The sequence below is a fragment of the Vulpes lagopus genome, chromosome 1 (assembly GCF_018345385.1).
Source record: "Vulpes lagopus strain Blue_001 chromosome 1, ASM1834538v1, whole genome shotgun sequence".
Lineage (NCBI taxonomy): Eukaryota > Metazoa > Chordata > Mammalia > Carnivora > Canidae > Vulpes > Vulpes lagopus.
In genome coordinates, this window is record NC_054824.1 from 102,984,776 (window position 1) to 103,128,954 (window position 144,179).

The window sequence follows — 144,179 nt, forward strand, 5'->3', positions numbered from 1 at the left end:
AGGGAATCATTCAGTAATTCCTTTGCAAGTGTTCTTATCAGAAAAAGTGACTCTAATATCCACTTCCATTCAGCTGGGTCGCAGAACCACAGACAGCTGGAGCTGGAAGAGACCCTCCCCGAGGTCAGCCCGAGGGCTATCACTCACACACAAAGGAAACCAGGAGGTAGGCTCATTTGGGCAGAAACTCTAGACGTGATAACAGTAGAGATGCCTTCAGGACTATTACTGAACGCACAGTAACGGCTTTACATGTGTTATCTCTTAAATCCTTACAGGAACATCATGAAAACCCACTATTATCCTGGAGATACAACTGAGGTTTAGGGAGGTTAAGCAATTTGCTTAAAGTTACAGAATGAATAAATGATAAAAGTATTGAGATTTGAATCAGGCGTTTTAGCTCCACATGCAGCCTTAAATATTATGTAACATTACAAATGTTCATGTCTGAACACAACACGTGGAGGTCATATCGCAAAAAAACATGAGCTGTTCGAAGGTGATGGAATTTGATACATTCTCATTTTTTTCTCAGAACTTTTTTTTTTTGGCCATAGGTTTGGGTTTTCTTTTTTTCTTTTTTTTAACCATAAATACAAGAACGAAAGAAAAATGTGGATGATCACAACTATCCCATTTGCTCCCATTATCTCTCGTCTGAGGCCTTCCTGGAGTCACTGGCTTCTAGGCTTGATTAATGTCTCCATCTCCTGCGCGATCGTTCGTTCGGAACCTGGACCCGGGTCCTGAGTCCTCAGAGTTCCCTCTCGCCCCAGCTCCCTGGAGGTGCGGGTCCCGGTGCGGGTCCCCGTCTCCGTCCGCGTCCCCGTCCCGGTCCGCGTACCGGTCCCCATCCCAGTCCCGTCCCCGTCCGCGTCCCCATCCCCAACCGCGTCCCCGTCCAGGTCCCGTCCGCGTCCTCGTCCCCATCCCGGTCCCGTCCCCGTGCCGGTCCCCGTCCCCGTCCGCGTCCCCTTCTCTGTCCGCGTCCCCATCCGCGTCCCCGGTCCCGGTTCCCGCCCGCGTCCCCGTCCCTGTCCGCGTCCCCATCCGCGTCCCCGACCCTTGGGAGGGCTCCGCGCGGAGACCGGAGCGAACCTGGGCGAGGACGCAGGATGTCCCGACTGTGTTTACCAGGCCTCCGACACGCCCCCTGAGCCCTGCCCCCAGCTTCGAAAAGCTTCCTGGAAATGTCCTCGTTATCACTTCCCCTCCCGGGCTGGGGGCTGGGAGCGGGCGGTCCCCCCGCCCCCGGCGCCCGTGTCGGGCAGAGCGCTGGCTCGCAGGCGCCGCCGCCCCGCAGTCCTCGGAGAGCGGCGCCCGGGCTCGCAGGTCCCCGCGTCCGTCCGTCCGGGTCCCCGCGTCCGTCCGGGTCCCCGCCGCCGCCGCCCCGGTCCCCCCGCCGTCCGCTCCGCGATGAGGCTCCTGGCTGGGCGCTGCGGGGCGCTGCTGGCGTGCCTGGTCCTGGTGCTCCCGGTCTCCGAGGCCAACTGTGAGTAGCCGGCCGCGCGGTCCCTGGTCCCCGGCGCCCACCGCTCGGCAGCCGCGCCGGAGGATTCCGCGGGGGGCTGCAGCCGCCGGAAAGTTTCCCCGGCCTGCCGGGCGGGGGCAGCAGCCGCGGGCCTGCGGGCGGTGTACGGGGCGCGGGGCGCGGGGGACGCGGGGGCAGGAGCGGCCCGGGCAGGAGCTGCAGGAGCTGCAGGGGCAGGAGCGGCGGGGGCAGGAGCTGCAGGAGCGGCGGGGGCAGGAGCTGCAGGAGCGGCAGGGGCAGGAGCTGCAGGAGCTGCAGGGGCAGGAGCGGCAGGGGCAGGAGCGGCCGGGGCAGGAGCTGCAGGGGCAGGAGCGGCGGGGGCAGGAGCTGCTGGCCGCATGGCTCCAGGCCCGGGGCGGCTCTCGCTGCGCGGTGGCGCCGCCGCTGGCCCGCCCCAGCCTCCGCAGTCCCCAGGGGCCGGCCGGGCGCTCGCTCCCCGGGAGCGGCGGGGGCGGAGGGCCACTGCGTGTCCCCGGGCTGGCGGCCGCCCGCCCCCCCCGCCCCCCTGGCTGCAGTTTGCCTCCCTTTTGCAATTTCTGGACTTTGAGCAGAGTGCGCTTATCTCAACATTGACGAAGCAATTGCTTTAGGATCCCTGCTGGTTTGCATAGCGGGAGGCAGATGTCGTTTTCTGACCTTGAAATCAGAAGGACTGCTAACCGGTGTGCTTCTCAGGTCATTTTGTACTATTTCTGACACTGTCACAGCTCTGAGGTCGTGGCACGAATTCTCTGTATTTTATCATTGTATTGCCAGATCTTTATGTTCCCATAGGTGGATTCAAGGCAGGATACTGAGTTTTCGGTGGAGAGTGTACAAGGGCTATCACGGCATTTTAGTACATTTTGATTGCCAGTTAATTTGTTTCCAAAGCTTAGGCACGGTTATTGATTTAAACTGCTTACTTGTGCTACGTTTTATTTTCAGGAAATGGCATGGGAGAGATAAACTCTGAATTGCAAAAACTTTTAGGCTGCCTACTAAAGCGCCTGTGGAAACTTTTCAGAGATGGTAATTTTAGGAGAATTGAGTAGGAATTTACTAATATGTCGCTAGTTTGAATTAGTTACTGATCAGGATGAAGGAGGTGTTTTAAAATTCTAACTTCAACGTCAAAACATCATTTGCTGATCTGATATTAAAGAGCTTCAATAGCTGCATTGCTGTTCAAACCACTACCATGAAGCCTGTATGTGGACCACGTGCACAAATTCATCATTTATATGGTTCATTAAAACAATCAGATGTTTGCCCGGCAACCGGAAAGAGGCAGAAGTAGCCTTCCACATTCACTACTTCTCATCACGGGAATGTGCTAAACCCCTTCTTTTCATAGAATTGTTACATTTTTACTGAATCTAGATGGAGTTGAAATGATGTATATGCCTGTGCGTATTAGATGTAATGTAATCAAACCATATATATGAAGAAATACACTTGTTACATATAAACACTGATAGAGGAGAGGAAATAATAGTACAAATATATGACATAAAGAATACTTGGCCCTATATTGACTTTATTTTTAAAAGTATGAGTAGTTTAATTGTATTAAAAATCTTCTCTGGGGATGCCTGGGTGGCTCAGTGGTTGAGCATCCACCCTCCGCTCAGGGTGTGACCCCGGGTCCTGGGATTGAGTCCCGGATCTGGCTCCCCGCAGGGAGCCTGCTTCTCCCTCTGCCTTGGTCTCTGCCTCTCTCTCTCTCTCTCTCTGTGTCTCTCATGAATAAATAAATAAGATCTTAAAAAAAAAATCGTCTCTAGTTAACTGATGGGGGGAAACAGAGATACAGATGGAATGTTTTTACTCCTTAAAGTTTTACATTTGAGATAGAATTAGCATTCTAAATATTTGACCTATAATTCATTGGTTAGTCAATAGAAATGTATTTGCTATTTAAAGAAAAAGATTTACAAATCACAGTTTTAGTTTTGAGAGTTTTAGAAACTATCCAGTTTAACTTCTTCATTTTAACAGTAATGAATTGGTCAGAGATGTTAACTGACTTTGAAGACATTTACATATGCGAAACATATTTTTATAATGTCTTATATTTTAATAAATATGAGAGACAGAAAGGGGGAGAGAGATAGATTTAAAATATATACTGTCTACATATTCCATCACCTGCCAACTAAGGACTGCGACGAAGAGAAATAGGAGAAAGGGGATGTTCTCAGGCTGTGCTAGTTTGATCCCATCTTGACTTCCATTTCTAGGTGAGTGCAGTCTACTCTTGACATTACTGACTCATATTTACTTTCTCTTCTTAATTTCCTTCTTTCTCTCTAATTATTCCTTTCATCATTTATCTACCTGTCTTTTTAAAATGCCCTTTATTTTAGAGTTCAAAATGTTGCACTGATGGAGAGATTTTATTAAGGTTAGGAAGAGTTAGAGACAATTTCTGGTGCAGCAATGATACCATATTCTCTTACCATCAATTCTATGCCAGGATATGTTGTAATGCTTCATAATAGACCTTTTCTATCCACCAAGTTCAGTATCCTCTTTATAGCTAAATGATCTATATTTAAACTTTCAACATATTACAATAAAAGAAATAAGAAGCCTGATGATACATATATCAAATTCTTTAGCCACAAGCAATAATAATGAAAGAAGGAAGGAAGGAAGGAAGGAAGGAAGGAAGGAAGGAAGGAAGAAGGAAGGAAGCTGAGTGGATTTGTTGGAAGACTACTGAATGGCATGCTGAATAACTAGGCCAGTGGATGACAGGGACTTAGGCATCTTGGTGATCTGTATAGTGGGAACTCATGTGCTCGCTGTGTTAGGAGCTGCCATCAGATGACTGGGTTCTAACTACCTTCCAGTCCTGGGTGGACCTGCCCATGATTGAAATTCCCATAAGAGAGGAATTGATTGTTTTGGTTTAACGTATCCCTGGAGTCCTGTGACTGACAGCCCCCACAAAGGAATGGAAGCTGCGAAGGAAGCAGAAATAAGAGAAGTCTATGCATTGTAATGATTGGCTGGACAACATACATGCCCTCTCCATAAACACCATTTGGAGATATTTCAAGTATAATGTATTTGTTTTTAATATAAGGCAAACAACTAACATACAGTAGAAAGGACCTTCTCCTTAATAGATTCTAGTCACCATACCCAAGGAGGAAGGCTCAAGGCTACCATTTCTTAGTTTACTGTCACTGGCTGATCTCCTTCTCTCATAATCCCATGTCAATGTGCTCTGCTCTGCCTTATGGATAAAATCCAAAAACTAATAATACTAGAAAGACAAGCAAAAGAATACAAGTACTTTAGGGTGACCTGTCTTCCTTTTGAGCAGGAGCTGGTGTTTATGACCTCCTCCTTCACTCCCCAACTCACATGTCTGTTGCTTTCACACAGTTGCCTTATGTTTAATTTTGTTGTCTTATCTCTGAGATGAACTACACTCTTGGTCAGGAAGGATCTAAGCCTATTCCCACCTGTAGATATTGTATCCATCTCTTCTTTCACAATTTCTATTGTATACAATAGTCATCTTGAAGGAGCAACACTCTTTCTAGACTTGATTTATACATGGCAACAACACTAGTTTGCATTGATTATTGTCATACAAGCGTAATCTTTTAAAATTTTTCAACAGGAGTAAAGAACTAGCAGTCTCAGCTTCTAATTCAGTGGAAAATATATTGGGTCCCATAGTGAATGCATTTCTTCTTGATTTACCAATTTCTAGATGAGCAAAAGACAATTGCAAGGAAAAAAAGCAAAAAAACAACAACAAAAAAAAAACCATGAGAATAGGTCGTTGAATTAGTTTCTTATGCTGCTGCAACAAAGTACCACTTCTGGGTGGCTTAAACAACAAAATTTATTGTCTCATAGTTCTGGAAACTAGAAGTCTGAGATTAAGGTGTCAGCAGGATTGATTCCTTCTGGGAGCTGTGAAGGAGAATCTGTTTCACACTTTTCTCCTAGCTTCTGATAGCCTCAGACATTTCCTGGCTTGTAGATGGCATTTTCCCTATGTCATCACATCATCTTCCCTCTGTACATGAGAGTCTGTATTCCAAATTTCCCCTTTTGATAAAGACATCAGTCATATTGGATTAGAGCTCACGCTTATGACCTTGTTTAACTTGATCATCTTCAAGCTTCTTTTTTCAAATAAGATCACATTCGCAAGTACTGGGGGATTAAGGACATTACCATCTTCATAGTGGATACCATTCAATCCATAACAATCACTAAACATCATATCATGACAAGTACTTCTTCCTTTTCTACTTTTATTTCTGACCTGGGTATTTTAGCTTTCGGAGAAAAAAATCACTGTAGATGGTATAAAAAACATACTACATTTTTTTTTTTTTAAAGTAAGCTCTATGCCCAATGTGGAGCTCAAACTCACAACTCTGAGATCAAAAGGTATATGCTCTACTGACTGAGCCAGTAAGGAGCCACCAAAACATCCCACAGTTTTAAAACCACATTTTGGAAGAGAGCATTGTGTCCAAAAAGGCAGTATGAGAGCCTTCAATAATTGATCAATCTGTTGTCATATAAGGCTAGCCTCCTTTTAGGCTTGAGGGTACATATTAAGACCCATGAAAACCATAATAGTCATCCCATTGACTTATTTCCTTTACTGTGGAATCAATTCCTTAGTTAGAGAAAAAGTTGTGGGGCTTAGCATAAAGCATTAAATAAGTCTACCAATAGTGATGCCAATAGAAAAAATTGCATCCAAACATCAAGTGAATATCTCTGTCTCTGAGTACAGTGTACGCCTCCTGGATGATAAAAGAGCCCTAACTAACCAATCATCCACCAAGATCTGATGGGTTTTGTTAATATGTTCAATGTCTAGCAGCAGAAGAAATGGCAGTTACGCTGGCAAATGTGGTGTTTTTCAGGAGTGAGAGACTCGTGAGGAAAAGTCTGTATAGTTGAGTCAATATTTAGTCTGCGTCCTTGCCACTGTGGCTGTTTGTTTTGTTTTGTTTTTGTTTTGTTTTGTTTCTACCTAGCGATGGTAGACCAAGTGACACACCAAGTGATAGTTTTCGCACCAAATGTATCCAGAGACTTGGGTGTTTGGCCCTCATGGCGTCTTAAAAATCAGGAAATTTCATCCAAAAATTTTGCTTTGTGACTTCTCTTGAAGAACTGAAGGACGGCCTGGCGACACTGCATGCACATCCCAACATGGAAGATTCAAAGCTGCTTTCTGAAGATAGAATATACTCTGTCTAGGTTGCTGCAGTTCCAGCCATCCTCTGCCGTCTTTCACCACATCCTCGTCCCTTGTTTATGGTTCCTATGGGACACATGTGGATTTCTGACTTTGTGACCCTGGCTCTAGATTGCCTGGCAATCCTTAAGTGAACCATTCTATCCCCTCTTATCATTAAGAACTTCTCTGGTGTGGGGCTCTCTTATGAGAATTCACCTGGAACACAAAGAGTCTCAGCTCTGGACCATTCTTGCCAACTGTCCTTGTCTCTAGACTTGATATCTAGCTCTTTATGGTCTCTGAACAGCTAGCCAGACCATTTACAACCACTCAGGAAGCAGAGTAGGTCCTGATCTCATTCTGAGCAAAATGGACAATGAAAAATACTACATGTATGTCTGCCCAGTGTGAGGGTTTTGCTTCTCCAAAAATTCTGCTTCTGCTTGGGATCACCCTTGAGAGAGGCTGTAGTTTGTTCGTTGCAGGCTGTGGTTTCATAGCAGATCTGCCTCTGGCTTGCATTGGTTATGTGACAACAAAGTCTGTAAACTAGAGATTTTTGTCTTCAGTTGGTTGATTTTCATCCTCAGGAGGTTGGCCATAGGCTTTTCCTCATGAGACTGTAAGGGGAGCTTGAGGGAGGACTTCATGTCAGGAGAGCGAACAGCCAGCCCAGGCCACTTAGTTGTGTCTTTAGTCCCATCCTATGCATACCATTGGGATGTGTCACAGGTGACCTACTGTCACAACTAAGTTTCTGGCTGGATGGAAGAGGTAGCATCCAGTTCACAATGAGCTGTTTAGATCAGCTGGTCACCAGGTATCCTGCGGTCAGATTTGCAGACTTCACTAAAGTTCAAAATGATGCCAGGAACAGTATCTCAAAGGGAGACTAATTATTTGCAGAAGGAAATGTGACTTGCTCTCAAATCATAAGCACCTCCCCTGAAATTCTTGTTTGGGGACTTGCTATGATACCCTGGATAGTACCAGAGTACCCCACCATCCTACGGACAACTTGACACAGTTGGATCTGATGGGTCACTGACTGCTTGAATCCGACTTTGAACGAGCTAGAGATCAGTTTCTTATTCCAGTTTCCATCTGTGTCTGGCAGCTTTTGGACTTGTATGATAAACAGACCAGAGTAGAGTATCTAAAAATGGAATATGCTTCAACAATAAGGGATCTGCCAGTATGCATTCTTCCATCTCAGTGTTGAACACCCAGGTATATGAAAACTTGTCTCTCACTTGGGCAGGAATACTCTGCATGACCAAATTGTTGCTGAAAATAGGTCACACCTGCAGAATGAGTCACGGTTTGGAGTTTGAGTTCTATTGGATCGATAGTTAGATCGTTTAGGACACAATTCCCTTAATCAACTGACCCCCACAGGCCTCGGTTCTAACCAGCAAACCTTAGATTTTAGGTGTTTTGCTTCCCTAAAGGCCAATATCTAATAATCACTAAAGGTTTTTGGAATCTCTTCCCTTGGTGTAGTTACTCAGCACAGTTAATTTGCGTGGGAGAAAACAAGGGGGAAAGTTCACTGTGTACAGGATGCTTCTTCACGAGCACCTCTCCTCTCCTTCATTCAAGAAGTTCTGGATCCACTAGCCAATTCAAGATTGGTAATTGAGGAGAGGTGGTGATTTCTTTGTATAGTGACTGAAGTACAACCTCTGTTTGCAATGTTTTTGGATAAAAAAAATTTCAGTGAAGACTTTTCCCATCTCATTCGAGGGAGATTTTCATCAATTCTTTCTCCAAGATTTGATCACTACACTCACCCTGACTTTGATCCACGTGAATATGGGCTGCCACCTAAGCTCAGCCGCCCGTGTTCTTCCCATTCCCCCTGAGATCTGGAAGCCTGGTTTCATTGCAGCACCTGCCATCAGCATTTCCAATCTAGGGAGAACAGCCAGTAAAATGCTTTTTAGAGACCCCAGTGATGTCCTTGACAATTGGTTTCTATGATAATCATGGAAATAATATTCTTTCACTTCATACTGGGGAGCGGGATGGATAAGTGAGAGAGTGAATAGGTGGGAACTACGTGAAGGATTCAAGCCAGAACCTAGCTCCTGCTCCTTGTGAATTCTTTCTTTAATATTATGCCAAGGGATGTCTGGCTTTTCATTGCTATTTAGTGTGTGCCAAGGTTTTGCCCAGGATGGCATTAGCCAACCAAGCCAACTGTTAGAACTGGAAGTGGTGATCCTAGCACATGGAATGAAAGCAACAATAAATAGCCAAACGTTCAGCCTGATTCAAAATTATATATGCCTTTTGGTATTAGTTTTTTATTGTTGTATAACCAATTATCACAAACTTTGCATCTTAAAAATGATACAATTTATTAACTCGGAGTCCAGGCACAGGTCCAGGGAACTGCTCAGGGTCTTGCAAAGCTAAAATCAAGGTGTCCACCCGAGCCGAGGTGTCATCTGAAGCATCCTCTTCCAAGTGCATTGATCTCTCCAATGAGAGAAAGGAGAGGGGAGATCGGTGGAGGAGGTTTACTTGTGCACGAAAGGGACAAAATTCACTTGTAATTCTCACAGCCCCAACTCAAGGACATACATGGAATATTCGGTCAGCGTGGTCTCTGTTACAAATATTTCTCCTCTAAGGTTAAGATTACTATTTTTTCCTCTAAGAGAAGCACAAACACATATTGCTCATTTAACCTTTAGTGATATCTATTACAAAGTGTGAGGCTATATTAACTATCTATTTGCTAAATAGAGAGGGCATAATCAACTGTGCCCAACAGACCTAAGCTGAGGACATAGTGTAATGACATTGATTGGCTGTTAATGAAGGAGGGTGAAAAAAAATATGGTTAACAATTAATACTGAAATTATTCCTTTTGTGACAACTGCTACTATTTTACCTTGAAAAGTGACTTCAGGTTTAGAAAGTGAAGTCCTGAAAACATGGTTTACAACTTTGCTGTTCAAGAGTAGTTTGTGAACCAGTAACAGCACTATTACCTGGGAGCTTGTTAGAAATGAAGCATCTCTGGCCCCACACCAGACCTACTGATTCAGAATATTCATTTTAAGAAGACCCCAGGTAATTCCTATGCATGTTAAAATCTGAATCATGCTGGGGTCTAAGGAGCTAGGAGAAAAGGTGGATAAGTGGTTCTGCATAGGAAGTGAATGGAAATTGTAGGGGTGGCAGTGGGAGGCAACAAGGGAGAGAGAGGGGGAGAAGTTGTCAGAGAAGAGAGAAAAGAAGCTGATCCATATGGCAAGACAATGCAGCTTCTAGGAATGTCTCCAGTAAGATTTTTTTTTTTTTTTTGAGAGGGAGAGAGAGTGAGAGAGCGTGCACACACAAGCAGGGGGAGAAGGACAGTGGGAGAGGAGCAGAAGGGGGGGGGAGAATCTTAAGCAGGCTCTACACCCAGCAGAGAGCCCTACATGGGGCTCAGTCTCCCAACCCTAAGATCATGACCTGAGCCGAAATGAAGAGTCAGGTGCTTAACTGACTGATTCACCAGGCACCCCATCCAGGAGGAAATTATTACATGTGAGGTGGACAGAGGACCTTTAGGAACTGGCTTTTCTTAAGACTCAACGTTAAATTGCAAAAGTTGCTTTGATGTCAACCATAGCCCTTTGTACCTTCCCCCGTCACCCACCCCCCGCCCCCCGGGTTTCTTCAGCAGAGATTGATTTCCACATTTAACTGGATTAAGAACAAAGAGAAGAGAATAGTTCCATAAGATATAACAGAGATGAAGAGTTTAGTGAAAACTAACATACAAAGCCAATAGTGCCCATAAGAACCTCAGCTCCAAAAGGATATGACATTTTGAGAGGTGTTGGAATTTTTATCAGGTGTGAGATTGAGGTTTTAGGACACCAGTCAATAAATTAAAAAAAGGCAAAATGATATGTGACATTAGCAAAACTCAAATTATCTTTAAATTGTTAAGCTTTGATTGAGGGTAATGTTTTGTTAATGCTAAAAGAAAAAAAACTTACCTTGGTGATGCAAAAACAGAGTCTTGACTCTTTTTCTTTTGGGGACACAAATCCTTTTTTACCTAGATATTCCTATTTTATTTTGCACAAATCTGGGAAAGACATATAAGTAACTAATTATAATAACTTGGGGGGATGGGAAAGGATTGAGTGATTTTAGACAAAAAAATACTGCACACAAAAGACTGGAAGAAAATGGATAGTGCTTTAATAGTGTCTTTAGAAAGTAGAGTTATGATGCTTTTTATTCCTTGCTTACCTTTTTACTTTTAATAAATATAGTAACTTGTGTTATTGACGTTAGTATGAAAATGCCACTTCATTTAAGAGTTTTATTTATATTACATTGTTCTAAATATGGAAATTGAGTCCTCCAGGTTTGAGGGGAAGTGTAATAAGGATAATCTATCTAGATTCTTGAGTGTTTCTACTGGGAGGAAAGTAACAGGAACTGGCTCACTGGCTCTAATCTCTTAGTATAACTTTTCTTAGTCCTCTTGCTCAGTTTTTGGAATGGACTTTAAAAAGACACATTCAAGAACAATGGCTTTTAAATCTTTACAGAAATGGTAAAATGATAACTTCTTGCATCTGTGTGATGGTTTCCATCTTTCAGAATGGCATATTGACATTTTCTCATTGTGTGTCACAGGTGTTCTGTGAGGGACTTTCCCAACTTTAGGAAAATGTTACCTTTACTCTCTGTCTACCCAGAGTTGTTACCCCTCTTTCTCTTCCTGCTCTCACTTGAACTTCCTGAGGAAGTGGTTTCTTCAAGCAGGATTTATTTTCTCTCTTCTCACCTTCCCACTGGTATTGGTGATTGAGAATGTTAACAGTGATCCTAGTGTGAAACCGACTCCTTGTAGCTCTCATCCTAAATAATGGTAATAATTATTAATAGCTTTTCTTTTTTTTTCTTTTTTTTCAATGAAACATTTTAATTTATTTATTTAAGATATTTATTTATTCATGAGAGACAGAGAGAGAGAGAGGCAGAGACACAGGCAGAGGGGGGAAGCAGGCTCCATGCAGGGAGCCTGACGTGGGGCTCAATCCCGGGTCTCCAGGATCAGGCCCTGGGCTTGAAGGCGGCGCTAAACCCCTGAGCCACCTGGGCTGCTCTAACTTTTCTTTTTTTGAGAGAGACAGAGAGAGCACACATGTGCATGAGCAGGGGTTGGGGCAAAGGGAGAGGGAGAGAGAGAATCTGAAGCAGGCTCCAGGCTCAGTGCAGAGCCCAAGGCGAGGTTCAATCATAGGATCCTGAGGTCATGACCTGAGCAGAAATCTAGAGTCAGATACTTAACCAACTGAGCCACCCAGGTGCTCCTCTTACTAATGACTTCTTTACAATATTTGACGCTGTTGAAACTTATCTTTTGAAATTGACCTCCTTTTATAAGCATTAGCTTCTTCAAATTTTCTTTCTCTCTATAAGGCATGTTATTCATTCTATTTCTGTTGTTTTGATGATCTCTAGTTTCCCTTAAATATTAAAGTTTCCTTGGGTTCCATTCTGGCCTTATTGAACATCTTTTTCAGCTTAAACTACTCCCTATATTCTAGTAACTCCTAACATTTTTAAACTATTCAAGTAAATCCATGATTAAAATAACCTAATTTGAGAATACAGATACGCACTAAAAAAATGCATCTGTAGTCCTGTTAGCCAAAATAATGCTTTCCTCTATATTCTTATAAGCAACTTTGTCTGAATATGTATATATACTTAGAAATTAAAATACATACATACAAGCAAGAATGGAATAGTGTTTTAATACTATTTTTTCAAATATTATTATTTTTTATTTTTACCAAATATTATTTTTAACTGGATATGTCACCTAAAAATATGATGCTATCTTTCATATCAATAAAATCTGTCACACTTTAAAATAGATTTATAATTTTCCTTCATATATGTTCATCATAATATATTTAATCAAAAACATATCTTTGGAAATTTATATTATTTCCAGTGTTTTGCTAGATCAATAATATTGTAATGCACATATTCATACATATTTTTTAAATTTTTTTATTTATTTATGATAGTCACACAGAGAGAGAGAGAGAGAGAGGCAGAGACACAGGCAGAGGGAGAAGCAGGCTCCATGCACCGGGAGCCCGACGTGGGATTCGATCCCGGGTCTCCAGGATCGCGCCCTGGGCCAAAGGCAGGCGCCAAACCGCTGCGCCACCCAGGGATCCCTCATACATATTTCTTTACAAATGTCCATTCTCTTTTCCTCAGATTACTTTCCTAGAAATAGAAAGGTTAGCTGAATATCTAAAGGTTTTGGATATATGTTAAATTTCTCCCTGGAAGTTTGCTTTTTTGTTTTTCTAAAGATTTTATTTATTTATTCGTGAGACACAGAGACAGAGAGAGAGAGAGAGAGAGAGAGAGAGAGGGAGGCAGAGACACAGGCAGAGGAAGAAGCAGGCTCCATGCAGGGAGCCCGATGTGGGACTCTTGAGATCATGACCTGAGCCAGAGGCAGATGCTCAAGCACTGAGCCACCCTGAGCCACCCTGGCGCCTGGAAGATATTCATTAGATTTTAAGATGTTTCTTAAAGTTCTCTTTGAATTACCTGGGTTTTTTTTTTTTTTCTCCTATTGGTTTTATTTTTCATGCTATTGATAGCCGTTAATTTGTTTCCTCCATATTTCTGATGATTCTTGGTTGTCTCTTCGTATTTAAGCAACAGTGCTGAATTGGCTTTAGGGGGCTTGTGTGAGTTTCTTGTGTTGTATATATCAGTCTAGTTTCCTGTTAGGCTTTTTTGTTTTTTAAGGGAAGGTTAGCACGTAGCTCTTTATACGCTCATGACTTGATTCACTTATATGATAATGTTTATTAGGCGCCCTCTGAATGTACTGCGGTGCGCTGTGAAACCAGTGCTGTGTCATTGCTGGACTTTCAAACGAATGCTCTGCTTCTAGTTACCTCTCTTCCACTCCCACTAATGTTGTATTACAATCTATCTGAGACTTGATTTCTCAAGGGCAGAAGAGTTCTTACTTCCGTTGTAACTCCATGGGTTTGTTTTAGATCAAGCCTTCCTGTCCTATATTTATCAACAAGTCTTCATCAGCTTTCCAGCTTCTGGAGAATTTGTTGGAATTCTTATCTGCCAGTGACTCTTCCCATTCTTTCAACTGTTGCGGGTTATTCCTTTTTCAAATTCTCCTGCAATCGAGGTGCCTGGTAGCTCAGTAGGTTAAACAACCAACTCTTGATTTCCTTCTTTCTTTCTTCTTTTTAAAAAATATTTATTTATTCATGAGGGACACCGAGGGGGGCAGAGGGAGAAGCAGGCTCCCTGCGGGGCACGGCACCTGATGCAGAACTCGATCCCAGGACCCCAGGATCATGACCTGAGCCAAAGGTAGATGCTCAACCACTGAGCCACCCAGGCATCCCACAACTCTTGATTTCTGTTCAGGTTATGATCAGGGTCCTGAGATTCAGCCCCACATGGAGCTTTGTACTCAGTGAGGAGTCTGCTTGAGAATTCTCTCACTCCTCCCTCTGCCTCTCCCCCAGCACATGCTCGCTCACTTTCTCTCTAAAATAAATAAATAACTCTTTCAAAAATAAAATAAAATAAAATAAAATAAAATAAAATAAAATAAAATAAAATAAATAAAATAAAATAAAATAAAATAAAAAATAAAATAAAATAAAATAAAATACTTCTGAAATCATTTTAATGCAGTCTTGGAGAGAGAACAGATAACTGCTCTCTGACATCACTAACCATAAACACCACTTTCCATGTCTTTAAAGGCAGCTGGTAATAGTCCCTAGCCTTTGCCTTATATAGTAGTCCTCTTGGACTGCTATGACAGGATATCACAGACTACATGGCTTAGACAAGAGATTTATTTTCTCATAGTCTTGGAGGCTGGAAAATCCAAGATGAAAGTTCTGGCCAGTTCAGTTTCTAGTGAGGTCTCTCTTCCTGGCTTGTAAACCTTGCTTTTTTACTGTTCTCACATGGCCTGTCCTCAGGCCCTATATGCTTGCAAGGAGAGAGCTGCTAATATCTCCTCTTATAAGGGCACTAATCCTATAGGATTAGGGCCCCATCCTCATGACTTCATTTAACCTTAATTATTTCCTAAGAAGCCCCTTTGCCAAATACAGCCACACTGGGCATTTCCACTTAAACACATAAATTCAGGGAGGTGGATGCAAACATTCAGACCATATGCCTTGTCAAGTAGAACACAATTACTTTTTTTTTTTCTTTTTGCTATAACTATGGAAGGGGAGAGGTAGGTTTTTTCTACTTTGTGGCCAATTTTTTTTTCTTTAAGAAGGCCAGAGTTTCTGTATGTTAAATGTGTCTTTCCTTATTACTTGTTTTGTCTTTCTTCCCCAACCCCTTATCCCAATCATTTTCTCCCCTTAAAAAATTATTTTTTCCATTGTTATTTAGACTGCACCTTACAGCCTTTTAGAAAGTTAACCAGGAATTCTGAGGGTCTGGCAGACATTTGGGGATTTAGTTATAAACACCTACTTAATACTATACTAGTATTCCAAATAATCTCTTTTCCACATCAGCATTTAAAAGAACAATTATCTTAAGAGTCAAAAAGGATGTATCTAGAGTCTTTCTGAGCCTTGCCTCATATCTGGCGGATGTTGCAGGAAGTAGGATAGTGCAGAATTAGGCCAACTCTTTCAGTGTTGCCTTTAAGAATGTCCAAGAACAGTTTGCCTGTTGCTTTTCCAAACATAAACACAGACACAGGCCAGTGAACTAATAATATTAATTGATGCTATCCTAACAAATAGGTCAAATAGAACAAATCCACAACTTTTCCTGTGCCGTAACCTCTTGGTCCATGACGTCAAAATCAGAAGGTGTTCTGGTGTCCTGGTTTGTAGGAGGGGAGAGAGACAAGGAGAGCCACTGCGGGCAAGTCTGGTGCACGTCAGAGAGGAGCTGCTGGGGGAGCCCCGGGGCCAAGGCTCTCTGGGGAGGAGGCCTCCAGACCCGCTCCTTACCCCGCAGCCTCCAACTCTGCGTCCCTTCAGGCGAAGCCCTGTGATTTATCACTCACCAAATCAAAGCAATGATTACTGTTGTGTTTTGGGTATTTTGAGGGTTTTGTTTTTTTTGGGGGGTGGGTGAGGTGGTAATAAGCTATCTGTTCTGTCTTCTGGGTAGAAGTCCTTGTCGCTTTGGAAGGACTAGCTGACGTGTGCCACTTTCTCTGTCTAGGGCTACAATCAAAGGTTTTAACCTTGGGGAAACAATGGCAGAGTGTTTGGTTTATTCTTTGTTTTTCTAGACTAGAGACTGTAAATTGAAGTTGTAATTAAGTGTTGGAGTAAGGAGAGGTCCGTGTCACTCCTGTTGTGGCCAAACAGTTCAGGCATTGTTTCCCTCCTCATGCACAATGGGGGTTGACAATCACATTTTTTTTTTAATGGCACCGATGGCTTTTCTATGTCTAAATGAACACCAGCCTTCATCTCTTTTAATGCAAATGTTTTAGGACTCAATGATATGTACAACCTGCAGCTCACAGATTATTTCCTCTTTTTCTTTCCCATATTTAAATTCTTATCCAGATCTGCTCTTATGATTTTTGACTCTTTTAACGTATTTCTCATCAGCCTATTTATTGCTTGGTCCTCTTGAAGAATGAATGCATACCTCCATTCATAGTTCACCTTTAGAGAATACTTTTTCAAACACTTCTCTAACCTTTGACATAATAATATGAGAAGAATCAGTTGGTCAGCAGCATAGTCCTCAATATAAAGGGAAATAAGAACTTTAGAGAAAAGCAAGTATAATAGTTCTTTTTTAAAAAAAATTAACTTAAAAAAGATTGAAGTGTGGCATGCATCCAGACGTGGCGTTTCTTCCTGAAGGCAAACACAAGCTTCTTTGAAAATTGGTAATGGTTATATAGGCTGACAAATGACTAATGAAAAATCTATCTTTTGGGGGCTTCTGGGTGGCTCAGTTGGTTACGCATCTGTCTTCAGCTCAGGTCATGATTCCAGGGTCCTGGGGGAGCCTCATGTTGGGCTCCTGGCTCAGCAGGAAGCCTGCTTCTCCTTTTCCCCCTGTTTGTGTGCTTGCGCTGTCTCTCTTTCTCTCAAATAAATAAATAAAAGCCTAAAAAAATAAAAATCTATCTTTTGGTTTTCATAGTCCTTACAATCTTCACATTTTTAAATATCCCTACTCAGAAATCTTCCATGGCTGAAATCTTTATAGAAAAAAAGATTTCACATTTGATTACTATGTGATTATTTTAAACAAAATTGGTAATATCTGGACACATGTTTTCCCATCACTATTAATCAATGTTTTTTTCTATATTATGTGCAGTTCTGTTTTTCTCAGGCTTTGACTAAAGAAAACATGCCATTTCAACAGTTGACACACGTGAAGCAGTTACGTCTCAGAGTATTATCTAGTTGTTCTATTTGTACATTGAAAACAATTTTCCCCTGCTTCGTCCCACACTGAAGCAGAAACAAAGATTCAAACACTGCCAACCCAAATGCTAGCCAGAGATTTTCTTCTCAGACACATTTTTTTAGGGGTAGTTCTTCATTCTTGGGATGCCAGACAAGTAGGGCCTGGGGAAAGGAGAGTCAGAAAGCATAACTGAAAAAGAGATGAGCTTTGGAAGGAGGAATGTGAGAACCATCTTGGCAAAGAACAAGAGAGCAGAATGGAAAAGGTTTGAGGGATGGGCCGTCCAAAGCCTTAGATCTCTTTCACTGGCAACCTCACCTTCACCTCACTCATCAGTTTTGGGCAACCTGCCCAAGATCAGTGGTCCTAACCACCCCCTGAACAGTGGGTAGCAAGTGTGAACACTTAAGTTGGGAGAGGGGGCTCAGGAAACTACCTCCCTCCGGAGGTGGGACTGACCCAACTGAACACTGGGAAGTTCTCCTCTGACCAGACACAGTGCTAACCCCACTGTCTTTATTACAGGTGCCTTTTATTAAGTACCAATAACAGTAAGTTCCTTTTTTGAGGATAAGAGAATCAGATTTTATGCTCAGAAAACAAAGATTTGCCCCTGCAGAAAAGATATGGAGGCTGTTAAGACAATTTCAAAAAAGAATTCCAGTTAAGGTTTGAACAACAGTTGTGTTATAGACATAATTGTTCAACAGCTACGGTCACTGTTTTGAAGAGGGAGGAATTAGAGAAGTTAAAAATGTAGATAATTCAGTCATTTTTCTAACCTGAAAGACTTATAATCATTATAACCTAAAAATTTGAATCCGAAGGTAATACTTTTCGAGCAACATACTGGGTTGGGTTTTAACAAGGACTTTCTTGAGCACTTCTTAATACGGAGAAGTGAGAGAAGTCACGAGGGACAGTGATGCAAAAGGAAAACACGTTTTGGAGGCCGGGTGCGTAGAAGCACCCTGACCCACACAGTGTGGTCGTCCTCCGGCTCTGTAGTTCTTAATCTGGGTCTGTGCTGTCAGGTTTATATGTTTTTTTTTGACCAGGAGTAGTAGGCTCCTCCGAAAGCACGCTTGTAAGCAGGTGGGCTTATTTTCTGAGGACAGCGAGGGTGTTCTGCAGGCCTGGAGCTCGTGCCGCCGCGCGGAGCCCGGAGCCCGGAGCCCGGGGCCTGAGCTTGGAGCCTGGAGCCCTGAGCCCGGAGCCCTGAGCCCGGAGCCCGGAGCCTGGAGCCTGAGCCCTGAGCCTGGAGCCCGGAGCCCGGAGCCTGGAGCCTGAGCTCTGAGCCTGGAGCCTGGAGCCCGGAGCCCGGAGCGGGAGCCCGGAGCCCAGAGCCTGAGCCCGGAGCCTGGAGCCCTGAGCCCAGGGCCCGGAGCCTGGAGCCTGAGCCCAGGGCCTGGAGCCTGAGCCTCTTGGAGCCTGGAGCCTGGAGCCCGAGCCTGGAGCCTGGAGCCCGAGCCTGGAGCCTGAGCCTCCCGGAGCCCGGCGCCGCCCTGCACCAACCTCTCGGCCGCTGCGCTATTTTCCGTGATGGTCGCGGCTGCACGCGTGGACGCGCCGTTTTTGCATCGTCTCCTTTATTACTCCCCACACCTGTTCTAAGTAGACGATTTCCCCATTTTATACGTGAGCAGACCACAAGCCAGGGCGGCTGTTGGCCTCCCCAGTTCACCCCGGTCCCGCTGGCGCCGCCCAGCCCCGGCCTGCGCCGCGTCCCCTCCTTCAGCCTCTTTCCCTCGCGCAACTCAAAGCCCGTGGGGATGAGAACTGTGTCCTCTGGAGGATGGCATTGCTGATGGGATGATCAAGTGACGTCATATACACATGGAAAATCATTAAGTACCATGCCAGTTTCAAACACTACTATTTTTTGAAACTAGGGGAAATAAAGCGTAAGCATTCAAATTTAGACTAGTTTTTTATGGTTAACATCGTTATCCTTTAGGGCAGAGGTGGAACAATTTTCCTTTTGATTATTCCTCTAATCAGTGGAGAAAATGAAACCTCTGCCTGTTTTCTGAGACGCAGCGGGTATAATGGGTAGTCGCAGGTCTGAACACTGGGATCTAATTCCTAATTTTGCTGTTTATTATAACTTGGGGCAGCCGTCTTGCACGCTCTTTATGTGAGTCTCATCCTCTGTGAAATAATAGAGGCCAAGTAGGAGCATTAAAATAACATTACTTACTTCACTCTTGAAAGGTGTTCAATTATTCAACAGATGATAATTATGGTGACTGTTGACTAATTAGTCCTTCTGCTGCCTTTCTTTTTCTTCCTTCTATTGTCATCTTTTGTGCGTTCGTTATTCACCAGGTGATAAGATAAAAAAGAGAAAAACAAATTTATCTGTTTACTTGCTCATCTTAATGAAAGAACTATGTGGTTAAAATCAGTATTAAAGGGGAGCCCGGGTGGCTCAGTGGTTTAGCGCCGCTTTCGGCCCAGGGCATGATCCTGGAGACCCGGGATCGAGTCCCACATCGGGCTCCCCGCATGGAGCCTGCTTCTCCCTCTGCCTGGGTCTCTGCCTGTGTCTCTGTCTTTCTCTCTCTCTCTCTCTCTGTCTCTCATGAATAAATAAAGTCTTTTTAAAAAATCAGTATTAAAAAATTATTTGTAGATTTCATTTTTGCTTTTAAAAGTTTTCATTAAAAACTAGTGTTATGTTTACATACTAAAACAATAAAGCCAAAGCCCCATACTGTCCATTCTTATCTTCAAACATAATTGCAATCAGTAGTTTGAGTGTTTCAAAACTCTTTTCTACGTATTTGTCCACATGATATTTACATATCTACAAGTACGACTGATATTCATAGGGTGATGCTATGGACATGGCATCCCACTATTTTCATTTTTAATTTAATAATATATCTTGAAGATCTTCAGCACAAGAGTAACTTCCTTCTCTTTGATAGCTGCATATTGTTCCTCAGTACAGATTTATTATAGCTTATTTTTTCATTATTTTCTTGAGAATTCTTTATATTGTTCCTAATTTTTTGATATAACAGTTTATCAACAAACATTCCATATACACCTTTTCCAGTACATGTACATATCTGTAGGGCATCCTTAGAAGCAGAATATTAAGGTGGAGAGTATGTGTGCTTTAAATTTTTAGGTACTAGCAGATTACCTTAAGGTAACGCTTGCCAGTGTCTATTCCCACCATTGATATACAAGAATACTTGTTTCCCTTTGCCCTCACCAATATTTGATGGCATTAGTCTTTTAAATTTGTGCAAATCTAATGCGCAAAAATCCAGTTAAAATTTTTTTAGTGAACATCTTTTCACGTTTATTGAACATTTTTATTTTCTTCTTTAGTGATATTTATATGATTTTGATTATAGTTTTTCTTTATATTATTTTGTATTTAATCTTGCACACATTCTTATTATTCCTTGGTTTTTTTTTTTTTTTAAATTTTTTATTTATTTATGATAGTCACAGAGAGAGAGAGAGAGGCAGAGACACAGGCGGAGGGAGAAGCAGGCTCCATGCACCGGGAGCCTGATGTGGGATTCGATCCCGGGTCTCCAGGATCGCGCCCTGGGCCAAAGGCAGGCGCCAAACCGCTGCGCCACCCAGGGATCCCATATTCCTTGGTTTATTATTGTGGTTGCTATTGTTTTAATTTGCAAATGTTGTTTATGCATTCAGGATGTAATTTTTCTGTTCTATATCATGAAATATTTTCTTCCAGTCTGTCACTTGATGTTGAACTTTATGTTATTTTTGTTGTTGTTCAGCCATTATGCAGTCGATATTACCAATTTTTTTCTCTTTGCCTTCTGTATTTTGTGTTTTGCACATGATTTTCCTTGTTCCAAAGATTTTATTTTCCTGTGTGTATGAATAAATCAAATGTTTTAGCCCACTGAGTACCTTTTAAATAGCTGATTAGACTGTACTCCCACATTTCTCTATCTTTACAGAGGTCATGTGGTTTTCCGTTAAAACTGAGAAAGCTTATGACTCTTGCTTTAAAGATGTGTGACTGTAACTTTTGATATAGGCATTTCAGCATGATGCTTTTTCCAAGTGTAGTCATAATAAGGTGAACATTAAATATTGTCTGATGTGTTTGGCCTCATGCATGAACTTCAGTGATTCATATAGGTCATTATACAAGTGCTGGAGCTTGCACACCAAACCTGCTCTTTGAGTTGTTAATCCAGCTGCTTATGTATCTGCATATTTTTCTTCTCAGGTCACCTATACTGATTTTAAACGTTATGTGGTTCACAATCAGACAATGATTTTAATTCTCACTGTTTAATACAATACCATATTTTAGTTGGAGAAATGAAAGGATTACTCATAAAAACTTATTTTTTCCTTCAGTTTTGTCAAAGGAGCATGCTTCTCAGGTCCTGGTTAGGAAACGCCGTGCAAATTCTATGTTTGAAGAAACCAAAAAAGGTAATCTTGAAAGAGAATGCATTGAAGAATTGTGCAATAAAGAAGAAGCCAGAGAGATCTTTGAAAATGACCCTGAAACGGTAAGAATATATGAAATCTAATAAGTTAGCATACCTAGACATACAATTAAAGACTGAACTTTTCCAGCTTGAGTCCATGTTCCTTGGGTTCCTTTTTCAAGTTAATGATTGTGTATATCACCTTCCACATGTAACCACTGAAGCATTTCAGAAGAAAGTGACTTCAGAGGAAAGTGGGCTTGTTCGGAAGACACTATTGCCAAAGCTGTGTGCTCTGACCAAACTATCATTCAGTTATACTGCATTAGAAACAAGTGGTCTTGACCTCATGGGTTGTAAATACCTTTTCCCAACCAGAAAATGGTAGTATTGGGTAGGTGGAGAGGAAGATATCTCAAGTATAATGTGTGTGTGTGTGTGTGTGTGTGTGTGTGTGTGTGTGTGTGTCTACATTATCACTATACTTCATTACATCTCTCCTTTGGCATTTTTAACCAGGTTTTAGAAAACAAGGATATTTAATCCAGAACTTGGTACATCATAGGTACTCAGTGAATGCTTACTGAAGAATTCGTTACAGTACTGTATTCCCTAAGTGTAACTTCCATAAAGCCTTGGGAAGTTTCGTGAGCCAACTTAATATGATCAATAATTCCTGGGGTTAGAATTTATATATTCAGTGTATAAATTTTCCCAAGTTAGTGTAGAAGAATTTCATCATAAATATCACTAAATATCATACAGAAATATGGGACCCCCGACCATATCTTTAGTTCCTTGATTTTTGAGGGAAGGATGTTTTCTAATATGCCCTGTGGAAACTAGGATTATAAACAGTGCTTCTAAAAATTAGGATGGAGATGACCTTGAGAATTCAAATCTGATAACCATCAAGCTTACATCAGATATTTTCCCTGAGATGAACTATGTAGCCCAAAGGAAATGAGGGAGAAAACACATACAAAGTACCTCCTTTAGCTCAGCTGTGGCTCCTGGGACCACGAGACTAGATGAGAGATAATGAGCAGGAACATTTTCTATAGGTAGAGAACTTGTCCAAGACAGCAACAACTTGTGTCCTCCAGAGTTCCTCTTTAAGCCTTTTAACTCTACCTACTTTGATAGGTTCAAAGAACATTTTTCTAAGGTACCCGCAGAATCATTTTTACTACTCTTCAGGATTTTTTTTTTTTTTTTTTTTTTTTTTTTTTTGACTCCAGCAAACTTTATTTTTGGCCCCAGGTCAGGGCTCCCAAAAGGCTTCCTAGCCAGTCATTTCGGAGTCTTCTACAGTCATTACCAAGTGGGCTTCCTCAGGAGGCCTTGCTATCCCCAACTCTTGACTTCTCCTGGTGCCACCCTCTCCTGTCACCTGGGCTCCAGTCTCCATCCAATGGCCCCAGGAATTCAAAGCATAGCTACCAGTTTGAAGGTGCCCTCAGGCTTCACAGGAACCACGTGGACAAAAGTCTTATAGAGCACAGCACCCTTGGGCAGCCTGGTAACCAACTCCACAGCCTCCGTGTTGCTGGGACTGGGCACGTAGACCTCCTTAGTGTAGCGGACCACTCCCTCCTCCAGGGCATACAGGTGCTTCTTCTTCCCAAGGCCCACATGGGCGCCTGGGTGCCAACGGAAGTGGCGCTGAGTTGCAAGGATGTTGCCAGCATGAACGTAGTGACCCTCCATTTTCCTGAGGCCAAAGCGTTTGCCTGGTGACTTTCCACCCAGGTTTTTGGAGCTGCCACCTGTCTTCTTGGATGCATATCTGACGGCAAGAGACGCAGCCTGAGGGGGGCTCAGCAGGGCAAGATGGAAGCCCCTTGCTATGTGACAAGCACAGGGCTGGCAGTCCTTGCTTTCAGGCCTGCAGGCACAGCCAGTTAATCAGGGATACGCCAGAGTCTTCAGAGAAGCCTTGTGAGACTCTGGAGTCTACAAGTTGAGTTCCTGAAATCAGGTTTCTGAAGTTTTAATGAGCAAAGGGAGTAGCAGCCGCCCGCGTCCTCAGCGCCAGCGCCGCCGACGCCATGTTTGCCGTGCACTACTCTTCAGGATTGAGCCAAATGTTTCTCTCTCTGTTTCATTGCTTTTTGTGGATCAGCGATTGAGAAGACAAAATATTTTATTTCATACCATATAGCAGATTAGTACTTTATTGGGTAGGATATATATTATATATAATATATATAGTATAAAACCTTAAATACATATATGCCCTAGTAGTCAGAATAATATAATAAACCCCCATATACCTCCCCAGATTTCAACAATGATCAGCAATCAGCCATTCTTGTTTTGCTTAGTCTCTACCCCACCCAGTCTAATTTTTGTTTTGTTTTGCTAGATCACTTAAGGCAAACCTGCATCCCTGAGATATCATATTATTACATCACCCATAAATACTCTAGCATATATTTCTAACACTGTAGATATGTTCTTGTAGCTCAGCCTCTGAATAGCAAATGGAGAGTGAGGTAGAAGACCACAGTGGAGAGGATGGAAACTAGTGAAGGGAAGCTCATTTATGTGCTTCTTCCCCTCCACCTTCTTATATTGGTCTCATATACAAGAGAAAGGTGTCAGAGAGAATAAAGAAAAAATAAGAGAAATGAAAGACAAGGAAAAAAATACATTTGTGACTGCTTCTCATTTTCCATCCTGCCCCAGCCTCTCCTTGTCCACGTCCCTAATACCCTAGTCCACACTCCCAGTCTCCATCCTGTTGCTCACCTGCCCGCTGTCTGTAATATCTTCTTTTCACGCTCACATCATCTCCTTTTGAACCCATTCATTGTTGCCTGTCCTCTGGGCTCTTGTTCTGTAGAAGAAAACACCATGGTGGAATTACTTGGTAGGAGATCCCATCCATATAACATCCCTATGAACTATAGACAAGTGTTGTGTAGGTTTATATGTGGGAGAAGCAAGAGTGAAGACGTTGGCTCTGTCCTGGGTGAGGTACATTCCTTACTTGTGTATGTTTTTGTGTAGAAATGTTGGTTTCTCATGAGGTGTCCTTGTGCCATTAATGTTACACATTAGATACCTTATGGCGTAAGAGGCTTTGGGGAGCCAGCCTATGAACCTTACCTTGAGAAATCTTTTTTTTTTTTTTTTTTGAGAAATCATTTTTAACATTTTTCTCCCTTTGGTAAAGTACATTTTTTAGTCCAAATTACTGATTTACAGACAGACTTTTGGTACACAGCCAATTTATAAATAAGGTATTACATGTACATGAGATGCTAAAAGATGAATGTTCACTTTAATTCATTTCAAATTATGTCACTGTTATTCAACATTAACTCTGGCATATGTATTCAGCATGACAGGAAATGTGTCAAATGAATATGTGATCATTTTGGAAAAATTAAGATTTACAAACAGAAAGCGCATGTTACATGTAACATCTTCAGTAGAACCTGTTTTCAGTTTAGAAGCTTATGTAACATGATTTTATTGCTCTATATTTATTTAAGCTAAGCATCTTATTGGCTTAATGTTATTAGTTATCTACTCGCATATTTTACTATATAGCAGAAATGTAATATGGAAATGATAGTTATATGTAATATATTTGCATATTTAATATAAAACACATAATAAAATTAAGTTTTAACTATATAGTGAAATTTAGGCTTGCTAAGATATATTTTTTCATTTCTTTCTTTCTAGGATTATTTTTATCCAAAATACTTAGGTAAGTTGAAAGAATCTCAATTATATAACCATAGAGATAGAAGGTAATTTAGATATGATCAAATTCATCTTCTAATATAATTTAATTAGCTTTGGAACTAAGATCTCATTTTATATGCAGTTTTGCTGTGTTTTTTTATTTATGGATATGTAGACAAGTTTGAAATGATTCATTGATTAATGTATGGCATTTTGACTTTTAGTCTTTTTCATTCTGTTTCTTTGTTATAAAGGTCCATGGGCTGATGATGAATTATATTTAGGTATCAGGACACTCTTTATAAACATATAAATTGTCATGGGTTATCTTAATATCGATATACAGTTAACATATAGTTTTAGGTATACAGCATAATATTTAATACGTGTATATAAATGTTGCAAAATGACTACACAGTAAATTTAGTTAATATCTGTCACCACACATAGTTACTATTTTTTTTTCCCGTGATGAGAACTTTTAAGATCTACTTTCTTAGCAACCTTCAAATATAAAACACGGTGTTATTAACTATAGTCACCATCCTATCCATTATACCCTAGGACTTGTTTACTTTATAACTGGAACTTATAGTTTATCTTTTAATGAAAGTAAAGATTTCTACACTCTCCAGAGCTTATGATATAAATCATCATAATTTAAATAGTTATAGAAATCATTAACAATGTCTTTCTTTGCAACATCATTTCACCATTCCCTCAAGTATCGTATCTATGCTTTGCGTTTTGATACCATTCTGGAGTCTCAAGGAAGGAGGTGACATTTCTACACTCAAATAGATTAGATTATTTCAGCTCAATATAAGTTAAACATAACAAAGCTCCAGTTTGCTTTAAGCAAATGTTTAAATATATTAATATTACTTGGGAAAGTTGTCAGCATTTTCAAACAATAAAAGTAGAGTATAATTTGCAAGTCTTCAAAAGTCCCCTCTTTCTGATGGGACTCTCTGTAGGTCCAGCCCACACAGGCATGCTCTGACTCCTCCTTTAGGCTTGGAATATTCCCCATTTGTGCCTCTTTCCATCCAGTCCTTACCCCAGCCAACTTGAGGGTTCCAGCAGAAATCAAAAGGAAATACTCCTTGGGGGAAAAAAAGAACCCCATAGAAATATGATCTAATATGCATTAATAACTATGCAGCTTAGAGTTGTTAATATGATTTTGCAAATAATTGTTTCTGTTAAACTCATTTCTCTTGAAGTTTGACGTTTCATTATAGTTAAGGCTTTACTTTTTGTTTGCTTTTGTTTTGTTTCTGGATACCCATGTGGAAGTCCCAGAGGCCATCTTTAGATGGGGGATTATTTATACCTTTCCCCTTTTCCTAGGGAGCCTTACTCTGAAATGATGGTATGTTCTTATATTTATGATAATCAATCAACAAGATAAGAGCCCAAGACTACTAAGTAGAAACCCTTTTAGAACCAAGTGTCCTTTTTCATAATTCCTGAAGTGGTTACTCTTACATGTGTTTGTGTTTGTGATGGTCTGACTCTTACTTGTGTGGCACATCCTGAGCCAAGGAGATGCAATTGCAATATACTACATCTCATTTTATCTGTCTTCACAGCTGCAGAACATCAGTTCAGTGGTGTCTGTCTTTAGAATTTCATGGCATAACCATTTCTGTTCTGTGGGCTCTGGGGTGTTTTCCAGTAGACTTGTTATAATTTCTTTTTATAACTTACAATCTAATATTTACCTACTACAAGATCTTAAAATTATTTAGTTTCTATGAGCCATAGTTTTCTCATTTGTCAAATGAATAATAACAATTTACCTAATAAGTTTCTAGCAAGAAATAATGTCAGGGGCACCTGGTGGCTCAGTGGTTGAGCATCTGCCTTTGGCTCAGGTCATGACCCCGGGGTCCTGGGATTGAGTCCTGCATCAAGCTCCCTACAGGGGGCCTGCTTCTCCCTCTGCCTGTGTCTCTGCCTCTCTCTCTCTGTATCTCCCATGAATGAATAAATAATATATATATATAATATATATTTTATATATATATATAAATAACCTTATATATATATATAAAATTAATCCTTGTTTTTTTAGGTCCATGTAATGAAGCTGTGTTTTTGCAGGCATCAGCAGTACTCTAGAAGTACATACTTTTGATCACAGAGAACATTTGGATATAGATAAATAATCTTAATACATTTTAATACAGCTCTATGTATTTAGGAAAAATTCCTTAGATAAAATACTTTTCTTTTTTCTCCTTTTATCTTTCTCAACTTCCTCTTTTCTGGCTCTACTCAAATTGCTTTCCTCTTTGCTTTTATTATTTGGAGGCATGGTAGAAAAACCAAGTGCCAGAAAGCAAAAACAAAAACAACCCCATAAGATGCAGGCTCTACTCCCAGATCTAAAGATTTCTATTGTGTCAAGTTAAGCAAGTTATTTAGCTTTTGTAGGTTCTGAATTTAAATGTGCACCATAATTATATTTTCTAACTTCAGACCTGTTGGGAATACCAAATAAGTATATTTATATAGATTAGATTTTTTTACTACATCAAACTTTCTTCAAACATAAAGTATTATTATTTAACCAACCATAATATAAAATAAAGCTATACCTTTTATTATATTTTATTTTTTGATCCGCAATCTATATTTTGGTCTTTATGTATGTATAGGTGTACGCAATAAATTCTACCATTGAAATCAGAAAAAAATGCTCTACTTAACTTATACTTTTCTGTCATTTGATGTATGTATTCTATAGGCCAATGGCGCAAATTGGAGGGGAAGAAACCAACTTTATAATCTTGTTCTTGGCAAGGCTCACATAACTTTACAGTTATCTTGGTTATTCAGGAATCTTATTACAGTGAGATAAAGACACCCAAGAACTTAGACCACTAAAACTAACACAGTGGGTGGTGTTTAGAGATTCAGGGGTTCAGAAAGTACTTCAGTTTATCCACATATCCTATGTACTGCATTGGAAACATGAAATTTGATAAGGAATAATCTGGGTTTCATTATACAAACATAAGTTTTTAAGTTGTTCTTTCCATAGAAAGTAGAACAAATAGCTCTACTATTTATGTGAGTCTTTAAAATATTACATGACAGAGTGGATGATTGTATTAATGAGAGAGAAACTTCTTTGGAGAAATGTTAGGTTCTGAGCTTAAATATAAACATTAGAAACTTAGTTTCTCATTCTTGCCAAGTTGGTGAATTAGCCCAGACTGCTGACTCCTTCTCTTAAAATCATCTCAAGGGAAACACTGGCATTCCAGGCACTAATGATAACAACATAAAATGAAAAACAAGAAGTGTGAAAAATCCATGGATAAACTGAAGGCTGGTTTGACCTAGTATGTGTGTGTAGAAAGTGGGGCACTGACTGCTGAGGCAGTAGTAAGAGGAGTGTTTAAACGCTGACCTAAACAAACAAATCAAGAAAAAAAAATTTAAAAGTACAATACTGCAAACTCTTAATAACAAGAAATAAGGAACTAACAAAAATAAAGATAGAAATAAGTTAAAAGAAAACAAAAGAGAAGATTCACTAAGTTAGTAAGTTAGATTGACCCCTAACAAGAATAATTAAGGAAAAAGAAAAAGAAGGAAAAAGAAAATGCCAAAACACAAAGAGTAGGATAAAAAGAGGAAATACGATAAGCCCAACTTAGATTGAATTTATAATGATAAAGATAATCATAAAATGTAATCACAAAATAATACAAATCGCTATACCAAAATATATTTGGAAATTTGATAAAATGGATACATTCCCAGAAAAATATAAAACATTATAATTTTATATGAAGTAGATAACTTGGTTACAAATAATTACTAAACAAGTAAAACCTCAACCAAAGCCCCCTTCCTTGCTCAAATCCAGAGCCAGATGTTTTATAGATGACTCCTTCCAAATTAAAAAAAAAAAAAATTGTTAAATTTTCTTTTATAAAAGTGTCCTAGAAGAAAGAATAAGATTCTACTCTGTGAGCTTATTTAGAAAACTTGGTGTAATCTTGGTTCCAAAATCAGATAAGAGCTTCTGCACAGCAAAAGAAACAGTCAACAAAACTAAAAGACAACCTACAGAATGAGAGAAGATATTTGCGAGTGACCTATCAGATAAAGGGCTAGTATCCAAGATCTATAAAGAACTTATTAAACTCAACACCCAAGAAACAAACAATCCAATCATGAAATGGGCAAAAGACATGAACAGAAATCTCACAGAGGAAGACATAGACATGGCCAACAAGCACATGAGAAAATGCTCTGCATCACTTGCCATCAGGGAAATACAAATCAAAACCACCATGAGATCCCACCTCACACCAGTGAGAATGGCGAAAATCAACAAGACAGGAAAGAACAAATGTTGGAGAGGATGTGGAGAAAGGGGGACTTGCTTGCACTGTTGGTGGGAATGTGAACTGGTGCAGCCACTCTGGAAAACTGTGTGGAGGTTCCTCCAAGAGTTAAAACTAGAGCAACCGTATGACCCAGCAATTGCATTGCTGGGGATTTACCCCAAAGATACAGATGCAGTGAAACGCCGGGACACCTGCATCCCAATGTTTATAGCAGCAATGTCCACAATAGCCACACTGTGGAAAGAGCCTCCTTGTCCTTTGAAAGATGAATGGATAAAGAAACCAAGAAACTGTGGTCTATGTATACAATGGAATATTCCTCAGCCATTAAAATGACAAATACCCACCATTTGCTTCAACATGGATAGAACTGGAGGGTATTATGTTGAGTGAAGTAAGTCAATCGGAGAAGGACAATCATTATATGGTTTCATTCATACGGGGAATATAAAAAATAGGGAAAGAGATTATAGGGGAAAGGAGAGAAAGTGAGTGAGAAATATCAGAGAGGGAGACAAAACATGAGAGACACCTAACTCTGGGAAACGAATAAGGGGTAGTAGAAGGGGAGGTGGGTGGGGGGATGAGGTAACTGGGTGATAGGCACTGAGGGGGGCACTTGGGATGAGCACTGGGTGTTATGCTATATGTTGGCAAATCAAACTTCAATAAATATAAAAAACAAAAAACAAAATCAGATAGGAACAAGAAATTAAAAATAAAATTCCATTTCAATTATAAATTAATTCTAAATAAAATGATATCCAATCTAATCTAACATGTATTAAAAATAATATATCATAATAAAGTAAGGTTCTTTCCAGAAATTCAAGAATAGTTTAACATCAGACAATTTACCAATGTAATTGTCCACATAAATAGTACATTATTACCTCAATTCATACAGAAAAAGCAGTTGATAAAGTTCAGCACTTAATTATAAAACTTTTGTAAACTATGATTATAAGAGAACTTTCTGAGCTTGGTGAAGGTTATGCAGAATAACCATATAATTAACAAATTTTGATACTTTAGTCTAGGACTAGTACTACCCTAGGTAAATGCCAGGTAAAAAAGAAAAAAATAGGACTGTCTTGGGGAAATTGGCATGTATGGTCACTCTAATGAAATATGCACAACAGGAAAGCAAGAAAGAAGGAAAGGAAAACAGGAGGAAGAAGGGAAAAAAGGAAGGAAGAAAAAAAACCCCCAAATCTGGAGTAAACATTATACTTGCTGGATAAACTTTATATGTAGTCTCTTCATGATTGATGATAAGAAGAGAAGCACTGGAAGTTATAGCCAATGCAATAAGGAAAGAGAAATAAATAAGAATTATGTAGGTCATTGGCAAAATATATACCTATCAATAATTATAACTTATATGAGAAATACTTAGGAATAAGATCCATAGACAATATTTTAGAGCACATGAGAGATTTTTAGATAGCTCTAAGATTAGTCTATAAAAATCAGTAGTAGTTCTTTACACAAATAGTACAATAGAAAATGAAAAGATAATAATACCTCCTGCTGTAACAACAAATCTCTATAACCTCTATAGAGAAAAAATTTAAAACTTGAATTAAGAACATAGAGGATAAGCTGAAATCATGGAAAGACATTTCATGACCTTGATTGAGTGGTACTCAAAGGAGAACAATTCTTTCCAAATTAATCTATCTATTAAAAGCAATCTCATTTAGAATTTCAGATAGATTTTTTTTTTTTAAAGGAATCCAGGAAGTTCAGTTTAGCCTATAAATCAGGGAATAAAAGTCTCTGCATGTCTAAATAAACCTTTAAAAATGTAAAAGGACAAAGCCCCTCATCAAATATTAATAATTCAAAGGTATAGAAAGAAAATTATATGATATTGTGAGAACACGTAGACTAATGACACTACAGCGTTCAGAGACAGACCCATGTATATATGCCAGCCTAATATTTGATAAAGATAACACCGCAAATCACTGAATTGTTGAGATACTAGTGTGGGGGAGATTGGCTAACTAATCAAAAATATAAATTTGGGTTTTTAAGTTACAACAAATGTAATGGTGTATTCCAGATGGAATAAAGACACTTAAAAAATGTTAAAGTAAAACCATGAAATTAAAGAAATAATACAGTAGACTATCTTTGTAAACAATGGCATGGAAAAAAACCGCAAATGCACAAACCTTAAGACAAAATAATTGGTAAATTTGATTAGAAGAGAATTAAGAACTTCTTTTAAAAGAGACATAAAAGATAAGGTTAAGAGACAGATAACAGGATCAGATGATATTCATAATGTCTAAATTTCTGCAAACCCGTATAAACAAATAACTGCCAATAGAAAAAAAGTTAATAAGGAACATTTTCAGAGGAGAACACAGACATTTTTTAAATGACATACATGTATGTCCCATCTCACTAGAAATCAGAAAAACAGCATGATATATCACTTTATTGCCTATTATGGCAAAAATTAGAAAGCCAAGATAGAGAAGTTCTTAAGTTCTCTGGTGGGAACACACCTCTGAAAAGCCACTAAGCACCTGCCTATCTAATGATCTGATGATTCCTGAAAGCCCTGGAAATGTATTTCTTATGCATTTCTTATGCATACCAGTCCATTGTCATGCAACTGGTAGAGGTGGGAACCGGTGGTGACCTGAGTATCTTCCACAGGTGGGGGGTGTATTATAATAGTGATGATTGCTTGCAGGGGAATAAAGTTTTAACAAGTCAAAAATGCGAAGCAGTTACATATGTGGCAGCAGCATGGAGTGATCCTAAAGATACAGGGCCTCCCTGCTCCCTGCACTTGGGTGTGCCCTGGGGTTGCCTTGACCGGCAGACTGTGGTCGAGGTGACAAAGTGCCTCTTCATTAGCCCTGCAGCTTCTGGTTTCTTCCTCCTGGAAGCCAGCTGCTGTGAAAGAGGTGTCCCTTTAGGACCATCCTGCCAGGAGAAACCCCACCACACGGAGAAGCCCTGAAGCATGACATGGCCCAGGACAGGGAGAGATGTCAGGGAGCCTGAGCCACCCCAGCTGGGGGTGGTCCTTCCAGCCTCAGCTTCCCTGGCTTACTCTATGTTCCGCAGGGACACACAGCCCAGCTGAACCCTTTCTGAATATTTGACCCACAGACGGTGAGCGAAATGCAGTGATTGTTGAAGCCTCTAATTTGGGGGGTTGTTGCTCAGCAGAAGGAAATCAAAATACCACTTCTTTAGCAAGTTGGGATTGGCTGTCCAATGAAGTGATTGACATCCATAGATATGTCTGTATATATCAATGACGTTGTCTTCAGTGACTACTAAGAACTGTTATGTTGTTGACACTAAAGGACTCCGAGTTAATGTAAGTATGTAAATATTTACCTGTTATTTCAGCCGTTTTGGCTGCCACATTGCTGTATCTAATTTTGCAGAATAATAGTGAGGAATAAAATGAATGAAGTAAACCTACTTTGTAACAGTGAGGCATTATACCAATGTTGTTATTACTCCCTATGCAACAGCGGAAGAATTAGAAGTTGCCCGAAGCGATCAAAAACAGTGACTTGACTTAATTATAGACACTTTTAAATTAGGCTCTGGTCTACAGATTTGAGGGTAAATTTGGGCGTCTGCTGAAGAGTTAAGAATATAGATTTACTTGCCAATGAATTTTTCTGTTAATCTGAGATCTTTTTCATGTCTTGCTTTGGGGTTCTTCTTCAAAAAGAAGCTTCCATAAACCAGTTTTTCATGATTCTGTACTTACTGTAATCTTCCTTGTAGAATTTTTAATTTTTCAAAAATGTAGGTTGGAAACATTTAGGGATGACATTTTGAATGCCAAATCCTATAAATCCACAGGAAGATGAATGTTCTATCACTTTGGATAATTTCTACCTCCACCACGATTTCAGATAAAGTAAGCGATTACATTTGTACTTACAGGTTGTCTTGGCTCTTTCCGAGCTGGATTGTTCACTGCCGCGCGCCTGTCCACTGATGCTTACCCCGATCTAAGGAGCTGTGTCACTGGTAAACACCTCTACCATCCATTTAAAAAACAAAACAAAGTAAAAACCCATAAGTGAATAAGGTACACCATGTAAACGTATAATGTGTAGAATCAACAAATGAGCCCTGGAAGTGTTCATGCCCAGCAAGGAGGTATTCTCAAAACCACTTGAGAGAATGTCTTTTTTCTCAAATTAAATGCTGCTCTTTTACTCAAAATAAATATTTCACCTACTGTTTAAGTTGAACAGTTCCTTGTTTACCAAGCTTTAGGGTATTGATTCAGGATTTTATTCCCGATGGCTTTATTTTGAGTGTTGTTTCATAAATAATCGTGTAGTTACGACCTCATGTTCTAGTTGATGATCAGGTTAAGGTGATGTCATGTTTGTTCTTCTAGCTTTTGGCGTCAGCAACATAAATGTAAAAGTGTTAGAACATCAAATTAGCCTTCTCCTGCTGTTCGTGTAGGGCCTAGTGATAATTCTGGCAGATTACTTGTCTCTAACTTCCCAATTTCCCAGATGAGAGTCCAAGACGAAAAGGTGAAAGTGCAAGGTGTAAATCGGGATGTTCATCCAGTGAATAATTTACATGTGGCATTGACATTATCCAAATACTCATTGGTCTCCATTTTCTCTGATTTTAAATTGATTGTAATTACACAGGTAAGACAGTTTGCCTGAACGCGTGTATTTAATCCCATACTTTATTTTTTAATTTACCAAAGGATATGAAAATAAACTGTTTAGCTTTTTTATAATTTTAATAATACCTAGTTTGTTACTACTTTTCACAAAAACTTTGTTGAAAAATTTGGAAATTAGGTTTTGGTTAGGTTTATTTATTTATTTTTTTTTTTTAATGTGTAATGGAAAATTCTTCAGGCTAACTTAAAAGCAAAGGGAATGTGTCAGAAGGAACTTGCAGAGTTAACTAGGAGGCTTGAGAAACAGGTGTGGAAATGTGCTGGAACGAAGGGACCATTGAGGTGTCTAGTAGGGGAGAGACCACAGACCCACAAATGGGCATATCATTTAAGATGGTGATCAGGTGCTGGAACGTTTTGTGAAGAAAACGGCCTTCCCTGAGGAATCCCCAGTACTCTGCTCCCCGAACTCTGTCCAGTGTCTGGAAACCTTTATGTGTTTTTGAGTAGAGTTGCATTTATTTAAGGCAGGAAGGATAAATCTAGTCCCTGTTACTTCATTTTGGCCCAAATCAGAAGCCCCAAATTCTTTTTTTTATTGATACTTAGTAGTTTTATTTGTTCTGCCTACCTCACTGAATTGTTTTAAGGATCAAATAAGGTAATTTGTACAAAAAAATAACAAATTACAGTTGTAGATATATATTGTATATAGTGTAGTTGTATATATTTGCAAATATAAAAGTAGTTCCCTTTTGCAAAATAATTGTAAAGATTGGGGATCCCTGGGTGGCGCAACGGTTTGGCGCCTGCCTTTGGCCCAGGGCGCGATCCTGGAGACCCGGGATCGAATCCCACATCAGGCTCCCGGTGCATGGAGCCTGCTTCTTCCTCAGCCTGTGTCTCTGCCTCTCTCTCTCTCTCTCTCTGTGACTATCATAAATAAAAAAAAAAAAAAAAAAAAAAAAAATAAAAAAAAAATAATTGTAAAGATTTATCTAATGGACTCACTTTTTTTAGTAAGGTATGTGTTTTCTTTCTTTTTGAAAAATTTTTTATTTAAATTCCAGTTAGCCAATGTACTGTGCAATATGAGAGTCAGGTGCACAATGTAGCGACTCAACAACTACATACAACACCCGGTGCTCATGATAAGTGCACCCCCCAATCCCCGTGGCCCATTCACCCATCTCCTCACCCACGTCCCCTCAGCCAACCATCAGCTCATTCTCCACAGGTAGGAGTCGGCCTCTTGGTCTGCCTCTCTCTTTTTAAAAAAGAATGAAATCTTGCTATTTGTGGCAGCGTAGCCAGGAGCTGGAGAGTGTTATGCTGGGCAAGGCAGGCCAGCCAGAGACGGACAGATGCCATGTGATCTCACTCAGGTGTGCAGTTTGGGAAATGAGATAAATGACCACAGGGGGAAAAATAATGGACTCACTTTTCTATGAAAAAGTATTGTTTGAGGGAAGGAGTCGTGATTTTTTCCATTGGTTACAGGCTCCGTGCACAGGATTTGTATTAAAGGGTATATAATTCTTTTTGACTGTGCCACAGGGTAAAAACTAAATAGTTGTCTGTCTCCCTCAGCCATTCCAGACCAGTGTAGCCCTCTGCCGTGCAACGAGGATGGATACAAGACCTGCAGGGATGGCCAAGCTACATTCACTTGCATCTGTAAGCCAGGCTGGCAGGGCGACAGGTGTGAGTACGGTACGTATTAAGCATCTGCTTGACTCACCCGGATTGGCCTCCTGGAAAGTTCTCCAAAGGCCTTATTGCTTTAAATAATCATTTATTTTTCCCTTCCTAGATATAAACGAGTGCAAAGATCCCTCAAATATAAATGGAGGTTGCAGCCAGATGTGCGATAATACACCTGGAAGTTACCACTGTTCCTGTAAAAGTGGTTTTGTTATGCTTTTGAATAAGAAGGACTGCAAAGGTGAGAGCAAGAAGGCGTTCACGGTGCGAGAGCAAAGCTCACTTAGAGGAATTTCCCCAGGAAATTCTTGGAACTCTCTGGTTCCAAGTACTTGTAATAAATATACATTGTTACCCACCTTGAAGCCTTGTGATACGAGCCTTTTCGTTGAATGTTTATGGAGTATTGTGTTATTTATAGAACTTTTCATTGCTTTCTTACTGTATTTTATTATTTATTGTTTTATGTTTTCTCACTAGGTGTATGTGTGCGTATGCGCATTTGAATAAAGAATTTAATGAAATAGTGATAAAGTTTCAGGGCAAGTCCTTGCTTACTCGAGCCTTTGCAAAATCATTGTTTTTGTTGTTCTCAGACACTATAATATTATTTCCTTTACTCCAGTAAGATAAACAGCTATACCAAGTAATCCATCATAATCCTCAATAACCACTTCCACTGCATTTCATATTTCCTTGTTAGATATACCTGTCATATATCCAATATAAATGTTTCTTCTTGCACTTTATCTCGTGTTGTGGTTTTGGGAAAGATGAAAACTAGTTTCCTTTCTCTTTATACATTTAAGATCTCATCATTGGTCATAACGATTTTTTTTTCTTCAGATTTAAATAATCCCTGTCAGTTTAGCTTCCCAGTAAGTCATTTGACTCATGTATTTCCTTTGTTTTTCCTTGTCCTTATGTTTCCCTACAATTTTGACTTTTTCCCCCCCTGCCTATTGTCCTTCCCATTTGACTGTTTTAACTGCTGTAATTAAATCTTCAAATATTTGTGCTAGACGCGTGGATGACTAAAAATGAAATTTTCCAGCCTGGAGTTAACCCTAGAAATTGGAAATAATTTTCCCTTTCCTTCCTTCCTTCCTTCCTTCCTTCCTTCCTTCCTTCCTTCCTTCCTTCCTTCCTTCCTTCTTCCTTCCTTCCTTCCTTCTTTCCTTTCTTCTTCCCTGTCTCCTTGTCCTTTTTCTTTTTGCTGTGAGATGGAAACATGTAGTAAGTTAAAATAAAGTGTCCTTGTTCAACTCTGTTCACATCTGCTGTGGGAAATCCCCAGATTGAATTCGTATTCAAGGGATGATCTGTCCCTCACTGTGCTATAGTGTTTGGCATGGTATAATTTACTATAATATCATTTAAAGTGCAATCAAATGACTCTAAAGTGAACTGCAGGGATGCCTGGGTGGCTCAGCAGCTGAGCGTCTGCCTTTGGCTCAGGATGTGATCCTGGAGTCCCGGGATCGAGTCCCACATCGGGCTCCCTGCATGGAGCCTGCTTCTCCCTCTGCCTGTGTCTCTGCCTCTCTCTGTGTGTCTTTTATGAATAAATAAAATCTTAAAAAAATAAAAATAAAGTGAACTGCGTTAAGTAACAATTTCTCCTAAACCATTATCCAGTTTGTGACCATACAGCTTTCTTGTCTGCCTATTTGAAGGTCTTTTTGAAGTCAGAAATTGAGAATACCAACACTCTTAGAACACGTTATAGAAAACCATCATAATTCAGGATACTTCACACATTCTATAAGCAACTAATACCCATTCATACTTCTGCATTTAAATACTTGAATGGTCTCTCCTCAATAAGTTGTGGACGTACATTTTTCATTAAAAGGTATTTAATTAAAAAAAGGTGTTTAATTCTTATCCATTCAGTTAATACACTTGTATATAGATTTTTACAAAAGTTCTCTTATGCAGGAGAATGTCCCTGATGACCAGAACATATGTTCTTGTATACTTCATTCACACAGTCTTTATCCATGAACCAGGTGATAGAAGAATATGTATACAACGATTAAAATAGGGCCTTTGCCAAGATGTGGATGTGCCTGAGATCAAGTTGCCTGTAATTGTCTAAAAATGTAAGAATAAAACTTTTCATCAGACGTTAGATGTCAGTCTAGAGTAATAAAATCAATGTGCTATAACATGAACTCATATGATTTAGATAATTCTCTATAATATGCCTCAAACCAAATAGTTTTAGTCATATGTTTCCACTTTCTTTTAAAATATGGATTTTTATAGCTCTTTTAAAAAAATGAATATTTTATTTGATGTAATCGTAGATTTACATGCCATTGTAAGAAATTTTTAGAGTTTTATGGAGTAGAAAATATATTTTCCATTCTGAACTTATCTGTCTCCAGAGAGTACAAAAGAGAACAGTTTGCTAATAATTACGTCGCCATTGAACTATTTCTGTTGCTTGTTTTGTTTTTCTCATACATGCTTTTATCTAATTTGTTTCCTACTCCACCATGTAGTATAATAAATGCTTCTGGATATTAATGTAGCACTAAAATCTGTATTGGGATTTTATAATACTTTGAGACCTCACTCAATTCCCTTTTAAATTTGAATTACTCTTGAGGGGTTTAGCCAACAATAATAGTATGCAGATTTAGCTACTGTCCATTTCCAAAGGAAAACCTCACTGAAGAGCCACCTCATTTTTATTTTTTATATTTTTGATAATACAGAGTAAATCTACTTTGAAGAATATATTTAAAAAACATATATTTGGGGATCTATATTAAGAATATGGGGAATCTTGGGACGCTGGGTGGCTCAGCAGTTGAGCGTCTGCCTTTGGCTCAGGTTGCCACCTGACCTCAGGTCCCTGGATTGAGTCCCATATCGGGCTCTTTGTGAGGAGCCTGCTTCTCCTTCTGCCTTTGTCTCTGCCTCTCTCTCTGTCTCTCATGAATAAACAAATAAATCTTAAAAAAAAAAAAAAAGAATATGAGGAATCTTTTCTCCCATTTATTCACGCAATATAACTTGGTAGATAAGAAAATAACTAAAGCCCTCTTCTCTTTTACAGAACTATAAAGAACTTAGCAAACATCAAATTCCTTATATGTTTGTATGAAGAAATCATGTTTAGTAAACGAAAACATGATGATAGATCTAAAATTTTGTTATTCCCTGGCCACTCTGTTGTCTCATCACATGTAATAAACTAGATCCAGGAAACACAAATCAAGGGTTCTTTGCTAGTATCTTCTGGTATGGGAAAAATGTTAATATTTTGGTTTCCCTTATAGATGTGGATGAATGCTCGATAATGCCGGACATTTGTGGCGCAGCTGTGTGCAAGAACATCCCCGGGGACTATGAATGCGAATGTGCGGAAGGCTACAGATACAATCCTGCGCTGAAGTCTTGTGAAGGTAGACCTGTGGTGGTGCCATTGTGGATGGTAGAGAGGGTGGGTTGGAGCCTTGACTTGATATTGGAAGCATTGGTTCGGTCTGACAAGTCCCATGATACAGCTTAGTCAATCGGGTAGTCGCTGGCTTTGTTCCGAGTAAAAGCATGTAAGACACGTGGTCTTTGGGTTCAGCCTTGCGCCCTCCGTTTGCCTCCTGAGCTGTGTGTGAATTGGAGACCTCCCATGTAAGATAAAAGCCAGATAAACGTACCTTCTCATTGTTTAAACCATATTCAAAGATGAAAAGAATTTCAACCTGGAAGGAAAAACACACATACAAAAAGAAAACAAGTTTAAAAATCACATGGGTGTAACGCGAATGGATTGAAACCTTCTGGTTTTATACCCAGCTTTTTGATGATTTTCTGTGCCTGGATCAGTGTGTCATTTATTCTTAAATAAGAAATGATATAGTTCTGTTGTAATTAAATACATACAAAAGAAAAATCTCATCATATTTGAACAACAACCGAGCTCTAGAAATTTGAGAATTATTGATTAGTACTGTCAGTGCCTGTGGATTTGAGGGAGCCCTTTGGACTCATTTAGGCCAAGGAGTGCTGCTGGGTGTGACTCGGGTGGCATAGAGGTATTAAAGGGATATATATTTTTCAATCATAGAAACAAATTACCTCATGTCCTCTTTTAAGTTTTTTTTTTTTTTTTTTTTTAAGATTTTATTTTTTTATTCATGAGAGAGAGAGAAAGAGAGGCAGAGACACAGGCAGAGGGAGAAGCAGGCTCCATGCAGGGAGCCCTAGGTGGGACTTGATCCCGGGTCTCCAGGATCATGCCCTGGGCTATAGGCAGCACTAAACCCCTGAGCCGCCCGGGCTGCCCTCCTTTAAGTTTTTTTAAAAAAATAAATTCAATATCATAACTAAAACTAATTAAATCAATAGTGATTTTCTAATATGGGAATATATATATATATGAATATACATACTACATTCATGTATATGATGTAATGTACCCTTTTAACCATTTTTAAGGGTATAATTCAGTGCCATTAATTACTTTCACATGATTATGGAGTCATTACTGCTATCTCTCTCCAAAGTTTTTCATCATCCCAAACAGAACTCTGTAACCATTAAGCAATAAATTACCCCTCCTCCCTCTCCCAAACTCTCATCTACTTTCTGTTTCTATCTACTTTTTGGGAGATAACCTTTAATCTAATTTCTGTCTCTATGAATTTGCCTAAATCAATAGTAATTTTAGAATAGGTTTTTTTCGAATATATCTCCTTCTCTTGATATTTTGAAGTTTTACCTCCTGTGCAATCACCAAAAAATATTCCCTCCACACACCATTTCTGTTCTCCCACAACTCTAGATAGAAATTACTGTGGTAGGGCAGCCTGGGTGGCTCAGTGGTTTAGCGCTGCCTTCAGCCCAGGGTGTGATGCTGGAGACCTGGGGTCGAGTCCCACGTCGCGCTCCCTGCACGGAGCCTGCTTCTCCCTCTGCCTGTGTCTCTGCTTCTCTCTCTCTGTCTCTCATGAATAAATAAATAAAATCTTAAAAAAAAAAAAAAAGAAATTACTGTGGTAATATTCAGATTTGTTTTAGCCAACTTGATCATGTATATTGTAGTTTTTATTCAGTGAATGACAGATTTTGTTTTTAAGGGCTGTGTGTATGACACATAGGTACACTATTCATATTGTGTTAACTATCTGCAATTTAATTTTAATGCTAAGAGATCATTAATTTTGGAGTTGTACTTTAGGGCATTTAATGGAGGGAATTTATATGCTACGAATATATGCATTTATGTACTTGCAATTTTTCAAGATCTCAGGGTGCATTCATTGAAAATATCAAGGATGTCATGTAGCTCTGAAGTAGACTAGCTGGAGCATGTTATTACAACTTTTCAAGGATGATTTTCTCAAAATATGGAGTGAGGACAGGGCTATCTAGAAGATTTCACAGTATAGGGGTTTTGTTTTTCTTTTTTAAATTATAAGAAATAAAGATATGTCCTTAAATTTATTGTCACTACCGGTCACTGCATTATGGAATGTCAAAGGTTCTTGATATTACATAATACCTGATTATATTAACCTTCAGTTAAGAGGGATTTTTTTCCCCCTCCTCTCTCTTCCCCTCTGTCTTCCTCCTCCCCCTCCCTCCCTCCTCTCCTTTTCCTTCCCTTTCTTTTCATCAAAGAAAACAACTGGGAGGCAGTCTCAGTGGAATTCATGTAGTTAGAAATGATGGTTGCCTTGAGACGCTCAGTCTTTTTTCCTTCAAATTCAGAAATTGGAAAATTTATAGTTGGGATATTCTTATTAATCATTAGTATATTTGGGATATTTTTATTATTTACTTAGTATGGAAAGTTATACATTAACATCTGTTGTTTGACTTGTGTAAATAGATAGTTGAGATATTTTTTATTACTCATTTAGTATGGAATAATTGGGATACATAGCATATTCCATAGTTGGGATATTTTAATTAATTATTTAGTATGGAAAGTTATACATCAAAATTTGTTGTTTGACTTGTGTAAATAGATAGAAATTACACTTGCAACTCATTTAAATTTCCATGCCACACGCTGAAATATGATTTCATGTTATTAAGAGATTTCTTTTACTGAGAACCTATTATAATCACTGATGATTATTTATTTAATTTACTTGGGAGAGAGCCAGCAAACACAAGCGCAGGGGAGGACAGAGGGAGAGGGAGAAAAATCTCAGCCAACACCACGTGAGCATGGAGCAAGATGCGAGGCTCCATCTCCTCACCCTGAGCTCATGGCCTGAGCTGAAATAAGTGTCCGATGCTTGACCCACTGAGCCACCCAGGCGCCTCCGTTGTCACTGATGATCTTTTACTAAAATCAGAATACTCCTATTGGATTGAATATTCAGAAGATAATAAGATTTATGTTCTCTTTTACCCCAGATGTGGACGAATGCTCTGAGAATCTGTGTGCTCAACTTTGTGTCAACTACCCTGGAGGTTACTCTTGTTACTGTGATGGGAGAAAAGGATTCAAACTCGCCCAAGATCACAAGAGCTGTGAGGTAACATTTTGTAATGCTAAACTTCCCATGTCTTTTCTAAAAGGAGAGACTGGGGTACTTATTTCCACATAGCCGAGGTGAGTCAGGAAAATAGAGATGTTCTTTTGTTTGAAAGGGTATTTTTTTTTTTTAAGATTTATTTATTTATTTTGAGTGAGAGAGATTAAGAGAGAATGAGTGCGGGAGGGGCAAAGAGAGAGGGAAAGAAAAAATCTGATTTCCCACTGGGCATGGAGCCCCACAAGGGGCTCGACCTCACGACCCTGAGATCGTGACCTGAGTCGAAATCAAGAATCAGACCGAGCCACCCACGTGCCCGAGGAAAATACAGATGCTCCATGGTAATTGCTCTAAGTCTAGCAGGCTATGAGTCACAATCTATTTACTAATTTTGGTCATGTAAGCTATAAATATTGGGGATAATTAGTGACTAGGTTAAAAAAGGACTGCAGGGTCATAGTTCAGAAAGTGCTCATCTGTATAGCCTGTACATTTACAAAATACAATGTGCATTTTTATTCAAGAAATTAAGAAAAGTTAAGATTTGTACTTCTCTTTGTGAGGAAAAAAACTCACATAGAAACCGTAGCGGGAACATTTTCGTATGTGTACTTTTCTTTATCCTACTCTGACAGGTTTGATTGCACTTTGGCATGTTAGCACTTGCAAGAGCACACATAAACTCTCAGGTGGAAATAACTGTCAGAGTAGGATTTACTGGGGTTTAAGTATATCAAAATTCATAGAGGTTGATTTTGTTAATCTGTGTCTCTCAAACTTGCTTTTAGTTACTTGGATTTAATTCATAATCGACTAGGAATTGAATGTTGGGGGTGGTTTTTCCTTCATTGAAATAAATAGATCAACACCTGAAACTTTTTTCTCCCTAAATAAGGATTATGTGTTAGTGAATCTAGGGCAACTCTTGGATTCCTTTTTACAAGTGAGGGTAAAATGTTATAGGATTATGAGTCAGACAGTAAAAAACAAGACAAAAATGACGTAAACAGTGATTTAATCATGTGTATCCACATGCCTCTGTATTCGTTACTAGGACAAAACCGTGTATGCCCAAAAGTGTAGCATTCAATAAATGCTCCTGACTTGGTAAGGCGAGATGGTTGGCATATGTGGTAACTTCTATTGTACTGAAATGAATGTCATGCTGTGCGAATGTCTCTTTTGTAATTTAGTCTTTTGTTATTTTAGTATTTGTAGTGGTTACACATCACCATCCACCTTGGAAGAGGTTTATTGAAGTTTTAAGAGGAAATGAGAGATGTTGTTTCTGGACCTGAGTTAGTACAGTGCTGCACACACAGCACCCCGCTGAATATCCCGCTGTGGACGCCCAAGCTTATCCCTAAAAAGCTTTCTGGTTTTTTAAAAATTATTTTTTATTCTTTTAAAAAGATTTTTATTTATTCATGAGAGACACAGAGAGAGAGAGAGAAAGGCAGAGACACAGGCAGAGGGGGAAGCAGGCCCCATGCAGGGAGCCCAACGCGGGACTCGACCCCAGGTCTCCAGGATAACGCCCGGGGCGGAAGCCGGCCGCTGAGCCACCCAGGGATCCCGGAAAAGCTTTCTGTTTTAATGTTTGATTGTACTCTTAGAAAAAAAAAAAAAAAATCCTTGATATTAAGTTAATGACTCTATTTCTTTTCTTCCGTATATTCCTTGGAGACCAACGAGATACCTTAATTTATCTTTATCCCATCTAGGTTTTCCCGCGTTGCCTTTGTTTTTTTTTTTTTTTTTTATTTATTTATGATAGTCACAGAGAGAGAGAGAGAGAGAGGCAGAGACACAGGCGGAGGGAGAAGCAGGCTCCATGCACCGGGAGCCCGACGTGGGATTCGATCCCGGGTCTCCAGGATCGCGCCCTGGGCCAAAGGCAGGCGCCAAACCGCTGCGCCACCCAGGGATCCCGCCCCGCGTTGCCTTTGATACAAGGCAGGCGGAGTCCGAGAACCTGGGGAGGTGGGGTGGGGGCCTTCCCACTGGACCAGCCAAGACCAGTTTCCTGGGCTTCCCACGGGATAGAAATCAGATGCGATCCAGAGAAAGAAGTGAAAATGGAGTTTATTGGATAGTGTGAATGACACGGTATAGCAGACAGAGAGTCTGGGGGCCTCAGAAAGGAAAAGAGAGTGACTTTCTCCATGATTTAGGGCTAGGGGTTTGTATTGCAAAGGGGTCCAGGGTACGTGCTCCTTCAGGAATCCAGGGTAGGTCCAATCAAAGGCAAATAATAGGTGAATAATAGGTATTATTTTATAAATCATCGAAGGTAGGGGGTATTGATGCCAGTGTCAGCTGAGGTCCTGGGACATGTTTGGGATCCGGCCTCTTCTTAGATGTTATCAGGTGTTTGGGGGCCTAGGACAAAACTCGGAGAATGATTAGCTTTCTTGTTTCCCCCCTGGAGCGGGAACATAGTTTCTTTGGTTTTGACACAGATGCAAGGTGAAATCTAGAATGTGAGCAAATAGGGCTGAGCAAGGAACAGCAGAGATGTGGTCTTTCTCAAATAGAGTCCCTTCGGCTTCCCTACCTCACTCCATTATCTGGATGATACGTTTTTGCTCAAAATTTGTCGTAATAAATGAATGAGTGAATGTACTGATTCTTCCATGCTTTCTGACTCTGACATTTTTTTCCAGTGTAATTCTTAGAAAGCATCAGAACCGCAGTTAATTAAGGGGAGACATGTTACTGGAAGAAGAAGGTTGGGTTTGGGCTGAGGTTTGCAAGGGAAATAACGACAAAAATATAAGCCACACACATGGAGCAAGACTTTTGAAAACTTGTGTTCTGGGAGGTTATCCTGATGGACTTTGTAAGGAAGTAAAGGATGCTGCTTTACAAGGGTGTTCTTTATTTAATATATCAGAGGATACGTTTGACAAGACCACTAGGAATCAGAGAAAGGGTGTGTAACCTGACACAAACAGCAGGCAATAACCTACGTGTTTTGTTTCTTCTGTTTCCTTTCCCCCAGGCTGTTCCAGTGTGCCTGCCCTTGAACCTCGACAAGAATTATGAATTACTTTACCTGGCAGAGCAATTTGTAGGGGTGGTTTTATATTTAAAATTTCGTTTGCCGGAAATCACCAGGTGAGCTACCAATGTCAATGGTAATCTCTAGAGGTGAGCGGGTAAGGATAGAAGGGACGGGAAAGGTGGGAAATGTATGAAATTGCATTTCCAATTAGATAATTTAGGGGATATTATCAATCAGATGATTTGGGGAACCCTAAAGTTAATTCACTCCTTCACACCTGTAATTTTCATGCTAGAATCATTTGGGTTGTTCTAGGCTGACCTTCTCCAATGATCATTTTAGTAAGTCCTTCTTCCTTTTCTAGTGAATACATACTTAAGTTGGGAAAGTAGATTTAATACATTTGTGACATTTCCATCCTTCTTCATTCATGTTATAGAAACTAAGTAATGAGAAAATACTCAAGGTATTGCTTTTAGAATATAGTTATATTAAAAAAAAAGAATATAGTTATATTCATAATTATTGAGGAAAATTCATAAGATTGCTTAGGTGGTATTTCAAAGAAACACATCACATGATTTTAGTTGACTGAGTACCTTGTCTGTTATTCGTACCGTTAAGTTGCCTCTAGGGAAAGAGTAATTGTATTTTAGAATCATGATTTTACTTTAATTATCAAATTTTCTCAGAGTCATACATGGTTGGAACTAGAAAAAAGACATTGGAATTTTGTAGGAATAATGGAAAGGAAATGTATTTGCGACTGATTGTAAAGTCTATATTTAAAAATATAGACTTAGTTAGATAAGCACGCACACATACAACTTAATTCATTAGGTATATGAATGATTATTCATTAAATAATTCGACTAAATTCATAGAAATCACATCATTAAGCACATTGAATTGTATTCTAAGATTCACTGATGTGATTGTGCTCCTTCAATGTTCTTATCCACCAAGACCTGGTTTTCCCTTTTAACAACTCAGAGCAGATAATATTGTCTAGTGATATAGACTGGAGACAACATTCCCTTGCTAAGAGAATAATGAGAATGAGAGGGGTAAAAGGTCAATAATTGCACATTTTTAGGCCTGTTCAGGGGGATTCTGTTCTGATAATTCACAATAGTTTGGGCTCTAACATTGGATCAAATAGACTATATAATTATTTTTTTCAGTATTTACTTATTTGTTCCTTATTTATTTTAAGCTTTTTATTGAAGTATGATGTAGATACACATACAGAAATATACATGCACGTTGAATTACAGCTTGATGAATTTTGTACAAAGTGCCACCTAGTAAGCAACATGAAGAAGAGCTGGTGCTTTGTTGCTTTCTTCCCCCTTTTTCTGCAAATTCCTTCAGCTCTGTTTCCAAGGATGAAATACTTATTCTATCCTAAAGTTAACAAATTCACTCTTCTTTTTCATTCTACGAAACTTCAGAAAAAGAATGAATTCTTCCCCAATGTATGCTGATGTATTCTAGACAGAAAGAATGCAGAACAGAACTCTTTGTGTTACTGGTTTAGCATGATTTTGCAAAGAGAAGGAAATTATCTCCGTTATATGATCAACTTCTGGAGGATCGTGAGCATACACAGATTTGGGTTTGGCAAGATAATATGTGCTTGACATCAGCAAAATGTGGTGGTTATGCGAATACAGGTCCTTATCCTAAGGCAAAAACAAACAAAAAAACACCAAAAAAAAAAAAAAAAAACCACCAAAACACCTTCTAAAATAATCTTAGCTCCATAAATTACTACTACATTGTTATCTGTCCAATATACTTTACTCCACATAATATCTTTAAAATGTTTCTTGGGGGATCCCTGGGTGGCGCAGTAGTTTGGCGCCTGCCTTTGGCCCAGGGGGCGATCCGGAAGACCCTGGATCGAATCCCACGTCAGGCTCCCGGTGCATGGAGCCTGCTTCTTCCTCTGCCTGTGTCTCTGCCTCTCTCTCTCTCTCTCTCTCTGTGACTATCATAAATAAATAAAAAATTAAAAAAAAAATTTAAAAAAAAATTAAAATGTTTCTTGGAATTCTAAAGATTAAAAAATTTATTTTATCAGCCTTTCTTTGTTCCATTTAAAGTTAAATCTATTCCCATTTCATATGGTGCCCCTATAACTATTACTAGTAGGTAGAGGTGTTCCCATAGCCCTTTCTTCCTTGCCTGCCTTGGCAATTATCCGAAATCCTGACTTTTTACCTTAAATTATCTTTGTTGTAGCTTAACTGAAGTGACTAATAGTTATACAACTATGTTTCTATTCCCTGTTTGTCTTTTTTCAATCACTTTGATTTACTGGTTTCTTGGAAATGTCAATGCTGATTCTCATTACGGTGTCATGGGGCACTGATCAATACATGTGATTTTTTTAATCCAGTGTTTCTAAGATATTGCTTCCCTTGTAATAGTTACATATATATCCAGAGTCTTAATAGCGACAGATATTGCCAGAATATCTGATACACCCAGAACGTGGCTAGATGATACGTTTTAAGCTGTCCTTGCATGTGCTCTCGTATAGTGATTCATACAATTAGAATTTTGGAGAGCTTTTGAAATCAAGCTAACAGATCTATTTTAAAGTTTTTGGCTTTTCTTACCACACATGAAGGCTTAATTATGTTTGTAGTCATCCAGTCATCTCTCTGTGAGAGAGTCCTTCCTGACATATATGAAATTACAGGGAAAATGGGCCTTTTGATGTATAAACCAATCATGAAATTGTAACAGCTTTTACTACTGACTTATTGACACAGGAAAAAAAAGAAAGGAATCTTAATGTCAGATTATATAGAAAGCTCCAGGAGAGATAGATCTGGTACTTGTACATGTGGGAGTTCCAGCATTTAAAAGAGTGCCTTAAAAACAAATGCCAAAAAAAAAAAAAAGAAAAAGAAAAAAGAAAAAAGAAAAGAAAAATTACCAAAGCATCTGTTTGTGGGGGAACAGGACTCCAAGAATAAGCAAGAAAAAAATACTAACTTGATTTTAAACACACATGGAACCAGAGAGAACCCATGAACAGTTTAATTCTCCCCTGCTCTTTTATTAGTCCCAGGAAAGAAAGAAATACTTGGCTCTTTCAGCATATTGCTGTTTGCTAGTACAAGAGGAAAAGAATAGACATTGAGCATCCCATATTTCTCTGTTAAGACTCTCTCTTTTTCCATTATTTAGATTTTCAGCCGAATTTGATTTCCGGACATACGATTCAGAAGGTGTTATCCTGTATGCGGAATCTCTTGACCGCTCGGCCTGGTTCCTGATTGCGCTTCGTGATGGAAAGATTGAAATTCAGTTTAAGAATGAATTTACAACCAAAATCACAACTGGAGGCAAGGCTATTAATAATGGGCTGTGGAATACGGTAGGTTTTGCGGATTTTACCAATAACATCCCACTTTGATACAGTTTGTTTAACATCATTAATAATCTATGTTTATACTGATACCAAATCAAAACAGACCTAGGTTTATTTGATGTTGTATGAAGCATACCCCACAGTGTAAATCCTTGAAACAGCCTCTGATAAATGATGACCTCACCTAGTGTATCTAGGATTTCCTGAAACTTAAATTGTTTTCAGGTATTTGCTTGGATTGCTCTGTCTTTAACTTGTTACCTTTTTATTTTATTTTTAAAGGTTTTATTTAATTATTCATGAGATAGGGGGCAGCCCGGGTGGCTTAGCGGTTTAGCGCCACCTTCAGCCCAGGGCGTGATCCTGGAGACCCGGGATCGAGACCCGGGATCGAGACCCATGTCAGGCTCCCTACATGGAGCCTGCTTCTCCCTCTGCCTGTGTCTCCGCCTCTCTCTCTCATGAATAAATAAATAAAATCTGTAAAAAAAAAAAAAAAAATAATAATAATTATTCATGAGATAGAGAGAGAGAGAGAGAGAGAGAGAGAGAGGCAGAGACACAGGCAGAGGAAGAAGCAGGCTCCATGCAGGGAGCCCAGTGTGGGACTCGATCCTGGGTCTCCAGGATCGCATCCTGGGCAGAAGGCAGGCGCCAAACCACTGAGCCACCTGGGGATCCCTTTACCATTTTAAATGGCAGTTATTGAGGTCTCTCCCGTAGGTTAGGGATCATTAGCAGGCATACCATCTCATGCACAGGTATCACTGACCAAGGACAGCCACACTGAGTAGCCACTGATATTTTTCAAATGAAAGAGAAAAACACATAGCAACGTAGAAATATACATAGTAAGAGTAAGACTATAGTGATTAATTCAATTTTAAATGTTAGCATATAGATAATCAACTTGTACAAAGAGTATATACTAGCTAGAACCAATTAGAGTGCTTAGAGATAGACATTTTTACATAATCCCTAAAAATGAGCCTAAACAGAATTTTTCACAAAGGAGAATTACTGCTAGTCGATAATGGGGAAAATTCTTTTCTGCAACAGTTATTGCTACTTTCAGCAGGTGATTCCTGAGTGACCAGCTTCACCTTACCAGGTGGTACCCAGAAAAGACACTTCCTATGCCTGTGAGACCTGCCAAGAGGTCCATGTTGAGAAGACATGTGAAGCTATCACTGAATTATTTCAATTCTTTATTTACTTACTCATCCACTCATATATTCAATAAGCTTTTAGTTGAGCACTTTTTAAAAGGCTAAATTCCTGAGTTCAGGGAGCTAGAACCATGGCAAGAGGTGCTTCTTGCTCTCCAGCTGAGTACCTCACGGCTTAGGAGCTAATACAGCATAATGTGAACTCATTACAGCACAGGTAATAATAAAGCACCGTTGGGCACAGATGTGGTTGGCCAAAAATGGGGCTATTCATCCTTTGATAGCCATAGATTTTGGATTCTTGACTCTTAACAGAAGAGTGTCTTCATGGGATCAGATGCAATTGTGAGTAATCACTAGAGTTCTCAGGCTTCTTCATGTGCTCTCTTAGTGTGTGCAGCTTTGCCCTGCCTCTTTCCTGTGCTACATCTGTATGTGGAATGTTCGGTGCGTACAGCTATCCCTCCAGTGTACTGAAGAATGCTTTTTATTGCCCAGTACACCCAAATCACCTATCTCAAAGTCACTAAGATCACTTTTTCAGCAAAATAGAGCAAATAGAAAATTTTTTGATTGACACAAATTGAAAATGTTATCTGTTTGGAGGAGAACTTGGATACATGTTAGGCAACACAGAATATATATAAAGAAGGTAAATATTTACCTATGAGGCTAACATCTTGAGTTGCAGGTAGTGTTTACTAATGAATTCTCCATGAACGATACGTTAAAGGCAGGATTCTGGGCTGGAGAGAAGGCAGCTGTTCAGTTCCACACATTTTGTCTCCTGTGCTCATGATCCTTGTTAGAAAGAAACTTATTTAATGATATGCCCATATTTTTTTTGATACGCCCATATTTTAATTAAAATTTCCCCGTATAAGCTGAATACAACTTGACATTAAAAATTTAAGAAAAATAAGCAAGTCAGAGAAAAACTTTAATCTGGTCATACATTTTGTGCTGGCTTTCTTTTAAAAAAAAAATCTTAATTTAAGGGCATCTGGGTGGCTCAGTGGTTGAGCATCTGCTTTTGGCTCAGGTCATGACCATGGGGTCCTGGGATTTTCCCACATCGGGCACCCCTCAGGGAACCTATTTCTCCCTCTACCTCTCTCTGTGTCTCTCATGAATAAATAAATAAAATCTAAAAAAAAAAAAAAATCTAAAAAAATCTAAATTGGAAAAACTCAATTTAACTTTATGTGTTGTGCTTCCTTATGACCTCAATTACTTTTGAGTTTTGAAATAAAATATAATCTGTATGTAATGGACAGAATACTAGAGGTACTGATTTCTCATAATTGATAGTAAGAATTTATTTCCATTATTGATTCCATATGTGTACTGTCAGACAAGTGCAACATAAGAACACTTAAGTTTTCTCAGATTTTTGTAGAATGACTCACTTTAAAAAAAAAAACCTTAATTTTATGATACATTGGATTTGAAATATGTATATTATAATTGGATATTTAAATTCAAAAGAACAATATTATAGTTTTTTTCCATTAAAATATGGTGTTCATTTAACTTTCAATCAATAATTATCACTTTAAAACACATTTTTACCATCTTTATAATAACCAGACTTTTCCAATGGATTGCAACAAATCAATAATTACATTAAAATGATAGCTTTGAAAAATTATTCACCTGAATAATAACAGGATTTTTCAATCTTAGCATTTCAAATAACATGCAGTGATATTTGCATTCCTGATAATTTTTGTCTTTTTTTTGTATATTTGTTAATTGGAGTTCAATTTGCCAACATATAGAATTTTTGTCTTTTTAATTGTAGGTCTCTGTGGAAGAACTAGAATACAGTATTAGTATAAAAATAGCTAAGGAAGCCGTCATGAATATAAATAAACCCGGACGCCTTTTTAAGCCTTCAAATGGATTCCTAGAAACTAAAGTATATTTTGCAGGATTACCTCGGAAAGTGGAGAATGTCCTCATTAGACCGGTAATGATCCAAGCTTATATCACTCATCACGGGTGAATTCCTCTTGCCTGTAATAATCGATTTGAAGATGTGTTTTTCTGAGAGTCAGAAGGAGTTATTTTGTTGAATATACTAACTGTGACAACTTGAATTGAACAAGGAAAAATAACATAGTGATCCTTGAAATTATATTAAGGAAATAAGGAAATGAGTGTAGTGTTTTGGAGCCCATTTAAATGCCCAGCATTACCCATGGGGAAGTAGATTTTTTTTAATTCTCAAGCATCAAATGCGTGTTAACATGATTACTGTCCATATTCACCTATTGCAAGTATATATACATATATTCGAGTCCAAAATACAATATTTTGTAGAAGCTGGTCGAAGAATATTCTTGGGTCTATTTTAGGACTTAAATTTGGAAGATAAAATAGCATATAAAGGTGGAACTTTAAAAAAAAATCTTTGCTGGGAGTATAACTTCAGCCTATCATAAATTGAAGTCATATATAATTGATGACTTTCTGAATATGATGTTTGTCTACTGACTGTGGAGTAGGCTTCATGAAGGAGACTAAGCACTGTCCTTGAGGAGTCTTAAAAATTTTATTTGAAGTCATGGGCCTGTCAATTATACTTGCTGATGTAACTTAAATATTTACTATTTGATATCCATCTTTTTACTCATGGCAATTCATGGTTACCTTCACTTTTTAAAGATTTTTGCAATATGATGTAAAACCTGAATTAGTTGAGCCATGTCAGAGGGAATACATCTATCCATCCTTTGAAATGGATGAATCAATACATTTAAAAGTACAATAAATTTTTCAGAAACTATTTATGAAATGGCTACTATGGGTCTTGAGTCTGGTTGCTCTGATGGAGACTAAAGAGCCCAAACACTCTTGTTCCTGAAGAGGCTCAGTGTCTGAGGCAAAACAAACCCATATACAGCCCAGGGCCACAGCTAGACACGTATATGGAACTTGAGAGCAGAAAAGTTATTTCTGGATGATAGAGGAGAGGCAGGTTGAGCTGAAGGGGTTGAACATTAGGGTCGCAGCCTGGGATGGCATAAACTCACAGTAGCTGATCAGAGCCATCCCTCTGAAGGGCAGCTTAAAAAATTAGATAAAATTCAAAATACTTAAAATATTTTAAAATGGCATCAAAGAAAAGGTTTTCCCTCTACATGAAACTGCATCTATAATCAATTAAGCCACCTATGGGTCTGACTTGTTGAAGAGGCACTCCTTGACCCATATTTTAATTCATTAGATTAACCCTCGTCTAGATGGATGTATACGAGGCTGGAATTTGATGAATCAAGGAGCTTCAGGAGTAAAGGAAATTATTCAAGAAAAACAGAATAAGCATTGTCTCGTCACGGTGGAGAAGGGCTCCTACTACCCTGGTTCTGGAGTGGCCGTGTTTGGCATAGATTATAGTAAGTGACTTCTCATTTTGTCTCTCTCTTTCTCACTAATGACCAAATTGTTTCATTGACAAACAGCAATAGTTCCTGCAGTAAATACTATTGAATGCTTAACTATGTGCCAGGCAGGGTGTTAGGCTTATTCATATTGTCATATATTTCGTTGTTAAATTTTTGCAGTATAGTGAGGGGAAAGGTAGTGGAATATGCTTATGTTATTATTTAAAGATCATATTAAAAGATTGATGGCACATAACCAGATTCATTGCAAGTAAATGCAATTAACCTATTTTAAGGTCTACCGATTTCTCATACGTGTTGAGTCTACTGATGAATGCATCAAAAGGCTTCATTTCCATTTCCAGCATTTTCATTTGATTGTTTCTTAAAATGTCCACCCCTTTGTTGAGGTTTCCCATCTGTTCATGGCACATGCTGTCCGCATTTTAGACCCGCTTGCCACTGATTAATCATCACGATTTTAAGTTCCCTTCCTCAGAGGGGCAATATCTGCGTCTCCGTGATTGCTTTGTCTCTCCACCACCTGCTGCTTTTCCTGGTTTCCTCCGTACCGCTCGCCTTTGGTTTGGAGGCCAGCGCCGAGGGCGGGCGGCGGCGGAGAGGGCTAGCTTCGGGGCCCGGGGCCCGCGGGGCCGGGCGGGCAATTTCGCTGCGGCCGGCCTCGCCCCAAGCCCGTCTCGGCGGGAGGTGAGAGCTGGCAGCTGGGAGGTGGGAGCCGGGAGGTGGGAGGTGGGAGGTGGGAGCCGGGAGGTGGGTGCTGGGAGGTAGGAGGGGGGAGCCGGGAGGTGGGAGCCGCATGTGAGAGGTGGGAGCTGCAGGTGAGAGGTGGGAGTCGGGAGCCGGGAGCTGGGAGCTGGGAGCTGGGAGCTGGGAGCTGGGAGCCGCAGCTGAGAGTTGGGAGCCGGGAGGTTGGAGCTGGGAACTAGGAGCTGGGAGCTGGGAGGTGGGAGCTGGGAGGTGGGAACCAGTATTCAAAATACTTAAAATATTTTAAAATGGCATCAAAGAAAAGGTTTGGTGGGAGCTGGGAGCCAGGAGGTGGGAGCTGGGAGGTGGGAACCGGGAGGTTGGAGCTGGGAACTAGGAGCTGGGAACTAGGAGCTGGGAGCTAGGAGCTGGGAGCTAGGAGGTGGGAGCCGGGAGGTGGGAGCCGGGAGGTGGGAGCCGGGAGGTGGGAGCTAGGAGGTGGGAGCTGGGAGGTGGGAGCCGGGAGGTGGGAGCCGGGAGGTGGGAGCCGGGAGGTGGGAGCTAGGAGGTGGGAGCTGGGAGGTGGGAGCCGGGAGGTGGGAGCCGGGAGGTGGGAGCTAGGAGGTGGGAGCCGGGAGGTGGGAGCTAGGAGGTGGGAGCCGGGAGGTGGGAGCCGGGAGGTGGGAGCTAGGAGGTGGGAGCCGGGAGGTGGGAGCTAGGAGGTGGGAGCCGGGAGGTGGGAACTAGGAGGTGGGAGCCGGGAGGTGGGAGCCGGGAGGTGGGAGCCGGGAGCTGGGAGGTGGGAGCGGGGAGGTGGGAGCCGGGAGGTGGGAGCTAGGAGGTGGGAGCCGGGAGGTGGGAGCCGGGAGGTGGGAGCTGGGAGGTGGGAGCCGGGAGGTGGGATCTGGGAGCCACAGCTGAGAGGTGGGAGCCGGGCTGCCAGGGCGCCCTTGCCTCCCCTGCCATCACCTGGCGCTGGTGACGGCGACTGGCTGCCGGAGGAGTTTCCCTAAGGACTGATGTATCCTTGACTTCAGGTGTTGTTTCTGACATGCCTCTGTTTTCACGTGCCGCTCCCCGGTCTTGCTGCACCCCAGAAGATGCTGTTACTTGACATTTGTTAGCAGGGCCAGGGGAGCATTCTCGAATGTTCTGACACAGATTCCGTTTGTGGCAAGTATTCGATCCTTGACCTCAGGGCTGTGAACTTTTCATTGCCCCCTCCCAACCGCCAGCGGGTGGTGGTGGTGTTGGTGGTGGTGGTGGTGGTGGTGGTGGTGGTAATCTAATGCTCAGGACTCAGGATGTTTTTCTGCTCCTTCTTGGTAAAGGGCAGTTGGTTGGTTGGTTGGTTGGTTGGTTCTTCCCAGGTTCCCTGTCCTGTCCATGTACCGAGCCTCCGCAGGTGTGCCAAGGGCGACAGGATTTGTTGCCTTCCGCCCAAGCCGTAAGGCTTTGTTGCCGAGAGAAGGCACGAGAAGGCACGGAAGCAATGGGCTGTGCACGTCCTGCGGGTTGCGCTCCTCCCCTCCTGCCGCGGGCCGCGGGGGCTACACAAGGGGTCCTCGTGGTGCTGCTGGTGGTTGGGGAGCAGTGCTCTCTCCAGTTTTCTATGGTCTAAGCAGGACAGGAGCCAGACCCACCCAGGTTTTTGTCTTTACAGATAGTTTTTCCATAATACCCTTGGTCACACGTCTTTATACCTTTATATGATTGATTCTATAGGAGGGAATCTTCGATTATGTCCATCAAAGGCTTTGCAAATGTGTGGTTCCTACTGCTCGGTTAGATTCGCTTCCAAAGGTGTTTTATCAGTTTATACTTCTACCAACAGAGTAAGACAGTGTATGCGAGGGTTATTTCCAATCTGAGAGTTGAAAACTTAAGTCTTGTTTTAAATATTATTAACCCAATTTCTCCTGAAGTTGACGATCTCTCTATGTGTTTATTAGCTATTTCTACATCTTAATTATCTTGTTAGGTTCTTTGCCTCTTTCTGTTGAGGGGTTCATCATTTGAGCTACTAATACTTTGCATTATAAATTTAATGTTAATCTGATATCTCTGCTTTAAGGAAAAATTACATTTTAAATGTGTTTTTGCAGTCTAAAAAAAGTGTTACTACAGCTTTAAGGAAGAATCTTACACTAGTACTTTCTGTGTTCCTAACGTAAAGGAATCCAATGCCCTTAACTTTAGGTCTGTATATGAAGGATTATTTTTTTAAAATGTTTTAATTGGGGTTCATGATTGAATATAGGAAAAAACTAGGCCTACAATAATTTGTTCAAAGGGAAGACTCTGAAATGAAAATGAAAATAAGAGTTATACTGTATCTGAAAAAATTACTTTCATAAGTAGTTATTTCATGGATACCTTGAAAGTGACCTACTTTTAAATTAATGTTTAATTTACATTATAACTCCTGTACATTCACGTTTATTTTAGTTTGAATTTGTTCTTATAGTAAATTTATTTCAAAATGATTATATATATATATGTATATATATATATATATATTTTTTTTTTTTCTCTTTCCTGGGTGGGAATTAAAGGATTATAATGAACAATGTAATAGCATTAGGTGTGGCTAAATGGAAGGTTATCTTGTCAAGGGGACAAGATTTTATTTCTTTGAGAGAAAGAGGGCACGAGAAGGGGAGGGGCAGAAGGAGAGGGAGGAGCAGGCTGCCCGCTGAGCAGGGAACCCGAGGCAGCGGGGCCCCATCCCAGGACCCCGAGGTCATGACCCCAGGTGAAGCTGGACGATTGATTGAGCCACCCAGACGCCCCAATATTTTTAGGAATTAAACTACTTTGGAAACCTATCAATTCAAGTATCTGTTGAGTGACTAGTGTGGAGAACAAGGTGGTGCTAGAGACCCGTAGGTCTGCACTCCAGGGCGAGGGACGGTCAGCCCCGTAGCGAGGAAAAGGCATGAAAAACAAGGGAAGGAAAGAAAAGGGATGTGATGAGGCCCAGAGGCCCCGGAGGCCCCGGAAGGAGAGCTCGAGCCGCAGCTGCAGGGCGGGCTTGTTGGGAGGTGCCTGTAAGCCGCGCGCGTGCGGACGGGGCAGGCGCCAGCGGCCGAGCCCGAAGCTCCCTCCGAGGCGCTGCGCCAGATTCGCTGGATTCCACCCGGACGTGTCCTGGGAACTGCGACTGCGCCGCGGCGTGCCCGGTGGTGGGCGCGGAGGCCCCAGGGAGGGCTGGAAGAGGACGCACAGGGGAAACCCCTAGGGCTCCGGGCCCGCCCCGAGGCCCCGTCGGAGGGCCGGCCGGCTCCCTCCCGGGCTTCCCGCCGGCCTGTGCCTGGGTTATATAGCCGGCGGGGGGGGGCGGGGGGGGCGGGGGGGGGACCCGGGCCGGGGGGCGGTGCCGGGCGCTGACGCCGCCCCGTCCCGCCCCGTCCGGCCGCAGACTCCGCGCCCGGCGCCTGGCAGCTGAACGCGTCGCTGAGCGTCCGCGCATCGGCCGGCTCCGGCGTCCTGCTCGCCCTGGTTTCCGGCAGCTCCGTGCCCCTCGCCCTGTCGCTGACGGACTCCATCTCCGAGACGCTTCAGGTAATGGGGACTCGGCGCGGGGACTCGGGGCGCGGGGACCCCCAGTACCGGGCAGGACGGCCCGACCCGGCCGCGGGAAGGGGGCCCCCCCTTGGGGCAAAGGAAACACCAGCCCTCCCAGAAGATGGTCTCTGTCGGCCTCCTGGGAGCCCGACGGCCCAGCGGCGGGTCGCAGCCGGCACAGCGGCCACAGCGGCCACAGCAGGTCACAGCAGGTCACAGCGGGTCACAGCGGGTCACAGCGGGTCACAGCCGTCACAGCGGGTTGCAGCAGGTCACAGCGGGTCACAGCGAGTTGCAGCAGGTCTCAACGGGTCACAGCGGTCACTGCGCTCAGCAGGTCACAGCCGTCACAGCGGGTTGCAGCAGGTCACAGCGGGTCACAGCAGGTCACAGCGGGTCACAGCGAGTTGCAGCAGGTCTCAACGGGTCACAGCGGTCACTGCGCTCAGGTCACAGCCGTCACAGCGGGTTGCAGCAGGTCACAGCGGGTCACAGCGGGTTGCAGCAGGTCACAGCAGGTCACAGCCGGTTGCAGCAGGTCGCAACGGGTCACAGCGGGTTGCAGCAGGTCGCAGCAGGTCACAGCGGTCATAGCAGGTCGCAGCGGGTCGCAGCGGGTCACAGCAGGTCACAGTGGTCATAGCAGGTCGCAGCAGGTCACAGCAAGTCGCAGCGGGTCACACCAAGGCTGGCACGGCCTCCCCTGGGGTGCCCAGGGCCGGCCCAGGAGCGGCCGCATCCCGGAGGAGTGTCTGTAGCCGTCCCTGGTGTGCTGTTTGCAGCTTGGTGGCCTAAGCAACCTAAGGGGACCCTGGCGGGTCTCTATCTCCAGTCTGCCGGAGGAGCTTGCTGGGTTGAGTCCAGCTTCTTGTTTACCTTTTTTTCTTTTTTATAAACAAAATGGAAATCCTGTCTCCAGCGCTACATTCCTGCAGAGGAGGAGATTAACAGACGCCGCATCCTCGATATTTATTTTATCTTTTCTGTGTTTGACTCCATGGGTCCTGTCTCTGCCGGCAGGCTAGATTGCCTTCTCCAGACCCGTGTCGTTTCCTAACATTATCCCACATCCTGTTGATCACCCTGGAACCCTTTGTCATCTGGCCATTTTAAGACTATCAGTGAGTTCAAAGATAATGACATGTAACAGGAACAGATTTCCTCAAATGACCTATATTTGCAAAGCTGAGACTGGGATTCCTAAAATACTTCAGACTACCTTTCTACCATCTCATAACACCCAAGTTCCTAGTTTTGGTCTTAAATTCTGTCTTTTTACATTTCCTCTGCACACAGAAAATCCAGATGCATACATCAGTGTCTACAAATTGGGTAATCTTGTATGTCAGCAGTTTGAAAAGTTCAGCAAAATGAATACATTTTCTCTTTGGACTATCTTCTGTTAAATTCTCTGTAACTTACTGCTGGTAACTCTCTGTAACTTACTCCTGGCTTTCCTCTCTCAGGATTTCTTCACTCATTTTCTCCCGAGTCTTACAGGCTTGCTTGTGTGGCACACACAAACCTTTCAGTCTTGCTGGCATGTGCTTACTCAAGCACTTGAAATTTTCCAAGTCTTTTCCCCAACAAAGAGTGATTCAACTCTGTTTTTCACATGTAAGTTTTGAAGTTAGGAAGGCTCACAAGCAGAAAAATATTGCTTAAGACACTACTTTAGGTTCCCATCTTTGGTAAAACAATTTCTTGGTGTATTGAATTTGCAGAAGCCACTACCCATTTATGTCTTAGCTGAACCTGTAATTTGTGAAACTCATGTATTTTTTAAAATATGATTATTGTAACAATTGTTTTTTGAAATTTAAACTGGGAAGCTCTAACATACATTTTTTTCCCTCATCAAAATTCAGATTTTGAATTTAAAAACTCAAAAGTCACTCTTTTTTTTCTTTTTTAAAGATTTTATTGATTTATCCATGAGACACACACACACACACACACACACACACAGAGAGAGAGAGAGAGAGAGAGAGAGAGAGAGAGAGAGGCAGAGACACAGGCAGAGGGAGAAGCAGGCTCCATGCCGGGAGCCCGACATGGGACTCCATTCCAGGTCTCCAGGATCAGGCCCTGGGCTGAAGGTGGCGCTAAACTGCTGAGCCACCCAGGCTGCCCTCAAAAGTCACTCTTAAGTGGCATTACCATTTATACTTGCTTATCTTGAATCTTTGCTCTGTTTTTTAGGATATCCTAGTGTCTGTTGAAAATATTGTAATATCTCGGATAGAGGCTGTCAATCTGTGTTCCAATCAACAAGTCCATCTGGAATTAAAAGTCAACAGAAACAATCTGGAGCTGTCAACTCCACTTAAAAAAGATACCATCTCCTCTGAAGACCTTCCACAACAATTTGCCAGTTTGGACAAAGCAATGAAAGGAACAGTGACCACTTACCTGGGTGGCCTTCCAGGTATCTTCTTCTTCTTCTTTTTTTTTTTTTTCAAAATTATCTTTAAGTTTTAAAAAGTATCTTTTAAGTCAAATTAATAGTATTTTAAATATGTAATCTTAGTAAAAGTACAAAATTCTTTGTCCTTAGATGGGAGGACAAAATTCCAGTATCCATTATTCTTTTCTGGGGATTTATATTGACATTTTATTAGTACATTTGGTTTATTTATTTTTTTAATGGTGAACTAAAACTAACCAAGTTTTGTTGCATCTGACTCTCCTGGTTAGAAGTGTTTATTATTTCAGTTCATCCTCACAGTAATCTTGTGAGTTCAATATTTATTCTTCACCCATCATTTGCCTTTTATTTATTAAGAACCTACATCCCAGGTAGTAGGGATACAGTCATAAACAGATATGATCCCTGCTGCTAAGCCTTTTATAATCTAGTAGAGAGGCAGATATCCGATAACCAATTAGGAAAGTATCAGAATAATTAAATTGTGATAACTTCTATGAAGCAAAAGTATGGATTGCTTGTAGAGTCTTTTTTTTTTTTTTCTTTCTTTCTTTTTATGATAGTCACAGAGAGAGAGAGAGGCAGAGACACAGGCAGAGAGAGAAGCAGGCTCCAAGCACCGGGAGCCCGATGTGGGACTCAATCCCAGGTCTCCAGGATCGCGCCCTGGGCCAAAGGCAGGCGCCAAACCGCTGCGCCACCCAGAGATCCCTGCTTGTAGAGTCTTAAAACGGGGACTTGGCCTGCTCATACGGGCCAGGAATGAGCTCTCTGAAGAAAAGGCTAATAAATATGATAAATTGAAGGACAAAATTTAACCAGGCAGTGGTGTAGGAATTGGAATTAATATGCAATTAAAATGTCTATGTGTGGGCAAAAATGGGGGGTTGATTCACTTGAGAAATATACAGAAGATAAATGTGGTGAAGACATATTGAGCAAAGGGGATGGTGGTGTAGGATGAGGCTGTGAACTGAGTGTGTGGGTGGGGGGTGCTGTAGATCTGGTTCAGTGTCCCAGGTCTTATTATAAGAGCCATGAGACTCTTTAAAAAAATTTTAGAAAAGGAAATGGCTTTTTAATATAATTTTAAAAACCCCCTGGCATGATGGACAGAGATGGACAGCTGGGATGCAAAAGTAGATGAAATGAGCCAGGGATTACTGAAGCAGTCCAAGTGGAGAAGCAGTAACAATAACAGAAGCAACAACTACACTATTGTCAATGGTGCATGATAAGCAGTCTGGGCATCGTTCAAAGCACTTCAGAGGGATAAACTTATTTAATTTTCAAAATAGACCTTTGAGGCAGGTGCTATTATTATCCCCATGTGACAGACAAGGAAGCTGCTGGACTAGGATGATGGCAGGAAGATGGTGCGCAGTGATTAGATCGGAGATGTTGCATGCAATTTTAGTAAATCAGACAAACAATGAAAGAGTTCAAAAGAAGTAAAACTATCAACTTTCAGTGGTTCCGGGACTGTGGCACCAGCACTGAAGATTGACTTGAGGCAAGATGTGTTTAGTGAAAGAGTGAGGAAAATTGAGAACAGACAATTGAGATATTAGGAGTGTAAACAGTGCGATAGGTAAGTTACCAGTTGATATGCAAAATAGGCATATTCAATTGCATGTTATGAATCAAAAACCAGGGGAAATGGGCAATTCTGAGGATTGCTATAATAGTGGCATAATCTTGATGCTCAGCCAGACTTGAAAGGGATTCATAGAGAATGCTGTGAGCCCCTGGAAAAGTGTGGACTTTATTCACTGTATTGGCAGATTAAGGGTAGAAAATCTGATCTGTATGTTTTTTGCATAAGGTACTAAGGAAGGAGAATAAAGGCTGAAAAATGCCCATTGGAAATGAAATTCATAGGGAGGAGATGCCAAAAAAGAGAAGCAAGTAGAGAGATGGATGCTATTCAGATGAACCATAGTTCTTAGGAATTCAAGGGTGTTACTCAGGTATTAAGTTGAATGAGGAAAGCGTAAGTGCCGAAAGGCCCAAAGGCCCTAAACTTGTCACTGAAGCATTATTAAAATTATTTTTTAGAACACTAAACAGCGCATAAAGTGTATTTCCTAATATGACCTGTCATTGTATGCTCAGCAAGAAGCTATATTTGGGAAAATATAGAAAAATCTGCTTTTATTCCAACAGTAATAAAAGAGATACATTTATCATGACATTTTAAAAAGAGCTAGTAATAAAAGTAATAAAAGAGATATATTTATCGTGGCATTTTCAAAAGATTTCCAAGCAGCTATAGTTTGGAGTTGAAAAAATGATTTAACAACACTTAAACTGTTGCTCAAATTTAAAAAGAAAACAATAAAATAGAACATCACAGGTAAAAATATTCTCCTTTGTACTCTTTTTAAAGTATGTTTATTTATCTTAGGTTTGAAAGAGCCTGTGTTTGTGAAATCAGAGGAACTCATGATATGCTGAATCCAGCGCCAAGCAGAATGAATACCTTATATATATAGGAGTCACTTAATATACACTTATTGAATAGTGACATTACCAATTTTTCTTTTATGATTAGAATTTGGTTGGAAATGGGAAGTCTGGATAGTTCCTCTAATTGTAAGCAAATAAGATGCCAAAAGTCTTGGGCTAATATTTTAATATTCTGTTTTTGCAGATATTCCATTTGGTGCCACACCAGTGAATGTCTTTTACAATGGCTGTATGGAAGTGAACATTAATGGTGTTCAGCTGGATCTGGATGAAGCCATTTCCAAGCATAATGATATTAGAGCTCACTCGTGTCCATCAGTTTTGAAAAGCACAAAGAATTCTTAAGGCTTCTTTCCTGTGCTGATAATATATTTTTCCTGTGCGTAATTATACTTATGTTTCAATAATAGCGGAAGGGTTTTCCCTGCAATGTGCAGACTTTGATTATTTTATGGTACTTTGACTTTCCTGGAATTTTAAAAAGGTCCTTTTTCAAGAAGAACAAGATCCTCTTGTGATACAAATCACATTAAAAAAATTCTAACCTCTATTGCTGCCTAGAGATTAAATAATGGAATACACAAACATTTCTAATTTGAATTTTTGCTACAAATGACATTTCTTCATTTTTATGTTTGTAAAAGTAAAATTTAATTTTGTCACCATGAGCTAGTGCTGAAATACCTCTGTTTTTTGGAAGGCAAGGGAAGTAAACTCAAACAAAAGTGCATGTGACTAAATACTATTGATCATAGCAGATCCTATTTTACTTATTTGTGTTTTTCCCTAATGAGGGCAGAAGGTGAGACAGTGACCTATTACGTATGGATTGAGTGGAAGGCTTTGAAGCTTTACTCCAAAAACAGTTCCTCATGGGGACTTAAACTTAGCTTCACATTTGAACCAGTAGCTTTCCTCCATAGAAACCAAGTGGGACAAATTTTCATGGAAGCACATGAATCTTGCTGGTTAAGTAATTGGATTTTATGAGCATGAGATACTAGACTGTATTAGAATGGATGTTGAAATCTTGGGTGGGCATAGTCCTTAAGTTTGGCTGTGAGTCACAAGATCTAGATTAGAAAAGGCAGGACCTAATATGGAAAGAACGGCAGAGAGAATGAATAATGTAGAAGTTCATAGTTTTCCCTGAATCCAACTTTAATTATCAGAGCAAGTTGCCAGATGTGATTGTTGAGAGACCAAAAGAATTCGGAAAGCTAGGACAGGACAGAGTTGATATCGTGTCTTTGGAGTAAGGAGGTGAGAGTGCCACGTACTTGTTGGCAATGCATTCCAGGTGACAGTTTTTTCACTCCCACACCTACCAGTCACTTTAGGTATGTATCAGATGTTTCATTAAAAGTTTTAGGAAATAAACTTTTTTTCTACTATAGATATTTTATATCATGTAAAACATAATAAATTACAGTATATTGTAAAAAATATGTGAGTATCTATATTCCATCAACTCCTTGAATAGAACGTAAAATTATATGACAAACATGTAAATCATGCAGCACAGTAGCTCTTTAGTTGGAAGGTATAAAGGTCAAATATTTAATCAGTAGCAAAGGTACTGATTTAATCAAAAGCAAAGGTAACATGTATTGAGCGTTCGACATGTGCTAGAAATTGTGCTAGCTCATCTTACTGGATGTAACCTTTCTCCCAATTTACCACCAGGTACTATGAGTGATGAATTTCAGCAAGCAGCCATTGACAATTACATTGGTGTACAAAAGCAAAGAAGTAGAAAACCTGAAAGCATACGAAAAGGGAAAAAAGAAAGGAAGGGAGGGAAAAGTGAATTTTCTTTGGGGAAGAGTTTTGTGATTCTTGTTTAATTATGCCCAGATACAAAGACCACTATAGGGATCAATTCCACGTTTTCCATCAGAAACAGAAAACTTCCAACATGCAGTGATCTTCAGAAAGGCTCCAGAGACCCATTTATAAATTTTCTCTCTCTTTGAGGTGCATGTACATATGGCTTAGAAGGTGTGGGGCAGGAGGTGTTTCTTACAAACATGAATCAGCTGACAATGATCTTGCAAATGGGCTACTTGCTATACCAGGCTTCAGGCCTTCCCAGAGAACATCTGACAATCGGTCTTTTGCTGTGGAAGAAGAGAATTCCTCTTTCCTGCTAAAGTTTCAAATGGTAGACTTTAAATCTCATTCTATGACTAGTCTTCAGATGGAAAAACCATCCTTTTGTCTCCCAGGTGCATGTGAGTTGACACATACACACACACACATACAGAAGGATAGATAGAATGTTAAAAATGAGTGAAAAGCAGAGATGGGAGAAAGGGAGAGACACAGGTATAAATGAGCCCGTGTGAACAAAACCAGGAGGAGAGAAAAGGGCAACAAAGAAAAAAGCAAATGAGAAAGATGAAAACGGACTCAGTGATAGATTTGGTAAAATAGGGATGCCTGGGTGGCCCAGCGGTTAAGCATCTGCCTTCAGCTCAGGTTGTGACCCTGGGGTCCTGGGATTGAGTCCCACACCGGGCTCCCTGCATGGAGCCTACTTCTCCCTCTGCCTGTGTCTCTGCCTCTCTCTGTGTCTCTCATGAATAAATAAATAAAATATATATAAAAAAAGTTTTGATAAAATAGAAAATAAGAAAAGGAAGAAGCAAAAGAAAGATACAGGGTAAAGAGGATAAGAGAGAGAAAAAATACAAAAAGAAATAGCTACTTTCTTGTAGACACTTATGTAGGAGTAGGTGACATTAGTAGTGACACAAGATACACATAGAAAGAAGTATCTGTACTGAGAATGAAGTAGAGATCAAAATTTTTAAGAAAAGAAATTTAACAGGAAAAAGAAGGAATGAGAAACAAAAAATTAGATGATCATAGAAAAAAAGCAAATAGGTAGAGAAAGACCAACAGAAGGACCACATATAAATGGAAAGAAAGAGGGGAAGAGTGCCAGAGGTAAAACAAGAAAGAGGCAGACCCAGAAATAACAAGAAGAGTATGTCTGTGAAGAGAAAGCAGGAATGAGAAAAACATAGTAATAATTAAAAGGGAAAAAGAAAGAAAGGGATACAGAAGTAAATATACAATAAGGCAAGAAGAGGGATAGGGGACTCCGCTAGTTTATCCAAAGTGAGGATGGCAACCTTAAAAGCTTGGTGTGGGGATGATGCTCCACGTCCCGGAGGTGGAGCTCCCGGCCAGGTAGCTGCCAAGGAGTGTATTCCCCAGAGTGTCCCTGAAACCAATCATCAAAGAATCTCCTAGAGGAATTCATGAGGATGATCGTGTAACATTCTGCCAGAAATGGCTGGAAAGGTTTGCAACCACTACCACTGGCATTTTTCTTGCCTTATTTCCTACCTCTTTGAAATTGGGGGCTTAGCCAGTGTACATCAAATGCAGAGGAGGGAGGGCTCCCTTCAACATGGTGTGAGGTTGATGCTAGAATAGTGACAATTTTCAAGCCTACCGTCATAGGAACATCCGAGCATCACGGGCTATGGCTGGCGCATTAATAGTGGCCTAGTTATATAAAAGTGCAATGCCTGGGAGTGTAGGATGGCAAATCCAGTAGCACGCCAAAAGGACAAGTTCATGAAAACTCCCGAGTTAGGGAGAGTGTCATATCTATCATATTCCATGAAAGAAGAAACTTGCCAGACTTACACCCTCTGGTAGAATCGATCATTGGGGTGATGTAGCAACCTCCTTGGTACGTGCTCCCTGCCTCCTCGGAGGGGCTACTCTCTGTTCCTAACATTCCTGTCTTTGTTACAGCCCCTAGAATATGTAGAACAATTAGTCTGGAAATTTTAAGTACTGGGGATTTTTTTTTTCAAACACCACATTTTCCCAGAATCTCCCCCAAAGTACAAAACTTGCTGTTGAACCTCTTTCTCTTGAAAGACTTTGGTGAATGGATATGAAGCTAAAAATAGGAGCTTTCAAAGAAATTTTTCTCATGCCAGGCCACTTTGAGCTGGACCCTCACTCCCCCTGCTTGCATACTTTACCTTCTGTTGTTTCAAATACTCTAGGAATGCCTGAAAAGACCAAGGGATCTGTACCTGATAAGCAATAACTGCTATTTCACTCATCAGGTCAGTCTAGCTTCACAAGAGCTCTGTGCATGGGGCATGGCATCTGGTCATAGGGCTCCCTCCAAGAAAGCAGGGATGTCTTCCTCACTCCTGCCTTTCCTTCCTTCCATCTCCATTCCTTCTGCCCTCTGTAGGATGGAGGACTAAGCCTCACAGGCCCTGATTTCTTGGAAGCTACTGGCATACTACCTCAAGTTTTCCTGGTAATCAGATTGTCCCTGGAAGGGGGGGGGGGTGGGGAGCGTTCGAAGGCCATGTAAGTGCACATCACTGGGGGAAAGCTTCCCGGGTATCTCAGTACCTTCCATCTTCTGGGCCGAACTTTCCAGGGTGGGCAGTGACGGGAGAAAAATCAGGAAAATCGCTAGCCTCTGACCTCTTGTTCTCATCATTATTGTTATAATGCTCCGATTCAATTCTTTTTAACATGTAGAATCCGAGCACCTACTAGATGCAGTGACTATGGAGGTGTTTGGAAGCCCTAATAAATTCATTCATTCAGCAGATATTTGCGGAACACATACAATATGCCAAAGTTTGCTCTGGGTGATTGGGCTACAGAAGTGAATGCCCTTGCACCTATGTACAAATATGGTCACGGAGAAGAAAGGAACTGTAGAGGTCCAACCTGGACAGCAGGAGTATCTTCTGTGACTCTTTGCATATCATGGCTTAATTTAAATCAGCTTTTACCTTGGAATTCCAGATTTTAGGTTACTTTTTTACTGTTCATGTTCAAACCAAACAAACAAAGAAAAGGTACACGGGTCTGGAATTTAGACAGAAGCCAAATCAGTAGGACCAAATGGTATCACTGAGAAGTGATCTTTCAGGCTCTGTGTGAACATCTTTACTGATGTAGGCCTTATTATTTGTCTAAAAAAGCCCCTTTTCTCTTTGTGCAGTGCATTAGTTTGGAAGCTTCAAGCAGATATCAAGAAGGTCTTAGATGGGTGTTAGGAACTGAATTGCATGTCCACAAAATTCACATGTTAAAGCCCCAAACCCTAATGTGACTGTATTTGGAGATAGGGCATTTGAGGAGGTAATAAAGGTTAAGTGAGGTCACAAGAGTGGGGGCCCTCATCCAGTACAACTACTGTCCTTGCAAGAGGGAGACACACCTGGGTTGTACGCACACAGACGAACAGCCGTGTGAGGACACAGCAAGAAGAGAGCGCGATCTGCAGCCACGGATAGGCCCGGGCAGAGCTGAGGCCTGCTGATAGCTCGGTCTTGGGGCTTTGGGCCTCCAGGGCCACGAGCAGACGCCCGGAGCAAGGACCGCATCATGGAAGTCCTGGCAGGTTAATCGGGAGACTCCCCCGTGGAGGGAAAGGTGGGCGCGAGCGGGAATAGGGAGCGGCGGCTTGCGGTGGCCGGTGGCCGCGTGCGGGATGGGGCACGCGGAGAGGCAAGAGATGCGGAGGGAGTCTCGGGCCCAGGGCCGCCCCGAGCCGGTCTGGGCTGGGTGCATGGGGCGTGCCGGGGACGTGGCCCGCAGAGCCCCGGGCAAGAGGGGGACGCGGGGACGCCTGGCACCGCCACCGCCACCGGACAGGGAGCGAGGTGAGCCCGGTCAGCTGGTGCCCGCAGCAGGTTCTCCAACAATGCCCTAGGCTGTCCCTCATCCTCGGCTCCAGAATCCCGAGGGAGATACTCGAGCGGCCCGGCCTGGGTGGAAGAGCCCGTTCTGAGCCACCAAAGCCGGCGGGAAGGCAGCCGGGGCCTGCATCAGGCCAGAGCTTCTCCAACCTACTCCGTGAAATCGCCTGCAGACCTTTAAAAGTACTACTGACCTCCCTCTCCCTCGCCCCCCTCCCCCCCACCTCCAGCCCAGGATTCACATTTAATCATTTTGGTGTGCAGTCTGGGCCTGGAGGATTTTAAGACCCTACAGGTGATCTTAGGGTATGGGACAGAAACACGCCTTGCCTGTGAAGCAAGGTGGATGGGAGGAGGCTGGGTGTGCAAGCGACTGCAAAGAGGGGGTCCAGGCAACCAGCTGGACATGCCCACTAGGAGATTAAGCTTTCTGTCATCTCTAACGACTCTTTTCACTGAAGCTACCCAGTAAAAGCTGTATTTCTACAACTCACTTTTAACTTATATCTTCTATTGCCATGTTTCTGGTAAAAGATTTTATTAAAACCAGATACCAAAAAAAATTCTTCTACCATAAGAAAATAACTTACTCTAGCATGTAATATATACACCTTATAAAAATAATAGTCGTGTAAAAAAAAAAACCACCCTAACGTTAAATATACATTTTATACAGAAATAAAAGTCTGAAAATGCGTATGCTTCTAAAACAAACCAAAGTTCTGGCATTACACTTACTCTAGCAGATAACTCTCCTTCTAGATGTTCTTCCATCCTGTAGGAAGCACTGCTTTGGCAGGGGAATCTGCTGAGGCCAGCTCTCCTGCAGGTTTCACGCTCTGACCGTAGGGCTCTGAAGAAATGTTTGGAAACAACCCTCGTTGGATTGCAGTATCAAATCTTCTCTCGGATATTATCTCCACATTGCTTTGGAGAGCCTTGATAAAGCTTGTTTAAATGATTGGTTCTTTTGTAAATGACCACACTTTCTAATTTATTGTTCTATTTGGCCAAATACCAATTTTTAGTCCTCCAAAATTTACATGTATAGTGTTTCCGCTTGCTTACCGATGCTTGATATTGTTAATATTTTAAATATTTTCTTAGTCTGATGAGAAAAAGTTGCTGGTTTGTTGTTTTTATTTGCATTTTGGTGATAACTAATGGGATTGAACAACTTTGCGTGTATTTTCTTTTGAATTTTATATTGTTTTGTTTGGAGAGAGATGCTTGCTTATTTAGCATATATTTTGCTATTGGATGATTTGTCTTATTGAAGTCTAGGGCTTCTTTATGTGTCATAGATATTGAGTATCATCTATTATTTATCTTATAAGCCATCACTTCACTGAATGATCCATTTAATTGACTCAGTAGATTTCCTTGGTTTTTATAGTTTTCACTGCTACTAAAATAATGATAATTTTTCTTCTCTCCATATTATGCTTCATTTGTTTTTCTTACTCATTATATTAGCTAGGGCGTTCAGAGTATTGCTGGGTATTAACAGTCATTCTTATATTGTTCTTAATATTAGTGGAATTATTTTTGGTATTTTACCATTAAGTTAAAATTTGTTTTTGATTTCTAAAGATATTACTCATCAATTTCCTTGTAAATTACTTATCAGTAATACTTTGTATTTTTTCTAGTTTTCTATGTTTTTTTCCAGATTGCTTATTGAAGTTTATCATATGTTGTCAGTGTCCACTTGGATTATTTTTTTCTTCCTTAATATGCTGTAGTAAGGTATATCAACAGATTTCCTAACATTGAACTATCCTTGTATTTATCAAATAAAGGGTTCTTATTTCTAGTATATTCTGACATTTCTGTATTCACAAATGGGATAAGTCTAAATAATTTTTTCTCAGTTCCACTTTTGCCCAGTTTTGCTCTTCAGGTTTTACTAGTTTGAAGAGTAGATCCAAATTCTAAAAGGATCAAGTCCAGGAGAGAGGAGAGTAAGAAGGACTTGCTGGAAGAGAAAGGGAAATGGTCACCTGTGGTTGAAGGGATTCTGAATGATATTCGTTTGCTGGGGATGCTGCATAAATTAGCACAAACCATGTGGCTTAAGTAAATCTCACAATTTTGGAGTCTTGAAATCAGGCATCAGCAGGGTTGGTTCCTTCTAAGGGCTGGGAGGGGAGGATGTGTTCCAGCCTCGCTCTTCCGCTCAGAGATAGCTGTCTCCTGCCTTGACTTCACATCATCTTCCTCCTTACATGTTTGTCTCTAAATGTCTCCTTCTTGCGAGGACACCAGTCATATTGGATTAGAGCCACTGTAATGACCTGATTTTAACCTGATTATTTAGGGTCTGTAAAGACCCTCTGTCCAAATAAGGTCACATTTTGAGATACTAGAGGTTGGGCTTCCCCATATACATTTTGGAAAACACAATCCAATATGTAGCAGAAGGTTTCCTTCAGCTGGGCATTGGGCAAAACTTTTGATTCGGCCAGAAAAAATATTGGGTTAAAAAAAACAAAAAAGAAAAAACATCCGGTAAACCATTAGACATTCAGACAGTGGAGGCGCGCCCCCGGGTTTGGTGCCGTCATGGAGGCCCAGGTCGTGACTTGAGATATCTTTTGACCCGAGAATATCTGATCTCAGGAATTACGTCGAAAATACAAATCCGATCTTGGAGTAGACGCGCTGGCGGGTCGGGGTGGTGGCGGGAAGGGCCGGGGGGTTGGCCGTGCGACCCGGGCCGCCTCGCGGGCAGCGCCTCCCGCTCGCCCCCCGCCGTCCCGCCCGCGCCCCCGCCCCTCGCAGCAGCTACCAGGGCTTGCCGGGGCGTGTGGGCCCGACTCCGGCCTGGCCGCAGCGGCCCCGGTGAGCGAGCGCCGTTGGAGCCCGGAGCGCCGCGGGCCGGGGAGGGGGCGGCCCCGGGGCGGCCCGGTGGCGCCGCAGCGCGCCCGCGCCTTAGCACCCGCCGTGCCCGCGCTCCAGCGTCCCGGGGAGTCCGCGCCAAGCCGCAGTCGTTCCCGCGGGGACAGGCTCGGCGGCCTAAGGCCGCGGGCGTGCTGCGCGCCCCCCCCGAGGGCAGGCCCGGCCGCAGCCTCGCGCGCCCCTGGCGGCGGCAGGACAGACAGACGCGGCTCTGGTGGCGGTCGCGCTCTGCGGCGGTCTCCGCCTTCCCGCCTCTCGGGCCCTGACCCTGGCCTTTAAGTTTAGGGCCCTTCCGGATAATCCAGGGTGATCTCGTCTCAAGGTCTTTAGCTTAATTACACCTAAGGAGCTTATTTTTCCACGTAAAGGAACACCTACACTTTATTTTGGTTTTTCAGGAACACCTACAGTTTAAAGGATTAAGATGTGGGCATATCTTTTTTGCAGGGAGGGGCAAGCCTTCATCCCAGGCACTCACTCTATGTCTAAACTTCATATATTAGATTGATGTTAGAATTTAAGAGAACAGAGTAGAAACTGAGGGGAATATTCTGTTATTATTATGGATATGAATTCTGGAGCCTGACTTATTTTATTTTTTAAAAGATTTATGTATTTTAGAGGGAGAGAGAGCATGAACAGGAGTTGCAGAGGGAGAGGGAGAGAGAATGGGAAGCAGACTCTGTGCTGAGCGTGAAGCCCTACTAGAGGCTCCATCTCTCACCCTGAGACCAGGACCTGAGTAGGAACCAGGAGTCAGCTGCACAGCAGACTGCACTGCCCAGGTGCCCCCAGACTATTTAGTTTAAACACCAGTCCCATAATTAAGTAGCTGTTAGTGCTAAGTTATTTATTGTCTCTGTGCCTATTTCATCTGCAAAGTGAGAGAATAGTGCCTGGCTTGTTGGGTTGATGTGAAGATTAAATTGTCCATAGTAAGTGATATATGTGTTTGTTATTATTTTTATTATTGTAATTATTAAAGAGGAAGGTTGGCTGGATTCCCAAATGCATTAAAATAATGGCTTTTATTAAAGGTTGAAAGTCTTATCTTCTACTTTGTAGGACCAGAAACTTGCCACGTGGAAGTTCACAAAAGGAGTGATTCCTAAAGAACCAACTTCATCTATCAATACATTTCAATTTTTTTCTTAGGCCTGTCTTGAAAATGGTTAACAAGCTGCTTTGTTTTCCTGGTTCCATGTTTTGCACCAGAGAGGAGGCTGTATACCTTTTACAAAGTGACTTACATGCATCCCTTTCTCCACAGTGCCAGAATTAGGAAAAAGTGAAATTGGAAAACCTCGGAAGGTGTTTTTCTGCTGTGGGCTTTCATGATCACAGTGTTAATCACCACCCCCAGAGCGTTCATTCACATTCATAATGGTGTAAGAGCAGACATGCTAATCCACCGAGCACTCATGCTAATGTTCATTTAATAAAATAAATAGATTCTGACTCTCTTGTAAATTATGGGGGGGGGGGTAAGAAATCTAAACTATAATTAACTTGCATAATTCATTTGCTGCATTTCCCCTGCAAGTATTAAAATGTCTTAGTTGCTTCCTCTAGGAATTACTTAAAGTGCTGATATATTATGGTCCTTCTATATAATTTTCAGACAGCTAATTGTGTGGTTTAGAAAGCAAAAATAAGAGACTCTAGAATTTCACTTTCTAGAATGGACCCTCAGTGGTTGATCATAGGTTCATTCAGATAAAAATTATTTTCCATGATGTAGTCAATTATATTGGCAGCTATTATTTAATGCTTTGTTCTGCTTTTTAATTTTTAAAACTCAGGTTTTACTTATTTTTGATTTTTAAAAATATAAACTCAGGCCAGTTTTATTAAAGAAAAATTTTGCATGATTTCCTTTTCACCAGTCTGCTCTGGCATGCTTTGGATCATACCAGAATCACCTGGGTCGATGGTGGCCTTGTGCCCACTGCAGTATTTCCCACATGCCGCGCCCACTTCAATGTTACTGCCGCTGTGGTAATGGGCACCAGTTTTGGCCAACAGGGTGCACTTTCCTGTTTCAGATTTCCTCAAGGCTGGGCAGCTGTTGGAGAGGGTGACCAGGTTCGCTTTGCCAAGCCTGATCATTTTCAGAGTCTGCTTGTGCCCCCAGCACACACTTTCCACTTTTCACAGCAAGTTGAAGCCTACGGTTGATGGATTCCCGGGCCCTTTTTTGTCCTCACTGTGGCCAGTATCTTCTTGCCTTAGCTGCCCACTGCCCCAGCCAAGCGCAGTGGTAAGGTGGCCAGAAGCGACAAAGGATAAAATCCCTTTCACTAAAAATAAGTATCAGACCTCTTTGGAGTGAGCCGGATGGAAGATACTAAATAATTCGAATAATTAGTAAGAAAAAAATCTGTTTTAATTAATAAATCTGTGTTTCTTAAAGTAGCTTTTTACCTATTATTACTTACATTTCATTTGCCTGGTTAGAAACTGGAAAGTGTCAGGTTCTTAGATCTGGAGAAGTGGTTTCATGGCCATGGTGAGGTCATGTGCCGAGAGGAATATATGTTGCAAAGTTATTCCAAGGATTCTCTGGGCCTCTACAGGTGCGGGCTCCTCCGCGAGGCCTCTGGCCAGGCAGTTAGTCGCTCCACCAACCGCCTAACCCAATGCACGACGTCGAAGTGGACGTTAGGGCTGGGAGAAGCACTCAGAAGATTTATTAGGAGTCGTCCAAAGTCAACACCATGATCAGATGACTCATTTTTGTTCTTAATCCCTTAAAGTAGCCCTTTGCGTCCGCGACTGGTCCTCGCCCGCTTCCAGCGCAGCCCGTGGAGTAAAAGCCCCGGCGAGGTGACCGGGGACTAAGTGACAAGTTCCTACGTTTGGTCAGTGGCTTTCTCCGGCTCCTCGGTTTGTCCTCACTTGGAAACTTCTCCAAAGGACGAGAGCGAATCCTCGCCGCGGAGGATGGACTCGAGTCTGACCTGGGAGCCGGCGGCTTCCTGTGCCCCACTGCGCCCTGCGGGACACCATTCTCCCTGGCGCTGCACCCCGGGCGCAGGGCCAGAGACGCAGGACCCAGCGGGGCGCAGGGTCCGGGGTGCAGGGCCCGGGGCGCAGGGTCCGGGGTGCAGGGCCCAGGGCGCAGGGTCCGGGGTGCAGGTCCAGAAGGCAGGGTCCGGGGTGCAGGTCCAGAAGGCAGGGCCCGGAGTGCAAGGTCCGAGACGCAGGGTCTGGGACGCAGGGTCCGGGGTGCAGGACCCGGGAGGCAGGGCCCGGGGTGAAGGGTCCGGGGTGCAGGGTCTGGGGTGTAGGGCCCGGGACTGGGGCGCTGGGCAGACGCTGGGGTGCCCAGATGCTCCTCTCCGTCCCCACTCGGGGTTCACGTCCCAGGCCCAACACGCGGGTCCGATTCCTGCGGAGCAGCCCCTGCTGCGAGTCGCCGAGCCGTCCCGGGGCAAGCCCAGGCTTCGCGTCGAGCCACCGGGTCACTAGTGTCAGAGCCTCCTGCCAAGGGGTCCTTCCTCGTGACCTCGACACCCTGGGAAGTGCTCGCATGCTCTCTGCTCAGGCACAAAGGAAACGACCGTCTCCCCCGTCACCGGTCACCAGGCCTGGTGCTCCCCTCCGGGGGAGCCCGCCCCCCCGACCCGGTGTCCCCCGTGCGCACGCTGTCGCTTGCAACATGCCTCTTCTCTCCGCCGCCTTCGAGGACCGACGCACAGCCCCGCTCGGCTTTGCTTCGGGTCAGGAAGTCAGAGCAGGTGGCCCAGGGCTGGCAGGCGCGTGTCCCCGGAGCCTCCCGTCCCACTCGCCCGTGGCCTGTCCTGACCCTGACTGCGAGCTTTGCAGGCCCTCCCTTTCGCCCCCCACATTTTTTAAATTGAAGTAAAATTCACATGACCTAAAATGAGCCATTTTCAAGTCATTTGGTGGCAGCTGGTGCACCCGCCACGTCCTCCCTGATCCTTCTCTCTCCAGCTGACCGCATGCCTCACAGACCTGCATTCCCGGGTCTATGTGGTCCGGGAGGGCGGATCCTCCCACACCCCCCTGCCTGCCACCCCACCTTGATTTGTTCACCCAAAGCCACTTCGAAACTGCTTTATGTTCTTTCGGGTGGATTTTACCTTGGGATCGATGCCGCGCTTACGCTGGTTTAACTCGTCGGAGCCGGAGCTGGGGTGCCGGTGGGGTGTGTCCGGGAGTCCATGGGGTGTGTCCGGGAGTCGGTGGGGTGTGTCCGGGAGTCGGTGGGGTGTGTCCGGGAGTCCGTGGGGTGTGTCCGGGAGTCGGTGGGGTGTGTCCGGGAGTCCGTGGGGTGTGTCTGGGAGTCGGTGGGGTGTGTCCGGGAGTCCGTGGGGTGTGTCCGGGAGTCGGTGGGGTGTGTCCGGGAGTCCGTGGGGTGTGTCCGGGAGTCGGTGGGGTGTGTCCGGGAGTCGGTGGGGTGTGTCCGGGAGTCCGTGGGGTGTGTCTGGGAGTCGGTGGGGTGTGTCCGGGAGTCCGTGGGGTGTGTCCGGGAGTCCGTGGGGTGTGTCCGGGAGTCGGTGGGGTGTGTCCGGGAGTCGGTGGGGTGTGTCCGGGAGTCCGTGGGGTGTGTCCGGGAGTCCGTGGGGTGTGTCCGGGAGTCGGTGGGGTGTGTCCGGGAGTCCGTGGGGTGTGTCCGGGAGTCGGTGGGGTGTGTCCGGGAGTCCGTGGGGTGTGTCTGGGAGTCGGTGGGGTGTGTCCGGGAGTCGGTGGGGTGTGTCCGGGAGTCCGTGGGGTGTGTCTGGGGAGTCGCTGGGGTGTGTCCGGGGAGTCCGTGGGGTGTGTCCGGGAGTCGGTGGGGTGTGTCCGGGAGTCGCTGGGGTGTGTCCGGGAGTCGCTGGGGTGTGTCCGGGAGTCGGTGGGGTGTGTCCGGGAGTCGATGGGGTGTGTCCGGGGAGTTGCCCTACCACTTGGCTTGGCCCTGCCCCCAGGCCTCCGGGTCCCACGGCCGTGGCGTCACCGCCCCGCGTGCAGGTTCCAGGTCGTGGTCCCAGGCTCTCGCGGGCGGGGACACGGGGAGCTGAGGGCGGGCAGCCCGGCAGCGCCCTTCCCGGTCCCAGGCTCCGGGCCCCCACGTGCCGTGGTCTCAGTGGCCCCGGCCTCTCTGCGCTCGGGGGGTTCTGCCCTGCGCGATCCGGGAATCATCCTCTCGGCCTTTTCCTGCGAACCGAATCCTTCCAGCCGCGACGTGGTAGCGGGAGTCCCGCTCAGGGCTGGTTTCCCGGGGCCGCCGCCCCTTCTGGGGGTCGCAGCGCTGCACCTGCCGGGTGCGCCCCAATGCCCCGCCCCAGCACGCACCCGCGCCTCAAAATTAATGGGCCTGAGATGGCGCTTTCCATGAATTCCTGCAGGTCTGTCTTCTTCCCGTCGTGTCCTTTCTCTTAAATGAGAGGGTCCCCATTCCCCTGGGCCCTTGCTCCCAGAGCCCCCCCCGGGGCCCCCCTCCCTCGCAGGGCCCCCTCTGCTCCGCACCCTGCCCTCGACGGCCCACACGGCCCCCTGTTTCATTCTTTTGCACTTAGCTGCCCAGTTTTCTCAGCACCACATATTGAAGAAACTGTCTTTTCCTGATTGTGTATTCTTCCTTCCTTTGTTGTGGATTGATTGGCCATATAAGCATGGATTTATTTCTTGGCTCTCTATTCTTTTCCATTGATCTATGGGTCTATTTTTGGGTCAGTACCATGCTGTTTTGATCACTACAGCTTTGTAGTATATCCTGAAATGTGGAATTGTAATAACTTCTGCTTTGTTTTTCTTTCTTAAGATTGCTTTAGCTATTTGGGATCTTTTGTGGTTCCATGCAAATTTTACTATTATTTATTCTAGTTTGGTGAAAAATGATGTTGGTATTTGAATGGGGATTGTACTGAATTTGTAGATTGCTTTGGGTAATATGGACATTTTGACAATATTAATTCTTCTGAGCCTGGAGCATGGACTATCTTTCCATTTGTTTGTGTCCTCTTTAACTTCTATCAGCAGTGTTTTATAATTTTCCAAGTAAAGGTCTTTCATCTCCTTGGTTAACTCCTAGTTATTTTATTCTTTTTAGCATGCACTTCTTTTCTTATAAAGGAAGAACTTTGTTAAAGGGATTAAGCTTGACAGTTATTTGTATACTATATACTGATCATGACTGGTGTTAGGATCTATATAATATTACCTCATTATAATCGGGGTCAATCAGATTCCCCCTTTATTCCACACTTGAATGAGACTGAGAAATAATTAATCTCGCTTATCACTATGAAGAGTGTTATAATCTCTAAAGCTGTGGAGTGATCCTTTTTTTCTATTAAAGCTCATTGAAATAAGCTTCCTTTATATAAAACTGTTATAAAAGTCATTAACAGATTGTGGAGAGTTACTATATTCAGTGGAAGAAAATTATAGAGACCAAAAAGTTAGGTTGAAAGTTATGGCCATATATAATAAAGTCTTCAGAGATAGATGTATGCAGAGACAAAAATAAAACAGACCTGCAAAAACAATAGTTCATGAGGCCCAGAATTCGGCCCAATAGCTCGGGAGGCCCAGAGAGAGAAGTGGGAAATTTGGTTCTGGTTCTTCAATGAGGTTTGGATGCTCCTCTCGCCATGGCTTGTATGAGATAACTTCTGTCTTAGGTTGGGTTTCCCAGTCTAAGGGGAGATTAAACATGATGTCTGTGAAATGCCTTAAGTGTTAGGTCACTTTCTTCAATATAAGGAGACTTTAAGCAAGGGATTCATATGCAAGCCATTTATTAAGAGAGTGCTCCCAGATAAACTGGTGAGGGAGTAAGGGAAGCAAGAGGGGGAAGGTAAGTGGCAAGGGTGCTATTTCAAGCAAGGGTGGTGATAGCCTTATGCAGCAGGGGAATTTTGGAATGTGACTTACAATGCACTGTTTGTCCTGACTCAAGGCAACTTTGCTGGCTCCATACTCCCTCCCTAATCAGTGCTTGGCTTATAGCCATCTTGGGAGGCAGTGGTGATGGAGAACTCTCGAGCACTTCCTGCTCTCTGCTATGCTGGCTAAGATGCTTCACTAACTCAAGGCCCTCCGGGAAGAAGATGGTTGGAGTGGCCTCCAGGACTATGAGACAATAAATCTGTTGTTTCAAGCCACCAAATTTGTGTCAGTTTGTTACAATGGCCATAGGAAACTAATACTTAGATTTTTAAAAAGAATCAGCAGACAAAACACCATACAACTTTCTAAATACTTAGTCTCAGCTTCCATAACCAATCCCATCATTGTCTTTGGATGCCCTTTGAGGAGCCCTATACACTTATATCCCTCTAACAAATGCCCATTCTGTATAAAACTATTTTAAATGAGTTTCTGTAAGGCAGTCAAAAAACGTTGACCCAGACTGCTTCCGTTCTTCTTAAGAAAACAGACATGTATCTATGAAGGCAACCAGTGCTCTTTCCTTGGGGCTACCTCGTAGCTGGATCTTCTAGATGCCCTTCATCTTCATGGGGGTGAAGATTCAGGAGGCTTTAGATTTGTAGCCCCGCCCCGGGGAGCTGCCCCTGACACACCTGTGGAACCGAAGCCACTGTGAACTAAACTTTTATGGGATTGGCAGGCAATTAAATAACTTGTGGACTTTAAGTGTGTCAAGATTCCATGAGGTGTTCTACTTGTTTTATTATGTCTATCTACTGGGTTTGTTTTGTTTTCCGTAACAGACTCTCCTACAACCAAATAATAGTGTTTGTCTAATCTATGGGTTAGATAATTTTCATCTCTACTCAATATGTTCTTTTTTTTCTTCATTAGGATATTTACTTTTTTGATCTTTTTTCCCCCCTCTCATTTTCTGATTTTATATCTGTTGATAATTTTGTATCTTTAAATCTAGTAAGCAATTTGTGGTTGGTATTCAATTGGGACAGGGAAAGAGGAAAACAAATTAGAATTTCGTCCCACACAATCGTTTGGTGTATTTAAATTTATAATCTGAGGTAATATAGTTGAAAGCACTTGTCATTTCTTAAAACAATATATAAAGTTAATAGAGTTTAATTAATCGTATTTTCTCTCCTTACACTATTAATTAAAGGCAAAATTTTCATCAGCTCATTTGATACTTTCTAAAGTGAGAGAAATCATTAACAGAATTGTACCTCCTGTAGTTCTTGCTATATTTAAATTTTAATTATGTTTTGTTTCAAAAAAAAATTAAAATCTTTATAAGAAGAACTTTTATATTTAAATCCAGAGTTACCGCTTTACCAATTCATATTTTTGACTTCCATGTTCTGATCTTGGAAGAAAAATTTTAACTTGTAAAACATGAATTTGTTAAAGCAATTGCAGCGCTACACCCATTCCTCAGTATTAGAGATGATATTGAAAATTAAGCAGAAGAGAGTTAAAACTAAAGTTTGATTTTGTGCTTTTGAAAATGGATACAAATGATTTAACTGAGGAAAGTATGCTGTTAAGCTGTATGTTTAACATTTCCCATTTAAATTCCTTTCAAGGGGATCCCTGGGTGGCGCAGCGGTTTGGCGCCTGCCTTTGGCCCAGGGCGTGATCCCGGACACCCGGGATCGAATCCCACGTCGGGCTCCCGGTGCGTGGAGCCTGCTTCTCCCTCTGCCTGTGTCTCTTCCTCTCTCTCTCACTGTGTGCCTATCATAAATACATTAAAAAAAAAAAAAGATTTAAATTCCTTTCAAACACCCTATATGTGCACTTAAACTTGCCCATTTATATACTCAGGGTTTTTTTTTCGGTTAGATAAGAAAGGCACCATCGGTTATAGAATATTATTTTAACTATAACTTGTGATTTTGGAAACATATAAAAGATGCAACTTTTAATAGTTGATAGACCTTTTATATGAGAGACCCAGAACAGTTCCAAAATGGGAAACGTTAATTTGCTCCCTGTGTTTTTATCAGTTATGCTGGCCGTGGTTCTGACTTCAAACACAGCCCATCTAGTAAACAAGCACTTTGCTTAGATCTATGGGTATGAGTCACCACACCTAACTCTTTCTAGGCTCTTTTGGATGAAATTAAAGTGATTAGAATACATTCAAACAAATAGCACATGTTCCCCCCTCTCTTGGGATCTTCTCGCACTATTTCAAGTAAGCTGGTATGTGTCTGATTTACCACAAGATGGTGCTACACGAATATGTTATAATGAAAGCGAGCCCTAAAAAGGTTCAACTGTGAAGGAGCAAGTGAAATTATCCTCTTCAAGCATAAAGGTAGCTTAATTCAATTCTCCATTTCCATGGAGCAGCCTTTGTATTGAGAATACTGTCGACTTACGCTCTTGTATTGAGGTTTCCCCTTCCCCCACCTAGGCAGGTAGGATTATTAGTGAACCTTGAAAGCAGGTTGATGTTAAAGGCATCATCTAGCAAAAATAATTATCAGGCATTTATATTAAGAAGGAAAATAATAGCACTGACTCATTAGCAACCTATAACTCTTACAAACCTTATTATTTCATTTCTATAAAGTGTTTTTTTCCTTCTGTATTATTATTATTTAAGAATTATTTATTTAAAAAAAAAGAATTATTTATTTATTTTGGAGAGACAGAGAGAGAGAGAGAGATCGCGAGTGCAAGGGGCAGAGGAAGAGGGAGAGAGAATCGCAAGCAGACTCTGCCCTGGCTGGGAGCTGGATTTCAGGCTCTACCTCACCACCCTGAGATCATGGCCTGAGCAGAAACCAAGAGTCGGATGCCTAACTGACTGAGCCACCGAATATTTACCACTTTTAAGATGGAAAGTCATATACTTACATATTAAAATTTCAGTACAGGCAGGAAATAGTGAACAATTCTGAGGCCAGTATTAGTACTCCTATCAAACACACTGAAATAAAACCAATGGAGAGAAGTATACAAATTTTTAAAAGAAAAGTGAGACAATAGAAGGTAGGATGAATTTGATTATTAATACTTGAGTTTAACCTCATATTCCATTTTCTATCATTTAAATGTAGGGTTAAAAAAAGGAAAAAGTCCATCTGATTATTCATACATTTTTCAGGTGACACCTTCTTTCCATTGTTTGTTGTCTTTCAACAAAACCCTTATTAGAGTTTCTGCAAACGCCTTAGTCAATCCAGCCTGTGGCAGGTAATCGGACTCTCTGTGAGTTCATCGCTTTAGGAAAACACTCCCACCAGGCTGCCCTTTGGTTATCAGAAATTCCCAAGCCCTCTACAATCTCCGTGGCGCTTGGTCGTCCGCATGGTCTGTGCTGGTCTCACACGCAGCTGAACAGAGTTCCGCATCGGTCCTATTCGTGATTTGACCGCACTTGACATTCCGTGTTTCCTCCGCCTCCTTGGGTAGAAGAACCCAATCCTTGGTACGCAGTCCTCTGATGTTCCCCTGTCTCCCCGCGGTGAGCACCAAGCGCAGAGCCCCTGGTTGTCTCGTGGGTGCCCCCGGGAATGGGCAGCGCTGACCCGTTTCCCTTTGCTAATTTACCTGGATGTGTAACTGTACTCCACGCACGATCATGCAAGTTGTCTCTTAAAGGGGGAAAAACCCCAAAAAACTAAAACCTTGTCTCTTCTGATTCCATCTTTGGGGAGGTCTGTTCTCTGGTTAGCTCGCTGCCTTACTTCTGTGTGCAGAGCCCCGAAGCTCCCGAGGAAGGGCTTGCAGAGCACCTGTCCTCGGCCCTCCTCCCTCCTTGCGCTGCCCTTTCCCACTCTTCCTTCCCTTTCCTGCCCTCTCCTTGCTGCTCCTTGAATTTGGAAATCCAGGTTCTCAAGAACAGAGGAGAAGGATGAGAATAAGTGGGGTGCAGGGGAGTGGGAAAGTCGTGATAGTTCAATCCCAACCTCGGGGGCCCAGGTGTTACCTGGGACTGGACCCCTGGTCCACAGGCACCTGTGAACCGCGTGTAAATACACTTGTGACCTGCTCATATAGTGAGCTTGGAAGTCTTAACTTCTTAAATGCTGCTCACTTTGACGACCGTGAAGTTTCTCTGTCCTCAGCACGGAAGATTCTATTAAAAATAATATCAATATTTTCATTTCCACAGCTTTAAATACAGAGCCAAAATAAGCTTTTACACATGTTGCTTCATCCTGTCATCCTCATCTATTTGGCCCTGATAATCACACTCCTGTAACCAGTTTGAATGCTCTTTGGTTCTAATTCTAAAATGATCCATGTTACTGTGATGAATATGTGTTTTTATGGAGCTGGCTTCATTTCCTCATCCTTGGGATTGGGTGATTGTGTTTCCTCTCTGGATGAATTAGACTAGTATATTTGAGATTATATTTCATTAGTTTTATTGCTGCTTGTTAAAGTTTTATTATCCTCTCTGTTTTATATTTCAGGCTGGCAACACTTGCCAGCAGCGCTAAGTGACTTGATATATATGCGTCATAATTTTGTGACCTAAGAATACGCTGTCTGCGAGCATAAGGGTGTTTCAGAAGTGACACTTTATAATATGCTATTAAACATATGCATTCACGGAATAGCTATCTAAAATCAAAGAATTTGGTTTCAAATTTTCTTTCATCCCCACTCAAATATTCAGCACTTCTCTTACCTGGTACATAATGTGCTTTAAATAAGATTTCATTCGTTCTGGATGATTTGCCTTTTATTTCATGTAATTGTTATTTGCTACGTGATTATAATTCGTTGGTGTCTTCCAAGTTCCCTAGCACTTAGGGAAACTCTGAAGCCCCTTGGCGTGACTTCGGCTGCTGTCTCTTCACCCAGCTGAACAAGCATGTCATTGAAACTCGTAGTTGATATAAGAGTTGTTAGTTAAGTAAATGTTCACTACCCATAACCTAAAAGTCCTTGGACATTTTAGAAAGAAAAAGACATTTAGGAAAGTGAAAAGATGGGGCACCTGGGTGGCTCAGTCAGTTAAGCGTCTGCCTTCAGCTCAGGTCATGATCCTGGGGTCCTGGGATCGAGTCCCTCATTGGGCTTCCTGCTCAGTGGGGAGTCTGCTTCTCCCTCCTGCTCGTTCTCTCTCTCTCTCTCTCTAAAGATTTTATTTATTTATTCATGAGAGACACACACAGAGAGGCAGAGACACAGGCAGAGGGAGGAGCAGGCTCCATGCAGGGAGCCCGACGCGGGACTCGACCCCGGGACTCCAGGATCTCAACCCGAGCCAAAGGCAGACGCTCAACCACTGAGCCACCCAGGCATCCCATCTCTCTCTCTCAAATAAATAAAATATACATAGAAAAAGAAAAGCAATCTATATAGAGTTTTTTCTTTCTCGGTAGTACACTTACACTTAAAAAACTAAATAAAATTTGATAAATCATATTCTCCAACTTCTGACTCCTTAAAAACAAAATAGGACAGAAACCCAGTGTGTGTGAGGAAAACAGGTAACATGTGAATGTTGCGCTAGCTCTTGGAGCATACTGCACCCCATGCCTGCCTTCTGGGGGGCACTGTGGGAGCCCAAGGCCAGCGAGACCCTGGCACCGCCTGGGGCCCAGCACTGAGGCCCTCACTCCCCTGGCCCAGAAGCACTGAAGACAGTGACGCCTCCCGAGTGAGCTGACTGCACAACGGAGGTTTCAACTCAGTCTCACCCTGATTCCAAAAGCCCAGAAATCTCCTGAGAATTTGAATTGTCCGCTGAAGAGCCTAGATTCGAGGACAAAATAAGACACATTAAAAGTAAACGACCCTGAAACTAGGCATCCACATGTGACGGGAACTGCAAACGTCAATATGTGCTGCTTACCCCTCCGGATTTTCTTCTTCCCTTTGACCTCCAAGGAAAGTTCTTTCAATTCCCATGTTACTTTGGTGCTGTTTTGAGGCAATGAACTAGACAATAATAATAATAATAAAAAAAACTGAAAAAGGGAAGACAGAGCATTTACTTTGGGAAGAGAAAAAAAAATAGCATTAGAAGGAAAGGCAAAGCCTCTCACAGGATGGTGGTGGGGCCTTGAGAGCATCAGAGAGGAAGACTTTTAGGAGCTGCTGCCTTCCATATGGGGAATGTTAAGAGTTGTAAAGATGGGGAGAATGAATATTTCAGATGATTTGCGGTTTTTAAAGTCCATTTCCATCTTGTCACCATTTTTAAGAGGACATTTTTAAATTATTTGAATGTCTTATTTTTTTGTTTTTGTTTTTTAGAGAGAGAGGTGAGGGGAAGGGCAGAGGGACAGGAGAGAGAGAATCCAGAGCGGACTCCCTGGAGCCCAATGAGGGGCTCCGTCTTGTAACCCTGAGACCATGATCTGAGCCAAAATCAAGGGTCAGATACTCAACTGAGTAAGCCACCCAGGTACCCCAATTTGAATATTTTTGAATTTTTTCTGGTTACACTATTGTATTTCTTGGACCAAAAATCTGAGCTGAGCCTGGATCATTACTCTCTGTTTCTAGAAAACATCATGTTGCCAAACATGGAAAAAGCTTATGGTCAGTTTGCTTATTTCCTGGTGGGGAGCTTGCACCATGCCATCTGTCTAGGGAGTGAGAGGATGGAAGTATGATCATGCTACTTACTCTTCACCTTGATACTCCAGACACATAGTTTTCTCATATTCTTGGAGCAAAGTTCAAGTTAATGAATTAGAAGACTGTTAGAAGAAATAGGAAAACTTTTGATGAGTGTGGGAAAGTGAGTCTACAAGAAAAGCCATAGAAGGGGCTGAAATGGCCCTGAGTTGAACTTCATTTCCTCAGAGATGCTGAAAATTCAGGAGTTCTAGGGATCCCTCTGAAATCTTTACTGAAAATATCCACTGCTCTGTGTTTCATATTGAAGGAAGAGATGCTATGATCAAAATAATTAAAAGTTTTAGTTATTATGCTTTTCCTTGTAGCAGAAATGGTGGCAGTGACTACATCTCATGTTGGTCAAGCTTTGGTACCACTTTTAATTTTCTCCTGATTGTCCCGGGAATGGCTGAATATTCAACATACACAAACCCAACTCAAGCTTTTCTCTTGTGAAAGGTCCCTTCTCATTTACCTTCACTTTGCTCTCTTGGTCTCCTGGATTTGGACCTTAAAAATAATCATTTCTTTTTGTCTTCATCCTTGTCCAGCATTTCATGACCAATAATTTCTTCCTTTTAATGTCTCTTAGACCTTGATTATTGCCAGTGACACAATTTTACTCAAGTTGTTCTTCTGAATGTGGAAGCGTGGCCCATTCCTCTCTATTCATTTTTCTAAGAACAAAAGTAAGTCTCTTGCCTTAGAGTACTACTGTCCACTCCTCCCTCCCGTGTTTGGGCCTGTCTCCCTTTCCCGTGTGGCACTAGTAATTATTTCATCACTTTTGGGAACTATTGTGTGGTTTACTAAAATGCATGATTTCATGTGCATCTGCCCTATTTGCTTATTGAGTTCGTGAGCTATAAAAGTTACAGTTCTCTCTTTCTTTCTTCAATTACCGTGTCTTATCCTCGAGTATTTCTTTGAATGTATATTAAAGTGCCAGGTTCATAATAAGGTCTCATTACCTGTTGAACTTAACCAAAGAAGCAAAGTTTTAGTTGCGCTGTGCAGGCTAAGGGATGCAGTTGACACTTCAATGAGCAAAATAGGTTCTCCTTCAAGCTGAAGAGCGTGATGAGTGTCCAGGTGGTTGAAGGGTAGCCCGAAGCAACTGTATCAAATACGTTGGGTGTGTCCTGTGTAATCCTGAAAATTCTCGGAATTTTTCTTATTCTTATCTCTGCTGACAGCAGTATTTGTTGTAAGGTAAAAACAACATTTCAAAGAATAAACTAGGTTAACAAGTTCTCTTCTGACTCTGTGCCTCCTAAATCTTGCAATGAAATCAGCGAAGGGATTTGCCTGACAAATGGCATTTCTCATTCTTTCAAAAATATCTTAGTTTGAGATATTAGAAACTTGCTGATAACAAGGCCAGCACCAAGTAGACAGTGATGAGCATATTAATGCTGACTAAGCAACAATGGGATGTTCTCACGGAGGTTCATATGTATTTTTGCTTTCCTGAAATTGTGAACAGTAAGAGACTTAAAATTTGAAAACTTTGTTTGAGTCATAATAATTCATGTTTTATTTATTAATTATGTGTTTAAATGCAATTACCATTCCAGCATGTATCTCTAAAATAGATCCAATTAACATAAGTTTTCCATGACAGTTGAGTTTTACTTCTAAAGAGATCTACTGAATTTCATATTTGAATGCAACTTTTCTCAGTCATTTTAAAAAATAAAACAAAAACTTGTAAGGCTAGGAAGGAGTGGTGTTAGAATATTAACATCAGGGATCCCGGAGTGGCGCAGCGGTTTGGCGCCTGCCTTTGGCCCAGGGCGCGATCCTGGAGTCCCGGGATCGAATCCCACGTTGGGCTCCCGGTGCATGGAGCCTGCTTCTCCCTCTGCCTATGTCTCTGCCTCTCTCTCTCTCTGTGACTATCATAAATAAATAAAAATTAAAAAAAAAGAATATTAACATCAAAACCGACTTGTACAAATAACACATACATATAATATGGCCAAATACTTTAATTTTGTGCATTTAAAATATTTAGTATTTTCATTTGATTATGCACAGTATCACTAATATTGTGATATAATCATTATCTGTAATTGTATATATAAAATAAATGTTATTACAAATTATATAAATCTTACATAAATATAATAATTATAAATATTATGCAAATTAATAATTATATTTATGACCTCATTCATTCTTTTCCTATTTGCAAATACGGGTGCAACTATTTTGTGGCACAATTGCAAACAAAATGAGACATTACTGAAAAGTTAAATGAATAAAGATGAATACAACAAAATGCACCATTAAAAACATCACCAGCCTTACCCACTTGAAAACTGCATATTAATGATCCGTGTATCTTAAAATGTATTGAAATAATATAAAAGTGGTGCTCATATTTACTGTAGACTAGCCCCGGGCATTCTGGTCGTCTTTGAAAATTTTCTTTTTGCTGTTAACAAATTAATTACCCTGATGTCTTCGCTCACGTTCACTCAGTACACTGTTCTTGCCAAACATTTTCTTCTTTTTTTTCTTTTTCTTTCTTTTCTTTTCTTTTATTCTTTTTTTGTTTTAGAGAGAGTGCGGCACTTGAGAGTAGTGGGGGCAGAGGAAGAGAGAGAGAGTTTTTTTTTTTTTTTTTTTTTTGAGAGAGAGAGAGAGCCTGAGCATGAGTGTCAGGGCGGGGGGTGAGGGGGGAGCATCCCAAGCAGGGCCTGCGTGGATCCCAGCAAGGCCCCCAAGGCCGGAGCCGCAGCCCTGAGATCACCACCTGAGCCAAAATCAAGAGTCTGTTGCCCAACAACAGAGCCACCCAGGCGCCCCTTGTCAAACATTTTCTCTATGTCCTTTTACATTTGGAGTTATAGGAGAAACATAGTCGATTTTCCGATTTTCCAGCTATAAAGATTGTGTTCAGAGATGTCTAATTTACCAAAGCGAGCCCGGCTTTCCAGAGCTCCACGGTGTTATTCGCATCCTTTCAGAGAGAGGCTGACCCGAGGTAGGCCTCACGGTTCCGGTTTCTGAGAAGCAGATGAAGATGCTGGGGGCAGCCGGCAGCCCCTAATCCCACTCCTCACAGCAGGTGCTAGGTGCAGAGGCGGCCGAGAGGCTTGGATTCGGGGGGCCTGAGCTTCCTCCGGGGCATGGGGTACCCCCGAGGCCACCTACGGCTCTCCAACGCGGTGCCCTTGCAGTCGGGGGGCGGAGGGGTCACCGTGTAGATGCGGGCCTACCCACGGGCAGTCACAGACGGTGTGGTTTTGTCTGGAGGGTGGGTGTATCCTTTGTGTAAGGATTTGTAACAGCTAGAATGTTTGCCCCCCACGTGCCTAAAATTCTCTTAAGTCCAAAATCTGAAAAAAAACACTTTGGGGACAGTTCTCCAATGCTTCTACGTGAGCATTGGTCCTTTCATCTTTCTCAGAGTTACCTCTTCGAGGCCAACAGAAACTTTTTCAGTATGAATGTTTTCTGAAGGTTTACATTGCTTTTCTAAAATTGAAATATTTAAGTCCGTAGCTTGGGGTACCTGGGGGGCTCAGCGGTTGAGCCTGTCCCTTCGGCTCTGGTTATGATCTCCGGGTCCTGGGATCAAGTCCCACGTCAGGCTCCCTGTTCAGCGGGATGTCTGCCTCTCCCTCTCCATCTGGCTTTCCTCTCTCTCACGCTCTCTCACATAAATAAATAAAATAAATTAAAAAAAAAGGAAGTATGTATCTTATTTTAAAATATGCACTAAAAGATGTGTGTTTGAAATACCTTAAAAACTGAAATAAACGGTGAGAACAATTCATCCTCTGTCAGCCAATCAATAAGACTCATTGAGCTCCTGTCTGGGCTGGAGCCGCCAAGCGGCCTCAATTGATTGAGGACCTGCCCCTGCTCCGGTTGATCAAATGTTACAAGAAACTTCAGGGTGGTTGCAGGCCATTTGTCTTTCAAGCTCATTAGACTAGCAAACGAAAAGCCCCATCAGGGGGGAAAAATGCTCTATTTTTAATCATCATTCTATTTAAAACCCTGTTGTTCTGCCTAAGTACCTGGAACGCCCCATACCTACGGTGGTAATTTCCAGAAAGGGGGAGTTTTTCAAAGGGTAACAGAGAGAAAGCTGAGAGAACGAGAAGTTAGGAGGTGCAGACGTCCATGTTCCCCCCAGACTTCTTCCCATACGAGGCTGTTTCTCACTTCAGGTGACTCGAGGTACAAAGTCTGTAACTATAGATGGTAAAACTGATACCACAAAGATCTTGTTTATGATGGGTAACGTAGCCTGGTTTCCTTACAAACTCTGACCTCGTGGTTGACGTTGCTTGGAAATGGAAGGCCCGTCGGCACCAGGGGGGCCGGGAGAGCAGGTCCGTGGCCCCACCATCCTAGACGCTCTTTCATAACTGGATTAGGGAGGGGCCCTGGCATCTGGACACAGTGAAAACTCACCAGGTGATGTAATGCATCATTAGGATTGAGAACTACTGATGCGGGAGGAGGGGCTTTGCTCGAATTATCTGGAACCAACCCATCCCCAGGCGCGTTAATGTGGCCTGCGTACTGGTGACACAGCGAATGTTTTGAAAAAGCTCTCCCGCTGAGGCACACCTTGTCATAGACCCCAGTGTGACAAAGAAGTTCTTTTACGTGCTTAGCTTTGCTCTCCATTTGCAATTTCAGAAAAATAATGTTGGCAGGGGTTGGCTTTATTAAGCCACATAAAAATCAGTCAGTGTCATCAAATTATCTCTGCACTTCACGGCATATTCGTTTGTCATAATGTTTACAGCTGAGATTAGGAAATTTTGGGGACAGGAGCATAGGACATAGAGGTTTTGATGGAGGGAACGTGCAATCTCGAGGGCGTCAGACACCGTGGAGCCCTGTCACCCAGCAGAGGAGCACTGGAAAGGGGAACGGTCGGCTTCATAATTGTACCTTGAGTGAGTCCCGGGTCTGTTTTTCATAAGCATCCTAAAATATCACGTAGAAAGCTGTACCTGCTGGGCCACTAAATACACTGAGGGTTTTGTCACTGACTATGGCCAAACTCAATCACTTTTGGATCATTCAACTTTCTTATTGTTTCTATCACCGTCTGATTAATGTGAACTTTACCCCTGGTAACTTGCAATGATAAAGAGATTTGGAAATGAGAAGTTATTTCTTTTTGATGTTGTATTTACATTTGTGGGTGGATGGGAACATGTGTAGTTTGCTTTGTGTGTCAACTTGACTGGGCCACGGTGTCCAGATATCTGGTTGAACATTACTCTGGATGTTTCTGTGAAGGTGTAAAGCAGAGCACCACACATAATGCAGGTGGGTCTCATCCAATCGGTCAAAGGCATTTCACACACACACACACACACACACACACACCTTACTGGTTCCGTTTTCTAGACAATCCCGACTAACCCAGGCTTAGTCACTTTCACTTCACATGTGAAAAGCACGTTGGGTACTGTGGGCTTATCTGCCCTAATTCCTGGTCACCGGGCCTGCAACATGAGCATTCCAGGGGAATCTGATAGAAATGCAAATCCTTGACCTTGTCCCAGACCTTCGGATTCAGAAACTCTGTGGTGTGGCGAGCAATCTTTATTTTAATACGTCCTCCCAATAATTCTAATGCACACTAAAGATGAGGAGCAATTGTCATAGGCCACAGGGAACCCTGGGAATCCAACTTCACTCTGTAGTTTTTACACGTATTCCATCTAGGTCAGAAGGAACATCCATCAGTGGTTCTTAAACTTGGCTGCACAGGCATGATGCTGCTCGCCCGAGACCAGGGCACATTACCAATTCCTCAAGCACTTGAACCAAAATAGACTCCTGGACAACATCTGAAACTAGAAATGAAATCTGAATGACATGAAAGTTTTTTGTGTTCAGCCCAGAGGAGGGCTGGCGACAAGGAAGCAACTGTCCTCTCTGTTCATGCTACTCGTCTGGCATGGATGGTCCTAGCCTCTTTGTTCATGGAGCTGTGTCGTGTTTTCAATGATGTATTTGTGTGGAGAAAAACACCCACAGTTTCAGAAAGGTTTTAAATCAATTGTTGCATGCTCTTGTTCATGACTAGTGCTGTGTGTGATGCAAAGAAAAATACTGCCTTTGCGCTAGGCGCCTGTTCAATGCTGGGACTTTCTAAATATAATATCCATTGAATCTATTTAATGTTCGCCATGTTAATTACATTTGGAACTTTTTCTGTTTTATTTGTCATTTTACACATAATTAAATTTGGGGTCTGGCCATGGCCATTGGTTACAGAATCATTTACAGATGTCTTATGACAGGTTTTTAATTCAACTTGCCAGTATCAGGGTCTGATTTTTGGGAAGGAAGTAAAAAAGAAAAAAGAAGAAAAAAAAGAAAGGAAAAAGAAATCAAAGGAATAGTTGAAGAATAGCTACAGTGACTTCTTTGTGGACTTCAAACATCTATCTGATTGATTTTGTGTGTTAACACGATCTTTGTGTTACTTGAGATTTTTAATATAGCAGTGATTGTTCGAGCCCACAATATGGATTTGTCTTAAACATAATTGTGGGCTCTCTGTGCTGCTGGGTGGTAAAAATGTGCTGAGTACTTCCCTTTCTGTGAAAGCAGACTCACAGACACGAAGCTTGGTGTACATCCTATCTAGTGGTTTAGTCTTTTGCTCAGAGAGAATAATAACTTTTTCTCAGCTTAGAGATATACTTGGTGCTTATTTATGTTATGGGTGTAAAAGCCAGACTTTTGAACATTCTTTATGCGCTTTAGAATCCTTGGTTATATGCTTTGTTTTGATTATATTGAATAAGAGAGCTGCCGAAGAAATTGATCAGTTAACTTGGAAAATGTGTCATTTCTTCAATGACCATTAAGCAGACACAGAAATCTATTCTTGGCAATCACATCACAAGAATTCCTATGAAACAGTCTATACTGGAGAAACAACTGGCCTATTTCCTGTTAATTATAAAATTATTGGCTGCAGAATAAAGAATAGCATTACTGATCTTCTCCTTAACGAGGCTCTTAACTTCATCTATGGTTATTTGCTGACTAGTAAAAAATCTTTAAGTTATTGTTATTGTGAATTCAGTGGAAGAGTGCCCTTAAAAGTATGAAATATAAAAACAATCTAAAAAGTATAAAATTTCCCCCCAAACAGTAAGAATCCAAGGAGGTATAATATATACACAGTAAATTCACTCTTATAATTAGCTTAGCTGCAATTGTTTCGTTGAACCTAACACATTTTCTCTGAAATGGGAGTAAATAACTCTAGATAAGAGACCACCTATTTGTTTTCTATCAGCTGTTACTAGATGAAAACATTCATAAAAGAACTTTACACATTAATACATTAATGAAATCATTTTTTATATTTATGTGTGTTTATGTGTGTGTGTCTGTATGAGAGCGAGAGCGAGAGCAAGCTTTTCAACATGTGGTGACTTAGCCATGTGTATGTTTCATAAAATGTTGAGAGCACGGTTAAGAAAGAATTGGACGCTCCTTAGGTCTGCGTGCCAGTTGACGCTGGCCCTCAACCCTTCTCATTCATCTGCCATGACGATCAGTTAAGAGAAGCTGACCAAAAATGCTGGTTCTGCAGCGGTATCATAAAGCTTCGCATCGGTTACCATAGGTATTTAGTTCTCGGGACGAGGGAGGATGTATGTATGCCGTGGGGGAACTGCTTTTCCTTTTAAAAATAAAGGTTTTCTTAAGAAATTCGTTCTCACATTTATGTCACCTTTACTTACTCCTCGTCAAGGAAAAGGAAGAGGTCATTGCTGACATAGTCAAACGAAATAACAGGTAAAAGTACCTGTAAACAGCAACACAACATTTGAGTATATTCTAGTTTCTGAGGGAAAGAGAACCCACAAATATCGCTGACAAAGCAAGTAATCCATTTAAAGGGACTAGAATATTAATATAATCTTTCAGCGATGGTTTGAGGCAGTAGACAACTCTGAAAGGAGGTGATGAATTTCCTAAAGAAAATCTCAGCCAATATATATTATTTATACAGCTTCATCACATTTCTCTTGTCTCTTCCTGCTCTTTTTTTCCTTGTGCATTAACATTTTGTGTGGCACTGTCCCACTTAGCCCTCTGAATGCATTAGCTCCTAAGGATTGATAAAAACTAAAAAAAATTCAAATATAGTTTGAATCAGACCGCATTGTCTTTGTGACAATAAAGTTTTCAGTGCGCTGGAACAGACAACACAGCTGCATAGGCTTTAAAAATATTAAATAGGGGATCCCGGGGGCTCAGCGGTTTAGCGCCACCTTCGGCCCAGGGCGTGACCCCCGGTCCGGGATCAGTCCCCCGTCGGCCCCATGGGGAACCTGCCTCTCCCGCTGCCTGGGTCTCGGCCTCTCTCGGTGTCTCAGGAATAAATGAATAACGTCTTTTTAAAAAAATTTAAAAAGGTAACTAATGGATTGGAGAAGAACTTGAAATTGCTGACGTGTGTGAAAGGCTGGAGCAGTAGTGACCGGATGAACAGGGCAGAGGGACGACGGTGGGGCCTCGCGCGGCGGGACCGGCCAGCCTCTCCGCGCCCCCTCCTGGGTGCTGGGGGGGCTGCGGAGGGGAACCTGCGGCGGGAGTGCGGGGTTGGGTGGTGAGGACCCCAGATGGGACCGTGGGTGCGATCGAACCTGGGGACAGGTCTCCGTCTTCGTCAGGAATGTCCTGGGAACCATCCTAAGGCGTGAGGCGAGTCGCGCTGCACAGAAAGGGCCGCGGACAAAGTTGGGTAATGCCGTGATTTTATCACCGGGGGGCAGGAGGCCCCGAGGCCAGGTGCGTGGGGCGCGGGGGGGGGCATGCACTCGGGGGGAGGTGCGGAGGCCGGGTGCGTGGGGCGCGGGGGGGGGGGGCGTGCACTCGGGGGGAGGTGCGGAGGCCGGGTGCGTGGGGCGCGGGGAGCGGCGTGCACTCGGGGGGAGGTGCGGAGGCCGGGTGCGTGGGGCACGGGGGGGCGTGCACTCGGGGGGAGGTGTGGAGGCCGGGTGCGTGGGGCGCGGGGAGCGGCGTGCACTCGGGGGGAGGTGCGGAGGCCGGGTGCGTGGGGCGCGGGGAGCGGCGTGCACTCGGGGGGAGGTGCGGAGGCCGGGTGCGTGGGGCACGGGGGGGCGTGCACTCGGGGGGAGGTGCGGAGGCCGGGTGCGTGGGGCGCGGCGGGGGGGGCGTGCACTCGGGGGGAGGTGCGGAGGCCGGGTGCGTGGGGCGCGGGGAGCGGCGTGCACTCGGGGGGAGGTGCGGAGGCCGGGTGCGTGGGGCACGGGGGGGGCGTGCACTCGGGGGGAGGTGTGGAGGCCGGGTGCGTGGGGCGCGGGGAGCGGCGTGCACTCGGGGGGAGGTGCGGAGGCCGGGTGCGTGGGGCGCGGGGAGCGGCGTGCACTCGGGGGGAGGTGCGGAGGCCGGGTGCGTGGGGCACGGGGGGGGCGTGCACTCGGGGGGAGGTGTGGAGGCCGGGTGCGTGGGGCGCGGGGAGCGGCGTGCACTCGGGGGGAGGTGCGGAGGCCGGGTGCGTGGGGCGCGGCGGGGGGGGCGTGCACTCGGGGGGAGGTGCGGAGGCCGGGTGCGTGGGGCGCGGCGGGGGGGGCGTGCACTCGGGGGGAGGTGCGGAGGCCGGGTGCGTGGGGCACGGGGGGGGGCGTGCACTCGGGGGGAGGTGCGGAGGCCGGGTGCGTGGGGCACGGGGGAGGCCGTTGCTCTGGGCCGGAGCAGGCAGCCAGGGTGCTCACGCGGAGGCGCTCCCGACGCCTGCTTTCTTAGACCTCGGAGGGGACCACCACGTGGATGGCACGCGGCCCGAGTGACACAGGGAAGTCACACTCCGTGGTGCGGATGGGCCCGGCAGCAATTTTCCTGGCCTCCATCCGTCCTGTTGGTGCAGGGACGTAAAGATAACTGGGAGCAAGCCCCGCTACCCGGTAAGGGGGGCAGTGGGCCCCCGGGCTCCCCCCGGCAACGCGCCAACTCGGACCGGCCCCGCCGCACTGCCGGCTGCCACGGGCTCGGCGCGGGCCGCGACTGCGGGGACTCAGGGGCCGCCGGGGAGGCGGCGCCGAAGCCCGTGCCCAGGGGCAGCCGCGCGCCTGGTTCACCGTCTTCCCGACACGGGCCGCCAGTTCCAGGATTCTGGAGACAAGCGGACGTGAACTATAGCACCCACTGGTATAGTTCTCGCTGCTCGGTAAGCGCAGTGTTGCTTAGAGGAATGGAATGAGGTGTAGATGTTTCACGTGTCCTAGTTGGGGTTAAAGATTTCCCTTCTATCTCAGCAAATTTATATTTGAAGTCATAAAAATGGTCCTGTAAACCTTTGGCTTCATTTCGGTTCTAAAATTCATTCTTTGTTATTTTTCTCAGGACCGCGCGGCTCCTCTGGGGGGCGGGGGGTGGGGCGGCCCGGCTGCGGCCTCCGGTCGCGCCCTGCGTCCTCCTCGGCCTCGCTCTCCTGCCCCCTCTGGGCACTTTCTGGGTCGGAAGGTTGTAAAGGAATTGGATCGTGTGCACACGTGCAGTGCTCTGCCGCTCATAATTTTCTCCTACCTTGGATTCAAGGAGTTTCTGAAGGAATCTTCTTGGCTGCGCACGAGGGATTTGGAGCCCTGAGCCTTGAGGAGTCAAGGGTCCTTTCGGTGGGCGGAGCTGCTTACCTGCTACTGGAGGCCAGTCCTGTTTATAAACCATCTTGATTTAATCTCTGCCATATTTTTGAACTAAACATAAACGATCAACCCTGTGATTTATCTCAAACAAAAAACAAAAAACAAAAAAACCCAATTCAATGGTCATTGAATTTTCTCTAATATATATCTTTAGCTTCAGATTTAATTTTTTTTTTAATTTTTATTTATGATAGTCACACAGAGAGAGAGAGAGAGAGGCAGAGACACAGGCAGAGGGAGGAGCAGGCTCCATGCACCGGGAGCCCGACGTGGGATTCGATCCTGGCTCTCCAGGATCGCGCCCTGGGCCAAAGGCAGGCGCCAAACCGCTGCGCCACCCAGGGATCCCCTCTTTAGCTTCAGATTTAAAGGAGGGGCGGCCGGGTGGCCCAGTCTGTTAGGCCTCCAGCTCTTGTTACTGGGTCGGATTATGGTCTCAGGATCTTGAGAATGAACCGCCTGGGCTCTGAGCTTGGTAGAGAGTCGGCTTGGGGTTCTCTCTCTCTCTCTCTCTCTCTCCCTCTGCCCCTCCTCTGGCTTGTGTGTGCTAACTCTTTCTAAAGTAGATAAATCTTTTAAAAAAATGATGTATAGAAAAGACTATATGTAGTACACACGCAACCAAGGACTTTGAGTATCAAAAAGTCACTTCTGGGGATCCCTAGGTGGCTCAGCGGTTTAGTGCCTGCCTTTGGTCCAGGGTGTGATCCTGGAGTCCAGGGATCCAGTCCTGCGTCAGGCTCCCTGCATGGAGCCTGCTTCTCCCTCTGCCTGTGTCTCTGCCTCTCTCTCTCTCTCTCTCTCTCTCTCTCTATGTCTATCATGAATAAATGGATAAAATCTTTTTAAAAAAAGTCACTTCCAAGTAAATTAACCTTAAAGTCTGATAAGTAATCGTCCTTATTTATATAACTATACATATGTATCTATCCTTACATATGTATCTGAATAAAATCCTATTATTTCTATTCTAGTGTATATATTATAATACCTATATTTCCTTCTTTAAGATATTCTATTTAGAGTACCTTCACCCGGAGTAGCTATTTTATAGGATCATAAAACTTCTAATTATTATCGAGGCAGTATTTATTACCAATTCAAAGAATGTACAAGGATAAGACCCTGCAAGCTCGCGCCCCTTCTTTAAATTTCTCTTCCTTTCATTTCCTCCATGCCAGCTCTGATCCTCCTTGCTCCTCCCCAAACAGCCGAGCACACTCCCAACTCGGGCCCTTGGCATTGGCTGCTGCTTCTCTGTCAAGTGCTGCTCCTTCAGACATTGTAGAGTTAGTTCCTTTGCGCTTTCCAGGTTTTTATCAAAATTCAGCTTCACTGCGAGCCGCCCCAGTCCACGTGTGCAACCTCAACCTGCCATTTCGTGTCCTCCCTGCCCGCCTTATCTTCTGCTTGCCACTGACTATGAACTAACGCAGCAGACGCACTATCTGTTTATTTTCTACCTTCCATACCACAGTTCAAGCCCCGTTAGGGCAAGACTATTTTTCGCTATCATACTGTCAGCCGAGTGGAGTGTAGGCACGTCTAAGAGCTCTATATGTTTGTTAACTTGGTGACTGAAAACAAAACAAAAAAACCCAATTCCATGATGTCTGGACTTATAACTGGGTTTTCCTTTTTCAAATGTATAGTCTTTGCTCAGTGTAAATCTCTTCTGTGTGTAAGTTCAAACTAAGAATTTTTGGAAAGCACAGAATTAGGTTAAAAACTCTATGATGTTGGAGATCTTCATTGTAAATAGAGGGTCAGTGTATTAAAGTTGTACACGCTTTTTTGTAAGACCCTTGGATAAGTAAATTATATATTTTTTGTCATAGGGCTTTCTTTATTTTTGTTCTGAAGAATAAATAAGTAAATCAGCAGAAAAAATATTTAGATAGGTGGTATGCAATGACACCTTAGGGAAATGTATTTGATGACTTACAATAAACTATGTTCCAAGCAAATTATAATTGCTGCCCAGGAGAGAAAAGCAAAATCCTAAGAAATTGTTTCTGCCTTTATTTGATGGGAATTGTGTGCACATAATGCACTTGACAAAAAAAAAATATGACAAAGGAGAGGTAAAACTATTCATAGCAAAATATTTATAATTTCACCATAGGGTATGAGTTAAATGAGTCTGCCTCAAATGGAGGAAAGTCATAAAATTTTTCAAAAACAGTTCCTAGAAAAAGTAATGAGAGTTGGCCTATTTTTTTCCAAAAGCCTGTTCTTTGTGCCTGGCGCCATGGTAAGGACTTTGCACACATTCAGATGCTAGATCCTCCAGCAACACTGTGCATTGGATACTATTTTCTCCATTTTGCAAATGAGAAAACTGGATCTCAGCGAGGTGTGTACCTTTCCTGGTTACCATAGGTATAGCTGCTAGACGATAGGATGGAGACTCTGCCCTGAGTGGGCCTCTTAACTCCCAAACACATTGCTGTGCATGGAGGCCATTGCTTGGACGCAGGCCTAATAGCAGGTGCGGTCAGCCTTTTCTGGCTGTGTTAACTCACCTCCATGGGGTTAGACATCTTCAGGGTACCCCTTAGGATTCAGCTGCCCAATTGATGGCAATAGTGATTTCATAGCAACTTTTTAGCATCCAGTTTGTCATAGCCAAAAGAAGAAAACACCAAGTCATGGTAAATGTAGGGTCTCTACTTGATCTGAGTTCCGAAGTCAGCGTTCTGGCTAGACAGACCGAGAAAGTCAGCTTTATAGAGCAGACGATTGACACAGAGAAAGGAAGTCAGGAGAGAGTGAATTCGCCTTGCTGATGCATGGTTGGAGAATCCCCTGGCGTCCTGTCTGTCCCCTCACAGTGAAGTGTGCACCCTGTGGGTAGAAACAAAGGGAGCCACGGAGCAGGAAAGCCAATGCTAGGCCAATGACCACAAAGCACCAGTAGCAACAACGATGGAGATTTGTTGGAGTTGGGTCTGGGTGTAGTAAACGTTTGAAATTTTGGCAGAGATGATGGAGGTTTGCACAGACAGTGTCCAGACAGGAAGGTCTTGGAAGAAAACATTTGCCTGTTTGCTCTTTTTCTCAATTGTGATCATTCCTTTATTTTTATTCTTATTTTATTTATTTATTTTTTTTGAGAGAGAAAGCCTTTCAGGCTCTCTTTTTTCCAGATTGTTTTTTCCTTTGATCCTCAATAGCAGCTGCCTAAGGACTGCCTATGGGATGTTTTCAAGCACACTTGATCATGGTGACCAGTTCTGTTGGTTTGGATGCTATCAAACAAATGATTTCTTTTTTTAAACTCTGGGGAATATAATTTATGTATATATATAAAAAATTATATAATTTATATATAAATATATTTATAATATATATTATAAATTAATAACTTTTTCTTCTTTTCTCTTTTCTTTGTTTGAGTTTCCCTGGCTGCTCTTAAAACTGTACCCACTTTTCCCTAGCTGTGAAATTGTTCCTATGTAGTTGTGTTACATTAGTCATCATCTGTTGTGGATTTTATATTTTGTGATAGTCATTTAATCTGTTATCGCGTAAGCAGGTTCAGTTCGTTTCCTTCAGTGACCTACCATGCTGGAACGGTTGAAAAAGAAAAAGGCCAAGTTCCCTTATGAGAGTTTTAAGCCAAATTCCCTCTGTCCAGCTGGCTCCTGCTACCAAGCCAGGAAAATGTAGAGTCTCTCTATTTCCTGCTGATTTGTTTATAGTGGCCCTTGATTGCTATTAACAATCCCCAGCTGCACCAGCTACCTCACCCAGTCTCCCTTCCACTGCCTCTACCCTCATTAACCCTTTGAGGTCAGTTCCTGCTTCCCTGCTCTCTGAACCTTCTCAGTTCTTGGCAAAAGAAACCAAACTTTATTTTTGAGCACTTCTTAGAAATCAATAAGGACAAAAATAATTAAATCTATCACATGGGGGTAAATGACAATGCTGAGTGATTCTAGAAAGGGCTTTTTTGACTTTCATTTTTCTTAATTTCATAACTCATGCAACCATATAGGTGCTCATTCTCATTCACTTTTAAGAGAAATGAACTCTGAAGCATCTAAAAATACAAAAGTTTCATGGATGCACATATTCCTATGTATTTCAGATTGTGTTTTGGAGATATTGTGGGTATAGCTTTGTTGAACCTGTAAGATTTTTCACTACTGAGAGCCCATTCTTGACTACCTACCACATCCCACTCCTTCCCCGCACATGCTATTTTAAGTGCCCAAGACATAAATAAAAATATCATAGCATTCACAATCTCCATTATGTTCAGAAATGGATGTTTCTACAGCCTCTGTTTGAAGTAGATGGAATGTTCTGTAAAGGAAAAAAAATCCACAAAATGAATGGAATGAAGAACAATTCAACTGACGTCCTTTTTTGCATCTAGGTTAAGCTCAAAGCAGATGTAGCTCCATGAATTAAACTGAAGTGAATTAAAGTGTCTTTTGCCTTTGGTATTTTTCTGTGTCCTCTTTTACTATTCTTTTCCCTCTTTCCAACTTACATATTAAGCTACAAATTCTTTTTAAGATTTTTCAAAGTGCCTTTTTGCCTTGTAGTAGGATGCTTGACCATGAGAGCTAACATCCACACCACGTGTTCTAACTGCCAGGTCCAGTAGCAGAGACTTTACATGCATTTGCACTTTTATTTCTCACAAAACCTTCTGAGATAGATGTTTCAATCATTCTCCTTTATAGAGGGAGACACCGAGAGGGGTTGGGTAGAAACATTATCTGGGCAGGTTTTTCTTGAGAAGTAATTGGACAAATGAAATATCTAAGTGTTTTTCTCCAAGCAGAAGTCCTAAAGCTAAAGTCACTGAGGAAAAAGACTCTGTAACCATAAGTGTTGCTTTATGGGAAAGAATCTGAGAAGTGGGCTCAGGGGGGCCTGGCTGGTACAGGGCAGCAGCAAAGCCTGTTGGGAGTAGCAATGGAAGGCTGCCGAGATCACATTCATCCAATAAGCTCACCTCTTTTCCTTTCCAAGAGAGGAAGAACAGATTGTCTCTGCTTCCCTCCTTGATGGTAGGAGAAAAATCTCCATGTAATAGGTATGAAGAATATACATTTTTATGATGAAAAGACTTAAAAGTTCAGTGGTAAACTTAAAATGCCATAATCAGCAGTTACTTAAAATCTTGCCTGCTAAATTTTTAGAATCCATGGGCAATTTTTCTGGTATTTTGTGACCCATTGTTCGAGGGAGTTGCTTTTTAATTGTACTGAAATTTAGCAACATCGATAGATTGTATATTGATCATAAATCATCTGGGGATTAATTTTGCCACTGGGCCCTTTTTCTTTTCTTTTCTTTTCTTTTCTTTTCTTTTCTTTTCTTTTCTTTTCTTTTCTTTTCTTTTCTTTTCTTCTTTTCTTTTCTTTTCTTTTCTTTTCTTTCTTTCTTTCTTTCTTTCTTTCTTTCTTTCTTTCTTTCTTTCTTTCTTTCTTCTTTTTAGCTTTTGATTCTTTAGCTAATCTTAATACCTTCTTTGTTTAAAATAGCCATTATTGGATAGTGTGCATTTAGGGCTATGACCAATGAATTCAGAAAGCCCTCTACCGTCTCTCCAGGAGGGATGTTTGGTTTTTGGGAGCACAGGATTGCTGAGCTAATTCCCCGGGTACAGATACATGAGCAGACGCAGCACATTACAGCGTGCTCTAAGTGAACAGATACATTCCAAAATCGAATGAGGACTTGGGGAATTGCCCACATTTAACCAAATAACCAGCTGTGCAAATGTTAAAATGCGATTGATCTACTAGAGTATTTGCGAAGCATGGAGGGTCATTTAGTTCAATGCTCAGATGGTTCCCCAGCAGGGCTGGAAACTTTGCAGGCCCAGCCGTGACTAGTCATTACTGGACATGATCAAAAAGCCCGGTTGGGCCTCTTTTCATCCAGCTACCATTCCATTTGTGCATTCCTCCCCTCAATTTCCAGATCCTATAAATTTCTTTCCTAAACTTTGGCTAAGGAGAAGGGTTTTTGGTGTATCTTACTCCTGGTTGATTTCTTACTCTGTCATGGACATGACAACATTAAGTGGACCTACAGAAAAACGTACACATGTCAAAGAGAGAATTAGAGTCTTAGAAAAATTCTGGTATGTCTTACTTGTTTCTTGTCAGCCCACCCCTCCTCTGTCATCAAAACTTACCTTGATGATTTTTGGCTCCTGAAGTCCATATTCACCTTTTTCTTTTGTATGAATAAAAACCTCTTACACCAACCTTAGACTTCACATTGTTGTGTTTCCTTTATTTTTCTTGCATGTTGGGTCTTTTGTTTTGTTTTGTTTTTCACTCAACTCTATTTGAATGAGTTCTTACCAGCACATAAAATAATTGATTGATTAAGCAGAGTTATGCACTCTGCTTAAAATTATGAGCATATTTTCAGACTATTTAGAATTGAGTTGGTGTAAAATGGTATTGAATTAGTTGGATCCCTTGCTCTTTTAGATAAGAACTCTTATAGCAAAAAGAAAAGTATTTCCTTTTGGCCTCATATAGCATTTTGAGTTTCTAAAGTGTTTTAGAACAGTAATTTGGAACATGCTTACAAAATGTAATTTTAGTTCAAATAAAAATAAAATATTTATTATTTGAAAGAATAGCTTAGGGGTGAGATTTTGTATTTTCTTACGAGATGCAAGCCAAAAAAAGAGTCAATTAGAATTATTCTTTTGCTTAAATAAATAGCAATTACAGCAGAAAATGTTGAAGAATCACCTCAGCAGAGCCTAGAGATTTATAGAAAGCAGGGTTAGAGTGCAAAAAGTTTTAAGAACTAAAAGATAGAAGAAAAATGAAACTATCCAGTGGACAAAGCTTTTTTCTCTGTATTTGTGTTAGTAGAATGAAACAGTGCTCCAAGAGGCAGAAAAATTGGTTTTAGTGCTCTCTCTCCCCTAACTACCACAGGATTCACCTTCCCATGTTAAAAGACAAATACAACGAAATTTTAAAGATCTTATAGATTTTATTCAATGATTCATGAATTGGGCACTATTCCATCTAACAGATAGAAAGGAGTTCTGAAGAGCTGTACAAAATGAAAGGCTTTTATGGACAGAAGGAGTCAAGAAAATTTGTAGGAAAGAGAGGATTGTTTCACAGTCATCTTCCTACTGGGGACAGAGGAGGTCTACTGAGTAGATTACCCCACTGTGCTGACCTAGTAATTCTAAACTGACTGGTTAAAGGTTACATACCTGGGAGAGGCTGAATCTGCAATTATGGTAGGTATTAAGTATTGTTTTGCTGACATGAGGCTTAGCATAAGAGACTCAATTTTGGGCTGGTTGTCTTTTTTTTAAACACCCATCACTGAATCATTTATTTTTTTTTTATTTTTTTAAATTTTTTTTTTTTATTTATTTATGATAGTCACAGAGAGAGAGAGAGAGAGAGAGGCAGAGACATAGGCAGAGGGAGAAGCAGGCTCCATGCACCGGGAGCCTGATGTGGGATTCGATCCCGGGTCTCCAGGATCGCGCGCTGGGCCAAAGGCAAGCGCCAAACCACTGCGCCACCCAGGGATCCCTGAATCATTTATTTGAGAGTGATTTCGTATGGTTCCTTTCTGCTCTAAGGTTCTATGAATTCTAGAACTACTGACCTAGAGAGTGTTTGATAAGTCATGAATATGAACCAACCAATCATATCACATACATCACTGTTATCAGTCAGACCTAGGAGAGATCCTCCAGATTCTCCGTCACCCTAGCCTGAGCTTCTGAGCCAAAGATCGAATCTCATCTGATGTTACTGAAGGGGTGCATTTGAATAATGAAATTCTGATGCATCTTGAACTCTGAATTGCAGAGGCAAACTCTTTAAGTTTAGTTTTATCTTCTTCATGGCCTTAGAGTTTCAAAAGACACCTTCTTCTGTGGATGATTTGTGTGGAGAACAAGGACTAATGGGTACCTCCATTGCCCTCTGTGGACTTTGAACTTAAACTTCTCTTTGTATCTCTCACCACTAGAAAGTACAAGGAGCTCCTGGTATTATTCATATTTAGAATAACTTTCATTACTTAGGTTTAAAATCCAATGCTTCTTCATGAAAGGATGGTTTAATTTAAATTTGCAAAGTCGCTGGAATGCTTAGTATCTAGTATCAAGTTGCAGGCTTTCTTTTGTCTCCTTTTGCACAGGGAGGAACTTTTTTTTTATATTGAAATTATTCCATCTTTAATAGTATCTAGCATGGATGACCAACACTCTTAGAACACCAGTAAATGTTTGATAAGTCTGATTGAATTAAATTGTCCTCTGATAACAATTGGTGGGTAGATGAAGAATAATTATACCCACTATCCAAACTACACTTACCCTGCCATTTTGAGAAAAGTGGGCCAACTTTTCTATAAACTTGCTTTCGAATTTACAACCTACTATTATGCCAGATTCTAGGCAGGTGCCTTCAAATAGTTTAATTTGTGTTGTTAATCTCAAGTAAAACTGAGCTATTTAAACTGAATATTTTTTTCAGAAACTAAGATTTTGACCCTGGTCTTTTGCTACTTGGCTCTCTTCTGATACATTTGGCTCCTTGGGGAACCTGGGTGGCTCAGTGGTTGAGCGTCTGCCTTTGACTCAGGTCATGATCCCAGAGTCCCAGGATTTAAGTCCCGCATCAGGCTCCTTGAGGGAAGCCTGCCTGTGTCTCTGCCTGTGTCTCTGCCTCTCTCTCTGTGTCTCTCATGAATAAATAAATAAATAAAATCTTTAAAAAAATTTGGCTCCTCTCTGCCACCTAAGACTAATTAGTTCAATTAGTTATTTGACTAGACCATCCTCAAAAAAACAATTCAAACTCTCCAAACCAAAACTTAAGAAACATGTGCACAAAATTTCTGGGCTAGGGTTAAAATAAGATCAAAGAAAATGGAAGACAAAGTAGGACAGTGATTGGATATGGACAAGGAAGTCACTAGAAAATGGGGGAGGGAAGTCACCAAAGAAATCTGGTTGGGGGTCATCGTTCAAGAGAAGTAGAAAAAAAGAGGTTTATAGAAGATGGAATATGAAGGTTGGAGTAGTGAAGCACATTAATGCCTTCAAATTATTGGGAAAAAAAAGGAAGGTTAAATTCAGAAAGATAAGACTAAAACATGGAAGGGCACCTGGAGGGCTCAGTTAAGTGTCTGCCTTCGGCTCAGGTTGTGATCCCGGGGTCTTGGGATGGAGGCCCAGGTCATGTCATGGGGCTCTCTGCTCAGCAGGAGGCCTGCTTCTCCCTCTCTCTCTGCCCCTCCCTGCCCTCATGTGTACTCTGTCTCCCCATTTCTCTTCAGTAAATAATATCTTAAAGAAATAGACTAAAACGTGGAAAAATGCTTAGTTTCACTGGTACCTGGCACATATGAAGATAGAGTGCCCTTAGCAGAAATTGAGTGATGATAGCTTTGTTGCTCCTAAAACCAATTATGAGTAGCATTTACCTTTTTATGACCGACTATAATTAGATTTGCATTATAAATAAGAGTGTATATATTATGGAAAAAATGCAAAATTTGTGCAAACTGCATCAGGGTTTATATTATTGAGAAGGCAAAATTATGGGAGGAATAATGATTAACCATGCTAAAATAAAGACCCCTCTATATCTAATTACCACCCACTTGAAGTATTGATAAGATCCAAACTGTAGTGTAAGAATTTTTTATACATTTAGCTATAATTTGGTGTTTTAAAAAATTTTTGGTTGGGTAACATTTGTGTTGACCTTATTTTTGGTTGGCCACTTTTGTCAGTGGAAAGTCAGTGATGATTGAAGTTGGTTTGCAGTATAAACTGGGGAGAATTTTCATTATATATTTGGTATTTGCCAACTTTTTATTTTAAAACAGAAGCTCTACTTTTAACCTAGGCACAGCCTGAGGAAAGTGGGAATTTAGTACAATGAACCAGTCCACCTATTTATTTGCAATTAGTATTCTTCTCTCAGTAATACAATTTTCACAGTCAACTGCTTGGCTAAATTAATTCCTTTTGTTCCTCCAAATTATATTCCCTTTAAACATGTTCCCAGTGGTGAGGAAAGCTGCAAGTAAGAAATATGATCTATGATGTCAATGATGAGGCTTTGTTTTATTGTGTTACTCTGTCATGCACATAAAAATAAATGCATTATTCCCAGCGCTGGTGTTTGTTATTTAGTCAGATTCTTTAATACTGAGGGAGAGAGGCACATAGGAATTACCTTTGGCGAAGGGAACTAATTAAGCTTTTATAGAAATACTGGGTTGAAAGTTCTTCTAAGCGAGTACTACCCCCTTTGGAGAACTGAAACTGTGACACTACTACCAAGGATCTGATAGGAATATGAGACATCTTTTCATTTAACATTTCTAAAAATGAATCTTTGATTGGCTTGTTTTATCATCTTTCAATATGGGGCAAGTTCCTTGAGTAGAGTTTCTGGCCAAAGCTTTTCAGAGATGGTTGGCCTCACCTTTGACCTGCTCCACTGTCCTTGTCTTTGACTCGTGCCCTGATTATTTTTGCAATCTGTTGTGATCAAAGGACTGAGGTTGATGTCACTCACTATACATTTGAAAGCATAATATTCAAGAGAGAACCAGTTCTGGCCACTTTCCTTAGGAGGATGCTGTGGGCTTGGCTGTCACCTGAGGTTACATGGATCTCCCTCCAGCAGGTCTAGTAAAAGTACCATTCTGTGAAATAAAGATTATCTCTCCTAATTAAATTAGGTAACTTAATTATTAAAATAATTGTTTTCTTATTTAAATTAGTTAGAAGATGTGATGAGAATGGAAGTTTTCAGAAAAAAAATTATTCTATGTTAAAGTGCTAACATCTAAATGTCTTATCAAGAGACTAGTTTCCAATTTCATACCTTTCTTCCTTGAAATCACACACATTAAATTTGAGTGTATTGCATTTGTGAAGGAGCTGGGAGGTATTGTTTCATAAAGTTAAAATTTCAGGGCTTATTACAACCATGATCTGCAGGCTTCGCTGTGAAATGCCTGAAGTACAGAGACCAGGACTTGTCAGAGGCTTGTGAACTTCAAATGCTAGCTCCTGGGTTGTGAGTCCAGAGAAACCTTCCCGAAGTTTAGAGTTCAGTTTTATTGCTGTAAATAAAAACGTTGCCTATTCTTTTTTTTTTTTTTTAATGAGGTATTTTTAGAGAATAGAACAAATATAAACTGCTGGCTTTCCCCCCACAGGTTTTTGCTTTTTGAAGGGGATGCCTTATGAGGCCGTTAGCAGGAAACAACTGACAGGCTAGGGTGAGGCTGGCAGTAAAACAGTAAGTGGAAGGAAAAAGAAGCTCCTTCGACAGTTCAGCAGGCTCATAAAACGGAATTCTACAAGGAGCTGTTGAATTCAGTTGTCACATCCTAAAAGCGTTTTGGTGTGCTCTGGGAGGAAGTTTCTAGTGGGTTTTAAAGAGGTTTCTGCCACCCCAGCCCCCGGAGGTGTGGCGCTGAGCCATTCCGCGACCCAGCCCGCCGCCCCGCCGAGGAGGGAGCAGGGCCTGGCAGCCCGGGCCGCGGGCACAGGGCCACAGGGCGAGGCCCGAACGCGCCCGCCGCCGGCTCGCGGGTCACAGGCGGAGCGAAGCAGGGGCCCCGGGAGTCTCGGCCTGTTGTTCCCAGGAGTGGGGATGAGGCTGCCCCCGGGCGCGGGACCTTGCTGCCTGCCGCGCTCTCAGCGCCCCCGGGGTGGGCCTTGGTAGGGGCGCGCGTGCGTAGGTCGCCGAGAACCCAGGCCCCAGGCCCAGGAGCTGCCTGGTCCGCCCGGGACCCCGCGGGGAGCGCGGAGTCCGCCCGGAGCTGGGTTCCGAACCGACGGCTTTGAAGCCCGAGGCCTTCGGGGACTTGGAACGTTTTATCCACTGCTGTTCCGGGAACAAGGAGAAGCTTCCTCCAGGGCTGAGGAGGACTGCTCGGGAGGTCAGAGGAGAGCAAACGGCTTGCACCAAGAGGAGCGCCTCTGTCCGCTCAGCAGCCCTCGCCTTGGACAGCGCCCGCGGGGGGGGGGGGGGGAGGGGGGCGGCCCTGCGGGGAGGAGGAGGGCCCTGCGGGGGGGAGGGGAGCCCGGGGGGAGGGCCCTGTGGGGGGAGGGGGCCCTGCGGGGAGGAGGGGGACCCTGTGGGAGGGGAGGGGAGCCGGGGGGGAGGGCCCTTTGGGGGGAGGGGAGCCCGGGGGGGAGGGCCCTGTGGGGGGAGGGGGCCCTGCGGGGAGGAGGAGGGCCCTGCGGGGGGGAGGGGAGCCCGGGGGGGAGGGCCCTGTGGGGGGAGGGGGGCTCTGCGGGGAGGAGGGGGACCTCCGGGGGCAGGGGGAGCTGCGGAGAGGGGGGTAGGGCCCTGAGGGCTGGAGGGGGACCTGCGGGGAGGAGGGGGACCCTGCGGGAGGGGCAGCCCTGCTGGGGGAGGGGGGGCACTGTGGGAGGGGAGGGGAGCCAGGGGGGAGGGCCCTTTTGGGGGAGGGGGGCTCTGCGGGGAGGAGGGGGCCCTGCGGGGGGGAGGGGGACCTGCGGGGAGGGGGAGGGCCCTGCGGGGGGAGGGGGAGCTGCGGGGAGGGGGGGAGGGCTCTGCGGGGGGAGGGGGACCTGCGGGGGGAGGGCCCTGCGGGGGGGGGGAGGGGGGCCCTGCGGCTCACAGTGGAGACACCAGGACCCGAACAAGAGCGAGCTCGGCGTTTCCTTCATGTAGGCGGACGCGGGGCCCGGGGAAGGACGGACGTCGTAAGTGCCGCGTGCTCAGATGGGACGCACGTGTCACCTGGTTCGTGCGCACACAGGGGTGCCCGGGCTCCCAAACCGGGAAGGACACTCTCCGCGTCCCGGGACGTCCGCGCGCCCCATGTCATTTGTCTTGCATCCCTGGGGACATTGTTTTAATTTTTGTCACTCACTGTAGAGTTTCAACTTGAGCTGCATACTAATGAAATCCCTTGGTACGTCCCTTTTCTCTTTTTTGGTCTCGCTTCTTGCTCTCAGCATGTGTTTTGAGGACTCATTCGAGCTGTTGGTTATCTCCATGATTCCCTCCCTGCCGTTGCAGCGTCCTGCCCTGGTGCCAACAGACCACAGCCTGCTCATCCACTCTTCTGCTGATGGACAAATGGGGTGTCTCCAGTTTTGGGCTCATCTATTGTTATTTGATATCTGGTCCCTTTGAGCAGTGGTCTCAAAATATTTTTGGTTATACACGGGCCATTTATTTATTTACTTGTTCATTATACAAATATAATTTTCATTAACTGATACCTCAACACAAAATATACATTTAGAGTGAGAGTTTCCATTACTGACAGTGTGTGTGTGTGTGTGTGTGTGTATTCATATTTTTGGTCACTTTCTTCATGATTTTAATATTTTTGCTGATATTGTATCAGATCTGATTAGACTTTCATTGATTTTATTTTGTAATGCAGCCAGTGAAGCTGTCGTATTAGGATTAGCAGCAATTTAATTGTAGCCACTTCCCCTTTTTATGCAGGTTTCATTTCATTGAAACTAGATAATGCAATTTGTAAATTCACTTGTTGATTAAAACTGAAGAATGTTGGGAAACTGGGTGGCTCAGTGGTTGAGCATCCACCTTTGGGTACTGGGTCGAATCCCTCATCAGGCTCACCGCAGGGAAACTGCTTCTTCCTCTGCCTGTGTCTCTGTCAATCTCTGTGTGTCTCATAATAAATACATTTTTAAAATCTTAAAAAAAAAAAAAACAGAAAAAGAACTGGGAAATGTAATCTATAAATTCACCTTCTGGGGCAATGTAAATATAGACTATGATATGTATCAATAGATGAAAGCAAATGCATAAGTAAATGAACTTGTATCCCATTTTTTCCTAATTGTAGATGTCTCACTCTTTTCTCAGGGCTGCGCACTGTAGGCGACATGAACATCTACATATATATCATCCTAATGTGGCGACTAGTGTCAATCTGTATATTAAAATCTTGGAAAGCATAATTACATATCTCTTTTTCTCTCTGAAATGTAAAAAGTCAATATAATCAGAAATGCTAACATTTTCTATACCTGGTACAGTGGTTTGGCTTATTCACCTTCTGGGGTAGGTGACCCCCACTTTGGAGACCCCTGATCTAGAGCATAGATGAGCAGAAAAATTGTACACCAGCTATCAATCAGAAGACTCATTTTTAAATTATATCACACTTACTGACTGGAGATTACTGTATCAGCCACTCCGTATCTTTGGTCCTTGTTCCCAAAATAAGGTGTCCAGACTGAATAATCTTTACACATCTCTCGGATAATGCCACATGATGTTGAATTCCCTATGTCTTTGTGTCTTTTTTGCCTTCTCAGAAGACCCGTCTCTTCTTCTTCTTTTTTTTTTTTTTCCGTCTCTTCTTAATGTGATTTCCTTCCGTCATGCTCCTGCTAGCCTTTAAACAATATTGTGGGCTAAGTTAGTCTCTTGTGTATCTTTTTTCCCCCTGTAGTTCAGCTTCATGTTTCAAAAAGACTCCCAGTGGATGTTTTGCCAAGAACAGCACGTAGGTGTCTAAGATGGGCAAACCTTGGGCCGCCCAACTGATTAGATACCGAGGCAAATGTTCAAAAGTCAAGGATGGAAAAATAAGGGAAATTCCTACAGCATATACCATGTCCTAGAAGAGATGACAATAACTGCAGAGCACTTGGAAGCAGGTGTAGTCACAATGGAAGTTTTATTTCATTATTTCATTAAGCAGGACTTAGTTCTTTTTCTGATGATGACTGGTTATTATTTTTCTGAATACTGATCTTAATGAGGAAGTTCGGCATCATTTGAAAGATCATTATAATATCTGGCAAGCTAAAGTACTTTGAATTTTGATCACCTTGCCATCAATTATCCGAATTCTTAACTTCAGGAAAATAAGGGTAGTCATTTAATACATTCAAGAACTATTTAAAAAGCAGAATTAGAAGAGTGAAGTAAAATTTGGGGAAGAACCTGGGTTGGATTTTAATCAGAGTAAGTGTCAGGCTGTAGTACTGAGGTTTAATCTTGTAAGTGGTGGGGAACCATTGTTATTCTTTGAATGGAGATTAAGAAGCACAATATTAGGATCTGGTTGTTATTTTTCAGGAAAAGAACCATGAGTATACTAATGAAAAACATGAAGGTTTGCTCTCACCATATTCTTTCTACCCCCTCTGGCGGTACTGTAATGAGGAGCTATTAGTATTTTACTTGTCACCAGTTACTCATGCAAAATACATTAATTTTGTTGAAAATGGTCATTAGGAAAGTTAATTATTTTCTAAGTGTTAACTGATTATTGTATAAGTATTATGTATTCACTAATTATTATTCCTTTCCATTAATTATATATAATTACTTAATTCCTTAAAGCAGATGATTCTTGTTTTATCACACTGTTCACTGCTATTAATCTGGTTTACCAGATAATCCTTTGTACTAATGCAAAAACAAGCACTTGAGTGTTTAGGGTAATTTGATAAACATTAACTTGTTAATCCTAATGACTTCTTGGTATCAAAATGAAAAACTCTTTTTTTGTTAGCTTGTGTCTTACAGTCACCATCAAGTTGGCAACTGAATGCTATCTGAATAAACAAAGATAATGAAACCATATATAATGCTGGATAATCCATGGGAATTAGCTCATTTCCCCAAAAGGGAAGAGAAATAAATCATACCTGAGATATGGAATTAAATTATTCTGCTTATCTTATTAATACAGAAACTTTAAAGATCACAGTTTTAATGTGAAGAGGAAGTAAATAAACATAGACAAACATAAATATAAGTCCAGTATAGGGAGTGTTTTTTTTTAAGATTTTATTTGTTTACTTGAAAGAGAAAGAGAGAGAGAGAGAGAGAGAGAGAGCATGGCAGGGGGATGGGCAGAAGAAGAGTGAGAGGTGAGACTGACATGGGGATGATCCCCATTTTTTTTTTTTTTTTTTGGAGTGCTGGGCACGTTTTAGTATGTAGGTAATACGGTATTTGCAAGGAGGAAAGGACACGCAGGTGAACCATTCACCAGGTTTCACCTCAGACTATCCACTCAGTGAAATACCTATTTAGGTCCTTGGGTGTCGGGCTGGACGCGGCAGAGGCCCGCACGTGGGCGTGGGGCATACGAAGGGAACTGCCAGGGGATTCATTCCCACCTTGTGCCAAAATAATGCCCCCTACCAGCCCCTCTGTGGTGCTGGCATTGTCCTTGAACTAACACCAGCATTTGAGGGCCTGTCCCCCTGGCCCTGCAGAGGTCTCTACCAGCTCTTCCCTTGCTCAGCTGTGGCCCAGGGGGACTGGTGGGACAACACTGGCCCTTTCCAGGATCCAGGGAGGTTCAGTCCGAGACTTTTCTGTTCCCCCTTTTCTCAAGTGCCTTAATAGTAGGGCTAGGTGTTTGGAGAGTAGGGGGGAGGGCAGGCTGGCAGCTCTCCAATCAAGAGGCTCAGTTTTTACTGAAGAATGAAAGCAGTTGGACTCTTGCTCTTTCTACTCTGAACTAATAAATTCGTTGCCAAGCTAAAAAAAAAAAAAAAAAAAAAAGCAGACATTTAACTGACCAAGCCACGCAGAAGCCCTGGGAGTTTTCTTTATATCCACATTTTATGCCTATATAAATAAACTCAAATTTATTTGCAGATCGATCAGATTTGAGGATATAGTCCAATATTGTGGCACCTTATAGATAGAAACAAATGTATAAAACAATTTAATATTGTGCTTCTGAATAATGTGCTCTTTTTGCTATTTTCAGCATATCTATCTCTTTGGTAGTTCCCCTCAAATGTTAAAATGATGGGTTTGAGTGTCACCACATTCCACCTGTTATTCAAAAATAGCACATTTCTTTTTTTATACCCTGATCTCCATTAGAGACATTCATTACAATTTCAATTCTATTTGCAAGTCTCTCTTTTCTCTCAAGATATGACTGTCAACATTTTACATAATAGAAGCTTAGAAGACGATGCTTAAGAAAGCAGAATACCAAACAATTCATAAAATAGAATAAAGTGATTTAGCCTTCTATTTTCTGCCATTGTAGTATGTTAGAAAACATTTCTAAGATCATTTCATACCCAATGATAAGTACGTTAGGGAAAAAAAGTAACTATACACATTGAGGGATTTCATACAGATGAGTGGTTGAACTTCAGCGTAAGCCAAACGAGCAGAGGAAATCATTTGTTAGTCAAGAAACATTTCAGTGGTAGAAAATTCACTTAAAAACTTACTCTTCTCATTTGTCAGGGTCAGTAAATCTGAATGTTACTAATTGCCATGGAAGAAATCATCTTCCGGGATCCCTGGGTGGCACAGCGGTTTGGCGCCTGCCTTTGGCCCAGGGCGTGATCCTGGAGACCCGGGATCGAATCCCACGTCAGGCTCCGGGTGCATGGAGCCTGCTTCTCCCTCTGCCTGTGTCTCTGCCTCTCTCTCTCTCTCTGTGACTATCATAAATAAATAAAAAAATAAAATAAAAAAATAGAAAAAAAATTAAAAAAAAATCATCTTCCATAAGATAGAAGAATGGCTTTCATTTTTAGAAGATGAGCTGTTCTATACTAGGTAAAAGGAAAGTGAGATAGTTTGTTATTCCCAAGCAAAATCATACAGGTACATAGAATGAACAGTAGAAACCAAATCGAAGGACAAAAATAGTTGATGTGTTAGAAAGAGCGTTAGGTAAAATGATATTTACTTGGAAGTAAAGATTTTCTAACTGTAATGTAATTTCCTGTTCTAACTTAGTATTGTTACTATTCTAAGTCATTAGATGTGAGTTCTAATTCCCCTGTGGCAAACTAACTAGCAGGGAGATTTGGGGCAAGTGTTTCATCTTTTCTTAACCCAAATCTTCTCCATTCTAAAAGGAATATAATTACACTAGATAATCTCTACTGTCTCTTCATATTTCAAAATGCTATTTTTTTTTAAAGTTCAAATAAACATGCTGCATCATAGGGGCTCCCAGGTGGCTCAGTGGGTGCAGCATCTGCCTTTGGCTCAAGTTGGGCTCCGTACTCAGTGGGGAGTCTGCTTCTCCCTCTCCCCCTCCCCTTGCTTGTGCTCTCTCTCTCTCTCAAATAGATAAATAAAATCTTAAAAAAATAACAGCTTAGATGTGTTAAAAACTCTATAATTAATTATGTAAATTAAGAGCTCTAGATTCAGATCCATTTAAAATGATCTCTAAATGTTAACATTTTTTTCAGCTCTTCTGTAAATTTAGGTTCAGCTTTTTATGCATGCTGATTTTTTTTTTTTAATGTAGATCTGTGTGGGGTGCCTGGGCGGCTCAGTTGGTTAAGTGTCCAGCTCTTGATTTTGGCTCAGGTCATGATTTAAGTGTCCTGAGATTGAGCTCTGCACTGGGCTTCGTACTGAGCATGGAGCCTCCTTAGGATTCTCTTTCTCTCCTGCTGCCCCTTCCCCACTTGCGCTCACTCTCTATCTAAAACAAAAACAAAACAAAACAAAAAAACAAAGCAGTTATGTGTAAGCGATTTGCCATTTACATTTTTAAAGGTTAGGTTATTTAATTTTAGAGATTAAGGAAACAAGATTAAGTTTCTAAAGTAGTGAAGGTTTTACTTCTCAACTTTATAATATTTCTCTTTATTGTTATATAGCAGAACATATTCAATGTAAAATACAAACTTAGTTAGTAGACATAACTAGATTTTATAGAGTTGATATGGTTTCTCTAGACTCATAATTGTCCCAGAGAAATTTCTGATAGCTTTAACAGAATTTTATCTTTTTTTCTTTTATACTGTTTGAGAAAAATCAGTATTATGATATTCTCTGTGGAGTTAGCTTATGATTTGGTATACTGAAATCTTCCACTGAAGTTCTCCATTTTTAATATGTAACTAAATAAGGGAGTTTTTCAGGGCACACCAGGAGTTCAAATTTGAGTCACATTCATTCAATTAAAGGCAAGTGAACTTCTGTTATTTTCCATGCATTATTTCCTTCTACTTGTTCTTTTCTAGCTAACACCAAGTTGAAAAATGAGATAGAATCCTTAAAAATGATGTTTTTTATTACAACACTTTGTTATCATTTGAATTTTTAGCAATCCCTTTTATAGCCCAGCAAGTGATTCATAGACACCTTCCCTTAAGGGCAATTTGGCTTGTCTCTGGATAATATCAGCATTCTGCTTTTCATCAGTTAAATGTACTAAGCAAAAAGAGAAGAGAGAAGACTGTCTTATCTATACTATGGATGCCTTTTCAGGAGAGGGAGCAATATAAAGGAAAGATTTGCATCCAGAGACACAGACATAAGGGAAATCTTTGGAAATATCACTTATTCTCTTGTGACCGTATTTTCTTTTCTTTTTTTTTTTTTTCTTTTTTTTTTTATGTCACACACACACACACACACACAGAGAGACAGAGACACAGGCAGAGGGAATGCACCGGGAGCCCGACGTGGGACTCGATTCCGGGTCCCCAGGATCGCGCCCTGGGCCAAAGGCAGGCGCCAAACTGCTGCGCCACCCAGGGATCCCCTTTTTTAATTTTTTTTTTCCCCCTTTTTTAATTTTTTTAATTGGAGTTCAATTTGCCAACATTTAGCATAATACCCAGGGCTCATCCTGCCAAGTGCCCCCCTCAATGCCCATCACTCAGTCACCCCAACCACCTGCCCACCTCCCCTTCCACTACCCCTTGTTCATTTCCCAGAGTTAGGTGTCTCTCATGTTTTGTCACCCTCACCGATATTTTCACTCATTTTCTCTCCTTTCCCTTTATTCCCTTTCACTAATTTTTATATTCCCCAAATGAATGAGACCATATAATGTGTCCTTTTCCGATTGACTTATTTCACTCAACATAATACCCTCCAGTTCCATCCACATTGAAGCAAATGGTGGGTATTTGTCGTTTCTAAGGGCTGAGGAATATCCCATTGTATACACAGACCACAGCTTCTCTATCCATCATCTTTCGATGGACACCGAGGCTCCTTCCACAGTTTGGCTATTGTGGACACTGCTGCTAGAAACATCGGGTGCAGGTGTCCCGGCATTTCACTGCATCTGTATCTTTGGGGTAAATCCCCAGCAGTGCAATTGCTGGGTCGTAGGGCAGGTCTATTTTTAACTTTGAGGAACCTCCACACAGTTTTCCAGAGTGGCTGCACCAGTTCACATTCCCACCAGCAGTGCAGAGGGTTCCCCTTTCTCCACATCCTCTCCAACATTTGTGGTTTCCTGCCTTGTTAATTTGCCCCATTCTCACTGGTGTGAGGTGGTAACTCACTGTGGTTTTGATTTGTGTTTCCTTGATGGCCAGTGATGCAGAGCATTTTCTCATGTGCGTGTTGGCCATGTCCATGTCTTCTTTGGTGAAATTTCTATTCATGTCTTTTGCCCATTTCATGATTGGATTGTTTGTTTCTTTGCTGTTGAGTTTAATAAGTTTAAAGATCTTGGAAACTAGCCCTTTATCTGATACATCATTTGCAAATATCTCCTCCCATCTGTAGGTTGTTTTTTAGTTTTGTTGACTGTTTCTTTTGCTGTGCAGAAGCTTCTTATTTTGATGAAGTCCCAATAATTCACTTTTGCTTTTGTTTCTCTTGCCCTCATGGATGTATCCTGCAAGAAGTTGCTGTGGCCAAGTTCAAAAAGGGTGTTTTGCCTGTGTTCCCCTCTAGGATTTTGATGGAATCTTGTTTCACATTTAGGTCTTTCATCCATTTTGAGTTTATCTTTGTGTATGGTGTAAGAGAATGTGACCATATTTTCTAAATTCTTTTGGAGAAAATGATATTATTATGATATTAATAATTAATATTAATTAATATTAATTATTAATGATATTATTATTTTCATATTCTAGGTATTAGGATGGAAGCCTTGACTGATAAGGTGGTAAAGTCAATACATACTTCTGGAGAGAAGCAAAGTGCAAAGTTTATGAGAAAACAGTTCCTTTCCTTTGATTTTTCATTTTAGCAAAACTCAAAGTTTCAAAGGTGTATGATCATGGAAGAACTAGCAGACGGTGACAGAATCAGCTCTGCAGTTGCACTGCACTGTGGTACCAGTAACATGAGTGATAAACAGTGACCCATATCATTACAGATATGAAATTACGGAAATGAAAGTCCACTGGGCATGTGCTAAGACGCTTAGTTTAGATCACTCAAAACAAAAGCACTTGACCAAAAGCTATTAATCAATCAATGCAAGATCATCTATAGCTTGAAGATAATTTTGGTGTCAGAATTTTTTTTTTAAGATTTTATTTATTTCTTCCTGAGAGACACAGAGAGAGGCAGAGACACAGGCAGAAGGAGAAGCAGGCTCCATGCAGGGAGCCCGAAGTGGGACTCGATCCCGGGGCTCCATGATCACGCCCTGGGCTGAAGGCAGATGCTCAACCACTGAGCCCCCCAGGGATCCCCCAATTCTTTTTTTTTTTGCCTTCAAAACCATCTTGGTCAGAATTCCCAACTACTCAACAGATAGAAGTGAGATTCTATTTGCATAAATTTACTTTACAATTAGTTTCCTATTTGTTATACTTGCTTGCAAAGCCAACATTCGGAACAATACTCAAGAAATCTGTACTATGTGTAAATAGTATAAGCACCCTAATTAAAGATAGAGTTTTGTGTGTGTGTGGGGGGGGTGGGCACCAGGGAGGCTCAGTGGGCCTGGTCAAGCACCAACTCTTGGTTTCAGCTCAGGTCATGATCGCAGGGTCATGAGATGGAGCTGAACTCAGAGTCCCCACTTGAGATTCTTTCTCCCTCCCTCTCTGCTCTTCTCCCTGCTTGCTTTCTCTTGATCTCTAAAATCAATAAATAAAATCTTAAAAAAAAATAATTATCAGGATGAAAAAGCAAACCCATTTATATGTTGTCTACAAGGAACTCATTATAAACATAAAAATATAGCTGTGTTAGAAGTTACATGATGGAAAAAAGATGAACAAGGTAAACATTAACCACAAGGAAATGGGTGCGATGATATTAATGTTAGGATAAGTAAACCTCAGATAAGGACTATTTTCAGGGATATAGAAAGCTATTGCATAATGGTCAAGGGGTCTTTTCATCCAGAAAATTCATGAATTCCGAATATGTATGCTCTTAATGACAGAGCTTCAAATCATGAAACCCCAAACTGGCAAAAATAAAAGGATAAATAGACAAATATGCAATTATATTTGAAGATTTTAACACTGAGCTGCTTCTGTGTTCTCCTGGAGCCTTTCTTGTGTGTGGGCATGTTCTTTTTCTTCTTCTTCTAAGGACACCTTCTTCTAAGGATATTGGATTAGGGTCCCACCCTTATGACCTCATTTAATCTGAATTACCTCCTGTAAATGCCCTATCTCCAAATATAGTCCCATGGGGGGTTAGGGCCTCAACAAGTGAATGGAGAGGAACACAATTCAGTTATTAACATTCCACCCTCTCACCCCCCAAACTCCTGTCCTTCTCCCGTGCAGAATTCACCCCATGCCAGAAGCCCTTCCCAAATCATAACCCTTTCCACCATCCGCTCCAAAGTCTCATCTAAATTTCATCTAAATTGAGTATGGGTGAGACTTGAGCTATGATTTTTCCAGACTCAAAATTCCTCACCAGCTGAGGACCTGTGAACCTGGACAAGTTATGTGCTTCCAAAGTACAACGATGGGACAGGCAGAGGATAGACATTCCTGTTCCCAAAGGAGAAAATGGAAATACAAAAGGACAGATCCCAAGGAGGGAAAAATTCTACTAGGTCTTAAAGCTTGAGAATAATCTCTGGCTGGAGGCTCTGCCTCTGAGGCCCAGGGTAGTGTTGTCCCTCCTCAGTCCCACCTGGGAGCCCCACCCCCTCAGCTCTGTGGGTGGCCTTGCCCTCTGCAACCTTCCTGAAACATCCTTGCCCCCTGGCTGTGAGGTGGGAGTGGTATCCTCCATGGTGTCTGAATTGCCTTCAGAGTCATTGTTAGCTTTTCTTGAGGGAGAAGGTGTGTTCAAAGTTGGAGAGCTGCGGTGCCCCATCCTATACAACACCTGAATTCCTTGCTTCATTCTGTCCTATTTTCTCGGTCCCCTTCAGTCCCAGCTGGCAGTGTTTCTGTCCCATTTTTAGATATTTTTCATAGCGGTACTCTACTTCATGCTTCCAAAATCTACGCAGATTGCCATAACAAAATACCACAAGAAAGTGGTTTACACACCAGAAAATTTATTTTCTCACAATTCTGAGGCTAGAAGGTCAAGACCAAGTTGCCAGCAGGTCAGTTTCTCATGAAGCCTTTCCTCCTGGCGTAGAGAAGGTCACTTTCTCACTGTGTCTACACATAGTCTTTGTGTGTCAGTGGAGAGAGAGAGAGTGAGCCCTGGTGTCTCTTCATCTTCTTATAAGGACACCGGTCCCACTGTGGAACCTCATTTAGCCATTATTATTTCTTTAAAGGCCCTACCTCCAAATACAGTCATATTAGGAGTTAGAGCTTAAAATTATGGATGGGGGAGGGGCCACGTCCAGTCCATAACAGTAACAAACCCACAACACTCAGTGGCTTAAAAACAAGATGACGTTGATTTTGCTGACAAGTTTTCCACTGGGCAAGGCTCAGCAAGTCAGCTTGTCTCTGCTCCATCCAGCGTCAACAGGGGCAACCAGCAACCTGGCAGCTGGAGTCATGAGTCATATGTGTAACTAGCAACCCATGTGGCAGTCTTCTAAGGTTTTAGCAGGAGCTGTCAGTTGAACACCTACAAAGTTCTATGTGGTGGTCAGATTCTCAGGGTGTGTGTCCTGAGAGATTGAAACAGAGCCAAGCAGAAGCCACACCATCCTGACAACCCTGCCTCAAAGTCACACAGTGTCACTTGAGGTATATTTCACCCATAAAGTTCCACTCGGTGACAAGTGGAGGAAAAACAGACTCTCTTTCCTGATGAGGGAATGACAAGGATCTGAAAATATTCTGTCGAACAAGAAATGCTGCTGTGGTCATTGTTTGAAAATACGTTCTGCCGCACTGTATATGGTTAACAAGCTTTGAGGAGTGCCATTTGGAATCTTCTCTTGGGTTTACCTCTAGTCCTACCTTCTCCTGTAGTTCTGTGTCAGGGCAAGTAATTAACCATGAAGAGATAGTTTCTCAACTTCAGAATCGCCAAAAGACCAGGGCAGAAGCCCACAGGAGTTCATGCATGTCTTAGCAATTTGCAGGTTTATTTGATGCCATTTATATTTAATATAATGTACCTCCTTATAAAGAAAGGCAAGAGTTTTATCACAGACAATTTTTAAAACTTATTTTTAACTGCATGGGGGTTGTTGGTAAGAAACAGGAGGAAAACGGAACATTATAATAAACCGCTTTGGAAAATATCTTAAAGCAAATGAATGCCCCTGAATTATTCTATAATTAAGCATTATAGGTGGAGGTAAACATTTTCTCAAGTTAATGTGTTAATATTACTTAACTGCTTGAAGTTAGTGTCTCTAGTATTTGTTAAAATTTAATAATACATTTAATACAATAATAAATTCAATAAAAATATTTTATTTTTACTTGGTTTTGATTTGTTCAGTTTGATGACTTTAATAATGGCCTCTGTCAAACTCTCCATTTTTGCAGAGTTTACCAGTTGTACATCATGTTATAATGGTCTTTTATTCCAGAACTTTGTTAGAGAACATTCAAAGAAAATCAGAAAGCCACTATAAATGCTTCCTATTGTCTTTTTCTTTTTTTCCGCAACCACTCCCTTACTTACTAATTCCCCTAATATCACTTTCCTCCTCAATTTTTTTTCTGATTGAACTGACATACATAGGAAGGCATTCCTAAAAGTTTAGGTGTTCTTGGGCAGCCTGGGTGGCTCAGTGGTTTAGCGTTGCCTTTAGCCCAGGGTGTGATCCTGGAGACCTGGGATCGAGTCCCACGTTGGGCTCCCTGGGAGAAGCCAGCTTCTCCCGCTGCCTGTGTGTCTGTCTCTGTCTCTCTCTCTTTCTCTCTGTCTCTCATGAATAAATAAATAAAATCTTAAAAAAAAGTTTGGGTGTTCTTGAGGACTTCCAGGTTAGATGCCAGTTAGCGTGTGGTGGTCACACAGAAACGAATGTCGGCATTTTGCATCCCCATAGGAACTGGCTTTGGGCTTGTCTTCACTTCACAAGCTTTGTGAAGGCAAAAATGAGAAGCAAAGTTGTGTTGGACCACATAATAATTCCAATGGACATTCAATTTTAAGCTTGTCCAGAAAGATGTGTTTGTGAACTGCAGAACACTGTCTTTTGAGTAAGAAGTAAAAACGTAAAATGAGGTGAAATGGTTTCATATGCAATGTTGGAGTTGACCAGCATTATTTTTCCAACATATTTTTATTTTTGTATGTGACATGCAATTATTTAGTTTAGACGATTTTAGTTCTGGCTGCTATAACAAATTATCCTTGACTGGGTGGATTAAAAAACATCTGTTTATTTCTCATCATTCCAGAGGCTCAGAAGTCCAAGATCATGGTGACTGAAGATCCAGTGCCTAGTAGAACCTACATCCTGGTGTATATAGCTGTCTTCTTGCTGTATCTTCACAGGTTAGGGAGCAGAGAGAGGCAAGCTCTCTGGTGACTCCTATAAGGTCACTAATTCATTTGTGAGGGATCTGCCCTTGGGATCTCATCTAACCTGATTGTTTTCTAAAAGACCTACATCCTATTACTATCACCCTGGGGATAGGGGTAGGGGGAGGATAGGGATTTCATATATGAATTTTGAGAGGACACCAACATTCAGTTCACAACAGAACAATAAGTTCTTGGGTGAAGGAAGGAAAAGGAGACATTGAAATATAAAGGAAAAAAAAAAGACATCTACATTTAAAGAAAGCAACGCGTCACCTTAGAGTAGATAAAATGAGTAAACCCCATCACTGAAATAGAACACGTAGATGTCAGTGTACAGATACTTATTTAGAACCTACAGAAACCTATCATCTCTCAGTAGATACTGTTCCATGTACTACTTCTCATGATGGACTACCATGCAGACTAAATGCTGAGGTAATTTAAGGAGAAAACTGTGGCACACCACCTGGATTTAAGAGAATAATTTGTTCATCGTTGATTTTTTCTTAAACTAAAAAGATGAATAAATACTTTGACAAATAACAACCAAGTTTGTGAAGACAGGTTCTCATTTTAATTTGGCACAGCTCTACGCTTAGAAAATTTGTCAACCAAAGCATACAGATCGAATCCTATTTATTTTATTGCAATTGAGTCATGAGTGGACATTTTCCACACCATCCCTTAAGAAATAAACAATAAGATGAGTTACTTGTTACACTATTTATTATTCCAGTATGAAACTAATTGGTGAGCTCATTCTTTTAACAGCTGTCCCTGTTGTTCAAGATTTTCCAAGGAAGATTAGGGCCACTGGATGGAAAATGGAACTTAAAAATCTAATAGTCATAACTTTAAAAAGCCACAAAGCATGTCTGAAGAATTAAGTAAAAACAATAAATAGGTCACTTTACAAGAGTTCAGTGATCTTGAACTTCCTATTCCACTTACCCACATTAAGGTTGTGTTGGTTAGTGTCAGTGGGAAAAACTTACCCTAAAATGGAAAAATATTAGCAATGAGTCAACCTCAAAGGGTTTGCAATGAGTTTGAATAACTATTTGGTGTTCAAAGTCTTTGGGGATCTTAATTAAATGTCTACAATCTCCTAGAACAGACCACAAACTTAGAGAGAACTGGCTTTTTTCCAGGATTGTCTCAGCATCTTCTTGTTCCTATCAGAATGTTAATTTCTAAATTCCCATAGCCCTTAAATTTAATATCTTTTCCATTTATCCTCAGTGGGTGTTCCTTTGCTGCCGACTTAGTAAAGTTGAAGGAAAACTGCTATATGCAGAAGATATACAGTAGTAGGAAAAATGGTGAAAATCAGATACCAAAGAGGTAAGACTCAAAGTCTAAGAACCTATGATTCAAAGTGAATATGTAAAAAAATGGGAAGAAAAAAGGTTAAGAATTGCTGAAACCATGTGGAAATACATGACAATAGGTAACAATGGTGTTAAATTAGCAGGTGATATATACAGTTATTTGATTAGATCTTTATAAAAATAATTCAATAAACCTGGGGGATGTGTGTGTGAAATTCCAAGCTAATAACTCCTTGGTTTGCACTGCCGAGCATAACTCATCCATTATCTGCTCCTCATTCTATCAGAATATTTCATATAATATATCCCAACTAATTTTTAAAAGTGATATAGGGGCTGGTACTTCTGAAGATCAATATTTGCATTACTAATCTACTAGTCTTTTAGACTCCCCTCATCTTACACAAACTAGATCCTAAAGTAGGCTTTCGTCTATCCCGAGCAATTCTTTTACTTGCTCTTACTGATTGCAATCATGACAACCCAAAATTCTATCTAGTGTGTTTCAGAGTTGAACAAATTAGGAGATGGAAGATAGAACTGGCTTTCCTGTAATCTTATAATAAATTATCATTGGATATTTTGCTAACATTTTTTTTGCAACTCTAATAAAATATTTGATGTAATTTTATGTAAGGATCATTAATGGATGATAAAATCATGAGATAAAAGGTTGTTACATATTTTTATGGGATGTCAAAATATTGTCACAAAGATTATTTGCAGGTAACAAAAAGAAAAAGATGTAATTTTACAAAGGAGAGGTCAGGCTGTTATCCTCCAGAACCAGAGTTTAAAGTTCGCATCACTAATAGTGCCGACATTACGTGCTTCTTATTATGACCTACACAGCATCACCTATAAAGTATTATGTTTAATCACACCCCAAGACAATGATTGGTTCTTTTTTTTTTTTTAATTTTTTATTTATTTATGATAGTCACAGAGAGAGAGAGAGAGAGGCAGAGACACAGGCGGAGGGAGAAGCAGGCTCCATGCACCGGGAGCCTGATGTGGGATTCGATCCCGGGTCTCCAGGATCGCGCCCTGGGCCAAAGGCAGGCGCCAAACCGCTGCGCCACCCAGGGATCCCCAATGATTGGTTCTTAATTGGCTTCTTGTTTGAACAAGATATTTTTTGGACCGTTGGGAGGATTTCAAGATGGAGTAAGTATCAACTGATATAAAGAATTATTAAATTTGTTAAGTGTGATAATAGTATTATCTTTTGTGGGAAAATATTATTTTCAGAGATTACCGATGGTAGTGTACTGGTTACTTAAGGATGAAATGTCATGATGTCTGAGTTTATTCTAAATAATTACAAACAAAAATAGATTAAGAAAATAGAGAAACTGCCAATTGCTAACAGCGATAATGGGTGTATTTTTCAAGGTTTTCCAGAGAAGTAGAACCAGTAAGATGTGTATGTGTGTGTGTAGTGTATGTATGTGAGTATGTGTGTGAGTAAATTTATTTTAAATTATATATATAAAATATTTATATATTTATATAATTATTAATATATATAGTTTAAGAAATGTGTTTCCATGATTATGAAGGCTGGCAAGTCCCAAATCTGTAGGGTGGGTCAGTGAGCTGAAAATCAGAGAAAAGCCCCTGTTGGAGTTCAGGTGTGAAGACTGTCCGTTGAGAGAATGCTCTTCTTCTGCTCAGGGGAGATCAGTCTCTTATTCTATTTAGGCCTTCAACTGATTAGATGAGGCTTATCCACATTTTATAGGGCAATCTGTTTTACTCAAAGTCCAGCAATTTTAAATGGTAATCTCATCCAAATACACCTTCACAGAAAAATCCAGAATAGCACTGACTAAATATCTGGGCACTCTGGCCCAGCCAAGTAGACACGTAAAATTAGCCATAACAACGGGCATATGAGATATTATTATTGAACTCTTTCTACTTTTCTAGAAGATTAAAAATCTTCAAAATAAAAGCTTTAAAATTATTTTAAAAATCTTCTTGTGGGTACTTATTTCCTATGAAATGGTAGAAAGCTGAAAATATTTGCTTCACAAGGCCCTATAGAGCATTACACAAAGAAGAGGAAAAAAGGGAAAAAAATGAAGACTTTTGATATATAAAGTAGGAAAAACAGATGTGAGAAGTATAGTGGTTTAGTTTTCTGGTGCATTTTTATGCTGCATCTGTGAAGGAAATGAAAAAAATGGTTCCTAATCCCACAGAAACTCTCAAGAGAATTTTTTTTAATTGCAAGTCCAAATTAATTACTTCATTCAATAATATTTTATATGGACACATTGAAACAGGGTTTGAAACAAGATCTCATGGTCTCATGGCTTGTAGTGTTGAGACAAATTTTAATTATTTGAATATTTTCTTTCCAGTAATCACAAAAGGAGATTATCCAAGCCATCTAGAATTCTTGGGGGAGAGATGAGAGATAGTATGATTGCTCTGGAGATTTCTGGAAGAGATCAAGTTGGAGAAAAAAATGAAAGCAAGCAAAAATCTGTCACTGTTGTTTGTGATAGTAACCATGCCACTAAGGAAATGATTTTAAAAGAAATAATGCCTAAATCAGCGATTTAACGTCAGACTGTGGGAATGTGGGAAAAACTGCAAATAGGAATTAAGCGTGCTTACTGAGCAAGTGTCACCGGCAGGGAGAAGGTGTGCTGCGGCCGCTGGGGCACGGGCAGGAAGCAGGGGCGGGCCGGGTCTCTGCACCCCGAGGCGCTGCGGCCTCCCTCCAGCACCCCAGCTGGCACAGGCCCAGGATGCCAGCGGCACACGGCAGCAGTGACTTGACGAATCTCGGCTGGAGCACCCCAAGGAGCCCTGTAGAAAATTGGATTCACAAGTTACTACCACGTACGCACGCCCCCGACACGACGGCGTTTAATATAATATAATTAAGAATTTAAATTTCAGGGACGCCTGGGTGGCTCAGCGGTAGAGCGTTTGCCTGTGGCCCAGGTCGTGACCCCCGGGTCCCGGGATTGAGTCCTGTGTGGGGCTCCCCGCAGGGAGCCTGCTTCTCCCTCTGCCTGTGTCTGCCTCTTTCTGTGTCTCTCATGAATGAAAAAATAAAATCTTAAAAAAAAAAAAAAGGAATTTAAATTTCACCTCCAGAAAAATCCTGCCCCTTAGAATACGGAAGGCACTGTGCGTCCTTTAGAGCGGGCCTTCCGTGTTCCCTCCCTCGGGCTGCCTTGGCTGTGCTCTGCTGAGCACTCGGTCGCTCCAGATGGAGGAAGAGAAATGCCGGAGAGTAGATACAAGAATATATAGAGACTCCAGTACGGACAGGGTTAGAGACCCCGCCAATCTCTAACCTTTATTCTTTTTTTTTTAAACACTTTTTTAAAATTTTTATTTATTTATTTATGATAGTCACAGAGAGAGAGAGAGGCAGAGACACAGGCAGAGGGAGAAGCAGGCTCCATGCACCGGGAGCCCGATGTGGGATTCGATCCCGGGTCTCCAGGATTGCGCCCCGGGCCAAATGCAGGCGCCAAACCGCTGCGCCACCCAGGGATCCCCTCTAACCTATATTCTGCAAAATGTAGACTTCCGTGAACACAGGCACCTCTGTGATCTTTAACATGGTAGTTCAGTGCTCGTCAAACCTTCCTTTCAACCTATCAGGCACAGCACAAAACATGACCCGATGAACCAGAGACTGGGATATGATCTAAAACAAACTTCTGAAGCACAGTTCTTGCTTTATATTAAAAAATAGCCTACCTCATTGCATATGGTTCATATGTGGTTTTTTATTTTGATATAAAATATTGCCCTTTCCTCCATCTTTAAAGTGCTCCAAGTTTAGTCTGTGGTTTTGAATAACAAGGGCACAGGGACACATACCCCCTGGACACAGTTTAAGAAGCATAATAGTGATATACACACCACTTAAATACAGAAGCCAAATTGGCTTTGTTAGATATAGGTAAAAATGTACCTAGAGACTCTCCCATCTATCCATATAAGCATATGAATTTGTACTTGAAGCTATACAACACAACAGAAAGATCACAAGACGGTAAATCTGAAAACTACTGTTATGTGTCTGTTGTCAATCTGTGAAGACTTTAAGAAGTTGCTCGAGTTTTTCCGAATTTTGTCATTATTTAAATGGAGGCCCTGCTCAGTCTGCATGGGGGGCTAACGCTGGAGCGCCAGCTCTATAGCAAGCACAAAGGATTTACAACAACTCTATGTGATAAGTTATTCCATATAGCGGAAAACTAAACTTCGAAAGAGGTTTGAAATAGAAAAACAAAAGGCCAAAGTCACACAGATGGACAGGGGTGACCCTGGAAGCAGTTATCCTCTCTCCAGTCCAGGATAAAATAAGTAACGTAAATCATTATACTTGTAAACTATGAAGTGTTATATTAGTCTAATGAATTCAAGAACATTTCTCACTCAGTTTTCATTTTAAATCAAGAAAGAGACTTTTAAAAAATCTGTCGAGCTTGTGAGCAACAAATCTGAACACAAAAATTCAATCCTTTCAGAGAAGAAGTTGTGTTTTGTCTATTTTTTTCTCCTCCAACTTAGTTTGCTATAATTTACTTTATTTTTTGACATGAGTTGAAATTATCCTAACAATCACTCAGCTTTCAACTTCTTAAAAATTTGGGGTGAAGGGAAAACAATATTCATTAAAGTAATTTAAAAGTGTGTTTCATCCACCAGAGAAATGAGGCCTCATTGTTCCAGGATAATCCCTGCTCATACCATCTGATAGCATTTTTTTTTTTAATTGGCAATGTCCTCCTCCAATCCTATTTTTACCTATTTTTTTAAAATTTTTTATTTATTTACAATAGTCACACACAGAGAGAGAGAGAGAGAGAGAGAGGCAGAGACATAGGCAGAGGGAGAAGCAGGCTCCATGCACCGGGAGCCCGACGTGGGATTCGATCCTGGGTCTCCAGGATTGCGCCCTGGGCCAAAGGCAGGCGCCAAACCGCTGCGCCACCCAGGGATCCCTATTTTTACCTATTTTATTTTTTAATCCTATTTTAAAAATATACTTTCTGTTCCCCAAATACTAGTTCATAATTCGAATACTCTATATTTCATTTAATTTCTTCTTTATCTGAATTCCATCAGTATTTGGAGTTATGCCACCTTATTTAACAATTCTGTATTAAAATGATTCTCTATAAAAGGAAATTAATTTTCATAAGATTTGCAGTATTTGATGGTAACATTCAGGTTTTGTTGCACATTGTAACCTGTTTTTTTTTTTTCCAGTGTATTATTGCTTTTTCAGGATGATTGTAAATACCTTGAAGCAGGATATGTTTTCATTATTAAGCCAAAGCTTTTAGTAACCACTGTTATATCGCAGTTATTGCATGAATTTAAGTAGCATCATGATTTCAGCAAAATTTTATTGTTAAACTGGTTTTTCAAACTTCCTTACTATTATGTATGTAGACTTAATCCCTATCAATAATTTTCTTTTAAAACATATATATTATATTTAAAAAGTTGAAGAAAAGAATGCATAAGAAATAATGAAATAATGTCTTCTATCCTTTTATTGAATTTCTATAATCATTTCAGTGAAAATATTTAAGTGCTGTTAACCAACTACTTATGGGAAAGAATAAGTGACAAACTGCTTCAGACAAAATGATCCTCATTGGAAATTAGATTGTACATCAGCAGCCAGAGTCGTTACTACCTGGCAATGACCACCTGGACAGAGCTTTTTCTCTCCTTGTGCCTTAGCAGCAAATGTCCACTCCCCGGTGTTGCCACTGCGGGTGCCAACCACGGAGCAGAGTACGTTTCTGTTGAAGCAGGAAGGTAGACGATGCAAGGGTCAGCTTTCCCAGAGACTTCCTTTCAATCCGGACAAATTCAGGTCAATAAATCTGAACCCCATCTGAGATTGGGCCCGTGGAGCCGTCATTGTTGGGGTCGGGTTCACCTCAGCTCTATCCTTCAATCACTGGGCTGACCTGAGTAAATTCAATCAGAAGGCTTGATTCAATTCCAACTGAAAAAAAAATCTCTTAAAGAGTAAAAAGAATCTCTTTTTATACATCTATCCTCCCACATTCAAGGGCTTCCCGGAGAAAAGGATTGTCGGGCTAGATCATGATCCCAATACCACATTTTCAGAATCAGCTTATCCAGGTAAGGGTTAATGCACTTCACCCGGTAAACTGTAAAAGAAATAGCGGTCGTTGCCCTGCTAAGCCTTGGAAGAAATGAAGAATTTCAGTCTTTGGTGCTGTCAAACTGACACCATTCATCATCCTTGAATTGGCTCGTGGCTTTAAAATAAATAAAACAAACCAGAGAACTTCTTCAGACCCCAGTAATAAAGGCAACTCCCACTGCAGCTCATCTTGGCTTTGGAGTTGATAGCAAAAAAGGATTTCAAGTCCTTAATGCTCCCAACACTGCAAGTCGCACTGGAGCCAAGCAGTCTCCAGGGGTTACTGAACTAGGTATGGCTTGCAGACACTAAGGTTGTTTGTTATTTGATTTTTCAATTTTCCAGGAATAAGGTAAACTTCACATCTCTCCGAGAGGGAGCATGCTCCGGTTCCGGGAAGCCAGGGTGTATGTGACTCGGTTCATCCGAAGAGAGGAGTTCCTGTTGGCAGGGCTAACCAACAGCGGGGGTGCCAACTGTCTACCACGGTATTTCATGCTCTGGGAAAAAATGGGGACCACGTTGTAGTGTCGCCCGCATTTTGCGTTAGGAACAACCACAGGAAGAAAATCCGTTCAAAATCACCTACCCGGGCTGGTTTTTAAAGCTGGATTTGTCAGAGGGCATCCTGGCATCTGTTGGAGACACAGGGCAGGTCGTGTAATCAACCGTCTCCTTGGGAAACTGGCCTGGTCACCTCGAAAGCAGGTAAATCACCTGCTTGATCGCGAAGGCTATCAATCAGCGGGACACTGCGCCCTTTTAGGGACCCCCCCCCCCCCCCCGGGGAAACGGTGGTACAGAGCCAGCGAGTTTTAGGAAGCCACAAACCAACTTATTTGGTGTGATTCACTACATCTTTAAGTTACTCTGCAGATAGAAGCCTCCCCAGCTGTCACAAGTCCTGCTCACTGCTTCTTGGAGACGGTTCTGGACTGCGGGCATTTGCAGGTTTTGTCTTCTTCTGTTTACATTAAGTCTTAACCAGATCAACTCCTTTGAATGAACCTAATGGCTGTTAAGTAGTGAGGGCCGTCCCCCTAAAAGTCCTCTTTTGCAGATGAGCCTTTCCTTGCTAGGGGGTCAGCAGCAGTATTTATGTTATTAAATCCAGAACTGAAGACTTAAGTAAAAACTGAAATTGGAATCAATGTGCTTCAGTGTTGAGGATTGAAGATACCTGAAGAGAAGAGGGGCAAAAGCCCAACTTTATTTCAGTAAATGACCCAACAGAAAAGACAGTTGCAGAGCTCAAAGGAAAGAGCCTGGGGCAGGAATGAGGAGGTTTTAGCCCTGATCCCTGCCACTGGGGAGCTCTGGGAACCACCCAAGGGCCGAAGGGCTGGCTCTTGGCTGAGGCACTTCCCTTATCTAAAAAGTAAGGATGATGGGCTGAGATCCTGTCTAGGAGTAAAATTCTGTGGTGAGCTAAGGCCCACATTGAGCTGTTTTAGATTTTACTATCCTAAAGGGATAGCAATAAATTTACTTTTCTTATGTAGAGCTCTTAGAGGCATTTTGAGTAATGGAATTTTACAATAATCTGGTCCCACGTTTACACAGGCCATTTCGCCAACACATTTTTGCTTCCAGAAATCTACTTTATTCCCACTGCTAAGACCTAAAATTCTACATATAGCAATGATGTGAGAATTAATTATTTTAATGAAGATGTTATTGAAATCCAATGTGACTTCTGGATTTTGAATGTGAGTTAATTATCTAACGTGTACGAGTGTGAACCAAATCTTATTCTGCTTGTTATATACCATGTCTATTGTTGCTTCTGTGCTGTGATATGCTCCAAAATGACCCTCCAAAATATAATCACTGGAACCTGTTCATGTTACTCTATGTTGGGGGGGAGAAAAGGGTCTTTGTAGATGTGATTAAATTAAGGATATTGAAATGGGGAGATCATTTTAGATCATCCAGGTGGGCCCTAAATCACATGTGTATTTGTAAGAGGGAGGCAGACAGAGATTTTACACAGATAGAAGAGAATAATGCAATGTGACAACGAAGGCAGAGTGATGTGGTCTCAAGCCCAGGAATATGGGCTGCCACCTAAAGCTGGATGAAGCAAGGAGTGGGTTCTTCCCTAGATCTTCCAGAAGCTGGAGGGCCCTGGTAACACCTGATTGCAGCTCAATGAAACTGATTTCGGCCTTCTGGCCTCCAGAGGTGTGAGAGTAAATTTACATTATTGTTAGCCACCAAGACTGTGGTCATTTGTTACAGCAGCCATAGGAAACTAATACATAAGCCAATATACATATTATTTCTCTCATTATCTAAGAGCATGTACAATGCAAGTTTTGATGGTAAACAGCTGGGCCACAGGTACCTTTGCTTCTATTTCACTTCTATTGGTATCTCATTACTTACAGATCCCATTTAATGAGATTTTCTTTCTTTCTTTTTTTTTTTTTAGAGTAGTCTTAGGAAAACATAGTGCTCATGATGGTATGGTGTGACATTTACTTCTGATTATGAAGATCATACAGTAAGTTTTACTTGGGCCTTCATCTCCAGGAAGCTGAATGTGAGATATAAATGGTTTGCCTCTTAACCATCTGTATGTGGTTATGGGCTCTGTATGAGAGCTTCCCTTTTCTATCAGGTTGAATTTCTCTTTATATTATCTTTATTTTTCTCTGGACTTAACTCACATTTCTATTTTGGTTTTACTATTTTATTATGAAAGTCTCTTATAAAAGTCATCTTAAAATTCTTTCCAGTTCAAGAAAGTATATGCACACTAAATAAATAATCTAAAAAGTTAATGGATGAAGTGTTGAACATTGTCTCAAATGGTAAATAGGATGTCTGGTCCTATATTAATAAAAAGTGTGAACTTGATTTACTGTCAAAATCTTTTCTTCATCACCAAGTTGAGCCAGCCTTAGATATGGAAGTCTGGAGTAGAAAGGGGGCCATGCCTGGTTTTTCCTCCTTTCCTTCTCCAAGTCTGAGCCATAACATCAACGTTCTCATTTGTTAGCTCCCTCCATTTACTACCTGCTGATTCTTAACCTGCAGGTTCAAAGAAAAGGAAGCAAAGGATTTGGAGAGTTCTGACTTGAAATTGTACTATCATTAGCTATCTGTGCTTTCTGGTCTAAGATGATTTTTAAAAATATTTTATTTATTTATTCATGAGAGTCACAGAGAGAGGCACATAGGCAGAGGGAGAAGCAGGCTCCATGCAGGGAGCCCAATGAAGGACTCGATCCCAGGATCCTAGGATCACAACCTGAGCTGAAGGCAGATGGCCAACCCCTGAGCCACCCAGGTGCCCCTTGCAGATTCTTTCTTCATAGTGTCCTTTCATGGGCTTTTGGAGGGTTTCTGTGCCCTCCTTTGTTTCCCTTGACATCAGCAGATGAATCACTAATCTCTTCTGAGCAGTCATCAAGACTCAAACCAGCATCCAGCTTACCACATCCAGCCTTATCTGGCGGGGTCTTTTTGTCCCTAGAATTTCTGTGTAGGAGAGGACCCGAGCTGACCCTTTTGCCTTGACCACCACTGAGAGAGCAGTCCACTGGCCACATAGCAGCAGTCTGCTGATTCTGTGCGAAGGCAGTTGTCTGTATCTCTGTTGTCTGGGAGTTAAACCTAGCGGCCATCTGTTCAACTATCTCAGGCATGATATGTCACCTGTTCTCTATGTTACTCAACTACAGAGCACACATTTCAAATCTGTCAGAATGCTCCCCTTGAAACCTGTTGCCCCTTGAAAAGTTTGAGATGAGGAGAATGACAATCTTCCATCAGGGTGAGTGAAAACAGCTTTTCCCAACAATATTCTCCTTGTGACATCTTTACTTTCTCTATGCTCTGATCTTTCTTTCTTTCTTTCTTTCTTTCTTTCTTTCTTTCTTTCTCTTTCTTTCTTTCTTTCTTTCTTCTTTCTTTCTTTCTTTCTTTCTTCTTTCTTTCTTTCTTTCTTTCTTTCTTTCTTTCTTTCTTTCTTTCTTTCTTCTTTCTTCCTTCCTTTCTTTTCTTTCTTTCTTTCTTCTTTCTTTCTTTCTTTCTTTCTTTCTTTCTTTCTTTCTTTCTTTCTTTCTTTCTTTCTCTTTCTTTCTTCTTTCCACACACAGAGAGTCAGAGATACAGGCAGAGGGAGAAGCAGGCTCCCTGTGGGGAGCCTGATGCAGGACTCAATCCCAGGACCCCAGGATCATGACCTGAGCTGGAGGCAGATGCTCAACCACTGAGCCACCCAGTGGGCCCTTTGTTCTGACCTTTTTCATTGGTCCATGATTTATTGAGAAGATTCAAGAGTTACAGAGAAGCTGTTCAAATCTGCGTATGTGTAATCCTCTCACACCTCCTGTGGTGTTTGTTCTCTCCAGTACTGACACCTTGATTCCTGACATACAAAAAATTGTATTCAAAAATTCTAATAATCTGTAGTCTTTCAACGTTGGATGTGCACAAAATTCACATAAAAGGTATCCTAGAATGCACAGGCCTAGAACATCTTCTCATACTATAAATCACAAACTCTGTAGTCCAGACACTAAAAATCCAAAGTTTGAGGGCCCAGCAGATAATCCTGAAAGCTTTTAGGGGTTTACTTCATTGCTAGGTACATTCAAGGAAGCATAAATAATGTGATACTCATTACTATTTGGGCCTATTTGGTGGAAAGGTCATAAATATTGTGAAAGATGTTTTAATAAACTATTCTGTAGAGTTTCATCCTAATATTTTATATTTCTATTTATAAAAATGTGGCAAATTCTTAACAATATTTTGGTGAGAAATTATTAATCAATGAAGTATTATGCTTTTAGGCAATTTGGATTTTCCTTTTAATTTCCTTTTACTGCAGTCATTTAGCAGATAATCAAATATGTATCACATGTATCCATAATTCCTCAGTGTGTGTCATTGCTAAAGAGGGTAATGTTAGTGGGGAAACCATAGTTCTCACTTTTTCAATTCAGATGCTTTTCAGGGGCTTATATTCCCCTAAACAGAGTCATAATATTGAAATATGTTTTGATTTACTTCCAGAGAAATAAAAATTTCCAGGGAAGTCTACCCCCAAATGTATAGTATGAAAAAAATATAGTATATGATAGTCTAAGAATTATGATTAAACACTTCAGGCAGCCAAATAAAATTTATCAACAACAACAAAAAAAAAGCATTTGTTCTGCTGATTCATTTATGCCATCCTGCCTTTGGATAGAATGCAGAAGCCACTTGACACTGCTATGAAGATTTGGGCAGTTTCAACGTCGAGTTTCCAAATCAATCTGGAAAGTAAAAGATAATTCACACAAGTGTTTTACTCAAGGCCTTGTTTTGATATGAACTTAAACTCTGCTCACCCTTGAGAATCTTAAGCCATAATATTAAACTTGGAATCAAACAGAAATTATATTTAAATATTTCCATGGGCAGATAAAAGTTCCTATGGAAAGTGAGGAATGACAGGCAGTCACCCCCGTGGAATGACTTAGGGGCTGTGTGGTCAGGGCAAAGTTCTTCCCCGTGAATATCCGTGCCTGGTATTGTAGCATTACAGTAGTTCCCCTTGATTTCTCTCTTAAAATACAAATATTCTGCACTCCCAATTAGCACATTATGATGAAATAACACTTTACTGGGAATAAATTTGCCAGATTGATTTTCTTTTTGACAAGAAAATAGGTGACAGAAGAACTGAGAATCTGGAAACCCAGAAATGGTAATGAAGAGAGAGCAGGAGCCCATAGATTAGATATTCTCGATTTCCTTCAAAGGTTTGTCTGGGACAACTCTTTTTTAAATCTCATTTGCTCACATCATTATAACTACCATTGTATTATCTACTGCTGTGAAACAAATTGCCTCAGCACTTGGTGGCTTAAAATAGCACATCACATTTACCATCTCAGTTTTTGTGGGTTAGAAATCTGGCTCCATTTTAGTTGGGTCTTTGGCTTTACCATCTTCTAAGAATATAACTAAGGTGTCAGCCAGGGTTGGGGTCTCACCTGAGGCTTCCTGGAGAAGAATCCTCCTTGAAGCTCATACACATGGTTGCTGGCAGGATTCAGTTCTTCTAGAGTTGTTAGACATAGGGCCTCAGTTCCTCACCAGCCGTTGGCTGGAGGCTGTCCTCAGTTTGTGCCATGTAGCTTTTCCAACATGGCAGCATGCTTCATCAAAGCCAGCAAAAGAGGGAATCTACTAGCTAAGTGGAAGTCGAAGTCGAAATTTTTCTAACCTAATTATGGAAGTGCCATCCTATCACCTTCGCAATAGCTTAGTGGTTAGGAGAAAATCCTTGGTTCAGCTCACTCTCAAGGGGAAGGATGATTACACAGGATATGAATTCCAGCAGATAGAATTCTAAGATTGGGGGCCATCTTAGAAGTCTGCCCACCAAAACCACAACATGCTAAGGACCCTTAAAATCTAAGTCTTCAGCTGAACCAAACAAACACATGTGGATTCACTCAAGAACCACAGCCCAAATATATCCCAATCCACTTCTCTTCCAGTCTTTAAATTTTAGTTAAGGCATCACTAACCACTCAGATTCCCATGGTAGACATTTGATCATTTGATGTCATGCTCAGTAGCTCTCTATTTTCTCTCACTACACACATCCAGTTCATCCCTAAGTCAGTAGGTGTTTAGACCAGAAATTTCTTTAATCTCTCTGATCTACCCAACTGTCATTGTTCTCTACAGATCATCTTTTACCGGGACCATCATATGAGACTAACAAAATTTCCATAAATCTTTACTCCCATTCACCACATTCATAACTTGGTTGGGTTATTTCTTCTCCAGGGAATACTCTTTCTTTCTATCCTCATTCCTTGCCCAGAAAGCTGTTGTTTATTCATTAAAACCGGGTTGAAATGGGCCAAATTAGTGAAAATCTGATTATATCACATTAGATACAGTACAGGTGCTGTCTCTGAAATGCTGGAGGTGATATATAAGAAAAAAGATCACAAGAACATTTTACTTTAAAGAGAAAATGTTTTAGATATGGGCAAAGACTTATATTGGCTATTGTTCTAAATTTAAAAATAAAAAGTCTCCATCCACTTTAAAGAATGCTATCTCCAGTTAATAAGCATTGTCTAGAAGAGCTACAGTTTTCATTTCATGGTTTTCTGTTTTTCCTTTTTTCCTTTCTTTCTTTCTTTCTTTTTTTTTTTTTTTTTGCTCCCAATCAGTTTAGCAAAATGGCTAACAAAAGACACTAGCATTTGGAAGTTATTTAGCAATAGAAAGTATAAATACCCAGTTTCGCAAAATTCATTCAGTTTTGTAGACACATTAAGAAAACTATTCTCTGAAGCATTATGATGTAGGAGGTACAATATGGGGACCAAGAGACCTGGGTTTAAATGCCCTTTCAGCTACTAAGTGGCTTTGTCTCTTGGATAATGAACTTTCCAAGACTGTTAAGGATCTTTATCTATAGAATAAAGGAATGGGACTAGATCAGTGTTATTGAATCTCTGTTCTTGTGCACTCTAGGGTGGCAGAGCTTTGAGGTTGTTGTTTTTTTTTTTATTTTTATTTATTTATTTATGATAGTCACAGAGAGAGAGAGAGAGAGAGAGAGAGAGAGGCAGAGACATAGGCAGAGGGGAGAAGCAGGCTCCATGCACCAGGAGCCCGACGTGGGATTTGAACCCCGGGTCTCCAGAATCGTGCTCTGGGCCAAAGGCAGGCGCCAAACCGCTGTGCCACCCAGGGATCCCTATTATGTATGTAGACTTAATCCCTATCAATAATTTTCTTTTAAAACATATATATTATATTTAAAAAGTTGAAGAAAAGAATGCATAAGAAATAATGAAATAATGTCTTCTATCCTTTTATTGAATTTCTATAATCATTTCAGTGAAAATATTTAAGTGCTGTTAACCAACTACTTATGGGAAAGAATAAGTGACAAACTGCTTCAGACAAAATGATCCTCATTGGAAATTAGATTGTACATCAGCAGCCAGAGTCGTTACTACCTGGCAATGACCACCTGGACAGAGCTTTTTCTCTCCTTGTGCCTTAGCAGCAAATGTCCACTCCCCGGTGTTGCCACTGCGGGTGCCAACCACGGAGCAGAGTACGTTTCTGTTGAAGCAGGAAGGTAGACGATGCAAGGGTCAGCTTTCCCAGAGACTTCCTTTCAATCCGGACAAATTCAGGTCAATAAATCTGAACCCCATCTGAGATTGGGCCCGTGGAGCCGTCATTGTTGGGGTCGGGTTCACCTCAGCTCTATCCTTCAATCACTGGGCTGACCTGAGTAAATTCAATCAGAAGGCTTGATTCAATTCCAACTGAAAAAAAAATCTCTTAAAGAGTAAAAAGAATCTCTTTTTATACATCTATCCTCCCACATTCAAGGGCTTCCCGGAGAAAAGGATTGTCGGGCTAGATCATGATCCCAATACCACATTTTCAGAATCAGCTTATCCAGGTAAGGGTTAATGCACTTCACCCGGTAAACTGTAAAAGAAATAGCGGTCGTTGCCCTGCTAAGCCTTGGAAGAAATGAAGAATTTCAGTCTTTGGTGCTGTCAAACTGACACCATTCATCATCCTTGAATTGGCTCGTGGCTTTAAAATAAATAAAACAAACCAGAGAACTTCTTCAGACCCCAGTAATAAAGGCAACTCCCACTGCAGCTCATCTTGGCTTTGGAGTTGATAGCAAAAAAGGATTTCAAGTCCTTAATGCTCCCAACACTGCAAGTCGCACTGGAGCCAAGCAGTCTCCAGGGGTTACTGAACTAGGTATGGCTTGCAGACACTAAGGTTGTTTGTTATTTGATTTTTCAATTTTCCAGGAATAAGGTAAACTTCACATCTCTCCGAGAGGGAGCATGCTCCGGTTCCGGGAAGCCAGGGTGTATGTGACTCGGTTCATCCGAAGAGAGGAGTTCCTGTTGGCAGGGCTAACCAACAGCGGGGGTGCCAACTGTCTACCACGGTATTTCATGCTCTGGGAAAAAATGGGGACCACGTTGTAGTGTCGCCCGCATTTTGCGTTAGGAACAACCACAGGAAGAAAATCCGTTCAAAATCACCTACCCGGGCTGGTTTTTAAAGCTGGATTTGTCAGAGGGCATCCTGGCATCTGTTGGAGACACAGGGCAGGTCGTGTAATCAACCGTCTCCTTGGGAAACTGGCCTGGTCACCTCGAAAGCAGGTAAATCACCTGCTTGATCGCGAAGGCTATCAATCAGCGGGACACTGCGCCCTTTTAGGGACCCCCCCCCCCCCGGGGAAACGGTGGTACAGAGCCAGCGAGTTTTAGGAAGCCACAAACCAACTTATTTGGTGTGATTCACTACATCTTTAAGTTACTCTGCAGATAGAAGCCTCCCCAGCTGTCACAAGTCCTGCTCACTGCTTCTTGGAGACGGTTCTGGACTGCGGGCATTTGCAGGTTTTGTCTTCTTCTGTTTACATTAAGTCTTAACCAGATCAACTCCTTTGAATGAACCTAATGGCTGTTAAGTAGTGAGGGCCGTCCCCCTAAAAGTCCTCTTTTGCAGATGAGCCTTTCCTTGCTAGGGGGTCAGCAGCAGTATTTATGTTATTAAATCCAGAACTGAAGACTTAAGTAAAAACTGAAATTGGAATCAATGTGCTTCAGTGTTGAGGATTGAAGATACCTGAAGAGAAGAGGGGCAAAAGCCCAACTTTATTTCAGTAAATGACCCAACAGAAAAGACAGTTGCAGAGCTCAAAGGAAAGAGCCTGGGGCAGGAATGAGGAGGTTTTAGCCCTGATCCCTGCCACTGGGGAGCTCTGGGAACCACCCAAGGGCCGAAGGGCTGGCTCTTGGCTGAGGCACTTCCCTTATCTAAAAAGTAAGGATGATGGGCTGAGATCCTGTCTAGGAGTAAAATTCTGTGGTGAGCTAAGGCCCACATTGAGCTGTTTTAGATTTTACTATCCTAAAGGGATAGCAATAAATTTACTTTTCTTATGTAGAGCTCTTAGAGGCATTTTGAGTAATGGAATTTTACAATAATCTGGTCCCACGTTTACACAGGCCATTTCGCCAACACATTTTTGCTTCCAGAAATCTACTTTATTCCCACTGCTAAGACCTAAAATTCTACATATAGCAATGATGTGAGAATTAATTATTTTAATGAAGATGTTATTGAAATCCAATGTGACTTCTGGATTTTGAATGTGAGTTAATTATCTAACGTGTACGAGTGTGAACCAAATCTTATTCTGCTTGTTATATACCATGTCTATTGTTGCTTCTGTGCTGTGATATGCTCCAAAATGACCCTCCAAAATATAATCACTGGAACCTGTTCATGTTACTCTATGTTGGGGGGGAGAAAAGGGTCTTTGTAGATGTGATTAAATTAAGGATATTGAAATGGGGAGATCATTTTAGATCATCCAGGTGGGCCCTAAATCACATGTGTATTTGTAAGAGGGAGGCAGACAGAGATTTTACACAGATAGAAGAGAATAATGCAATGTGACAACGAAGGCAGAGTGATGTGGTCTCAAGCCCAGGAATATGGGCTGCCACCTAAAGCTGGATGAAGCAAGGAGTGGGTTCTTCCCTAGATCTTCCAGAAGCTGGAGGGCCCTGGTAACACCTGATTGCAGCTCAATGAAACTGATTTCGGCCTTCTGGCCTCCAGAGGTGTGAGAGTAAATTTACATTATTGTTAGCCACCAAGACTGTGGTCATTTGTTACAGCAGCCATAGGAAACTAATACATAAGCCAATATACATATTATTTCTCTCATTATCTAAGAGCATGTACAATGCAAGTTTTGATGGTAAACAGCTGGGCCACAGGTACCTTTGCTTCTATTTCACTTCTATTGGTATCTCATTACTTACAGATCCCATTTAATGAGATTTTCTTTCTTTCTTTTTTTTTTTTTTAGAGTAGTCTTAGGAAAACATAGTGCTCATGATGGTATGGTGTGACATTTACTTCTGATTATGAAGATCATACAGTAAGTTTTACTTGGGCCTTCATCTCCAGGAAGCTGAATGTGAGATATAAATGGTTTGCCTCTTAACCATCTGTATGTGGTTATGGGCTCTGTATGAGAGCTTCCCTTTTCTATCAGGTTGAATTTCTCTTTATATTATCTTTATTTTTCTCTGGACTTAACTCACATTTCTATTTTGGTTTTACTATTTTATTATGAAAGTCTCTTATAAAAGTCATCTTAAAATTCTTTCCAGTTCAAGAAAGTATATGCACACTAAATAAATAATCTAAAAAGTTAATGGATGAAGTGTTGAACATTGTCTCAAATGGTAAATAGGATGTCTGGTCCTATATTAATAAAAAGTGTGAACTTGATTTACTGTCAAAATCTTTTCTTCATCACCAAGTTGAGCCAGCCTTAGATATGGAAGTCTGGAGTAGAAAGGGGGCCATGCCTGGTTTTTCCTCCTTTCCTTCTCCAAGTCTGAGCCATAACATCAACGTTCTCATTTGTTAGCTCCCTCCATTTACTACCTGCTGATTCTTAACCTGCAGGTTCAAAGAAAAGGAAGCAAAGGATTTGGAGAGTTCTGACTTGAAATTGTACTATCATTAGCTATCTGTGCTTTCTGGTCTAAGATGATTTTTAAAAATATTTTATTTATTTATTCATGAGAGTCACAGAGAGAGGCACATAGGCAGAGGGAGAAGCAGGCTCCATGCAGGGAGCCCAATGAAGGACTCGATCCCAGGATCCTAGGATCACAACCTGAGCTGAAGGCAGATGGCCAACCCCTGAGCCACCCAGGTGCCCCTTGCAGATTCTTTCTTCATAGTGTCCTTTCATGGGCTTTTGGAGGGTTTCTGTGCCCTCCTTTGTTTCCCTTGACATCAGCAGATGAATCACTAATCTCTTCTGAGCAGTCATCAAGACTCAAACCAGCATCCAGCTTACCACATCCAGCCTTATCTGGCGGGGTCTTTTTGTCCCTAGAATTTCTGTGTAGGAGAGGACCCGAGCTGACCCTTTTGCCTTGACCACCACTGAGAGAGCAGTCCACTGGCCACATAGCAGCAGTCTGCTGATTCTGTGCGAAGGCAGTTGTCTGTATCTCTGTTGTCTGGGAGTTAAACCTAGCGGCCATCTGTTCAACTATCTCAGGCATGATATGTCACCTGTTCTCTATGTTACTCAACTACAGAGCACACATTTCAAATCTGTCAGAATGCTCCCCTTGAAACCTGTTGCCCCTTGAAAAGTTTGAGATGAGGAGAATGACAATCTTCCATCAGGGTGAGTGAAAACAGCTTTTCCCAACAATATTCTCCTTGTGACATCTTTACTTTCTCTATGCTCTGATCTTTCTTTCTTTCTTTCTTTCTTTCTTTCTTTCTTTCTTTCTTCTTTCTTTCTTTCTTTCTTTCTTTCTTTCTTTCTTTCTTCTTTCTTTCTTTCTTTCTTTCTTTCTTTCTTTCTTTCTTTCTTTCTTCTTTCTTCCTTCCTTTCTTTTCTTTCTTTCTTTCTTCTTTCTTTCTTTCTTTCTTTCTTTCTTTCTTTCTTTCTTTCTTTCTTTCTTTCTTTCTCTTTCTTTCTTCTTTCCACACACAGAGAGTCAGAGATACAGGCAGAGGGAGAAGCAGGCTCCCTGTGGGGAGCCTGATGCAGGACTCAATCCCAGGACCCCAGGATCATGACCTGAGCTGGAGGCAGATGCTCAACCACTGAGCCACCCAGTGGGCCCTTTGTTCTGACCTTTTTCATTGGTCCATGATTTATTGAGAAGATTCAAGAGTTACAGAGAAGCTGTTCAAATCTGCGTATGTGTAATCCTCTCACACCTCCTGTGGTGTTTGTTCTCTCCAGTACTGACACCTTGATTCCTGACATACAAAAAATTGTATTCAAAAATTCTAATAATCTGTAGTCTTTCAACGTTGGATGTGCACAAAATTCACATAAAAGGTATCCTAGAATGCACAGGCCTAGAACATCTTCTCATACTATAAATCACAAACTCTGTAGTCCAGACACTAAAAATCCAAAGTTTGAGGGCCCAGCAGATAATCCTGAAAGCTTTTAGGGGTTTACTTCATTGCTAGGTACATTCAAGGAAGCATAAATAATGTGATACTCATTACTATTTGGGCCTATTTGGTGGAAAGGTCATAAATATTGTGAAAGATGTTTTAATAAACTATTCTGTAGAGTTTCATCCTAATATTTTATATTTCTATTTATAAAAATGTGGCAAATTCTTAACAATATTTTGGTGAGAAATTATTAATCAATGAAGTATTATGCTTTTAGGCAATTTGGATTTTCCTTTTAATTTCCTTTTACTGCAGTCATTTAGCAGATAATCAAATATGTATCACATGTATCCATAATTCCTCAGTGTGTGTCATTGCTAAAGAGGGTAATGTTAGTGGGGAAACCATAGTTCTCACTTTTTCAATTCAGATGCTTTTCAGGGGCTTATATTCCCCTAAACAGAGTCATAATATTGAAATATGTTTTGATTTACTTCCAGAGAAATAAAAATTTCCAGGGAAGTCTACCCCCAAATGTATAGTATGAAAAAAATATAGTATATGATAGTCTAAGAATTATGATTAAACACTTCAGGCAGCCAAATAAAATTTATCAACAACAACAAAAAAAAAGCATTTGTTCTGCTGATTCATTTATGCCATCCTGCCTTTGGATAGAATGCAGAAGCCACTTGACACTGCTATGAAGATTTGGGCAGTTTCAACGTCGAGTTTCCAAATCAATCTGGAAAGTAAAAGATAATTCACACAAGTGTTTTACTCAAGGCCTTGTTTTGATATGAACTTAAACTCTGCTCACCCTTGAGAATCTTAAGCCATAATATTAAACTTGGAATCAAACAGAAATTATATTTAAATATTTCCATGGGCAGATAAAAGTTCCTATGGAAAGTGAGGAATGACAGGCAGTCACCCCCGTGGAATGACTTAGGGGCTGTGTGGTCAGGGCAAAGTTCTTCCCCGTGAATATCCGTGCCTGGTATTGTAGCATTACAGTAGTTCCCCTTGATTTCTCTCTTAAAATACAAATATTCTGCACTCCCAATTAGCACATTATGATGAAATAACACTTTACTGGGAATAAATTTGCCAGATTGATTTTCTTTTTGACAAGAAAATAGGTGACAGAAGAACTGAGAATCTGGAAACCCAGAAATGGTAATGAAGAGAGAGCAGGAGCCCATAGATTAGATATTCTCGATTTCCTTCAAAGGTTTGTCTGGGACAACTCTTTTTTAAATCTCATTTGCTCACATCATTATAACTACCATTGTATTATCTACTGCTGTGAAACAAATTGCCTCAGCACTTGGTGGCTTAAAATAGCACATCACATTTACCATCTCAGTTTTTGTGGGTTAGAAATCTGGCTCCATTTTAGTTGGGTCTTTGGCTTTACCATCTTCTAAGAATATAACTAAGGTGTCAGCCAGGGTTGGGGTCTCACCTGAGGCTTCCTGGAGAAGAATCCTCCTTGAAGCTCATACACATGGTTGCTGGCAGGATTCAGTTCTTCTAGAGTTGTTAGACATAGGGCCTCAGTTCCTCACCAGCCGTTGGCTGGAGGCTGTCCTCAGTTTGTGCCATGTAGCTTTTCCAACATGGCAGCATGCTTCATCAAAGCCAGCAAAAGAGGGAATCTACTAGCTAAGTGGAAGTCGAAGTCGAAATTTTTCTAACCTAATTATGGAAGTGCCATCCTATCACCTTCGCAATAGCTTAGTGGTTAGGAGAAAATCCTTGGTTCAGCTCACTCTCAAGGGGAAGGATGATTACACAGGATATGAATTCCAGCAGATAGAATTCTAAGATTGGGGGCCATCTTAGAAGTCTGCCCACCAAAACCACAACATGCTAAGGACCCTTAAAATCTAAGTCTTCAGCTGAACCAAACAAACACATGTGGATTCACTCAAGAACCACAGCCCAAATATATCCCAATCCACTTCTCTTCCAGTCTTTAAATTTTAGTTAAGGCATCACTAACCACTCAGATTCCCATGGTAGACATTTGATCATTTGATGTCATGCTCAGTAGCTCTCTATTTTCTCTCACTACACACATCCAGTTCATCCCTAAGTCAGTAGGTGTTTAGACCAGAAATTTCTTTAATCTCTCTGATCTACCCAACTGTCATTGTTCTCTACAGATCATCTTTTACCGGGACCATCATATGAGACTAACAAAATTTCCATAAATCTTTACTCCCATTCACCACATTCATAACTTGGTTGGGTTATTTCTTCTCCAGGGAATACTCTTTCTTTCTATCCTCATTCCTTGCCCAGAAAGCTGTTGTTTATTCATTAAAACCGGGTTGAAATGGGCCAAATTAGTGAAAATCTGATTATATCACATTAGATACAGTACAGGTGCTGTCTCTGAAATGCTGGAGGTGATATATAAGAAAAAAGATCACAAGAACATTTTACTTTAAAGAGAAAATGTTTTAGATATGGGCAAAGACTTATATTGGCTATTGTTCTAAATTTAAAAATAAAAAGTCTCCATCCACTTTAAAGAATGCTATCTCCAGTTAATAAGCATTGTCTAGA

The 144,179-nt window shown here is 41.7% G+C and overlaps 2 protein-coding genes across 2 annotated transcripts; one reads left to right on the forward strand and one right to left on the reverse strand.

Annotated features, from left to right (window-relative positions):
• Window positions 1-1,279: 1,279 nt before the first annotated feature.
• On the forward strand, window positions 1,280-63,304 carry PROS1 (protein S). Its single transcript, XM_041759695.1, has 15 exons — window positions 1,280-1,495; window positions 21,580-21,737; window positions 25,356-25,380; window positions 33,668-33,754; window positions 35,973-36,095; window positions 36,196-36,327; window positions 39,380-39,505; window positions 42,471-42,592; window positions 45,597-45,712; window positions 48,804-48,993; window positions 51,961-52,128; window positions 53,389-53,557; window positions 57,675-57,817; window positions 60,023-60,248; window positions 62,902-63,304. Exons 1-15 carry the CDS (start codon window positions 1,420-1,422, stop codon window positions 63,060-63,062), a joined length of 2,022 nt encoding a protein of 673 aa, XP_041615629.1. The 5' UTR covers window positions 1,280-1,419; the 3' UTR covers window positions 63,063-63,304.
• On the reverse strand, window positions 22,865-23,564 carry LOC121493644 (39S ribosomal protein L27, mitochondrial-like; the record flags this gene model as incomplete). Its single annotated transcript, XM_041759710.1, has 1 exon — window positions 22,865-23,564. A coding segment is annotated over one exon (480 nt), but the record flags the coding sequence as incomplete, so codon positions are not given.
• Window positions 63,305-144,179: the final 80,875 nt, after the last annotated feature.

Coding starts and splice junctions, on each gene's coding strand:
- PROS1 (XM_041759695.1), top strand. CDS start 1,420: ATGAGGCTCCTGGCTGGGCGCTGCGGGGCGCTGCTGGCGTGCCTGGTC. Junction 21,738..25,355: donor TTGAAAATGACCCTGAAACG/GTAAGAATATAT, acceptor CTTTCTTTCTAG/GATTATTTTTATCCAAAATA. Junction 39,506..42,470: donor TGCGCTGAAGTCTTGTGAAG/GTAGACCTGTGG, acceptor CTTTTACCCCAG/ATGTGGACGAATGCTCTGAG.